General features: G+C 31.4%; 8 protein-coding genes across 9 annotated transcripts in view; 4 read left to right on the top strand and 4 right to left on the bottom strand.

The window, feature by feature from the left end:
* LOC119603946 (prolyl 4-hydroxylase subunit alpha-1) overlaps positions 1 to 6,647 on the top strand; it is a 32,939-nt gene extending 26,292 nt beyond the window's left edge. The window contains exons 5-9 of the mRNA XM_037956247.1: positions 2,443 to 2,612; positions 2,689 to 3,174; positions 5,376 to 5,441; positions 5,508 to 5,673; positions 5,878 to 6,647. Coding sequence (XP_037812175.1) covers positions 2,443 to 2,612; positions 2,689 to 3,174; positions 5,376 to 5,441; positions 5,508 to 5,673; positions 5,878 to 5,963 — 974 coding nt within the window. The 3' untranslated portion in view covers positions 5,964 to 6,647. The remainder of the gene's footprint in view (positions 1 to 2,442; positions 2,613 to 2,688; positions 3,175 to 5,375; positions 5,442 to 5,507; positions 5,674 to 5,877) is intronic.
* Positions 6,648 to 9,716: 3,069 nt separating this feature from the next.
* On the top strand, positions 9,717 to 16,902 carry LOC119603949 (prolyl 4-hydroxylase subunit alpha-1). Of its 2 annotated transcripts, none has more exons than XM_037956251.1 (8): positions 9,717 to 9,871; positions 10,030 to 10,329; positions 15,119 to 15,273; positions 15,369 to 15,510; positions 15,615 to 16,362; positions 16,425 to 16,478; positions 16,540 to 16,705; positions 16,775 to 16,900. In XM_037956251.1, exons 2-8 carry the CDS (start codon positions 10,070 to 10,072, stop codon positions 16,849 to 16,851), a joined length of 1,602 nt encoding a protein of 533 aa, XP_037812179.1. In that variant the 5' UTR covers positions 9,717 to 9,871; positions 10,030 to 10,069; the 3' UTR covers positions 16,852 to 16,900. The 2 variants fall into 2 exon arrangements, with proteins under 2 accessions (XP_037812179.1, XP_037812180.1); XM_037956252.1 differs by having other exon boundaries at positions 9,718 to 9,871; positions 9,955 to 10,329; positions 16,775 to 16,902.
* A 20,730-nt stretch (positions 16,903 to 37,632) lies between these two features.
* Positions 37,633 to 45,337, bottom strand: LOC119603938 (prolyl 4-hydroxylase subunit alpha-1-like). The gene is made up of 9 exons (XM_037956237.1): positions 45,065 to 45,337; positions 40,278 to 40,432; positions 40,030 to 40,186; positions 39,743 to 39,924; positions 38,667 to 38,827; positions 38,147 to 38,608; positions 38,030 to 38,086; positions 37,806 to 37,971; positions 37,633 to 37,733 (listed from the first exon to the last, which is right to left on the bottom strand). The coding sequence occupies exons 1-9, from the start codon at positions 45,268 to 45,270 to the stop codon at positions 37,633 to 37,635; spliced, it is 1,647 nt and encodes a 548-aa protein (XP_037812165.1). The 5' UTR covers positions 45,271 to 45,337.
* Positions 45,338 to 56,768: 11,431 nt separating this feature from the next.
* On the bottom strand, positions 56,769 to 72,602 carry LOC119603943 (prolyl 4-hydroxylase subunit alpha-2-like). Its single transcript, XM_037956245.1, has 8 exons — positions 72,019 to 72,602; positions 62,788 to 62,936; positions 62,180 to 62,336; positions 61,799 to 62,114; positions 61,249 to 61,701; positions 61,010 to 61,060; positions 57,155 to 57,320; positions 56,769 to 57,019 (listed from the first exon to the last, which is right to left on the bottom strand). The coding sequence occupies exons 1-8, from the start codon at positions 72,222 to 72,224 to the stop codon at positions 56,919 to 56,921; spliced, it is 1,599 nt and encodes a 532-aa protein (XP_037812173.1). The 5' UTR covers positions 72,225 to 72,602; the 3' UTR covers positions 56,769 to 56,918.
* Positions 72,603 to 79,470: 6,868 nt separating this feature from the next.
* Positions 79,471 to 87,718, bottom strand: LOC119603937 (prolyl 4-hydroxylase subunit alpha-2). Its single transcript, XM_037956236.1, has 8 exons — positions 87,176 to 87,718; positions 86,899 to 87,050; positions 83,638 to 83,794; positions 83,226 to 83,476; positions 82,790 to 82,950; positions 79,791 to 80,267; positions 79,558 to 79,723; positions 79,471 to 79,499 (listed from the first exon to the last, which is right to left on the bottom strand). The coding sequence occupies exons 1-8, from the start codon at positions 87,412 to 87,414 to the stop codon at positions 79,471 to 79,473; spliced, it is 1,632 nt and encodes a 543-aa protein (XP_037812164.1). The 5' UTR covers positions 87,415 to 87,718.
* A 4,224-nt stretch (positions 87,719 to 91,942) lies between these two features.
* On the bottom strand, positions 91,943 to 96,234 carry LOC119603942 (prolyl 4-hydroxylase subunit alpha-2-like). Its single transcript, XM_037956244.1, has 8 exons — positions 95,976 to 96,234; positions 93,647 to 93,801; positions 93,223 to 93,588; positions 93,016 to 93,158; positions 92,515 to 92,952; positions 92,392 to 92,448; positions 92,155 to 92,320; positions 91,943 to 92,082 (listed from the first exon to the last, which is right to left on the bottom strand). The coding sequence occupies exons 1-8, from the start codon at positions 96,164 to 96,166 to the stop codon at positions 91,982 to 91,984; spliced, it is 1,617 nt and encodes a 538-aa protein (XP_037812172.1). The 5' UTR covers positions 96,167 to 96,234; the 3' UTR covers positions 91,943 to 91,981.
* Positions 96,235 to 106,149: 9,915 nt separating this feature from the next.
* Positions 106,150 to 110,487, top strand: LOC119603947 (prolyl 4-hydroxylase subunit alpha-2-like). Its single transcript, XM_037956248.1, has 9 exons — positions 106,150 to 106,686; positions 106,748 to 106,899; positions 108,721 to 108,871; positions 108,935 to 109,125; positions 109,188 to 109,315; positions 109,493 to 109,948; positions 110,012 to 110,065; positions 110,144 to 110,309; positions 110,375 to 110,487. Exons 1-9 carry the CDS (start codon positions 106,496 to 106,498, stop codon positions 110,431 to 110,433), a joined length of 1,548 nt encoding a protein of 515 aa, XP_037812176.1. The 5' UTR covers positions 106,150 to 106,495; the 3' UTR covers positions 110,434 to 110,487.
* A 1,040-nt stretch (positions 110,488 to 111,527) lies between these two features.
* Positions 111,528 to 121,273, top strand: LOC119603936 (prolyl 4-hydroxylase subunit alpha-2-like). Its single transcript, XM_037956235.1, has 9 exons — positions 111,528 to 111,582; positions 114,689 to 114,829; positions 114,914 to 115,064; positions 115,131 to 115,321; positions 120,118 to 120,245; positions 120,313 to 120,768; positions 120,822 to 120,875; positions 120,931 to 121,096; positions 121,164 to 121,273. Exons 1-9 carry the CDS (start codon positions 111,528 to 111,530, stop codon positions 121,220 to 121,222), a joined length of 1,401 nt encoding a protein of 466 aa, XP_037812163.1. The 3' UTR covers positions 121,223 to 121,273.
* The last annotated feature ends 3,490 nt before the right edge of the window (positions 121,274 to 124,763 follow it).

Below are 124,763 nucleotides of genomic sequence, written 5' to 3'. Positions count from 1 at the left end.
AGAAGTTTATTAGAGTAGAGCGGTGTTATCATTTAAAAGGCATTTGGAAACATATCAGGAAATGTAAAAATCACGAAAATTGATGACGCAGCTAATACAGTATAAAGTAATATATTAATTTGGCGGCAATCGAGATAAATATTTTACCAACCCCAATATTAGGTCCTTTTCAGAAAATGACTAACGATCATAATTGACTTAACAATAGCAATATAGCGGCGAAATTCAAAACATACAACTTTTATAAGAACAAAAATCTATCTTCCAAATTTGATTTTAACTTTCATAACTGTCTTAATATTAGCAGTATTATGACCAAATTCAACACAAACATAAACATAATTGACCAATCCCCTTTTAAAATGTCTACTTTGGAAAATAACTTTAACGTTCATAACTGATTTAATAATACATATTAGTATAGCGACGCAATTCGACACAAACAAGTATTATAGGAACGAAAATCTCTTTCCAAAATTTTTTAAGAATCAGTTCATTGTTGACCTCTTCAGGAAATGACTTTAACGATCATAACATGCTTAATAATACCAGCATAGTGGTGAAATTCGTCATAAACAAGTTTATAGGAACAAAAATATCTGTACCAAATTTAATAAGGATGGATTCAGAATTGACCCTACCCACCCATATAGTGTCCCCTGAAAAAACAAACCAAATTTTGTAAGGATGGGTCGGTCCATAATACACTGTAAAACGTTTCTAAAACGCGCAATATTTAAATATTGAAGTTTTTAAATAGAACAAGTTTTTAGTATTTACTCAGCAAAAACTCGGTAATGGGTTGTACTTCCATAACCACTTACTTTTCAATGACTACTACTACTACGTCTGCATTACTTAGAAGTACTCTAGTAATGACTTTCTTATAATCTGATATAGAAGTACTTTATTTTCGGCTTTGTCATTTTGTTTGCACATTTTATTTAATTGCGTTTTAAGAATTGTGTTTTACAAAAAATAAAACAAAATTAATTTTGATTGTGAAAACCATTATTTGATGCGCAATAAAATAGCTAAGCAGTGGTGCAGTGTGTAGAACATTTGACTAAAAAATCGAAGTCCCTGGTTCGTATTCTAGCTGGCTCTTTTTATTATTAAAAAACAAAACAACTTACTCAACAACTGTTTTGTAAGAGAAATTGCAAGTACTTCTTTAACTTCATATTATAAGCGTGCGTAGAAGTACTTGCCTCCAATGACATCACCGTGTTAAAATAATGACTTAAAATGCTAATGAAGAAGTAGTGAAAAGAGGTTTTATTAGCTTTTTAACTCACTACTTTTCAATGTAAGTTTTTCCTGGGTAACTGTGTCCAAACTCTCTACATTATTAAGTAATTATTTAATTACTATATTTTCAATTTCCAAAAAATTGTTTTTAATTCGAAAAACACGAAAATTTCGGAATGTATGATCTTGTTTTGCATTTTATCTAATGACACTTCGTAGGAGCGCTCATGATACCCCATCGTTTATAAGGAACTTTTCAACTAAAAATTTTCTTACAATACTAACTTGTACATGGAACAAATTCAATAGGAGAGATAGCTTTGTATAGTTTGGCTTGATTTTTGAGCAGAAGTAAGTTATTATCCTTTAATTCTTTCAATTTGTTTGAAATTTTATTGAATTTTTTAAAGCATTTTACAATTTGTTAAGAAAACAAAAAATAAACGATTTTCATTAACGTCAGTGTCGCATTTGATCATCAGGGTCCAAAATTTATCAACACAAACAGGCAGTCTGTGCCACACAAAAGACAGTTTCATATTTGCAACATACTAATTGCATGCAAAATGAAGCAACAGCAACAAGAAATGAAACAACCACAAAAACAGCAACTATATTTACTATAGAGTCCAAATTTACACCATTTACAACATTATTGCTAAATTATTCATTTAGATTTTACATATTCGCTAAGGAGTTAAAAAAATAAATTCTATTTCAAAAATTTCGAATTATATTTCAGTTAAAATATAATTCGACGTTTCTGAAATACAATGGGAAATGGTGTAAAATGTTATAGAATAAATCTAGTATGATGATGGTAGTAGTAGTAGGTGTCGTTTTACTTTTTGCAATTTATCACTTTCATTATAAATATTTACAACAGAGAATAAAATTAATTACATCATACAATCTCCACCTGCACTAAGCACAGCAATAGCAACATTCAACACATCTCCCTACAACACTCTATACATTAAACCAACCCATTTACCACACAACCACCCCCTTTTGTAAACATACTAACATTGTGCATCAAAGCTTGCATTTATAACAGACTTGCTCTATATTTATTTATAAAAAAAAAACATTTTATTTATTTTAACCCGTATTTCATGTTGATGTCCATTTGTTTTTTTTTTTTTCTTTCTTTATTTTTTTACCACCTCGTCCATGTTTGTGCAAATAAAGGCAATGTTGAGAGTGCCCTCTCTATGACAAATGAATTGTTGCAACTGATACCAAATCATGAACGTGCCTCAGGTAATAAAGTTTACTATGAAAAAGAATTGAAAGAATTGTCGGTAAAAAAGAAGGTTAAAGGTGATGATGGTACAGATGAAACACCTAAATCCGATTTGGTGAGTATGAAGTGAAATTAAACAAACTGGTTTATTTATAATCATATTCATATTCTTTATATATCACCATTTACAGCCCATTTCTAAAGCTGAACCCTACACCATGTTCGATCAAACCGAACGCAAGGCCTATGAATTATTGTGCCAGGGTAAACTGAAACCTACTCCAGCTCAATTAAGAGTTCTTAAGTGCCGTTATGTAGATAATAATGTGCCATTCTTGAAAATTGGTCCTCTAAAATTGGAAGAAGCCTCCAAAGATCCCTATATAGTGGTCTATCATGAAGTGATTTTTGATAATGAAATTGAGATTATTAAGAAGATGGCCAGACCCAGATTCCGCAGAGCTACCGTACAGAATGCTGTAACTGGTGAATTGGAAACGGCAAATTATCGTATTAGTAAATCGGCTTGGCTAAAGACTGAAGAACATCCTATTATTAAGAATATCGTTCAGAGAACTGAAGATATGACTGGTCTCGATATGATTACGGCCGAAGAGTTACAGGTTGTCAATTATGGTATTGGTGGTCATTATGAACCTCATTTCGATTTTGCAAGGGTAAGTGGGAAATGAAATATCCTCTTTAACATTACAATTATGTTTAGTTTTAAGTTTTTAACGGTTGAACAACAACATTTTGATCTTCTCTCGGTAGCGTGATAGAGTTATTACCTTTTTAAATCCGCCAGAATTCCGGCTTGATTAATTGATAAATATATACGACTTCTGAAAACTCTGCAAGAGTTCTATTGTTTTAGACCGTACAGTTTTGGGGTTCGGTTCAATTCGTTGTATGGTTCGTAGGGGCTTTCTCTTGGAACTACAAAAAGATCTGTAGATGTAAATCTGAAGGTAAATGCTGATGTCCTTTTCAAAGTCGTATGTAAAGAAGTCTAATGGATTTTTCTTGAAAACTCATGAGATATTCCGCTTCAATCGATGACAACACGTACGGCTTTGGATCACCTCAGCAAAGATCCTGCTTTGTGTTTAGCCTCGGGTTGTGAATGCACCTAACACTCATTCTCCAAAGGTTGCGTTTAGACCTATTTCGTGGTCAGCCAATAAAGGCTTGCCATCTTTTTACTGGGATAAAAGTTGACAAATCATCAGAGAAGATAGATTCTGCCACCTCCTCTGGTGCTCAGACTTAGAAAGGCTGTTTTCGGTCGTGTCATATTCCTCGAAGAATTATTCTACCCCGATTATGCACAGAGCAGAACGTGGGATCCCGAAGTCTTACTTATAATTCTTTTCCTACCGGAGAACAGTCTAGTCTATGTAACCGATAACTAGTTCGTAGTACAATTGATCACAACTGATAAGATATACCATTTGCAACTCCCTAAACAGGGGTTAAAACTTAAAGCACCGAGGAACATGGCTGCATTTTTGGAGCATCCAGTGTTAGTGGATGCGAGGCAATCCAGCATCATCTAACTAAGAGAGGTTTCCTGGATTTTTGAGGAAAAATCATGGGCTATCAGTGAGACTTTTGGTCTCTTCGCTTAAGATCCTGCCTTTGGGAACTTTATAGGCTTAGACTTTGTTTTAAGTGCACTTACATCTCCTCCTAAAGTTGTGTTTAGGCGCGTATTTAGATGTGAGAAGAATTTCGTGAACTGGTAATAAAGGCTTTGTCCGACTTAGTTATCAAAATTCTTCATCCCGAGGTGTTGCTTTTAATTATTTTGTTGGCGGCCAGGAGTGCGGCTTGGATACCCGAAAACGAAAAATAAAGTATAGGACATATTGCAATGTAAGATTTAGCAGTTCCCTAAAATATGGTACCTTACCGATTTTTGGCTTCTGAGGTTAAATCGCATTTTTTGCAACTTGTATTAAAGGATCTTTTATGGGTATTAATTAGATTTCTTCGCCTAAATTTCTTCCGACTGTTATTGTCACAGAATAATCTGACCATGAGTCGCCACCAAACTAAACCGGTTTCAATAACATTTGAATTGCCGTGACCTAAAATTGCCGCCGAGGAAATAGGGTAGACTATTCGCTCTCGAGTGGAGCATTCTCGAAATTCATATGGAAAAATATTTCTGAATTTACCGTTAAATAGGGTCACTGACATTAGTAAATTTGTAGGACTGGGTCCTAAATAACCTCAAGAAAGAATTGGTGTTGACGGAAGATTCATTCTGCTTTGAGAGGGCAAACTCCCCCCGACAAACCAAAAACTGGTAGGCCTCGTAAAAAGAGATGTTTTTGGACTGAGGTAGTTTTTAGTTTGTATTCGCCATAAGCCCCACTGATATGGGTATCGATTTCTTTCTTAGAGGTTTTAACTTGAGAGAATGTCCGAAAAATATGGCCACCAGAAACCATAATCATTTGAAACCCCCAAATATATGATAGATAAACAGTTTAATATTATAGCCACAAAATGTAGGGGATGCATGTGCAGCAAAACAAATTAGCAATGAGACTTTCTAACCCATAATGTATTACGTATAGAATTTTATAAAATTTTACAGTTACTAACTACATAAGTACTTTTAATATTAAAACATTACTGCCATTTTTTTCTAATTAGTAAAAGTAAAACATTTTAACTGACCACTTTATTTTATAATAAAAAACATTTTTATCATTTCCTTAGAGACTGAAATGAAAAGGTTTTAAAAAATTTTTGTTATATCTTTTATAAAAGATTTTTGTATTTCATAATAAATTGTTTTCAATTAATTTATGTATTTGAGTCTATTTAAGTAATTACATAAAACATGTTGTTTTCTATATTTTAGCGTGAAGAAGTGCGTGCTTTCCAAGGTCTAAATTCCGGCAATCGTATAGCCACAGTTTTGTTCTATGTAAGTTTTGTCAATAGGAGTTTTTAATTTCAAATTTGTGACAATTTGGTTTTCATTTTCTTTAAGATGAGTGATGTTGAACAAGGTGGTGCCACCGTTTTCACAGCCATTAATACTGCTCTATGGCCCAAAAAAGGAACAGCGGCTTTCTGGTATAATTTACATAAATCGGGAGAGGGTGATTACAGAACAAGACATGCTGCTTGTCCGGTATTAACTGGCTCTAAATGGGGTAAGTTAAGTTTTTTTTAATAGTGGACAAGTGACAAGTTCATCAAATCCACAATTTCAAGTTTGCGCGTCCCAAATGTCGCTGAAAAAAGTAGATGGAAACGTTAATTTGAGGACCTTTAATATCTTAAAATTTCTTATTAACAACTTTTATATATATTTTTTATTAATAAAATATTTCTTTCTATATTTCTCTCTTCAACAGTAAGCAATAAATGGATACATGAACGCCGTCAAGAATTTAGACGTCCTTGTGATTTGGAACCTGATCATGGCGAATTTGCCATATAGTGCAATTATTCTTATTGTTTAATTTTAAATATTTTCTAAAACAAAAAAAAAAACAATTTATTCATTATACAATTTTTCGCTACAAACACTCCCCACACTCTCTATCTCTCTCGCTCCCTAACTATCTCTCATTCAAGGCTTTACGATTTAGTTTATAGTAGTATCTATATATATAAATACAATACATACTTATTTTATGTATCTATCTATGTATTTAAAATTTTTTTATACATACATATTTAACTATTAGATTTTTATTTCAAAAACTCTTGAAATCTTAGACTTTTAGAGAAGTTAAAAATAAATTTTATATAATTTGCACTTCTCTTTTTAATTGTAATTCTAAAAAATTCAAAAGTAACAAAGAATCTCGTTTTAATTGTAATAAAATATATTTTTTTCCCTTCTTACTTTTTGATACATTTTCTCATGTGCAACTGTTGTTTTAACAACATTTATATAAAAATTTACTTTAATTAAATTAATTAAATAAATTCTTGTGGAATTTTATTACAACTACTTGTTTCATTTTGCCAAAAACAGGAAAATTTTATTAAATTGATTTAGCTTTTTTTTATAAGATTTATTTTAGATTTTGATTTTATTTGCTTAATATATTCTAATATGTGAAAAGTTGTCCCGTGATGTAAAAAAAAAACTAAATAAAAATTTTAAATATTTGTTTAAACATTTAAATGTGTTTTAATTTAATTTTAAAGACAATAAAGAAAAATAGGCAATGATAACGATTTTCTTTCTGTGAGTCTGAGTCACTCATGTATGTATCTAATTATATGTAAGTCATTATAAGAGTACTTAAAAGTAATACATACTGCTGTTTAAAATATGACTCTAGAATAGTATTATAGAAGAAAAAATCTTCACTAACTAGTGAAATAAACAGTTTTTTCATCTGTTGAAAGCTTGAGTTGTTAAATTGAATATGGTCCTTCGACTATATATATTGACTACATTCCTTCCATGCTGGTTTGCTGAATCATGATATATTTCATATAACTAGTGCCGCCATCTTTTGAAAATATAAAATATTTTTTAATATTGTTTACTTAAATTTGTAAATAAATTGAAATATAGATATATTGCATACTTTGAGGCAAATGTAATATTAATTTCATTATAAGTCTTATTGGAAATTCTTCAATGTCTAGTAAGAATCTGTTAATTGGACTGGAAGAAGCTGCTATAATAAAGTAATGATTAATTTTAAGTTACTTTAATTATATGTTTATTAAAATGGGAATAAAATTTTTTTAATTCAATATTTGCATTCAAAATATATGTGGGAGAAAAGCATGTAATAATTTTTAAATCAGGCAGAAGTTGATAATAATTTATCTTTAGCGCTAGGAGTTTACGGTGATGGGCTGTCTAAAGTTGTTCTCCAAGAAATATGGAGTTTCCGAAAACGCTTTATTTGGCGAAGCAGATGTTCGAAATATCACAAAGTTTAAAATCAGGGCTAGGTCACTTTTTAAGGGAATCCAAAATCCACAGTATAGTTTATAGTTGAGTATATAGTCTAGCCATAGTCTAGTCTGTAGTCTAGCCTGTAATCCAGTCTATAGGCTAGTCTAAAGCCTAGTCTGTATTCTAGTCTATAGCCTAGTCTATAGTCTAGTCTATAGCCTAGTCTATAGTCTAGTCTATAGCCTAGTCTATAGTCTAGTCTATAGCCTAGTCTATAGTCTAGTTCATAACCTAGTCTAGTTCATAGCCTAGTCTATAGTCTAGTCTATATGTAGTCAAGCCTATATTCTAGTCTAGTCTGTAGTCTAGCCTCTAATCCCTTCTATAGGCTAGTCTATAGCCTAGTCTATAGTCTAGGTCATAACCTAGTCTGTAGTCTAGCATATATTCTAGTCTATAGTCTAGTCTATGGTCTAGTCTATAGTCTAGTCTATAGTCTAGTCTATAGTGTAGTCTATAGTCTAGTCTATAGTCTAGTCTAGTCTATAGTCTAGTCTATAGTCTAGTCTAGTCTATAGTCTAGTCTAGTCTAGTCTATAGTCTAGTCCATAGTCTAGTCTATAGTCTAGTCTAGTCTAGTCTATAGTCTAGTCTATAGTATAGTCTATAGTCTAGTCTATAGCATAGTCTATAGTATAGTCTATAGTATAGTCTATAGTCTAGTCTATAGTATAGTCTATAGTCTAGACTATAGACTAGTCTATAGTCTAGTCTATAGTCTAGTCTATAGTCTAGTCTATATTCTAGTCTATAGTCTAGTCTATAGTCTAGTCTATAGTCTAGTCTATAGTCTAGTCTATAGTCTAGTCTCTAGTCTAGTCTATAGTCTAGTCTATAGTCTAGTCTATAGTCTAATCTATAGTCTAGTCTATAGTCTAGTCTATAGTCTATAGTCTAATCTATAGTCTAGTCTATAGTCTAGTCTATAGTCTAGTCTATAGTCTAGTCTATAGTCTAGTCTATAGTCTAGTCTATAGTATAGTCTATAGTATAGTCTATAGTCTAGTCTATAGTATAGTCTATAGTCTAGACTATAGACTAGTCTATAGTCTAGTCTATAGTCTATAGTCTAATCTATAGTCTAGTCTATAGTCTAGTCTATAGTCTAGTCTATAGTCTAATCTATAGTCTAGTCTATAGTCTAGTCTATAGTCTAGTCTATAGTCTAGTCTATATTCTAGTCTATAGTCTAGTCTATAGTCTAGTCTATAGTCTAGTCTATAGTCTAGTCTCTAGTCTAGTCTATAGTCTAGTCTATAGTCTAGTCTATAGTCTAATCTATAGTCTAGTCTATAGTCTAGTCTATAGTCTAGTCTATAGTCTAGTCTATAGTCTAGTCTATAGTCTAGTCTATAGTCTAGTCTATAGTCTAATCTATAGTCTAGTCTACAGTCTAGTCTATAGTCTAGTCTATAGTCCAGTCTATAGTCTGGTCTATAGTCTACTCTATAGTCTAGTCTATAGTTTAGTCTATAGTTTAGTCTATAGTCTAGTCTATAGTCTAGTCTATAGTCTAGTCTATAGTCTAGTCTATAGTCTAGTCTAGTCTAGTCTATAGTCTAGTCTAGTCTATAGTCTAGTCTATAGTCTAGTCTATAGTCTAGTCTATAGTCTAGTCTATAGTCTAGTCTATAGTCTAGTCTATAGTTTAGCCTATAGTCCAGTTCATAGCCTATAGTCTATTGTCTAGTTTATAGCCTAGTCTATGATCTAGTCTAGTCTATGATCTATAGTTAAGTTTATAGTCTTGCCTATAACCTAGTCTAAACTTTTAATAAATAGTAGTCAAAAGACCAGCCTGTAGTCTATTCTATAGTCTAGTCTAGCCATGCCCTATGTAGTATATTTTGATATTGTTCACTATGATATTAGTTTTTTCATATTTTCCATAGTCTCATTTAACAAAAATTTCATTGCCACTTTCCAATTTAACAAATATTAAACAATAAAAACTAATCTTCAGATAAAACCAATTTCGTCTTACTATATTTACCATTTGCTCTCACACTCGAAAGAAATGGGAAAAAACTAACGATTAAATAAAGTCTTAATTGAAACACTCAATGAATAGACTCTTAATAAAATATTTACACAGCCTGTTTAATTGTACATAAATACTGGTATCCATACATTTATAGTACATATAAAAAATTCAAAAAGACAAGATGAAAAATACGAACCACATTTGTCATTTCCTTTAATATTTGTTCATCACAACACACAACTAACAGATTCTAAACACATTCCCTCAAAAACATACACCTACAAGAATAAAAAAGACAAAATGGGTCGTATAATGAAAATTCAATAGATTAAATTTTAGTTACCAAAATAACATCATACGAGAAGTACAATCCACTCCATTGTGGTCGAAATTAAGTAATCAGTCCATTCGAACATTTACTTTCTAACGTTAAGCAGTAAGTAAAAGTAGCCTCCTGCTGGCTGACATTTATTTAAACCACAAATTCCATACTACTTCGAATAAATCTACTCTTCGTAGTACACATTGCTTGTGGACTAGTCAGTTGTCCATTGAAAAGGAAAAACTTTTTAAACCAATTCTAATTATCGTTAGAACATATATATATATATAAACAACAACAAAAACTTTTAATATGAAGCTAAATACAACAACTAAGGCAACTGAAGCAACAAGAAAAACAAGACCAAGATTATTAATACCATTATCGTATTTTTGTTGCCTGTGGTTCATATTGTTTTCTTTCTTCTCCTGCCGCTGCTGTCTAATGGCAAATGCTGAGTTCTATTCATCTGTGGATAGTTTAAAAGTACTGGGCAACATGGAAGCCACACTCATACAAAACTTTAGACAATATTTGAAACAACAACAACAGGATATAGACAATGTTCAAAGGTAAATATTTACAACAAGAATAACATTTCAAATCAGGATATTATAAATAAGGATACAACAAGTTGAGTCTACTATACACTTTATATGTAGGGCCATAGAAACATTCAAAAAATAAAAGTAACAGCAAAAAATATTGAAAATTAAATTAAACACATTTTTCCACACCATTGATTAAATGACCTAAAAACCCAATACAAACATTTAGGAACAAAGGACCAACAAAGTCCAATATATTTATGTAAAATGTATATAATATTTACAGGATAAAAATATTATATACAAATGTTGTAGATTTTAATAACAGTGGTATGATTAAGGTCATCACTTTTTTATAAAGTTAGACTTTGCAATGTAGTGTATATACATATGTATGTATGAGTGTCAATAATACGGGTAATTTAAAAAATAGCAACAAAGTCAAAAAGTTAATTGAAATAAAAACTGTCAATATTTTTTGAAGTTCTAAGTCGATCTAACTAGGTCCATCTGCTTTTATGTTTGATGATAGAAATTAAAAAATTTGGTAATTTTCAGAAATGTTTGATATAGGAAATTATTAAAATCAATATAAAATATGTTTTCATCCACAAGTCAAGACTTGCCAAAGACAATCTAGATTCTATTTGACTAAAAACTATGCCGCTGTATTGCTATTCGGGTCCTCTACAAATTAAAATTTATTGAGAATATCTCAACTAAACTGAAACATAATTTTATTGAGACCGAAAATCCCCCGGGGATGTTATCTTCAGGAACTGCTCTCACATTGGCGTTATTGCAAGTCCGGCGGAAAAGGAGATGCAATCAGTAAATCTAGTCTGTCTGGACTATAAACTGAGACCTAATGACGTCCTCGGCCATTTCTTGAAATTCTTGACTAGACAACCCTAAATAATAGAGTATTTCGGTCCACCAAATACGTCTCTAGGTGCAGTTGCCTAATCAAATGAGATCATCCCAGCAGTCTGATTGTGGATTATTGTCGATGCATGCTTCAGAGATTATAGAAGATTGCTGACAGGAAGCAATGGGACTACAAAGGTCAATAGCTTATACATGGTCCGGTATCCGCCATATTCAAAAATGTTTAAAAAAAACTTACAAATAAAGGCGTGGCACTTCAGAAACTTGAAATTTTTAAGTAAATATTAGCCTATAGTTGCCTCCAGACATACAGGAAGACACTGTGCAAATTAGAGAACCCAGGATGTTATCGTTTCCCAGACATACATACTTAGAAGTTTTTAATTCAAATGAGAGTTGCCTCTAACCGTACAGGTTACAATTCAAATGCGAGATCCCAGGATGTTATAGTTTCCTCGATATACTTAGAAGTTTTTAATTCCTATGAGAGTTGCCACGCCCCCTATTGTTTGTCCATTAATTTTTTTCCAAAATATTTATATTGAAACTATAGTTACTTGCAGTAAACAAAATATGAGGACTTTTATTGTTGTTGTTCTCCAACGCCCACTATAATTGCTGGGGCCATGTTTGTTCCAAATATTTAAATTTATACTAAAGTTATTCGTACAAGATTTGAACACTCTAGCTGTTATAGTTTTGTATTTACTTTATATGGGAGGTACTCCGCCCACTTTTTCATTTCCAGCCAGTCATATTATTCCAAAAATTGTGATACTCTAGTTCACCAATTTTTTACTTTTATCTTCATGTAAATGTCAAAGTTGTCTGTTCAAAATATGAAGACCCTGCTAACTTAAAAATCGGAAGTAAAAAGAAGCTTGTAATTCCTTCCAGACATACAGGAAGACACTGTGAAAATTTCAGGAATATCGATCCAGCCATTTAGGAGTCTATAAAGTAATTTTTAACATACAAGACAACGTGGCCAATACAGACAGGTCAAACAAACAAACTTGTTTCATATATCATTTGTAACTAGTAATCTGTTTTTATACCCTCCACCACCATCAGTGGTGATAGAGGGTAAATATAACTTTGTCATTCCGTGTGTAACACCAAGAAATATTCATCTGAGACCCAACAAAGTATATATATTCTGGGTCCTTATCAAATTCTGAGTCGATTTAGCTATGTCCGTCTGTCCGTCTGTCTGTGTAAAACACGCTCACGATAAAACGAAGCAATAGAGCTTAACCAAATTCACCCAAAATGTTCTTCATTTTCCTAAGTTGTTTGGTATTGCAAATGGGCAAAATCGGTTCACACCGGGAAAAGTTATGAATCAAAATTTAAAACAACCTCGGAAAAAAATAAGCATTTTTTACACATTCTGATGTAGTTTTCTCGAAAACTATGCAAGATAGTTCCATGAAAATCACCATACATTCGTTTCTGCACAAGATCTTGATCCCTGCTGAAAATTGCCAGAATCGGTCCACAATTTCATATACCTCCCATACAAAAGTACATATTCCCGGAAAATGGGTTTTTTGTTAATAACTTCCGCCACAATGCCGATATCTTCACAAAATTTTACAAATTAAAATCTTATGTCAATAGAATTCTTTCAGAGGAAAATTTTTTTGGATCGGCCCATAATTGGACATAGCTCCCATACAAGGTCCCCTCCCGAAAATCACTTAAACGCGCATAACTCATTACTAAATTAAGATATCCAAATAAAATTTGGTATAGGTATTGCCCATATGCATAGAAATATTACTGTGAATTTTTTTTCCGATCGGTCCATAATTGGTCATAGCTCCCATACAAGGTCCCCTCCCGAAAATCACTTAAACGCGCTTAACTCATAACTAAATTAAGATATCCATATAAAATTTGGTACAAATATTACTCATATGCACAGAAATATTGTTGTGAAATTTTTTTCCGATCGGCCCATAATTGGACATAGCTCCCATACAAGGTCCCCTCCCGAAAATCACTTAAACGCGCATAACTCATTACTAAATTAAGATATCCATATAAAATTTGGTATAAGTATTGCCCATATGCATAGAAATATTACTGTGAAATTTTTTTTCGATCGGTCCATAATTGGTCATAGCTCCCATACAAGGTCCCCTCCCGAAAATCACTTAAACGCGCTTAACTCATAACTAAATTAAGATGTCCATATAAAATTTGGTACAAATATTACTCATATGCACAGAAATTTTGTTGTGAAATTTTTTTCCGATCGGTCCATAATTGATCAAAGCTCCCATACAAGGTCCCCTCCCGAAAATCACTTAAACGCGCATAACTCATTACTAAATTAAGATATCTAAATAAAATTTGGTGTAAGTATTGCCCATATGCATAGAAACATTACTGTGAGAATTTTTTCCGATCGGTCCATAATTGGTCATAGCTCCCATACAAGGTCCCCTCCCGAAAATCACTTAAACGCGCATAACTCAGTACTAAATTAAGATATCCATATAAAATTTGGTACAAATATTACTCATATGCACAGAAATTTTGTTGTGAAATTGTTTCCCGATCGGTCCATAATTGATCAAAGCTCCCATACAAGGTCCCCTCCCGAAAATCACTTAAACGCGCATAACTCATTACTAAATTAAGATATCTAAATAAAATTTGGTGCAAGTATTGCCCATATGCATAGAAATATTACTGTGAAATTTTTTTCCGATCGGTCCATAATTGGTCATAGCTCCCATACAATGTCCCCTCCCGAAAATCACTTAAACGCGCTTAACTCATAACTAAATTAAGATATCCATATAAAATTTGGTACAAATATTACTCATATGCACAGAAATTTTGTTGTGAAATTTTTTTCCGATCGGTCCCCTCCCGAAAATCACTTAAACGCGCATAACTCATTACTAAATTAAGATATCAATATAAAATTTGGCACAAGTATTACTCATATACACAGAAATATTACTGTGAAAATTTTTTTCGATCGGTCCATAATTGGTCATAGCTCCCATACAAGGTCCCCTCCCGAAAATCACTTAAACGCGCATAACTCATTACGTAATTAAGATACCCATATGGTACAAATATTATTCATATGCACAGAAATATTACAGATAATTTTTTTCCGATCGGTCCATAACTCGTCATAGCTCCCATACAAGGTCCCCTCCCGAAAATCACTTAAACGCACATAACTCATTACTAAATTAAGATATCCATATAAAGTTTGGCAAAAATATTGCTCATATACAGAGAAATATTACTGTGAAATTGTTTTCCTATCGATCCATAATTGATCATAGCTCCCATACAAGGTCCCTTTCAGAAAAATACTTAAAGGCACATAACTCATTACCAAATAATGATATAAATAAATACTATTTTTGTTTATAAATACTATTTTGTAATGCAAAAAGCACTTAATGCTATTTCAAAAAATTTTCACGATCGGTCTATGTTTGGTCATATCTCTCATACTAGGTCCTGCCCCTAAAAGCGCTTTAACCGTATTTAACTATTTGCATTATCAATTTGTGTAGAACAAAATTATATATATGTATGTATTTTTAAAATCCTTAAATCTTTCACACACATGCATACATGCAAATACGAGATATCGCTAAAGCACATATTAGGGCGCTATTTAAAATTTAAATGAAAGTGGCCTTTCTAATGTTCAATAAATCTTGGAATTGTAGTAGATTTAGGCTGTTTAAATCTTGGGATTTTTCTATTTAAGACATGAGAAAACTTATTTCTACAAATATTTTATTAATTAGAAATGTATTAATACAAAAGTTGCTGGTGGAGGGTATTTAAGATTCGGCTCAGCCGAATATAGCACTCTAACTTGTTGTTTCCTTTTTTGTCAAAAATTTATATTTAAACCAAACTACTCCTGCCCCTTCAGATTTATAAAAGAAGTTAAATTTCATCATGAATTGGCTATAGAGGATGTTGCCGATTATATAGAAAATCCCATCAATGCTTTTACATTAATCAAACGCGTGGTTAACGATTGGAAGGAGTTATATGAATTTCTCAAATTTAGTGATATTAAAATGGGTAAGTTTAAAAATATGTATACAGACACACACGCACATTATTTCAATTAACTTTATAAATTTATTACCGTTACATTTCGATATGCATATTTATAGATATTGAAGAATCATTGACCCAATTTGAAGGTATTCAACTACCAAATGATGATGAACTGCAAGGTGCCATTAGGGGTTTGAAACGTTTACAGACTATTTATAAATTAAGTGCCGATGATATGGCCAAAGGGGAAAAATATGGGTGAGTTTAATATTGATTAAAAATCAAACACATTTTATAAATTATATATTTGTTACAATTTACTTTAAATATGTTTTTAACACGAACATTTTAAAAAATTTTAGCAATCCACTTAACTGGCGTGATTGTTTTGAAATTGGTACCACTTTATTAGATGATACTAGTTTCAAATTAGCCATAGAATGGCTAGAATTATCTCTGCAAAAACTATTAGATAGTGAAGAATCAACAGATATAAAATCTGCATTTAACAAACACATTAAAGAATATTTGTCATTCGCCTATCAAGGTTTAGGTGAAACCGAAATAGCTATTGAGTACTTAGATGATTTATTAGAAAGTGATCCAGATTCTAATGTTAAAATAACAAAAAATATTATACTAAATACTGAAACTGATGTCGATGAAGAAGATGAATCAACAATTGATACAAATTATGCCAGACTTTGTCGGGGAGAAATTCTAAAGAAACTTCCCCCTATGAATTGTAAATTAGATTTTAAACGACATCCCTTATTTGCTTTGGCTCCGCTACAAATTGAACCTATACTTGAAAATCCTCCCGTAACTTTGTATCACAATCTTATAAATGATGAACAGATTTCAAAACTTTTAAGCGAAACTCGTAGCAAAATGCAAAGATCTCAAGTGGTAAGTGGTAATGGTACTATTTCCGTGGAAAGACGTGTGAGTCAACAAACTTGGGTGGATCCACAAAAATCAAAGATTGCTAACTTGATGTATAAATTAGTGGGCGCTATAAGTGGCTTTGACTTGGATAATGCTGAATCCATGCAAGTGGCTAATTACGGCATAGGAGGTCAATATGAGGCGCATCATGATTATCTTGGGGTAGTTTTAAACAATTTTTTACAAAAAATAAACAAAATTTTCTAATTTTGAAATATTTTTAGCAAGATTATGAATCGAGATATGATGGTGATCGTATATCTACTAATATGTTTTATGTAAGTTCAACAATTTGTTTAAATCGATTTAGATATGGGGATTAAAATTTTTTATTTCCAGCTTGCCGATGTCGAAGAAGGTGGCTATACGGTATTCCCCTATTTAGATATCTACTCTAAACCGATTAAAGGCTCCATGATCATGTGGTATAATTTACATAAATCTTTGGATGAAGATGTTAGAACATTACATGCCGGTTGTCCCGTTCTAAAGGGCAGCAAAAAGAGTAAGTTTAAATTTTAAACTAACCAGAATTATGAAAATCTTTATTAATCTTAATGTTTTTCTTTCGTAGTCGCCAATGTTTGGACCCATTCCGGTTATCAGGAGTTCCGTAGACCTTGTGATTTGAAAAACGATAGTATAATGTAAAATATTTGTAATAAGAGATTTTCAATAAATATAAAATATAATTACATAATATATCAGCATTAAAACAAGAAGTAAGATGAAAGTGTCCTATATAACCCCATATATACATATACTTTTGGACCCACCTAAACCCGACCGTTGAACACACTTTTCATTTGAATGTAATTACTCCAACTCAAAATTATCCTGGGTAATATTTTTTTACGCAATAGTACAACCGATACTGCTGAAGTCGTTATTGCGGAACCGGTTCTTGGGGAATCTGTTGTAGAATTGATAAAATTTAAACCTGTTAAAAGTTCAATGATTTTAATGAAATTAAAACTGGAGAAAGATTCAAAAAGATAAAGACTTCTGACCGATGAAAAACGATTCTAGGCCAATGTGCGACAATAAAAAAGAGTCTTTCAAAGATCTTTCTTATATAGGGGATTTCATGTTAAGGGATGACATTTACATCAATGATAGTCTTATGGGTAGTAGTTTAGATACAAGATTGGTTCAGACCTCTCTGAGTTACAGTGGGCCAAATTTCGAAATTTTTGGAAGAAGTGTGTTTCTTCTCATCTATGTAATCTATTCAGGCTTGGGGGGTAATGACTACATTTTCAATTACAATTACATTTGAAGTAATTGTAATTGTAGCTTTACTAATTACAATTACTTTTAATGGTAATTGAAGTTTTGACAATTACAATTACTTGTAATGGTATTTGAAGTTTTGCCAATTAGAATTACTTGTAATTGTAATTGAAGAATTTCCAATTACAATTACTTGTAATTGTGAATTTTGTTCCTTATAATTACATGTAATTTGTAATTAGTAATATCTTAATTACAATTACAAGTAATTTTAATTGGAAAATTTCAGTTACAATTACAAGTAATTGTAATTGGCAAAACTTCAATTACAATTAAAAGTAACTAACTAACTAACTAATTGGCAAAACTTCAATTACAATTAAAAGTAATTGTAATTGGTTATTGGTCAATTACACATTACAAGTAATTGTAATTGGAAAAATTTCCATTACAATTACAAGTAATTGTAATTGGTTATTGCTCAATTACACATTACAAGTAATTGTAATTGACCATGTAATGAATTACTTTGTGTAATCATTACCCCCCTTGCCTGAATCTATGCCTATTGCTCTTAGCTAAATTTGTTGAAAGATTCAAGAAATAGCTATCTAAATTCTTAGAACAAATAAAAGAAACATATGTCGTTCAAAAATGTCAAACTTTGACCTACTCTAACGAGAGAGTTTTTGACCGATCTTGAAAAATTGTGTCTAAACTATTATCCAATATAACAATCGTTAATGCCAATTTAATAACGATTTTTTTTTTGGTGCGATTTTTCAAAAATATAATTTGAATGGCGCAATTTTTGAAGAATTTCGCAAAAATTTTACACCAGTTAATTTTAGGCACTAATAAACAAAATGAGACCCTTTCAAGCAAAATTTATATTTTTTGGGCCCCTCTAATCTACATACATATGTATGCATCAGGGATGGCAAATGGCATTTCAAGCCGACTTCTTCAGCCAGTCAGAACTAATCAATATTTGTATGTATCAATAAGTAAGTTCATTAGTCAATGTACTAGTCCATTGACTAGGCAATAGTCTATAACTAGACAATGAACTAGTATATAGAGTTTTTATACTAGTCCAAAGACTTCATAGAATAGTCTTTGAAATACTTTAAAGGTCTAGTTAAAAGTACTTTAAAACTATAGATTAGTCATTAGACTAGTCAATGAATAAGACCATTTAGTCAATACACTTGTTCTTGTCAATAGACAGTCTATTGTCTTTCTATTGGCCTAGATGATAGAGTAGTCTATAAACTAAACAAAAGACTAGTCTATAGATTAGACACTAGATTAGTTTATTGTCTGGTCTATATAATGGTCTATATAATGGTCCATATACTAGTGCAAAGACTACTTCCAGAATTCTTTACAATATCCACTTCCGACGTTTAGTAAAAATTTGACTGAAGTCGGTAAATCTTTGAACTTTGTGTTAAAAGTACAATTTTTAAATTAATATTTCAATAAGGGAATGACAAAATAGGTCATTGGTGTACATACAATTGTACTTTTGAAGATCGAATTGTACCAAAAGAAAGTACAATTGTATCAATTCTGCCAATCCTGGTATGCATATACATACATACATACCTTTAAATTTCGTTGGGAACATCTGTAACTTTTGTTTTAGTTTGTTATTGCAAAAATGCACAAAAAATCAACCAAAAATTGCAACTTCAAAGCCAATAACAATAAAAACTTGGACAAAATGTAGAATGTTAAAAGGGACAACAAATTTAATTCAAGTTTAGGAATGCCAAAAAAAGTATTAACAAATCGCTATTAAAAATTGCAAAACCATTAAAAATATCCATAACAAAACAATAACAAGGCAGTAAAGAATACAGTTAAAGCAAAAAGAAAACATAAACAAACTAACAGCAACAACAACAATAATGTAAACAAGAGAGTAGCATTACTGAAGAGCTCACTAAACTTTACTATTGCATACAGATAATACAAGTTAGTTTGTATGTGGCTACAGTTCTCCCCTCCCCTAAACACCCGTTAAAACAACTATTTACAAATATACATTTGTTTGTATGTATGTATATTAAAGTGTGGCAGATATTTTTGACAATTCTCCTTAGTTTTTATTTTTCTTTGAACGGAAATGCCGCGTTTTTATTAAGTGTCGTAAATAATTGACAAATTAATTGTTTAAAAGTGCTAAATATTTCAAATAAATTTAATATTTTAATGAAATATATAATGAATGGAATTTGTATTATAAAGTTTATAAAATTGCCTGCAATAAAATATGTTTTTCTAAAGTAATTAGCCAAGTGTAAAAGATGCAATTGTTGTTTTTCTTGTAGAAAGAAGATGTTTCTTTCTATTTGCTTCGTTTGAAGTAGCATCAAGTGGTTTATTGTTGTTGTTGGTTTGGCATTCATAAATTTTTATTGTGTGTTTGTTTGTGTTTTTAATATTTCTTTGTTGTGTTTCTAATATTTGTTGTTGTTTTTTTTTGTACAAAAGAAAAAAGTAAATAATAAAAAGAAAATAGCTCTTCTGTGTTCAATTTATAAAATCATAAATGCATAAAAAATAATTAAATGCAGTTTTGTTTTAAAATTCAAAAAGTTAATGTTAGCAAAAAAAATAAATTAAATTATTTTGAGAAAAAAAAGTAATAAATATGGCCTGTTTATGAGAAAAAGAGCTACATATTAAAAAATAAAATGTGATGAAATATGTATAGGTACATACATATCTATGCATTATGTACATTTGTAGATATATGTACCTATGTACATAAATATCTTTGCTGCTGTTCTAAAATCTAGAAGTAAATTGAAAATGTTCTAAAGGTGAGACTTTTTCTTTGTTTTAATAAATTGTAACAGGACTTTACCATTTTGTTGTTTAATTGATAGGTAATAATATAAATTTGTTATGTCTACATACCTACTAGTTTTCTTACTAATCTTTGGAACTAATCTACCAACTATTGACCCGCCTACTATATAGTTTATTGAATAGTCTATAGACTATTTAGTAACTAGTTTACAATGATTTTGTTCATGATATGAAATCTATATGGCTGACTTCCAAAATGTGCCAATACAAAGTTTAAATACAATTTAAATCGTGTACACATGTAAAGTTTCAAAACAATGCAACGATGCTTTGTTTATATTCACGTTCTAAACTATAGAAGATGCAAAGTTTTGTTTTTAGTAAGTCAGCTGTTTGTGTGATTCTAGCAAATAATTTCAACATGCATCAACTTTGATGCGCTGATTGCCTGTTCGCTGCGTTTCTAACACTTGTCGATGACGTTGACACAGTATGCATTGTCAATGTTTTGTACTGCGGCGTTATGAAACACTATACCTTGTTCGTACACAAAGCAACTGACCGTTGCTTTAGTTAGTTAGTTAGTTAGTTAGTAGTTAGTTAGTTAGTTAGTTAGTTAGTTAGTTAGTTAGTTAGTTAGTTAGTTAGTTAGTAGTTAGTTAGTTAGTTAGTTAGTTAGTTAGTTAGTTAGTTAGTTAGTTAGTTAGTTAGTTAGTTAGTTAGTAGTTAGTTAGTAGTTAGTTAGTTAGTTAGTTAGTTAGTTAGTTAGTTAGTTAGTTAGTTAGTTAGTTAGTTAGTTAGTTAGTTAGTTAGTTAGTTCGTTAGTTAGTTAGTTAGTTAGTTAGTTAGTTAGTTAGTTAGTTAGTTAGTTAGTTAGTTAGTTAGTTAGTTAGTTAGTAGTTAGTTAGTTAGTTAGTTAGTTAGTTAGTTAGTTAGTTAGTTAGTTAGTTAGTTAGTTAGTTAGTTAGTTAGTTAGTTAGTTAGTTAGTTAGTTAGTTAGTTAGTTAGTTAGTTAGTTAGTTAGTTAGTTAGTTAGTTAGTTAGTTAGTTAGTTAGTTAGTTAGTTAGTTAGTTAGTTAGTAGTAGTTAGTTAGTTAGTTAGTTAGTAGTTAGTTAGTTAGTTAGTTAGTTAGTAGTTAGTTAGTTAGTTAGTTAGTTAGTTAGTTAGTAGTTAGTTAGTTAGTTAGTTAGTTAGTAGTTAGTTAGTTAGTTAGTTAGTTAGTTAGTTAGTTAGTTAGTTAGTTAGTTAGTTAGTTAGTTAGTTAGTTAGTTAGTTAGTTAGTTAGTTAGTTAGTTAGTTAGTTAGTTAGTTAGTTAGTTAGTTAGTTAGTTAGTTAGTTAGTTAGTTAGTTAGTTAGTTAGTTAGTTAGTTAGTTAGTAGTTAGTTAGTTAGTTAGTTAGTTAGTTAGTTAGTTAGTTAGTTAGTTAGTTAGTTAGTTAGTTAGTTAGTTAGTTAGTTAGTTAGTTAGTTAGTTAGTTAGTTAGTTAGTTAGTTAGTTAGTTAGTTAGTTAGTTAGTTAGTTAGTTAGTTAGTTAGTAGTTAGTTAGTTAGTTAGTTAGTTAGTTAGTTAGTTAGTTAGTTAGTTAGTTAGTTAGTTAGTTAGTTAGTTAGTTAGTTAGTTAGTTAGTAGTTAGTTAGTTAGTTAGTTAGTTAGTTAGTTAGTAGTTAGTTAGTTAGTTAGTTAGTTAGTTAGTTAGTTAGTTAGTTAGTTAGTTAGTTAGTTAGTTAGTTAGTTAGTTAGTTAGTTAGTAGTTAGTTAGTTAGTTAGTTAGTTAGTTAGTTAGTTAGTTAGTTAGTTAGTAGTTAGTTAGTTAGTAGTTAGTTAGTTAGTTAGTTAGTTAGTTAGTTAGTTAGTTAGTTAGTTAGTTAGTTAGTTAGTTAGTTAGTTAGTTAGTTAGTTCGTTCGTTCGTTCGTTCGTTAAATTGTTTGTTTGTTTGTTTGAAAGGAGGTATGTTAGGTTATATTATACCCAGCAAAAAATAATTGATGTCATACTTTACAAACTACATCTTAATCACATCTTAAAATGCGATTACATATTTTTCACTTTTATAAAGCAAATATTTCCTTACAAATGAAACCCCAGTTAAAAGTGAGGAAAGAGATGTGGAAAAGTCATTACAAATAACATATTTGAAGTACATCAAGATTTGGTGAAAGAGTAGTGAAATTTACATAAGCGTGTCATTAAGAGAATGTGTTTTATTTTTGACATCCAAATATCGGATTTTTACTGCTTCTAAAAATAAGATCAGATGTAGTTCAAAGCTGCCAAAAATGAACAACATCCCTCCAATGGCACGCTAATGTAAAATTCATAGGTTTTACACCCGAATTTGAAGCACTTCGGGTTACTAGTTGTGATGAAAATTCTACATCTTTTTCCACACTTTTTTTGCTGGGCATTTATATTCGGTCAGTACTCGGGGAATTTAACGAAGTACTTGAATTTCTCAACAATTAAGTACGCATCTGGGTTGAACCATCATTTTTTGAGTGAGCGTCAACTAATTAACTCTTTCGGAAAAAAAATAGGTTATTTTTTAGAATTTGATGTCACTACATGCAAAAAAAGTATAATATCCTGTAATATTCTTCAAAAACACTTGTTTTTAGGCTGTACTCGTTTTAGTTTGGCGTTCAGACAACGATCTTTTCAATTCAAAATGTTTGTCCTGACGTCAATATTTTGTGAGCTGGATCAAAAGATAAAAAGGTCCTTTTTAAGGTTTTTATGATTTTTATCTTATTTCTTGCAAATAAACCATATAATATAATATGAAAGGGAATGGGAGACGATTCCAATGACATAACAAATTCCAAAATTATTACAAATGTCGTATATAAAAGTGTGTTAAGAAAGTCCTAAATTTTATGTTATTTATTTTCTTTCTGAGTTTATTGTACTATATTTCATTATTTGTGGTCACATTGCAAAGTCTAGTTCACGTTCTTGCATAGGATTGGCAACAAGAGAAAAATTAGTTAATAGTCTTTAATAATGTTGTTTGTTAGAACGTAATAAGAAAAATCTACTCAGTGCACCTAAAATATTTAGTGCGATAATCACGATTGCCCAAGGCATACAAGTTGTACCAAAATAACAACTAACCCTTGGGAGGCTTTACAAGAACACCTTAAAAGGAAATGCTGTAACACCACGTTTATCTTCATCAGAAAGCTAAAGGCAAATTTCAGTTGAATATCTAAGTTTATATGTAGATGGGAACATGGCAATACTGTTGCCTTCTTTAGAATTGAAGGCGACATGTTTGTAATATGAAATGAATTAATAAATTTAGCATTAATACTGTGATTAACTCAATATGTGTCCTCCGGAACTAAGATTCACTGTTCTGTTATATGTTGATCGGCCCATAATTAATCATAGGCCCCATACAAATGATACTCTTTCATATCCTTATAATAATAATTTACAATATTATCCTTAAAATTATATTATGATTATAATCCTTCATTGAAAATACATTTTCATCCATCATACAGCAATCCTGTCAGTACATGATAGAACTAAAACATATTTAACCTAATTTTACTTAAAGTTTTGTCTACTAAAATCACATCAACACCATTAAACTTATCCAACCTTAATTTCATTTAATATATTCCACTTGCTATTTCTACCACCTGCAACTTGTAGATTTTTTTTATACACATACCAATTCCAATGTATAGCCCAATCATATCATTTTGTTTTGGGAAAACTCAAAATGTATTTTAAGTCTTTCTCTGGTTCTAAATAAACTGAAATGTAGAAACTGCATAGAAAACAAAGAAAAAAAAAAGAACTTTTGTTGTATGTGAATTCATGCAAATGAAGCAAAAAGTTTATCCACTTGTACGTGTTGCATCCTCTACAATAGACTCTTGTAATGTTGGCAAATCTGTATAGAGACGTTTTAATCAAACGCTACGCATTTATGGGATTGTTTAGATAGCCCTTCAGATCTCTTGAGCCATTATCATGCTCTTGTTGTATGGATTTTAATTCACTTCAGTAGAAAACAGGCAGGAATGCATAGTCAGTTATGGTCGACCATATGATGCCCTACACCAGTGAGTATGTCAAAAATTTGGATTAATTTTTTAAATAATAATGCATTTAATTAGTTTTTTATCTTAATTCCGAAATACATTTTGTATAATTATGAGCTCAAAGGACCTATTCGGGCAGTACGGTTGTATGGGGGCTAGGCGAAATAATGGACCAATTTTAGCCATTTTTATACCCACCATCAAAAAAGATTGATTTTGTCATTCCGTGTGTAACACATCGAAATATTGTTCACAGACCCCATAAAGTATATATATTCTGGGACCTCGTAAGATTCTAAGACGATATAGCTATGTCCGTCCGTCTGTCCGTCTGTTGGCACGATAGCGTCCACAAAAAAAGAGATATTGAGATGAAAATTTCCCAAAATATTTTTTATTGATCAGAAATGTTTAGTATTGAAAATGGGCAAAATCGGTCAACGATTTCACATAGCCCCCGTACAAATGTACCCCCCGGAATATTGTATAAAGAGCTTCAAACATTCACAAATTCGTAGTTTATGAAGCAAATACCACAAAATTTCGCATAGGTCAGTTTTTTGACTTCTGAAATTAAATTCTGAATTATGGCGGACATAGGACCATAATTGGTCCTACCCCCCATATAAAGTCCCCTTTATAAAATGACTAAAAAGCTGATTACTAGCTTAAAAATACGAATATAGCGACACACATAAGTTTCATATGAGCCAATATCTCTCCACCAAATTTTATGTGGATCGGTCGATAATTGACCCTACCTCCCATATAAATGACTTTAACGCTCATTATTGGCGTAAAAATATGAGTATAGCGAAGAAATTTGGCATAAGTCAGTATCTTATGAATCAAAACCTTTCCACCAATTTTTATGTGGATCGGTCCATAATTGACCCTACCCTCCATATAAGGTCCCCTCCATAAAATTACTTTAACGCTCATTACTGGCTTAAAAATACGACTATAGCGGTGAAACTTAACAGAAGTAAGTTTTATACTAGCCAAAACCTCTCTACCAAATTTTATGTGGATCGGTCCATAATTTACCCTACCCCCCATATAAGTTTCCCTTCAGAAAATGACTTTAACGCTCATTATTGGCGTAAAAATAGGAGTATAGTAAAGAAATTCGACATAAGTAAGTATCTTATGAGCCAAAATCTTTCCACCAAATTTTATGTGGATCGGTCCATAATTGACCCTACCCCCATATAAGGTCCCCTTCAGAAAATTACTTTAAGACCCATTACTGACTTAAAAATACGAGTATAGCAATGAAATTCGACTCAAGTAAGTTCCTTGCGATCCAAAATCGCTTAACCAATTTTTTTGTGGATCGGGCCTTAATTGACCCCCCCCACATATAAGGTGCCCCATCATAAAAATAATTTAACGCTCATTACTGGCCTAAAAAACGAGTAAAGCGATGAAATTCGATATAAACATGACCTGTATGAACCAAGATGGTTCTACAAAATTTTACGAGGATCGGTCTATAATAGACCATCCCCTATATAAGGCCCCTTCAGAAAATGACTTTAAAACTAAGTACTGGCTTAAAAATACTAGCAGATCAATGAAATTCGACATAAACTAGTTTTGTATAAGCTAACATCTCTCTACAAAATGTTTTAGGGGGTCGGCCCATAATTGACCCTACCCCCCATTTAAGGTCCACGTCAGAAAAATACTTTAACGCTCATTACTGCCTTAAAAATGCGAGTAAATCTCTCTACCAATTTTTATAAGGATCAGTCCATAATTACCCCACACAAACACAAAATATTTACAACGCTCATTACTGGTTGAATAATTATACATAAATATGATTTGTATAAATAAAAATCGTTCTACGAGATTTAAGGATGATCGGTTCATAATTAGTCTTACCCACCATATAAGGTCCCCTTAAGAAAATTACTTTAACTGGCTGAAAATACGAATACCGCAATGCAATTTGACATAAACTAATTTTAAGCTAAAGTCTCTCTACCATATTTTATGAGGATCGGTCCATAATTAACCCTAACCTTGTATAAGGTCCCTTTAAGAAAATTACTTTAATGTTCATTACTGGCTTAAAAATATAAGTAGAACTATAAAATTTGAAATAAATAAGGAACTGAAATCTTCCTACCAAATCAAATCCGAAATCTTCACTGTCAATAGTTGAACCCCCATTAAGAGAACTATTTCAAATATTACCCTGATGTTCACATTAGTATCGATATATAATAATAAAATATTCAAAATATCAAAGTTTATTTATATGGCAGTGATTTGATGGTGGGTATATAAGATTCGGCATAGCCGAATATAACACTCTTACTTGTCGTCTTTGACTTCGTCCTTGGATCGAAAAAGGAGTAAATTTCATTAATTATCTATATATATGTATATCTTAATCGACTCAGAAAGTGATTCTAAACCGATTGGTATACTTTATGGTGGATGTAGAACCAATATTATTTGGGTGTTATAAACATCAGCTCAAACACATAATAGCCTTCTCACTATAGTAGTGTAGGGTATAGATATAACAAATTAAATGGAATTTTATGTTATTTGATTTAATTTTAATTTATGTGGCTGTCTTTGAGTTGCAAAATTTTATTTTTACAAAAATATTTTGGTAATTTTTTAAAAATCGAACCATATTAGAACCTAGGCCTTATAGAGAAGTCCGGGTGCTATATGTGTGTACCTTTCTTTCATGTAGTTCTATCTCACGATGGTACTTTTTTAACCACAGGTTGAACAAAAGATGCAGGTGATACTTTTTGTTCATGGCTGACGCCGGTCCATGAATAGGGACTTTGCTTAAGTACTTGATTGTTTGAAAATCGAGCCATATTAGAACTTAATATAGAAGTCCGGGTAAGATACGTGTGTACCCCATGTCATGTTGTCCTATCCCACGATGATACTTTTTTAACCACATTGTGAAATAAAGACGCAGGTGGCAATTTTTGTTCATGGCTGACGCCAGTCCATGAACAGGTACTTTGCATAAGTACTTGAGATATTTAATCTCTGATAAACGCAGTTCCGCTGCTTCCTGCACGGTAATCTTCTGAACAGTAATTAGAAATATATTTCGTAGACAAAAATATACCTCTTAATAATTCAGGATCCTTATTTTAATCCGGAGTTGATTACCTTACGAAATGACTGGAGTATAATTCGGCTAACCGAACCCTTAATCAAAGTGGCATGATCAGTCACAATATGACAAATTGATGATTTCTCCGAAAAGCAGTCATGCTATGTTCATAGTAGCTCACCTTGGTGGTGGACAACTTAAAATTACATTCTGAGAGCTTTAAAGTAATCAAGTCCATCATATATAAAATACAATCACTAAGTGTTAGTCTGACATTTCAAACGAGATGTAAAAAGACAATAACCTACTAAGGGTTGATTGGGTTTTTAAAGCATTTCTCAAAAGCTAGTCCAGCTGCCATATCACTCAGTGACATCTGTTTTGATGGCAACAGCATCGAGTTCACTAAGAAAGTTCCACTTTTTGAGAACATCGAACCACCGATGACTAAATCAAATATTTGAAAACTTCAATAAAACGTTTTCCATTATCATCCATTATTTTGATGCCATGTTATTCCATAATATGGGTTATGCTTTGATTCAAAAATCCATTTTAAATAAACCAATATAAATTTTTAATAGACTCATGATATTTTCTATGTTAGGATACGAAAGTCTTGCAAATTTTAGAAACTCATTCGCGAGCGATTGGATATTAATAGTTTTTAAGAAAATTAAAAGAAAACTATAAATAAATGGGAGCATTTAACTTTAAATTATAAGGTAAATATTATGGGTTATCGGTAACAGTTATTTGGCATAATATGACCTTACTTGCACCTAAAATTTTCCAAGAAATGTAATTTCGATTTTTAAAAATTAAATTCTCTTGAAAAATAATACTAAATTAGTATTGATTGATTTTATACACATGAATACACTTACATATGTATGTATGGATATCCTTATACTCTCTCTAACACATGTAAATTAATAAAAACAACCTCAATGCCACATTTTGAGGCATGTAACATGCCAACGCACATACATAAATCTATTAGTATTTTATAATGATTTTATATTTTTTTTTTCAACACAAAAAAACATACACCTACAATCTGCTGTATTTATGTTGCAATATGTAATTTTAAACTAATTAATTAAAAACATTTTTATGCAAATTAATTAAACTATACAATTTATTTTAACGAATAAAGTAAATTTCAACATAATATTTTATTTATACACACATATTCACATGTGTCCTTGGATTATTATGTGGCATAAATGTATTTATTTGTATTCAATTATATTTAAATTTGTATACCTTTGAAAAACATTTAAATGTCGTTGTAAATTATTAATCTATATTTGTATTTCTTTTAATAATTGCAATTCCGTTTTATTAAAACATTTTCCAATCAGTAATTGAGAAAAAATAATCATTATCGTCTTCAGTTTGATTTGGATTTGAAGTATAAGAAATGTAATTAAAATGTATTTACTTAAATATTTCAACAAGGTTTTCAATTGTGATTTTAATTAAGAAATCTTAATATTTAATATTATTTTAAAATTTTGCTGTTAAGGTGTCTTTAGATAAATAAATTTTACTTTTTTTATTCCATTTTTATTTGCCAAAGTACATCTAATATCTTTTCCCCTTTATTCGGTTTATTGCTATTTTCTATATAAATCAAATAGTTTTTTAAGAAGTATGTACTTCAAGTATTCTTTGTTTTTCATCTTTCACAATAACATCACAGCATTATTTATTTAATATTTAAATTCGTAAATTTACAAATACAAGCTAAACCCAGTATGCTTTGCTAGCCTAAAAACAATATAAATAAAAACCCACTAAATGCTTTTTGAGGATTCTAGCTCTAATAGTTCCCCAGATTTACGAAATCTTGAATTTAATACACATGAAAGGTTCTGTAGTCTAGTCTATAGTTTAGTATATAGTCTAGTCTATAGTGTAGTCTATAGTCTAGTCTATAGTCCAGTCTATAGTCTAGTCTATAGTGTAGTCTATTGTCTAGTCTATAGTGTAGTCTATAGTCTAGTCTATAGTCTAGTCTATAGTCTAGTCTATAGTCTAGTCTATAGTCTAGTCTATAGTCTAGTCTATAGTCTAGTCTATAGTCTAGTCTATAGTCTAGTCTATAGTCTAGTCTATAGTCTAGTCTATAGTCTAGTCTATAGTCTAGTCTATAGTCCAGTCTATAGTCTAGTCTATATGTGTTCTAGTCTATAGTGTAGTCTATAGTCTAGTCTATAGTCTAGTCTATAGTCTAGTCTATAGTCTAGTCTATAGTCTAGTCTATAGTCTAGTCTATAGTCTAGTCTATAGTCTAGTCTATAGTCTAGTCTATAGTCTAGTCTATAGTCTAGTCTATAGTCTAGTCTATAGTCTAGTCTATAGTCTAGTCTATAGTCTAGTCTATAGTCTAGTCTATAGTCTAGTCTATAGTCTAGTCTATAGTCTAGTCTATAGTCTAGTCTATAGTCTAGTCTATAGTCTAGTCTATAGTCTAGTCTATAGTCTAGTCTATAGTCTAGTCTATAGTCTAGTCTATAGTCTAGTCTATAGTCTAGTCTATAGTCTAGTCTATAGTCTAGTCTATAGTCTAGTCTATAGTCTAGTCTATAGTCTAGTCTATAGTCTAGTCTATAGTCTAGTCTATAGTCTAGTCTATAGTCTAGTCTATAGTCTAGTCTATAGTCTAGTCTATAGTCTAGTCTATAGTCTAGTCTATAGTCTAGTCTATAGTCTAGTCTATAGTCTAGTCTATAGTCTAGTCTATAGTCTAGTCTATAGTCTAGTCTATAGTCTAGTCTATAGTCTAGTCTATAGTCTAGTCTATAGTCTAGTCTATAGTATAGTCTATAGTCTAGTCTATAGTCTAGTCTATAGTCTAGTCTATAGTCTAGTCTATAGTCTAGTCTATAGTCTAGTCTATAGTCTAGTCTATAGTCTAGTCTATAGTCTAGTCTATAGTCTAGTCTATAGTCTAGTCTATAGTCTAGTCTATAGTCTAGTCTATAGTCTAGTCTATAGTCTAGTCTATAGTCTAGTCTATAGTCTAGTCTATAGTCTAGTCTAGTCTAGTCTATAGTCTAGTCTATAATCTAGTCTATAGTCTAGTCTATAGTCTAGTCTATAGTCTAGTCTATAGTCTAGTCTATAGTCTAGTCTAGTCTAGTCTAGTCCAGTCTAGTCTACAGTCTAGTCTATAGTCTAGTCTATAGTCTAGTCTATAGTCTAGTCTATAGTCTAGTCTATAGTCTAGTCTATAGTCTAGTCTATAGTCTAGTCTATAGTCTAGTCTATAGTCTAGTCTATAGTCTAGTCTATAGTCTAGTCTATAGTCTAGTCTATAGTCTAGTCTATAGTCTAGTCTATAGTCTAGTCTATAGTCTAGTCTATAGTCTAGTCTATAGTCTAGTCTATAGTCTAGTCTATAGTCTAGTCTATAATCTAGTCTATAGTCTAGTCTAGTAGTCTAGTCTAGTCTATAGTCTAGTCTATAGTCTAGTCTAGTAGTCTAGTCTAGTCAGTCTAGTCTATAGTCTAGTCTATAGTCTAGTCTATAGTCTAGTCTATAGTCTAGTCTATAGTCTAGTCTATAGTCTAGTCTATAGTCTAGTCTATAGTCTAGTCTATAGTCTAGTCTATAGTCTAGTCTATAGTCTAGTCTATAGTCTAGTCTATAGTCTAGTCTATAGTCTAGTCTATAGTCTAGTCTATAGTCTAGTCTATAGTCTAGTCTATAGTCTAGTCTATAGTCTAGTCTATAGTCTAGTCTATAGTCTAGTCTATAGTCTAGTCTATAGTCTAGTCTATAGTCTAGTCTATAGTCTAGTCTATAGTCTAGTCTATAGTCTAGTCTATAGTCTAGTCTATAGTCTAGTCTATAGTCTAGTCTATAGTCTAGTCTATAGTCTAGTCTATAGTCTAGTCTATAGTCTAGTCTATAGTCTAGTCTATAGTCTAGTCTAGTCTAGTCTATAGTCTAGTCTATAGTCTAGTCTATAGTCTAGTCTATAGTCTAGTCTATAGTCTAGTCTATAGTCTAGTCTATAGTCTAGTCTATAGTCTAGTCTATAGTCTAGTCTATAATCTAGTCTATAGTCTAGTCTATAGTCTAGTCTAGTCTATAGTCTAGTCTAGTCTAGTCCAGTCTAGTCTACAGTCTAGTCTATAGTCTAGTCTATAGTCTAGTCTATTGTCTAGTCTATATTCTAGTCTATAGTCTAGTCTATAGTCTAGTCTATAGTCTAGTCTATAGTCTAGTCTATAGTCTAGTCTATATTCTAGTCTATATTCTAGTCTATAGTCTAGTCTATAGTCTAGTCTATAGTCTAGCCTATAATCTAGTCTATAGTCTAGTCTATAGTCTAGTCTATAGTCTAGTCTATAGTCTAGTCTATAGTCTAGTCTATAGTCTAGTCTATAGTCTAGTCTATAGTCTAGTCTATAGTCTAGTCTATAGTCTAGTCTATAGTCTAGTCTATAGTCTAGTCTATAGTCTAGTCTATAGTCTAGTCTATAGTCTAGTCTATAGTCTAGTCTATAGTCTAGTCTATAGTCTAGTCTATAGTCTAGTCTATAGTCTAGTCTATAGTCTAGTCTATAGTCTAGTCTATAGTCTAGTCTATAGTCTAGTCTATAGTCTAGTCTATAGTCTGGTCTATAGTCTAGTCCAGGGGTCGGCAAACTTTTGAGTCGGAAGAGCCAAAATTTACAGTTTACAAAACATATGTTTTAAAAGAGCCACAAGAGCCACAACATAATTGACCAATCCCCTTTTAAAAGGTCTACTTCGGAAAATAACTTTAACGTTCATAACTGATTTAATAATACATATTAGTATAGCGACGCAATTCGACACAAACAAGTATTATAGAAACGAAAATCTCTTTCCAAAATTTTTTAAGGATCAGTTCATTGTTGATCATACCCCTATATAAATTCCTCTTCAGGAAATGACTTTAACGCTCATAACACGCTTAATAATACCAGCATAGTGGTGAAATTCGTCATAAACAAGTTTATAGTAACAAAAATGTCTGTATCAAATTTAATAAGGATGGATTCAGAATTGACCCTACCCACCCATATAGTGTCCACTTTCGAAAACGACGAAAAATACAAGTATATTGATGAAAATCAACACAAACAAGTAGGATCCAAAATCTCATTACCAAATTTTGTAAGGATGTGGCGGTCCATAATACATTGTAAAACGTTTTTAAAACGCGCAATATTTAAATATTTAAGTTTTTAAATAGAACAAGTTTTTAGTATTTACCCAGCAAAAACTCGGTAATGGGTTGTACTTCCATAACCACTTACTTTTCAATGACTACTACCTACCGTCTGCATTATGTACTTAGAAGTACTCTAGTAATAACTTTCTTATAATCTGATATAGAAGTACATTATTTTCGGCTTTGTCATTTTGTTTGCACATTTTATTTAATTGCGTTTTAAGAATTGTGTTTTACAAAAAATAAAACAAAATTAATTTTGATTGTGAAAACCATTATTTGATGCGCAATAAAATAGCTAAGCAGTGGTGCAGTGTGTAGAACATTTGACTAAAAAATCGAAGTCCCTGGTTCGTATTCTAGCTGGCTCTTTTTATTATTAAAAAACAAAACAACTTAACAACTGTTTTGTAAGAGAAATTGCAAGTACTTCTTTAACTTTCTATTAGTAAGCGAGCGTAGAAGTACTTGCGTCCAATGACATCACCGTGTTAAAATAATGACTTAAAATGATAATGAAGAAGTAGTGAAAAGAGGTTTTATTAGCTTCTTAACTCACTACTTTTCAATGTAAGTTTTTCCTGGGTAACTGTGTCCAAACTCTCTACATTATTAAGTAATTATTTAATTACTATATTTTCAATTTCCAAAAAATATTTTTTAATTCGAAAAACACGAAAATTTCGGAATGTATGATCATGTTTTACCTCGTAGGAGCGCTCATGATACCCCATCGTTTATAGGGAAATTTTCAACTAAAAATTTAAAGAATTAAACATTTTCTTACAATACTAACTTGTACATGGAACAAATTCAATAGGAGAGATAGGTTTGTACAGCTTTAGAAAGTTTGGATCATAACTTGTTGTTTAAAGTTTCACAAATGACTCTAAACTTTCATTTGTTAGTTGTCTCACATACAGAATGATTAAACAAAGTTGAAATGTTGTGTATATTGTAGAAACGTTTGCGAATTGTTTTGTTAGTTTTAACAAACACTGCTCGTTAATCTATTCAGAAAGATTTTAATATATGTATGTATATATTTTTTTTTAAAAATAAAAAAATTGCGTATGGAACTAAAGAGCCATAGCTCAACATCCAAAGAGCCGCATTTGGCTCGCGAGCCGTAGTTTGCCGACCCCTGGTCTAGTCTATAGTCTAGTCTATAGTCTAGTCTATAGTCTAGTCTATAGTCTAGTCTATAGTCTAGTCTATAGTCTAGTCTATAGTCTAGTCTATAGTCTAGTCTATAGTCTAGTCTATAGTCTAGTCTATAGTCTAGTCTATAGTCTAGTCTATAGTCTAGTCTATAGTCTAGTCTATAGTCTAGTCTATAGTCTAGTCTATAGTCTAGTCTATAGTCTAGTCTATAGTCTAGTCTATAGTCTAGTCTATAGTCTAGTCCATAGTCTAGTCTATAGTCTAGTCTATAGTCTAGTCTATAGTCTAGTCTATAGTCTAGTCTACAGTCTAGTCTATAGTCTAGTCTATAGTCTAGCCTATAGTCTAGTCTATAGTTTAGTCTATAGTTTAGTCTATAGTCTAGTCTAGTCTAGTCTATAGTCTAGTCTATATTCTAGTCTATAATCTAGTCTATAGTCTAGTCTATAGTCTAGTCTATAGTTTAGTCTATAGTCAAGTCTATAGTCCAGTCTAGTCTATAGTCTAGTCTATAGTCCAGTCTAGTCAATAGTCTAGTCTATAGTCTAGTCTATAGTTAAGTCTATAGTCTAGTCCAACGGTTCCCAAAAGGGGGTCCGCGGACCCCTAGTGGTCCGTAGCAAAATCCTAGGGGGTCCGCGAAGACGAACGAAAAAAATCATGAATAAAAAATATTCTCTATATGTTACAAAATATTAAAAATATCTCCAAATTTTTCATAAATACTAAAATACACAATTTTTATTCAATAATCCCAGATTTGTTGGTGACTCTTTAAATTTTATTGTTTCGGTCGTTTATCAGGATGAAGCTAGGCGCTACAAATTTATTGTTTCACTTTTATAAAGTAAAGTATTACGTGATTTGTAATTTTTATAAATATATGTACATATATGTATCGAAATAAATGTTTTTATAGCAGACGGATAATGATTTGCCTTAGAATTAAATACTGATACTGGTATCCCGGAATATGAAGTTAGGTCACATTTCATAATATTTTTTTAAATTGTAAGCAAAAGTGTTAATCTAGTTAATTTTAAATATAAATATTCCATTCCAACGTGATACACAGATTTTAACTTCATTTTGTTGTCCAATATTATTAAATCAACATCAGAAAATTCATAGCGTTTTGCGTAAATAGTCAAAACCACGCAGTAAAATAATTCGTAGGTATTTTAAAATTCAAATTTAAGATCCAAATTCACAGTACATTCGCAAAGAGTTCAGGTCATATTTTATGTGGGTAACGCATTCCGCAACAACATCGAAGAAGTCTAACTTTCACATATTTTCCCGAAAACTTAGCTTACATACTCAGCTCACTCCTATGCAATACTTGTTAAAGAAGCCCTTTCACTACCTTGACGAGAAATGAACATGAAAGCTCTCACGATCATAAAATTAAACATCATGTTAGAAGTCATTCTATATTTAAAACCATGAAATTGAAAACATCTCCGAAATACTAAATGTTCTCAATGTACGGGAATATTTTATAGGGTTTATGGACCAGGACTAAGACAATTTTCGGACGAACAATTACACAGTGATACAGCAAAAAAATGCAGGGGTTCTCATATACCAATTCCATTTCGTTATAGTCCATAGAGTAGGAATTTATTTTTAATTTTTCCCGATCACTTCGTTTAGTTCCTTTTTAAGAGCAAAAGTTGTGAAAAAGAGCTATTTTTGAAGTTTTAACTTAAAAAAAAATATATGTTTGGTAGTTTGCAACCGATTTTCAAATTGGATATTTTGTTTTAAAGATACAAGTGTTGTCTTTCAACCCAAAAAAATAAATTCAAAATTTATGATTAATGTCTTGGTTACGGCCATTTAAGTAAAAAAACTCACACTTTTTTCACAATTTTTAATTTTCATACTGCTCTACGTTGGCCATGAAGCAGTAACTTTAGCTTTTATTACATTTGAAAAATGGCACATTAAGTTGGGTTTCCAATGATGGTCAATTTATGATAATCGATGAAAAAGGTTATGAGTTGTGCTAAGTTTTATAAAAATATAGCATATTTCTTCCATACAAAAACGTTCATGTTTCTGTTTTTCTTTGCAACAAGTTTAAAAAATGTTTATAAACATTTTTATACAAAAATTAATTTGTATGGAGAAAACCAAAAATTCGAGAAACATGCTATTAGAAAAATTGGCATAAATCATCCAGTTTTTCATAGATTTTTATGAAATAACAAGTTTTAGAAACCTTCCTTTATGTGATTCTTCAGGAAAGTAATAAAAGATGAACTCACTGCCTCATGGTCAAAGTAGAGCATGATGAAAATTAAAAATTGTAACTCAGACATTTGACCATAAATTTTGGATTTCTTTTTTGGATTAAAAGACACTTGTATCATTAAAAAAATATCGGATTTGAAAATCGGATGAAAACTACTAAACTTATGATTTTTCAAATTTAAAACTTCAAAAATGGCTCTTTTTCGCATCTTTTGCTCTTAAAAAGTAAGTTAACGAAGTGATAGGGGAAAACTAAAAATATATTCGTACTCTATGGACTATAACGAAATAGAGTTGGCATATGAGAACGCCTGCATTTTATTTTTCTTCACTTTTGTATCACAGTGTTATTTATAACAATAAGATATCAAAATATGTATGGGGGTCCGTGAAATTAAATAAATTCCTCAAGGGGTCCGCGAAGTAAAAAATGGTGGGAACCGCTGGTCTAGTCTATAGTCTAGTCTATAGTCTAGTCTATAGTCTAGTCTATAGTCTAGTCTATAGTCTAGTCTATAGTCGTCTATAGTCTAGTCTATAGTCTAGTCTATAGTCTAGTCTATAGTCTAGTCTATAGTCTAGTCTATAGTCTAGTCTATAGTCTAGTCTATAGTCTAGTCTATAGTCTAGTCTATAGTCTAGTCTATAGTCTAGTCTATAGTCTAGTCTATAGTCTAGTCTATAGTCTAGTCTATAGTCTAGTCTATAGTCTAGTCTATAGTCTAGTCTATAGTCTAGTCTATAGTCTAGTCTATAGTCTAGTCTATAGTCTAGTCTATAGTCTAGTCTATAGTCTAGTCTATAGTCTAGTCTATAGTCTATCTATAGTCTAGTCTATAGTCTAGTCTATAGTCTAGTCTATAGTCTAGTCTATAGTCTAGTCTATAGTCTAGTCTATAGTCTAGTCTATAGTCTAGTCTATAGTCTAGTCTATAGTCTAGTCTATAGTCTAGTCTATAGTCTAGTCTATAGTCTAGTCTATAGTCTAGTCTATAGTCTAGTCCTATAGTCTAGTCTATAGTCTAGTCTATAGTCTAGTCTATAGTCTAGTCCTATAGTCTATAGTCTAGTCTATAGTCTAGTCTATAGTCTAGTCTATAGTCTAGTCTATAGTCTAGTCTATAGTCTAGTCTATAGTCTATTCTATAGTCTAGTCTATAGTCTAGTCTATAGTCTATTCTATAGTCTATTCTATAGTCTAGTCTATAGTCTATTCTATAGTCTAGTCTTTAGTCTAGTCTATAGTCTAGTCTATAGTCTAGTCTATAGTCTAGTCTATAGTCTAGTCTATAGTCTAGTCTATAGTCTAGTCTATAGTCTAGTCTATAGTCTAGTCTATAGTCTAGTCTATAGTCTAGTCTATAGTCTAGTCTATAGTCTAGTCTATAGTCTAGTCTATAGTCTAGTCTATAGTCTAGTCTATAGTCTAGTCTATAGTCTAGTCTATAGTCTAGTCTATAGTCTAGTCTATAGTCTAGTCTATAGTCTAGTCTATAGTCTAGTCTATAGTCTAGTCAATGAATAATGAATTCAAGAAATAAAAAATATATATTTTAATACAAGCTAGTCTTTATTAATCATAATCTTTATACATTAAAGAAACTTCATGATTTGTTGTTAGATCACAGGGTCTACGGTTGAACTGATCCAGTTCTCTTAACCAAACATTGGCAACTGTAAATAAAGAAAAAAGTAATTACATAAATCAATACAATTTTTCTCCTTAAATAACAAAATTAAACTTACTCCATTTGGAACCCTTCAATACTGGACAGGCGGCATGTTTGGTGCGATAATCACCATCACCTGAGGCATGTAAATTATACCAAAATAACATGGCACCTTTGCGGGGCTTCACCAATATATTCAAAAAGGGAAAGGCAGTACCACCGCCTTCTTCAACATCGGCTAGCTAAAAGGGATATACATAAATTATATACATAAATCAGTTAAAATTATATTTAACTTACATAGAAAATAGCTGTTGATATGCGATTTCCCTCCATATCGCTATCAGTATAATCTTCCTGAAATCAAAATTAAGGATCATTATTTCAAAAAAATACTTATATATTTTTTGGAATCACCGTAAAGAAATCAAAATGTGGCTCATAATGACCGCCCAAACCATAATTAGCTATTTGCAAATCTTCAGCATTGTCAGTATTTAGCCCTGTTAAGTGATTAACATGCTGCAACCATTGTGTGGTATATTTGTGATAATTATATTTGAACCAGGCAGTTTTACTGGTACGATAATAGGTTATTTCCGAGTGACTGCCATCTTTTGAAAACACTGTAGATCTTTCCATATGGGGTTGAGCAATTGCCTTAATCGCCTCAATTTGATGATCACTTATGACATCATGAATAAAAACTATATAAGGATCTAGCGATAACTCTTCTAGTTTGTAGGGTTGCAGTAAACGATAAGGATGATTATTGGTATAAAGTCTACAGTATAGAAGACTTTGTTGTTGTTGTTGTTGAGATCTGAGTGCAAATTCACCACGACAGACTTTTTCATAAAGTTTATATTCATTGGTATTCTGTAAGGAATAGGTAGTGAATGGTCTTTTGTTGGATTAATTTTCATGAGTAACTTACATGATAATGATTTTGTTGTTTAGAATTTTGATACATTAATCCCTCTTGTTTACCCTCATTTATAACTTCCTCCAAATACATTTTAGTTTCTCGAGCACTTTGGCGTGTTTCATCTTGGCTGAGTATATAGTCCATTAGCTCCAAAGCTGATTGGAAGTCTCCTAAAAGAAATCAACTTTAAATGGTTGAAATAATGTAAAAATATAACCGAAAATAGCACTCTATCTTGTTATACCCTACACCAATATAGTGGGGAGGTTATTATGTTTTTGTGCTTATGTTTTAACACCCAAAATAATTGGTCCTAAACCCGTGGATTCTAGCTCTAAAAGTTTCCCAGATTTACGAATTTTTGAATTTCACTCATATGAGAGGTCCTGTATTCTAGTTTATAGTCTAGCCTATAGTCTAGTCTATAGTCTAGTCTATAGTCTAGTGTATAGTCTAGTCTATAGTCTAGTCTATAGTCTAGTCTATAGTCTAGTCTATAGTCTAGTCTATAGTCTAGTCTATAGTCTAGTCTATAGTCTAGTCTATAGTCTAGTCTATGGTCTAGTCTATAGTCTAGTCTATAGTCTAGTATATAGTGTAGTCTATAGACTAGTATTTAGCCTAGTCTATATTCTAGTCTAGTTTATAGTCTAGTCTATAGTCTAGTCTTTAATCTAGTCTATAGTCTAGTCTATAATCTAGTCTATAGTCTACTCTATAGTTTAGTCTATAGTCTAGTCTATGGTCTAGTCTACGGTCTAGTCTATAGTCTTGTCTATAGTTTAGTCTATAGTCTAGTCTATAGTTTAGTCTATAGTTTAGTCTATATATTAAGGTATATTAATTGGTTCAGAATCACTTTCTGAGTCGATTTAGCTGTGTCCGTCTGTCTGTCCCACGTATAACCCTTCTTTCAGAAAATTCTGATTTTTGTCAACAAACTGTTAAAATATTTCGGAATTAACGCAAACTTAAATTGTAGCATATGGTCGGCCATGTCCGACTATATTTTCCTACTTGTTTTTTCTTCAATTATACCAAATAATTATAAATAAATTTGCCAAACTAAGTAAGTATGTACTTACCTATTGTCTTATGATATTCGGCAATTGTTTCTATAAACTCCAAAGTCATTTCGGCATCATTAAAATCACCAGACATCAACATTTTGGTAGATTGTTTTAGCCAAGGTATTGTATGATTATAATCTTGCATGGCATACAAATATTCACCAACTAAATAACAATCTTGCCATGACATAGACGAACTAAAATAGTTTATTTTACATGATAGTTTTTGTGTTTTGCGAAAATTATACACACAATTAACAGATTAACATTAATAAATCAACATCAAACATCTTCATACACACCCATATTTTACACCATTTAATATACCACTAGCCACTTGTGAGACATCTAATTGATATGTTTCCTGTAAACGTACCAAGGCCAATGTCGAACCAACCATATCATTTTGTGTGGGAAAACTTAGATTTTGTTTTAATTCTTTCATATTCTCCAAATAATCTAAATGAACATAATATGAGAGTATTTTATATAGTAGTATTTTTGGTTACTTAAGTCTTTACCAAAAACCAGTAAAGTTTTATTAACTTACTTGTACGTGTGGCATCAACCGTAACAGTCTCCTCAAATGTTGGCCAATCGGTATAGAGACGTTTTATCAAACGATACGCATTTATGGGATTGTTAAGATAACCCTCAAGATCTTTTGAAGCATCATCATGTTCTTGATGGATAAAATTTAATTCACTGAGTATTAGAGGAAGAACAAAAGTGGAATTTTGTTATATAAAGTTTGATAAAGAACATTTGGACATTTTAAACTTTGGAAATGTTATAAACAATATAAATTCTTAATAAATTGTCTTGTAGTGTGTGTTTGTTCTTGAATAGTGTATAAAACGAGTTAAAAGTAGAGATATGAATTAACTTCCTTCTTATTAACTCGCTTGGCTGAAACCTCCAATTAAAAAGTGAAATCGGAAACTTAAAGTATAGTCAGTTATTTAAATAAGTTAACATTGAATATATGATATAGCAAGGCGGGTCCATCAGTGTTAAGCAATATAAAATTTTATTTAAAACGGATCTAACTATATGGAATTGGATGAGATTTGATTTCAGCAGAAGGAAGTTTTTCACATTGGACATTCCTTTTACTTAATACTTTTGAGATAATGATATCTCTTTCAAGGAAACGACGCGAATTAATTACTGGGATCATGATATTTGATAAAGCCAGATCTCAAGGAGGTTTCTTAAGTTTCTCAGGCCTGTTGGATTTTGTTAGTGAAAATCGTTAATGTCTTCGTATGGAAACACGAAATTGATAAGTCCAATTCTATGTTTAACACTACGACTCATTCCAACATCGATCCACAGATATGGGAGACCCCTATATTTTGACAAATATTCTTATGATGAATAAGAATTGCCAGAAATAACACAACTAGGAGTGATGATGAATTCGACGCTTTTACTGGTATTTCACTTACTAATTGTAAGGCTCACGTTAGAACTGAACTATATATATGAAATGGCTCAAATCAGATGATTTAGCGCAACCACCTGTCTTACCTCGAGGTTAGCCTGATGCGCCTAGGTCGAGCTTACTGTTAAGTCTTCGTAGCAAGCTGATACGTACGCTATTCAGTAACAATGGACACTGTATTATTGGTAATCATGCTGGGAGAATGGGCCTAGAGTACAATAACTACTATAGAAATTGTCATAATGAGGAGAAAGTGGAGAGACTATATCTCATCTCTTCTGCTATTGTTGGACATTCACTGAGAACGGATTTTGATGCTACTATCTATGAGGAATTTAAAAACATCTTAAATTTCGTAAATGGAGCCAGTGTTTAACACTTTAACATGAAGGATTTCTACGAGCACTGGGGAATTAAGAGGACCACAATCAGGCCGCTCAAATTAAGTGTCTACCCTTTATACTTAAAACTATGGAATGATAATGTCTTTCTATTGAAAAATGTCGTCATAAATATTTCAATTAAATTCAGAACTTTTACAGTAAACCAGAATATGTACCAAAAATTCAGATTTCAGATTTTATCGGTGTAAAAGAGGCCTTCTATCTATACATTTTGTATACTACTGCAAAAGTACTTTTAAATTACTTCTGAGTACCTTCTAGTTAATGTCATCAATTAAACTTTGATATTCTAGTGTCAAGCTAAGGCCTCTTGGAAGTATCGTTCGGATATTTCTCTCAAACGAAAATTAAAACGAACCATACATTTACACTAAATAGATTTAAGTGGATCACTAAATCACATCCATTTAAATAAAAAACTATAGTCATCAATAAACAACCTAGCTAAACTTGTGTTTCCCCCGGAAACTAGTCTAACTGCTAGCGCTTAATAACAGAGCAATAAAATTCGATCCCATATGTATAAAATATTTTTAATAAAAGTAATAAAACTTTCATCTTAATGCTTTTGTTTTTTTTTCTACCCTAGCATCATTGTTTTCTGTCTATTTTATTTATGATACATTTTTAATTTATTTATTTAACTACTATTAAATGGTTTTATTTACGGCATAATGATCATTTATAAATGTTAAGTTAAAGCAATTTTGAATTAATCGTATTGTTTAAATATTTAAAATTTTTATCATGACGAAAATAAATAGAAGTTATTATCATTTACTACCTTTTTGATATTTTTTCTGAATTTGACACCGTAAAAGATAAAAAAGAAATTATGTTCAGTAAGGACAGTGTAACATCATATCATTAAAGTAATTCTTTAAAATTTTGAAATCAATAGACTATAGACTGGACTATAGACTAGACTATAGACTAGACTATAGACTAGACTATAGACTAGACTATAGACTAGACTATAGACTAGACTATAGACTAGACTATAGACTAGACTATAGACTAGACTATAGACTAGACTATAGACTATAGTAGACTAGACTATAGACTAGACTATAGACTAGACTATAGACTAGACTATAGACTAGACTATAGACTAGACTATAGACTAGACTATAGACTAGACTATAGACTAGACTATAGACTAGACTATAGACTAGACTATAGACTAGACTATAGACTAGACTATAGACTAGACTATAGACTAGACTATAGACTAGACTATAGACTAGACTATAGACTAGACTATAGACTAGACTATAGACTAGACTATAGACTAGACTATAGACTAGACTATAGACTAGACTATAGACTAGACTATAGACTAGACTATAGACTAGACTATAGACTAGACTATAGACTAGACTATAGACTAGACTATAGACTAGACTATAGACTAGACTATAGACTAGACTAGACTATAGACTAGACTATACTATAGACTAGACTAGACTAGACTAGACTATAGACTAGACTATAGACTAGACTATAGACTAGACTATAGACTAGACTATAGACTAGACTATAGACTAGACTATAGACTAGACTATAGACTAGACTATAGACTAGACTATAGACTAGACTATAGACTAGACTATAGACTAGACTATAGACTAGACTATAGACTAGACTATAGACTAGACTATAGACTAGACTATAGACTAGACTATAGACTAGACTATAGACTAGACTATAGACTAGACTATAGACTAGACTATAGACTAGACTATAGACTAGACTATAGACTAGACTATAGACTAGACTATAGACTAGACTATAGACTAGACTATAGACTAGACTATAGACTAGACTATAGACTAGACTATAGACTAGACTATAGACTAGACTATAGACTAGACTATAGACTAGACTATAGACTAGACTATAGACTAGACTATAGACTAGACTATAGACTAGACTATAGACTAGACTATAGACTAGACTATAGACTAGACTAGACTAGACTAGACTAGACTAGACTAGACTATAGACTAGACTAGACTATAGACTAGACTAGACTATAGACTAGACTAGACCATAGACTAGACTAGACTATAGACTAGGCTAGACTATAGACTAGACTAGTCTAGACTATAGACTAGACTAGACTAGACTAGACTAGACTATAGACTAGACTAGACTAGACTAGACTAGACTAGACTAGACTAGACTATAGACTAGACTAGACTATAGACTAGACTATAGACTAGACTATAGACTAGACTATAGACTCAACTATAGATTCAACTATAGACTAGACTATGGACTTTACAAAAATGTTTAAATTCCAAAAAATACCGAAAATGTCTTAGGGGTTTCGCTGTATTTTTGGGTATAAAAAAAGGTATTGAAAAAAGTACTTAAGTACTGAATTTGATTGAATTATAATTTATAAAAGGGAACTTTTAGATACTTTTACGTTCTGCAACTGATACTTTTGAGAAATCGTAGTCTATATAAAAGAAAAATTTCTTAAAATTTTTACCAATAATTTCTTCAAGTGTACCATTTTATTATTAATAGTCTAGACCATAAATAATATCACACAAATTATTTTATAAACCGTTAGATCGTTTCATGATTAAGCATTTTTATTAGACTTGCAATTTAGACCGTTAAAAATAATGCAACGCAATTAAATTTAAATCAGGAATAATAAAAAAAAAAACAATATGCACATTAAATAATTGTTGTTTTTATTAATTTTTAATAATTCCTGTATATCGGCTCTTACGAATCAAACAAGTACTTAGTTAAAAAAAATATATAACAAGTTTTAATTGGGAATTTTGAAACAAAAGGAATTTAAATTTGTTTATTTTTAATTAAGAGCAAAATGTAATTTACTCATTATTTTTAAACAAACTGAAATAAAAACAACAACAACAGCAAAATATGAACATAAATTTATATAAATAAATTTGTTATTTTCATTGAAGTTCTTAGAAATTTCTATTCATTTGAATAGGTGCTAATTAGTTTCAATGTTGCAATGTTGCAATTTGAGAGAATTTGAGAATACTTGTTGGTGCAAAGTACATAAAGGCAATAATTGCATCTATATGTAAACAAATTATTTATACATACAAACATACATACATACATACATACTATTTGCCATACAAATTAAAGTCCTTTGTGAATATTTCAATAATCTTGTTAAACACACTTGAATGATTGAAATGTCTACAAATTAAGAAACTCACAAACAAACTAACACATACAACACTAAATACCATTTTCATATTGCCTGCACCAATGTTGCAAACATAGCCAGATACACACACATACACACGTTACATATAATGTTCATTTAAACATGCGAATTTCCGTGAGCTTATAATGTAAATGATTGCAGAAATTAATTAACCAAATTTTGGGGGAAATCAATTAACTTGTAAATTGTTTTGTAAATAAGTTTTTTTTGTAATGTTTAATGTTTTTAGCCACAATTGATTTGATTGCTTTTACCTTTGCAACACATCAATATGTTGTTGCAAATTATAAATGTAATTTTGCATTTCCGCTAGCAGTTGCACTTCCGTTTTAAATAAATTTTCCAAACCCGCCACCGAGGAAAAATAATCAATTTCTACCGTTAACGCCCAGCACGCTTTATTGCCCAACAGTAGGGTGTAGGTGCAAAAAATTGCAGTTATAAATAAATTTCTTAACATATCCTTTGGTAAAAAGCGCCGCGCTTTGCCTTCTTTTGGCTGAAAACGTCTTATCGTTGCTAAGTTTCTATGTAAACTAAGTTTCTTCTTGAAATAAATTGTTTTTTTTGGTTTGCAATTATTTTCCTCTTCTTCTTCTTCTTTGCTCAAGTATACCGGCTTAAAGAAATAAACTTTATTATTTAATATTTTTGTATAATGCCACAAAACAAAGCAAAGCAAAGCAACATATAATTTGTTAGTGTATAAGTTTTAAACCGCAAACCCACACATGAGCGAACCTGGAACGTTATATATACATACTGACATACATACATACATACATATGTATGTATGTAGATTCGGAATCTTTCCCGCTGTTTATTCGTTACGCTACAAGTACGCAAAAAAATTTACTTTTTGATTTTGTAGTCAAATATTGTTAACTTGTTTTTGTTTCAATTGTAAATTGTATACCCTATATAAGTGTATTAGGGTGGTACGAAATTGTATGGAGACTGAAACTGGTGATTATTAGCGCCCTTGTTATATATGTATGTAAGTGTTAAAAATTTGTCTTCCAGGGCTGTAATTGTTGCTGGCTTTTCCTAGCATACGAGAGTTCGAATCGCATGATATTAGCGACCAATGGACAACTTCTAAATGTCTTATTGAAATCAAAACCAATTCCTCCATTTTTGAAAAGATATATCGATCCCCATAAAATTTTGTGGATGGATTTAAGTTGATTTAAAATTTATTTATGCTGAATTTCATAGCGATGTTTGTGTTTATAAGTGAATTGTGGACATTCAAGTAACTTTCGCAGGGGGCTTTGTATGGGATCCAGGGTCAAATGTAGCCCGATCATTACGAATCTATATATATATATATATATATATATATATATATATATATATATATATATAAATGAATGTGTGTTTGTTTGTATGTTTGAACGTTATAGACTACTAAACGGCTGAACCGAATTTCTTCAAATTTTCACAGCGTATGTCTGCATGTCTGGAATAGGTAATGGGCTACTTTTTATTTTGAAATTGCAAATGGGCGGGGTGCCACGCCCATATTAAGAAAATTTGAAATGCGTATATTTGAGATAATATAACAGTTAGAGTCCTCAAATTTTGTCGGAGCCACTTTAGTGTCAATATGATTATTTAGGACAAAAAGTAGGCCGACTAGCATATATATATCAAATACAAAAATTCGTTTATCTTGGAAACTATTACAGTTAGAATCTTAAAATTTTGAACGAATAACTTTAACATCCATTTAAAAATTTTGGGTAATAAATTGGCGGACTACCCATGAGGGGTACGACACCTCCCATATTAATTAAATACTAATGGAAATAAATTCTTCAAATTTTGCACGAAGAACTTAAATATTCATCTGAGGGGGCTTGAAGCCCCCATATGAATTAAATAGAAAAATTCATATATCTGAGAAACTATTAGAGCTAGAATCTTCAAATTTTACTTGAAGACTTTTGACATTCATCTGAACATTTAGAGTATTACAGGCGGACTTTCAAAGGGGAACTTTCATATGAATTAAATATAAAATTTCGTTTATCTGGGAAACTAATAGAACTTGATTCTTAAAATTTTGCACAAATTATTTTAATATTCATCTGAACATTTTGGGGAAAAAGTGCGTGCTTTCATCTGGGGACATTCATGGGAACATGGGAATAACGGGCGGACTTTCAATGGGTGGCTTGGCACCACATATATGAATTAATTACAAAATTTTGTGTATCTTGGAAACTCTTATATTCTTCAAATTCTTCATAGATAGATAGAAAATGGCGATAGATAGAAACAGGCGAACTTGCAATAATTTGCTTGACATCTCTCATATGTAACATATTGTAAATCTTGAAAACTATTGTAGTAAGGATCTTTAAAATCGTTAAGTGGGTTTTTTATTTCTACATATTGCTTTTAGGGTAGCAAAGCACACTGGGTATAGCTAGTACTTATATAAAACTTAGTTGTTCCAAGATACAATATTCAACATAAATATGGGCTAGGTGAAATATTGGGCCGATTTGAACCATGGACTGCCAGCCGAACAGATGGTCGGACGAACGGACATCTCTTTATCAATTCAGAAACTGATTCTGATGATTGGTGTAGGACCAATATTTTTGGTTGTTACAGACATCAGCACAAACGCACAATACCCTTCCCACTATAATGAAAAAACTCTCAATATAAGGTCATATTCCTGAACATTGATTGGAGGGGGTTATAACTCAATGGTCTTAGGAGTTTTTGTCTATTTTTCTAATGAATAAGACCTCTTGTGGGATTCATGGTTCCGTCATTTAAACTGCTGAACGGTCAGAGTTCCTGATTATCAATATATATGGGAAGAATATCTAAGTTAAAGTTTTGCTCTTCTCATCTTGATCTGATGATGAGTTTATGTTCAAAGAATAATATGTAATTGCCTAGTTCCCTCACGATAATGATACATTTCCCAAATTACACAGGCCAACAAATTTTGAACAAGTCGAAATCCAGAGAGCAAAGTATACTTTGCAGCGCTGAATCCGAATCTGGCCTCAGAATTTAATGTAAATGATTGGACTTTCGGATGACATAACAAATTTTATAAATAAATATGGCCAAAAACGGGATTTTTTCCAACTTTATTACACGATACCTGAAAAACCTGATGTGATGGATAACTTTTCGGATTCAGTGCTGCTTTAGAACTTTAGACACTGCGCTAAAAATTTGTTGGCCGACAACGACATGAGAGGGGAAAATTAATCAAAAGGAGATTTAAACCATAGTTTAAGTTGTACACCAAAACTGACACTTTTTTAAACCGCCTTAATCTTCATGTGTATTTAATGATGTTAATATAGCAAAACACAATTAAAGCGATAAAGTGTACACTGGATATACACCGCGGTCATAGGACCTATTTTGACCTTTCGGACTCATGTTTGGTGGAGAACGGTGGATTCCAAGACTCAGTTCTCTTATCTAAACAAGGTACAAATATTAGCATGTCCTGTAATTACTGGCTGTATGAATTCCACCCCTCAGGCCAGTCTAGAGACGTTAAATACATATAATTCCCCTTGATATACTATAAAAATGCAGTTCTGCTATGTCTTTTCTACGACTTAAACAGTCGAACGGACTGAAGCATGATCGTATTGGCCACGACATCATCCTACAAAAGATAGACAGGCCAATCATGGGGCAGGAAACGGACTACATGGTACGTTTAGTTCCAGAATACCGAAAAGGGATGATTGGACACTGTTCTATTGGACGACGTGATCTCATTCTACACTGATGGTTCAACAATGAATTTTAATAGCACGTTTAGTACCAGAATACCGAAAAGGGATGATTGGACACTGTTCTATTGGACGATGTGATCTCATTCTACACTGATGGTTCAAAGACAGAAAGACTCTCTGACAAAGGATAGGTCTAGGACTGTTTTGTCTTTAGTGAGAATTTGATCAGGATTCTCACGGGTATAATTGCAAATGTCGAAACGTATTCCTCTTCCAAACTGCCCAGCGTTACCAGAGCACAGAATCCTATATATTGGTAGAGCTCGTTTCCATGATCTGGACTGCCTCAGAGATGTGTCAGATTTATAAGAAGAACCTACTGGTTCTCATTGGGACCATAGGAACCGCATAGTCAACGAAGTTATGTATGAACTTTCAACATAAGGGAATGTTATTTCTAAGGGCATCACAATGGGCCACTATGCCTCTGACGATGTGATCTAATTCTACACTGATGGTTCAAAGACAGAAAGACACTCTGACAAAGGATAGGTCTAGGACTGTTTTGTCTTTTAGTAAGAATTTGATCAGGCTTCTCACGGGTATAATTGCACATGTCGAAACGTATGGGTTACCCAAGTTATAACTATTGTAGATTCCTCTTCCAAACTGCCCAGCGTTACCAGAGCACAGAATCCTATATATTGGTAGAGCTCGTTTCCTGATCTGGACTGCCTCAGAGATGTGTCACTAGTAAATATGATCAGATTTATAAGAAGAACCTACTGGTTCTCATTGGGACCACAGGAACCGCATAGTTAACGAAGTTATGTATGAACTTTCAACATAAGGTAATGTTATTTCTAAGGGCATCACAATGGGCCACTATGCCTCCGAGTGAACTCGCTAACTAGCGAAAAACTCACGTAATATAACATAACCTACTCATGAACTTAATCCTCAGATTGTTGGATAATCAGTAAACTGAGTCTTTTGTGACTCCTTATGATGACGTAAATGCGATTAATAAGTTGAGCGCTTAAAAAATTATTCGGAAATGATCCCGATATATGATTTAAAACTGATTATTTGAAAAACAGTAATAAAATATATAGCAATCTGGTGTTTAAAATATGATGGTTTTAAAAACTTATATTGTGATCATATTTCAAGCAGTAGGAAGATCTAAACTTATTTCATATGTAATTGTTTTTGTTTGTAATGGTACAACAACAATTACACTTAAAATGACTCAAAAACGATTAAAAAATTGGTCGAAACTGATTAGAAAAGGGGCTCATAAAAGATTCTTTTAGAATAGTTGACAAAAAAATTCAAAAAAATGCTGGGTAAGCAGCATTTTTATGACTGTTTAAACTGTATTCGGGGCTAGTTGAAATTAAGGACCGGTATTGCCCATTAACGATATATATGTATATGTAGTTATGTCGACACAATTGTGTTTTTGTTCTAAATTTTAGAAGTATTTCTTGTTTTATATTTCATTTGCTTATTTCTTAATCCCATATTGTTCTTTAAACAAAACAATGTAATTTAGAAGTATTTAATTCTGAATTAAAATTAATATTATTTTAATGCAAAAACTTAAATTCAGATTCTTAATCAGACAATTTATTAATTCTTACCCAAATACTTTATGTTGTCATGTGCAAAAAATTTTATACAAATCATAAAATTTAGATTTTATTGAACAATAGCAATAAAATCTATATATATATATAAAAGAATGTGTGTTTATTTGTTTGTGGGTTTGTTTTTTTGTTTGAAGTCTATAGACGGCTAAACGGCTGGACCGATTTTCTTCAAATTTTAACAGTACCTTCCTGTATATCTGGAAGGAACTATAGGCTGCTTTTTATTTTAAAATTTCGAGTAGGCGAGGTGCCACGCCTACTTATTTAATAATTATTAAAAGTCATATATCTTGGAAACTGGTACAATTAGAATCCTTAAATTTTGCACGGACAACTTTGACATCTATAAGAATATTTTTGGACAAAATGGGTGGAATGACTATAGTGGGCGTGGCACTTTCCATATTTAGAAAATATTAAATCAGTATATCTCGGAAAATATAACGGGTAGAGTCCTCAAATTTGGTCGGAGTCACATAAGTCTCAATATGATTAGTTAGGATAAAAAGTGGGCGGACTAGCAGCAGGGGGCGTGGCACCTCCCAATATTAATTAAATACACAATTTCGTTTATCTTGGAAACTATTAGAGTTAAAAGCTGCAAATTTTGCACGAAGAGCTTTATCATCCATATCAATATTTTGGGTAATAAATTGGCGGACTATCCATGGGGGGAGCGGCACCTCCCATATGAATTAAATACAACAAAATATTTTATCTAAGAAACTAATAGGACTATATTCCTAAAATTTTGCAAAAATGACTTTCATATTCATCTGAATATTTTGGGAGGAAAAAAGGGCACTTTCATCAGGGGGTGGATTGGAACCCCCATATGAATTACATATATAGAAAAATTTGTATATCTGAGATACTGTAGAAGCTAGAATCTTCAAATTTTACATAAAGAACTTTGACATTCATGTAAACATTAAGAGAAAAATGGGCGGACTTTCAATGGGGGGATTGGCCTCTCCCATATGAATTAAATACAATACAATATTATTTACATTTTTCATAGCTTACATTAAAATCCTTATTAGCGTTCGGAAAAAGTGGGTTTTTTTGCTTTTAGGGTAGCAAAGCACACTGGGTTTAGCTAGTAAATCAATAAAAATGCATGTATATTTGTTTAGAACTTGCTAAACGTTTATTTAAGACAAGATCAATAAAGCTCATCTGTCATAATATAAAATCTTAAAAGTAAAACTTTACAAGAAAATTGAATAACAGTCAAATGTAATTGTGATTATTTACGTAATGTATGTCTATTATATAACAAACAATTGCAGACAGCATCTTTAGAAGAATAATTGTTTATCTCTTCTTTTTTTTTGTAAGAAATAAGAAGTACAAGTCACTTTGGCTACAATTTTCAAAAATTAATGATGTTTAATGCGTTACGTGTTTCGCTGTTTGATTTTATGATATTTTGATGACCATAAGTTTTATGTTTTTTTTTCTCTCTAAATCTTTTGTTATTGACGGTGTTTTATTTATTAGTGTTTGCTGATTTTTGATGTTATTCATGTCTATAGCTCATACAGTATAATTTTTTTTTTAAACAATTGACACTTTTTATATTCAGTTTTATTTTTATAAAAACCAAGATTTTGCTAAGTGATAATGCAACAACAACTGGTTTGATTTATAATTAACAATTGAAAAATGTGTCAAACAATAAATGCTAACTTCTAACTAAATAAAGATTAATTAACTAATTTGAAAATTAAGAATATCAAGTTTTTGGCAAAAAAAAAAAAACTAAGATTCTACTGATCTACTTGATATCCAGATGTTATACATTAAATCTTACTTCTTTTTTCTCAGATCTCAGATGAATTTATATTAATTATTTTTGTATTAAGTGTTGAGTATTCGATTAAAGTAACAAAAAAAAAAAAAAAAAAAAAAGCAGCTAATGAGTGTAGGGTTGCCAAATGTATATTAAAACCACAAAAATTGGTATTTCAAAATATACAAGTTTTGGGAAAAAAATATTGTTTGTAATCTGCTTAAGGTAAATAAATATGACTTTAGGGATGCTAAACAACTAGTCCCGCATTTTGAATATCCCTCGTTTTATATGTATGTCATTTCGCAAACTTGATTAAATTCGGGCTTAGGCTAGTCCCGCCTTCAAAATTACCTAAAAATACTGGCTTAAAACTAACAGTATAGCGAAGAAGTTCGACACCACCAAATTTTTACGAATCTAAATATCTACATCAAATTTCCTAAGTATCGGTGCATAATTGATCCTAGCTTCATAATAACGCATCTTACAGAAAATTAATTGGATACAAAAACAAGTAGGAAAGTATAGTCGGGCATGGCCGACCATATATACACCATGAGCATATTTTAAAAAAATTTATTTTTCATAAAGAAATTTTTATGTTGAAGTTTACCTTAATTCCAAAGTATTTAAGTAATTTATTATTATTATATATAATTATATAGGAGTAAAGAGGTCAAACATGGGCGATACTCATTTAATTTGGAAAGAGGATATATTTTTAAATAACAGTTAGTTATGTTGAGTTTCATTGTTAAAAGTCAATTTTAGACGTTTAAGACATTTTTGGAAGGGGAGTTTGTATGGGGTCTAGGGTCAAATAAGGGCCGATCATTACGAAAATCTGCAGTGTCATTTATACTTATATAAAACTTATTTGTGCCAATTTTTAGAGAGATAATAGTATATTTGACGTAATTACGGCATAAAAAGCCCAAATCGGGAGGTATGGTTGTATGGGGGCTAGGTGAAATAATCAACCGGTTTCAACCATTTTCAATAGGCTTCGTCCTTGTGCCAAAAGATATGCTTGGTCCAAATTTCATCAAATTATCTTGAAAATTGCGGCCTGTACCTTGCGCACAAGGTTTACATGGACAGCCAGCCAGCCGGACAGACGGACGGACGGACATGTCTTAATCGACTCAAAAAGTGATTCTGAATCGATCGGCATACTTTAAGATGGGTGTAGGACCAATATTTTTGTCCTAAAATGATGTTATTTATTAATAATTACAGTATCAAATTCTATAGAGTTTATGGCTTTATTGAGCCAAGGTTTTTTTCCGAAAATCGCCCTAATATTAGTGTATATTAATGTCGACTTTAAGTCCATATATCTAATGTACGATATATGCCATTTATTTACAATTACCTTAGCCAAGGAGTATTCTAGTTGTTTTCCCTCCAATTACCATAATTGTCCCCACCTCCCATATAAGATCGGTCCCCTTCAGAAAATGATTTCAACGTTCATAACTTACTCTGAAATGTCAGTATAGCAATAAAAGTTGATATAAACGTGTTTTTTATTACCCAAAATTTCTCTGCAAATTTTAATGACGATCGGTCCATAGTTGACCCCAACCCCATGCAAGTTCCCCTTGAGAAAATGACTTTGAAGCTCATAGCTGGCTTAAAAATACAAGCATATCAATGACATTTTATATTAATCGAAATCACTCTACTAAATATTTTGACGATCGGCAATACTATTTGACATAAACGAGTTCTAATTAACCGAAATATTGTGGCGATCGTTCCATAATCTACCCTAACCCCCATATACGGTCCCCTTCAGAAATGTAATTTAAAGCTCACTTATGGCTTATCGATGAAATTCAACAAAAACAGTTTTTATATTAAACGAAATCTCTCTACAAAGTTCTATGATAAACTTTCCATAATTGACCCTACCCTCCATATAAGGTGCTCTTAAGAAAATTAATTTAACGCTGACCCTAAAATGTCGGCGTAATCATAAAATTCGGCACAAAAAAAGGGTTTATATGAACCAAAACTTATAAACATATCTACCGATTTTTATGAGGATATGTCTATAGTTGACCGTTGACCCTTGTACTGATGTCTCTCTGATTCAATTCGAAAAACAACGTAAGATGCCGTTATTCGGCTATGCCGAATCTTATATACCCACCATTAAATCATGTGCCACATATTTCATGTGAATTTCGGAAAGGGATCCTTTTGTTAATTGTTAGCACAATTAGTATGAAATGAATATCAGTTTGATAGTAGTATGCTATTAATAAAACATTTATAAAAAGTTTTAATGATTAATTTAATATAATTATTTTCCGTAAAAGGGATTATATAGGTCAAATATAGAGAAGTCAGCAGTCAATATAGACCGATCCTTATAAAATTTGACAAAAAGATATTAGTTCCGATAAAACTGGTTTATGTCAGATTTTATTGCTTTACTGGTATTTTAAAGCATTTAAGAACGTTATAGTAATATTTTGAAGGGGACCTTATATGGGGGGTAGGGTCATTGTAGGCCAATCCTTATAAAATTTGACAGAGAGATCTTAGTTCCAATAAAAATTTTTTATGTCGGATTTTGTTGCTTTACTGGCATTTTAAAGCAAGTTATGAACGTTATAGTAACATTTTGAAGGGGACATTATATGGGGGTAAGGTCAATTGTGGGCCAATCCTTATAAAATGAAGCGGGAAGATTTCAGTTCCCATAAAACTTGTTTATATAGAATTTTATTTTTATATGGCATTTTGAAACAAGTTATAAACGTTATATTAATTTTCTGAAGGGGACCTTATATTGGGGGTACGGAGAATTATAGACCGATCCAAATAAAATTTGTCAGAAAGATATTAGTTCCGATAAAACTTGTTTATGTCAGATTTTATTGCTTTACTGGGATCTTATATGGGGGTAGGGACAATTATGGGTCGATCCTTACAAAATGAAGCGGGAAGATTTTAGTTCCCACAAAACCTTGTTATGTAGAATTTCTCTGCTATACTGAAATTTTGAAACAAGTTATGAGCGTTATAGTCGTATTCCGAAGGGGACCTTATATAGGGAGTAGGGTCAATTATAAACTAATCTTTATAAAATTTGACAGACAGATTTAAGTTTCTATAAAACATGTATATGTCGAATTTTGTTGCTATACTGGAATTTTGTTGCAAGTTATGTGAGTAAAACTCATTTTCTGAGCGGTACCTTATATAGGGGGTAGGGTCAATTTGGGTCTGATTCTTATAAAATTAAGTGGGGAGATTTTGGTTCCGATAAAACTTGTTTATGTCGAATATTGTTATTTTACTGGCAGTTTTAATATAGTATATATCGTGGACCTATATTGCCCATTTTTAATACAAAACAGCATCAACTAAAACAAGTAAGAAAGTATAGTAGGGCGTGACCGACCATATGATACCCTACACCAGTTATTAATATTAAATGTGATATATTTTTCATAATAAAGCATTTATCTGGAATATTACCTTGATTCCGATTTATTTAAGCAATTTATTGACGAAAAACTAATTTTCTGAAAGAGGGGATAGGAGCAAATGTGAACCGATCCCGATAAAATGGGCTGGATAGATTTATATTTATATAATAATTGTCTGTGATAAATTTCATTGCAATAACAGTGTTAATAGGTGAGTTGCGGACATTCAAGTCATTTTCCGAAGGGGGGGTTTGTATGGGGGCTAGGGTCAAATGAAGTCCGAGCATTTAGGAATTCGGAAAGTTCATTAAGGCTTGTATAAAACTTAGTTGTGCGAACTTTTATCGAGATACATTTATATTATACAGAATTATGAGCTCAAAAGCCCTTTTCGGGGGGTTCAGTTGTATGGGGGCTAGGTGAAATAATGGACTGATTTTAACCATTTTCAATAGGCTTCGTCCTTGGGTCAAAAGAAACATGTATGCCAAATTTCATAAAATTATCTTGAAAATTGCGACCTGTACTTTGATAACAACGTTTACATGGACACACGGACGGACGGACATCGTTAAATCAACTCAGAAAGTGATTCTGAGTCGATCGGTATACCCACTATAGTGGTGTAGGGTATAAATATTTTGTGCAAAACTTGAGCTCTCTAGCTAGTACCGTTTGGACTCTATCGTGTTTTCAACAAACAGACGGACGGACATGGCTAAATCGTCTTAATATTTAATAAGGACCCATTTATTAGATTATTTTATAGGTCTTGGACCAATATTTCGATGTGTTACAAACATTTTTGATGGTGGGTATAAAAATTGAGATTGTAATTAAACAGCAATATATTACTTTTCGGTAGTTGATACGCAAATAAAAAATAAAAAAATTAAATTAAAGAAAACATTTATTGCATAAATAATTTAAAGGATTTTATTGTCTAAAAAGTTTAACTTTTTTACTTATAAAAAAATAAAAAACACTTAATCATAATACATTATAGTTGACTATAAGGCAAGGCATACATTGTGGGTGGTTTATTTGATAAGTTATTGCAGTGACTAGCTAAAAGCAGTTAAACATGTTAATAGACCGATTCGGTAAATTTATTATAAAAATCATAAATTTTTTTTATATATTTGAAGTATTTTTCCTTTGTGTTTCTGAATCTGGAGTTTTTGTAGAAATAATTTTAAAAATTTTCATTCCACATAAATTAGACGTTATACAAAGTAGGAAGGGTATTATGAGTTGATATTTCCTAAATAAACTGCTTACGAATGGAATGTTCATTAAGACAAATGTTTTCTTATTAGATTTTTTTTTTTAAATTTTAACAACTTATCAATTAACCTCCTTGTTTTTTTTTAATTTACATTACTTAAATATGTACAAGAATATTTAGTTATATTTTGTATACAATAGTTAGTTATTACGAATAAAGTATTATATCACACAATGATTTGATGTTTTGCATTCTATTTAACAGTTGCATATTCTATAGAACTTTCATGATCTCTAAACAGGCCACATGGTCTAATCAGTTCTTGTCTGCGTTCATGTGTCCAAACATTGGCAACTATAATCGGGGAGAAAAACAAAAAGAAACGAATGAGTTACATACAAAAACCATAATAATGCCTTAAGGATTAAATAATATATTTTGCAATGTAAAGAAGTCAACTTAAAATAAAAACAATAAGGGAAAACTTACTCCATTTGGATCCTTTTAAGACCGGACAACCAGCATGTTTAGTACGAAAATCACCATCTAACGAACGATGCAAATTATACCAAAATAATACATTGCCTTTGGCAGGCTTAACAGCAATTTTCAGAAATGGAAATGCAGTTGCACCACCTTGTTCCACATCGGATAACTAAGCAAACATAAGGAGAATGAGGTGTAAGTAGTGGAAAGTGTTCAGGGTTAAATGGAAAAATTGAGAAAATGATTTATGAAAACAATATGAAACCAGTATAAAGTACATATTAGCATATGAATGTTGGTAAATGTGTACGTGTATTAAGTATTAAGGTGGTATTTATTTCTGATGTCAGAGAGTCCTTATTAGATTCTTAAACAATCTAGTCATGTATGTCTGTCGGTCTGTTGAAAGCTTGACTGAAATATTAACTATTAATGATATTGAAAATAGGCAATATTCTCCAGTATACCTTTTAAAAGTCAGAAATATGTTGATTAGTCAGTAATCGTGGTAAAATTTTGCATAATTTAGTTAATTGGTCCAAAATTGTCGCTACCTTTTATAGAAACCTTCTTGCAGAAAATCTCCTTATTGTCAGTAAATCCTTGAATACTGCTGATATTAATTTTTAAGAAATCAGTAATTATTTAAAATTCTATAAGTAAGGTCCATATTTGACGCAAGACCACATCAAACATTCTTATTCGAAACTCATACCGATGTTCATATTAATATCTATATATTCGGTAAAACAATTTAGCATTAATTTAAGTAAATTACTAAATCGAGGTGATAAGTCCCCAAAGGGTCGATACAAAATCTCCTATGTCCGTATTCACAGGGCCTTATTCTGATATTAAATTTACGACACACGCTCATGATCGGTATAATTTTCATTGGGTTTATAAAATGTATACTTTTGCTAAATCCAAATCTAAATCGAACATTTTAAGTGGAAATATCCATATTTGCTGGGTGTATCTTCAAACTATAGGATTTTGTATCTTCAGTTGCAGGAAGCAATGGAAATCGGTCTTAAACGCCTTAAACCGATGGCAATTTTGAATGGCATCGTTACCATTATCACAACACAAAATTCATGAAATCGTCTTTAAGCCGAATCAATGCCTAGGCCGAATATATATGGCGCCAAATTAGCATTCTATATTTGGTGGGATCAAAAGAGCCTTATCTTCATTGAGCAGCTAAAATCGCTTGAAGAATTCCCGGAATATGGGATTTGAGCAAGATCAGTTAAAAACAAGTAAGAATGCATAGTGATTCTGAACCGATTGGTACATCAGCACAAATGCATAATACCCATAGGGGTTTAGGGTATAATATATGCAAAATATAGGTTGAAATGCTTTGCTTTATCTTCTTAGCCCAATATTTGCCCTGTCCGACTATTATTTGTTTTGATCAATACTAAACGCTTTCAATGATATAGTTTACTTAAAAATAGGGTCTCTGCATTTGTTCGTTCTTGGCCTTAAAAAGTTCTTTTGACGCTAATTTCAAATGCTGCCAGAAAAATGGGAAAGGGTATAACTTATAATGAATTTCTTTTAACGATCCCGTTAGTCACATGCATTTAGACAAAATCGCGTTCTTTTGGATCAGAGAAAATTTTGATTTCTTAAAATTATTCTCAAAAAGAGGTCCCTAATGTAAGATTATATTTTTCATTTTTAGAAGGACAGTGGCACAAGTTGAAGTAAATTTTCTTTATTTCTGTGTTTTCTGAATTTTTCTGTTATAATATTTTATCTGATTTTCTTTTATACTCTCTATTTCATAACACGAATTCATAAAAATTTTAATTGTTTTTTTACAAATTTACAATTGGACTGACGAATGTCGAGAGCTTAACGTGAACACCTGCCATGACGGCCTTATTTCACGGTGGTCTTTTTCATCCACTGGGTAGACTAGAGATGGTCTACCACGCGCCCCTGAATCCTTCTATGAAGAACTCAGGTGACAATTTTTGTACATGGCTGAGCCGGTCCATGTGCAAGCACTTTGCTGAAGAACTCGAGCTATATAATCTCTTGCCATAGAAGCCCCGTTGCGGAATGACAGGCAGCAAGGGGTCAATCTCAATGCATACCCCGACAAGAAAAAAGCAATCACTGGTCTAAAGTCAATAGAAGGGGCGACAAACCCCAACATCAAGTGAAATCAATCTACCGGTATAGCGGAAGGTGACCGACCACCCTTATGATGTCGTGCAAGATTGCATTATTTAAAATGCAATCCCCATCAACTAATGACACATTCCAGTGCATTCCTTAACCTCTTAAAGCCCACGCAACCACTCTACTGAGATGGCTTTGTTGATTTGGCAACAGCACCTAGAGAGGTATTTGGTAGCCCGAAATATACAGCCAATAAATCAGGATCCCTCTATATGTCTGATAATGTAATCTAAAGTCAATTCGAACCCAATAATTGCTCCGACGAGTTGAGGGAACGGACCTCAACCATATGCCGCGTAGCATGAAACAATATGAATCCTGTTAAGATGGCAACAGCACCGAGAACTTTCCTGAAGTAAAAGCTCTACTAAATCAATACTAGTCCCCTGTCGGGCAGAGGAGTCTTTCCCGATCGTTCACCAATTACATCAGTTCCATTCTCAGACCATAAAGAACGATCTACGGAATGACAGCCAACTACCAAGTGTCAACCTGAAAATTCCCCAACACATACTGGCGCCCTACTACGCGAAGAGTAAGAGATACTCAACGGGTTCAGGAATCCACCATAAGTTGCTTTGTCACATCACCCAGTGACATCTGTTGAGATGGCACCAGCACCGGAGAGAGAATCCAGACATATTTGGCATTTGGATATATCAGTCCTTAAGCCAACATTCTCTCCCCGCGAATTTGGGTATAAACCACAGCCACTACGTGGATCCCGAAGGAACCTCAACCAATTGACCGGTCAGGACTAGGTCTTGTGGGCAACTGGCTACCCATAGTGCCCGTGGTACTCTGGTTAGATCCCATGTCAAATCATTCCAAGGAAAGGCCGAGGATACATTAATACATTAGTAGCACCTCTATACCCCGGGATTGCAATACGCCAACATGAAGTTTTTCATCAAGGAAACATGCCCCGGGGAGATGGGTGGTGTAATTGGACTGACGGAGGGACTTCGCAAATTGATTTATAATTTTTTGAGTTTTATTGGAGATTTGCAGGACGAAATGTAATTAATTTCAGAATATCGCACTATTGAGCCCACTGTTTATTTGAAAATTCACATTTTCATTTCCACAATGTTTGTCCTTTAGATTGTGTAGATGGTTGTAGAACAGTTAAAGTAATCGTAAACACAATAGACTGACATGGTTATTTTGTCAATTTTTGCATAAAGTTTAACATCAATCTTGTGGAAAAAACTAGAAGAATTGGATTTTGCGTGCAGTACTTACCGCACAATGTTGTATGTTTTGACGACAACGTATGTTCATTAGGGTGTCCCGCAGATCAGTGTTTTTTAAGAATACCTCTCAAACGATATGTACCTCGCGATACTCTAATGTACATCAGAGTGTTTGAGACCCATTTCGAAATTATTGCAGAAAATTTTTTCTGAATATTAAGATTATCAATCGCTGGTAGGGAACTGAGGTTCTTTAAAAAAAAAATATTTTTTTTTTTTTTTCTCGTGTTCTATATGTAAATTAATGCTCATCTTTTGAGAGTTATTCCCACAAAAAGGGGTCCACGGGACACCCTAATGTACATACATATGTATGTATGTACTTTAAGCTTATAGTATCAAAGAATATATAAAATAAGAATGTGTTCAAAGTGTAAGTGAGTGTATCCTTGTATGTACTTACATAGAAAATTGAAGTTGATATACGATTGCCTTGGTCCTCTGGTATATTATCCTGAATCAAACAAATTGCAAACAGACATAAAAAAATATACATTCCATTATTATTCTTTGTTATTATGTACATACATACATTTAGATATCTACATATGTATGTGTTGGGGTTGCATGTCATGTTTAAGACCATTAAATGGTTTTTATTTTTTTTAACGACATCATCATCATCTCTTCTTTACTACTCACCATAAAGAAATCAAAATGTGGTTCATAGTGACCACCCAAACCATAATTAGCCACTTGTAATTCCTCACTGTATGTCATGTCCAAATTGGTTACATCATGTATATCACGTAACATTTGTTCCATGTACGGATGATTGTTATACGGCAGCCAGGCGTTTTTCGAAATGCGATAATTACGTTTTTTAGATGATGCATCTTCTCCGGCACGTACAGTGGAACGTTTCATATTGGGCATGGCTAAATCTTTGATTGTTTCGATTTTCTTATCGGTAATCATTTCGTGAAATACCATGACCAAGGGGTCTAAATTAAGTTCTTCCACTTTGATGGGAGCTAAGAGGCAGAAGGCACAATTTCCACTGTGATAGCGACAGCGTAGATTACGCTGTTCTGTGGGGGTCTGTTGGATTTCCTCGCGGCATACTTTTTCATAGGTTTTGAATTCCTGGCTGGCCTAGAAGTTAGTAAGGAACAGTATTTAGAAAACGTCATTCTCTCATTTTCTGAATTTTTAATAATTTCCTTAAATTAATATAATAATAATCCCTTACATGATATTCTGCCTCAATATCACCCGTCTCCGGTAATATCTCGGTATTTTCAAACATTTTTGCCACAATACTCTTACGCAATGGATCTTCATTCAAAATAATCTGCACCACTTTTAAAGCTGAATTCATATCACCCGTCTTAATCAAATTTTCCGCTAGCATTTCCATAAATTCCAAAGATATTTTATTATTATTAAACGAATCGAAATTTAAACGTTTAATTGATTCCTGCATCCAGGGTCTAGTTAGATTATAGGCCTTTGATTTGATAAGTTGTTCGCCCAACATCAAGCAATCTGACCAGGTCATATCGGTACTGAAAAATTTACGATATAACAAAACAATAGACAATGGTTTTATAAAAAGCGTTTCATTACTCACCCATATTTTATACCATTTAAAACTCCAGATGCTACTTGACCCACTTCTAAGTTGTATGTCTTTTGTAGTCTTACTAGTGCTAAAGCGGATTCTTCGAAATCGTCTTCAGAGGGATAGTCTAGAGAACTTCTTCGTTGATGTATTTGTTGCAAAAAACCTAGGAATAGATTTGCATTAGACAAATATTAATAGGAGCATTATTTTACTTTGTTAGAATATTTATTATGGGTCTAGTCACTGTAGAAATTGAAACAGTATTTAGTATTAGGGAGCCATAAATAATTAACTTTGAACTAGGTACTTGGCTGTTCCGTGGACCTATACGGCATTTTTAGGAGACCCATTTCAAAAAGATTGTTGACAATTTTTGGTAACATTTTCTATTGAGATCAAGATTTTCAATCGCTGTTCAGTACATTAATACGCATCAATTGTGAGGTATTCCCACATACGATTCTTAAAAAGGCAACTCCTCGGAACATAATAATGTACATAGGTCAGTAAAGTGAGTAGATACATATGTATGTATATGGCCAAAAATCGGCTAATTTTAATGTTCGATTTCATTTTATTTTTACTGGGAAATAAATTACCATAAATAAACTTACTTCTATGGGCTTCGGTAATTTGATCTTCATATTTATTCCATCCATTAAACAGACGATTAATTAATTTGTATGCATTTACTGGATTGGTGAGATAATTGTCTGTGTCAGCTGCAGCCAGTTCATGTTCTATATCTATTTTAAGTATTTCTCTGTAAAATAAAATAAAAAATATTTATACAGAATTACATGCATTTATTAAAAATTAGGTTATACTGAGTGCAAAAATAATGCCCTCTTTGGCATCCGTTAATTTAATGTGAGTATAAAATATATACAATGCATGTCAGATTATTGTAGTATTTGACTCCGCAAATCATTAATGCGGACCTCTCGAAAGTCCAAAAATGAACTTGCAATATATATTCTTAGTAGGGTTCTATAGTTGAAACGAAATGTCGACTTTTCGACCTTTTGCATTTAGTTAAAAGTCGACTTTTCGACCTTTTGCATTTAGTTAAAAGTCGACTTTTTGCATTTTATGAAAAGTCGATTTTTCGACTTTTTCATTTAATTAAAAGTCGACTTTTAGACTTTTCGACTTTTTACGACTTTTCTACTTTTTTTGACTCTTTTCCACTTTTTCCAACTTTTCGACTTTTTGACTATTTTCGACATCTTTCGACTTTTTTCGACTATTTTTTGGCTTTTTTCGAGTTTTTCCGATTATTATAGAGTTTTAGACTTTTTTTCCTCCTTTTTTAAATTTTCGAATATTTTTTACTTCTTTCTACTATTTTCGAGTTTTTGACTTTTTCCAACTTTTTAGACTTTTTTCGACTTCTTTCGACTTTTCGACTTTTATTTACAAAGTCGACTTTTCGACATTTTTGACTTTTATTTACAAAGTCGACTTTTCGACTTTTTTCATAAACGATAGGCGAGTTATCGACTTTTTTGGATTATTCGAAAGTCGATTTATAGAACCCTAATTCTTAGTCGAACTATAACACTTTGGCGATTTAAAAGCATAATTATAACAATTCTAACTTAAGCTTCATTAAGACCGTGATTCGGCGCCGTTCGCAGCAATTCGGCCTTTGTTATACCATGATTATAACTTTTTTGCCCTACAATCAGCGTTACCGTTGAAAAATTTCGAAAAGTTGCACAAAAAGGGTATTTTTCTCAAAAAGTCGCACTGAAAGGGGATTTTTAACACAAAAAGTGTCAACGTAGGCAAAATCATTTCATTTGTATTTAAATGTGCATTAAATTAGTAAATAATTAACCATATTTTAATTAGCAATAAAATTATAATAATAATGCTCAGATGTAAAATAAAAATTCTGTCGATGCACCCACTATCAAATAATTTACCCCATCTTCTGCATTTATCGTTGTAATATCTTTCCGAAATAGAATAAACGGAGGCTGAGAAGAGACATAAATTTGTATTAAATCAACGATTTTTATATTTTTTAAATCGTTCTTTAGCTGTCAGCTCTAAGGTTTCAGCGTATTAAGGACATTCATAAAATATTTTTCCAGTTAGACGATTCACCAATTTTGAATATCAAATACTGGGGGTTTACTCTGTAACTCGATTCGAATGAACAAATTTTCGAATTTGTATGTTAAATACATTGTGTTACGAAAGACCTTTTGAATCGAAATACAGAGTAAACTCCTTGATCAACTCAGAATATGTTTGAAAATTCCACTTACCATGCTCACTATTTGTGGGCCCAGTCATGCCTAGAACAGTCAAATATACAGAAATAGATTTATATAAAAGCCTACATAAAATCGTTGAGCGTCTTCTACATGTAAGAACATATATTGCTATAAAATTTATGCGCTCATACCGCAAATTACAAGATAATTTTATAAAATTTGGCACATCTTGGACCAATAAATAAATTTTAAGCGATTTTCGGAATTTAATCCTATATTTGACTATGATTTAATCAATAATACTGAATTTCATTATCGTATATCAATAGTTTCATGAACATCAATACTATTTTCGGAATAGTGCATTCAATGGGGTAAGAACATTTATAGACCGATCCACATAAACATTGGTAGAAATATTTTGGTTTCTTTAAAATTTATTTATCCCGAATTTCATAGGTATAACAACACTTTTAAATCTGTAATGAGTGTTAAAGTTATTTTCTGTAGGAGATGAAGATCATATGGGTGTAGTGTCAACTATAAACCAATCTTCATAAAATTTGGTAAAAAGATTAATTTGTTTATTTTTTATGGGTTAATTATATCTAGATCCTCATAAAATTTAGTATGCAGTTTTCAGATTCTATAGAAGTTAAAGACTGTTATGAGCGTTAAACTTATATTTTGAAGAGGACCGTCTAAAGGGAAAAAGGTCAATTATGGACGGATTCTTATTAAAACTTAACTAAAATATTTCGGTTAATATAAAATGAGTTTTTGTCGAATTTCATTGCTGTACTTGTTTTTCTGGGGGATATACATTTTTAAAGAAAGATACATATAAACAGGTTTATCAAGCCAGTATTTAGCATTAAAGTAATTTTCTGAAGCGGACCTTAAATATGGGAATTGGGTCAAATGTCTTCCGATCCTTATACATTTTTGAAAAAAGATTTCGGTTTTTATCAAACTAGTTCCGTTATCCGTTATCTCAATCTCCGGTTATCGTTTAACCTCTAGATATTCTGCCGGTTAAAAATATATTTGTATGAAAACTGTCAATGTATCGTTCCAATAAAATATAACTAGACATTGAGAAAGTGGGGTACCTATGTCTGTTAAAGTTGTTTTTCGGAGGGCACTTGTATGGGGCTATGCGAAAAAGTTGGCTAATATTGTCCATTATCAATACTAAACAAGCCCAACATATAGGATATATATGTGTAAAATTGCTCTAGCTTTTTTCGTTCGGTCTCGATCATGCTTTCAACAGACAGACAGACGGACATGGCTAGATAGTCTTAGAATTCAATAGGACCCAGAATATATATGTATGTATACTTTTGTGGATATACTTCGATGTGTTACAAACGGAATGACAAAAACAATCCCCATCTTTTTTATGGTGGGTATAAGAACACAAAAATGTGTTTTATTCAAAAAGGGGCAAAAAGTGGCAAAAAACGAAAGAAGTCGCAAATTTAGTTCATTTTGACAAGGGGTCATAAAAAGTGGCAAAGCACTCGAAAAAGGGTCAAATTGCGACTTTAGTCTCACAACGGTAACGCTGCCTACAATGGCCCTATTGAGAGGCGAGTTCGGTGAATACTTTATTTAACTTTTGGGGACTGTCGCTTAGATAATGCGATTTAACGCCTTTAGACTAATTTTTGTGGGGCTCTGTTAAGCTTATGTCTAAAGAGACAAGCCCGCTATGGTTAACGCACTGGATCGATATGTTGTAGAGAATATGCCAAAATTGGATATAGAGTATGAAACATTTGAGACGGAGCCACGATCACATTTACATAAATTCACCTTTAAACATTGAATTATATAGATCGTTATATCGACTCAAATAAATACTTCATTAATTTCTCTGAACTCTAAGACTTTTTCATAACCAAATCGGAAAGCTCTTAAAAAATCACCCATTATAAGATACGAGACGGCACTCATAGCCGATCCGTTCTTATCTTGAGGCGAATCGAAAAAAGCCACAGTTACAGGTCACATCATCAATGTATAGTGGACATATTTTACTCTTTTACTCAAACAGTAGGCGAGTAGGAATTAGAAAATGGCCGGAAATTTTAGACGAAAACCGATAATAACACTAGCTACCAGGCGAGAGACACCCATATTAGGAACTATAAAAATTGGTCGAACGGATGCGAAAAGGATAGTGAATGCTGGAACACTTTTCTGTCATTGTCTGACTTTGTAGAAATTAAATCCAAATATCTTGGGTGTGATATTTTTCCAGATATTAACCATCAGGGATGTAGTTCCCACTGACAAAAAACTATATATGGATTATAGAAGTACACAACAGAACCAATAGGGGACTAGGTGTTTCGGATCTTTTAAACCTTAGATTTCTTCAGAAAATGCCTTCTCAAAATTGAAAGAAATATACATAGTTTTATAAAAGATTGCGAACGTGTTTGTGGTTAAAAATAAATAAATGTGATATGGAAAAATAAATTAAAAAAACTATTAATAAAACTATAGAGAAAGACTAAATTTGCCATTTATTTCCGAAGTCAGTTTCTTATCAATTATTCAGGGTCACTAAAATAGTTTAAGAAAAAACATTATTTACTCGATACCAACATAGTTTAAATGGTATTGTGTATTCATGCTGATATTTGTAACACAACAGAACTAAGAATCTTTTGAATCGAAACCAGAATTTTATTTAAGCTCATGTCTGGTATTTATGACCCAGGTTAATTTAGTTACGATCACTTAATTAAACAGGCCGACAAATTTTTAACCCAGAGATCAAGGAATAATTTTCTATCGCTGAATCCGAATCTGGCTTCGGAATATCTCCATTAGATCATCCTTTAGAAAAGTATAACGTGGTCTCAGGGATTCGACTATTTTCAAATTTTAGAACCAAATATTTTTATAAAATTCTGGTCCCTAAGTTGTTAAAATAGGGTTCTTATAAAATGCGATTAGACTCCTAATAACGTTAATAACTGGTCAATAACTTAACGTGAAGGGTGATCTTACTGTCAGTCACAACTAACAAATATTATTCTAATCTATTCGTTAGGCAATCTTTTGCGATAAAACTAGTTCATTTTATTATTTGAAATAAGCTTTCTAAAATATACGAAAATTTTGCAATATTTATAGACATTTATGCTTAAAACTTACTAATTAGATTTTCATCTAAAATTCTCAACATGTTTAACTGGTTGAAGTGTATAAATGATCATTAAATAAAAGTTAGTCGGAAACTGTCTAAAACTCCATATCATTTTGGTATAGAAACCAAATTTAAATTGAATTTAAGTTAGATATGCATAAAATAAAATGTTCTCAATCTCTTATAACCGATTTATAAGCATATTCATGTTTCTACAGACATTTAGCTAAATTTCACGTAACATATATGGTAATAACAGCTTACCAAAGCAAAATGAGATGAAAAAAGAAGTTGAAAAAAGCACATAAATTTGACACTTTAAGGAAATATAAATAAATAGAATTTATGCATGAGAACAGTTTGTATTGTTTAGAAATCCATTAGCTTTAGTAGATACATTTAAATTTTGTTTGCATATTAATTAATAGCCATACAAAAGAGACTTTCACAAAAAAAAACTGTTAACGCGCTGACGTATTGTTTAATAAACTGCTATATTTGTTCACACCATTGTTTGTTTATTTGACATTTGCTTGAGCAAACGGTTAATATTTTTATTGATGTATAAAAACCTCTTTAGTTTTAAAAATATTGCTATTAAATTAATTAACTCAATCAGTAGTACTAAGTTGCCGGCAAAGTGAAAATAATTGCTGGTTCTACTAGTTTTCTATAGCTACAATTTCGAGATATTTATGCATTTGTTTTTTTATTATTTAGAATATTTTGTTTATTTAACAAATATCATGTATTTGTCACTTAAAACGTTAATTTATGTCATGTGAATCCGCTTTAAACATTTATGGGAACATAAAATTTGAACTACTGCTGGTTTTAATGCCAAGCTGCTGAATAATGTTTAACTCGTGCCGTTTCGTCTAAGAAGCTCGAGCTTTTGTAGAAGCTTAAAAAGTGACCGAATCTCAATATATGCTTTATAATGTATATTTTAACATTTAAACAATATATATATATATATATTTTTTTTTGAGAAATTTTGGAATTACTAAAAATTTCCTCGATTTTAATGAATCTTAGGACTCCTGATAAAATGAACATCACTCTAATTAGAAAGTGGTCTCAACCCTATGATATATATATATATATTAACTCGTAACACTGAACCAGAGTAGCTGAGAGCTACAGAAATCAAATCAATATATAAAGTCCAGAAAAGGCTAAAACTTTAACTTTTCATACTTTAAAATCTGTATTAAAAGCAATGAAGAATTATAGTCGTGTGATTACCGACTATTTAATAGAATCTGTTAAAATATAAAATACCTTAATCTTGTTATCTTTAAAATTACCATCTATATTCTTCCCATTAAGTTTACATGGACAGTAGAAGAGTCCAAAAATTATCGATTTTCTTTAGATGAATCCTATTTGGTTCACTAGTGTCTTTACATTACTTGTGTAAAATTGTAGCCTAATTAGATAACGGGTACTCGTTATGGAAATCGTTCAAAAGTTGATAAATTAAGTAAATCAATTTCTATAGAAAACACATACCCTTCATGGAAGGCTGATCTTAGACTCCAGCTAGTATCTTAGAAAGGGAAATTCTATAATACTAGCTGGATTAGGAGTATTTTAAACGATAAAGCAAAGCGATAAAGATGGTATCCCTTTCAAAAGGCTGATAAATTACGATTTACACATCTATGTATTAAGTTTTATTTCGAATCATTTTAGAATGCCATGATGTTAGAAAAAATAACCTATATGAGACCATAGGTATATTTAGGGCAGAAGTCTATATAATTTAATTGAAATTTCTTAAAACAAAACACTTATTTCGATTATTATCTTAATACAGAATTTTTTTAAACAATTTTAAAGAGGCCGAAAATTTTTTAACATTGATGCCAAATTATGCTTTTCTAAAGGATTGAGCAGCGGTGAATCGGGCAACAGAATTTCTCCATCACATCTGGCATTCAAGATATCGTGTACTGAAGTTTGAAAAAAAAACATTGTTTTCCCTTTGTTGAATGCCATTGGAAAGTCCATTGTTTAAAAAATTGCTGTAATTGCTGAGATATCATCCGTTGACGGACGGACAGACATCGTTAAATCGAACCAGAAAGTGATTTTGAAACGATTGGAACATCATCAGGTAGATGTGGATCTAATATTGTTAATCGTTATAAACAATGTTTACACAACACACTTCCTTAAATAGAGGCCAAGAAATGCCCATAAAGTAGTTTATGTCAAGTGACCAACTTTTGAAACTGATGTCTTCCGATCGAGATAAGTTAATTAGTTAGTAAGTTAGTTAGTTAGTTAGTTAGTTAGTTAGTTAGTTAGTTAGTTAGTTTAGTTAGTTTAGTTAGTTAGTTAGTTAGTTAGTTAGTTAGTTAGTTATTTAGTTCGTTAGTTAGTTTAGTTAGTTTAGTTCGTTAGTTAGTTAGTTAGTTAGTTAGTTAGTTAGTTAGTTAGTTAGTTCGTTCGTTAGTTAGTTTAGTTAGTTCGTTCGTTAGTTAGTTCGTTCGTTCGTTCGTTCGTTCGTTTTCTTTCGTTCGTTCGTTCGTTCTTCGTTCGTTCTTCGTTCGTTCGTTCGTTCGTTCTTTTCGTTCGTTCGTTCGTTTTTCGTCGTTCGTTTCGTTCGTTTTCGTTCGTTCGTTCGTCGTCGTTCTTTCGTTCGTTTGTTTGTTTGTTTGTTTTGTTTGTTTCGTCCGTTCGTTCGTTCTTCGTTCTTCGTTCGTTCTTCGTTCGTTCGTTCGTTCGTTCGTTCGTTCGTTCGTTCGTTCGTTCGTTCGTTCGTTCGTTCGTTCGTTCGTTCGTTCGTTCGTTCGTTCGTTTCGTTCGTTCGTTCGTTCGTTCGTTCGTTCGTTCGTTCGTTCGTTCGTTCGTTCGTTCGTTCTTCGTTCTTCGTTCGTTCGTTCGTTCGTTCGTTTCGTTCGTTCGTTCGTTCGTTCTTCGTTCGTTCGTTCGTTCGTTTTCGTTTCGTTCGTTTCGTTCGTTCGTTCGTTCGTTCGTTCGTTCGTTCGTTCGTTTCGTTCGTTCGTTCGTTCGTTCGTTCGTTCGTTCGTTTCGTTCGTTCGTTCGTTCGTTCGTTCGTTCGTTCGTTCGTTCGTTCGTTTTCGTTTCGTTCGTTCGTTCGTTCGTTCGTTCGTTCGTTCGTTCGTTCGTTCGTTCGTTCGTTCGTTCGTTCGTTCGTTCGTTCGTTCGTTCGTTTCGTTCGTTCGTTCGTTCGTTCGTTTCGTTCTTCGTTCGTTCGTTCGTTCGTTTCGTTCGTTCGTTCGTTCGTTCGTTCGTTTCGTTCTCGTTCGTTCGTTCGTTCGTTCGTTCGTTCGTTCGTTCGTTCGTTCGTTTCGTTCGTTCGTTCGTTCGTTCGTTCGTTCGTTCGTTCGTCGTTCGTTCGTTGTTCGTTCGTTCGTTCGTTCGTTCGTTTTGTTCGTTCGTTCGTTCGTTCGTTCGTTCGTTCGTTCGTTGTTCTTTAGTTAGTTAGTTAGTTAGTTAGTTAAGCCTACGTGTATTCCTTCGGATTTAATGTATGTATAGGCATTCTGCTTTCAAAGGCCTCTATCGGACCTGTTGTGCACTCCTAACCATTAACCAACCGGAGGCCACATCATGATAAGAAGATAAGAGGAAACATATGTTCGGCTAACTACTATTCAATAGGATTACCATTAGTGCAGTTTCATCTCGAAAAGTTGGGTCTCTTTACATGAAATCTCCATTATGCATTCTTGTGAGGTTTTGAGGCGATCTAGACTAGTTCTATAAAAACCAAATAATTGACCCAGGTCCTTTCCAAACTTAACTTAAAATTTAGGACACATGCTTTGATGATTGAAATTCAATGATGTGCTCTTTAGCATGATTATGACCGATAACGATATATATACGTGTTTTGAAATATATATTTTTTGAAATATATGTTTTTAAATAAATTGAAATTCTGCATCATAATTATTAACTGCCAAAAATTAATTTAATAAATTTTGAAAGTTGAATTAACCATCTTGGTGTAATTTATATTTAATTAACCAAATTTTTATAATACTGCTATTATTTATCTAATATTTGCTATAAAATAATTCTATAATAGATTTTAAATTTTAATGTAAAGAATTTATTTCCCATTAATTACGTTTATTTAACCAGCCTGTATAGATTTTATGGCATCACTTAATTATTTGCATTAATTTAACTTGTTTGAATTTTATCGATTCTTTGTTTATTGACTAAACTTAATTTTCTCATACGTGTTTTATTTTTTATGACAGTTTATTTATTTTTTTTTCTTCATGATTTACTTATTATAGTAATTAATGCTGCACCTATATTTAAACATTATGTTTTCCTTTTATAATAAAAATTTAGATTTTTAGATTTTTATTTAAAATCAACCGGATTTATTCCAGCTGAATAAACAATTTATTTTAAAAGTCTCTATTTTTCTTTTCTATTCTTTTTTCTCTTGTTTCACTCACTTTTCCAATAGGGCAATATGTTGTTTGGCTGTAGCGACATAATCCTTTAGATCTGCCACCAGTATTTGTTCAGTCTTGAGTAAACTTTCCAAACCCGCTATCGAGGAATAGAATTCATTTTCATATTTATTACACTTGACAGCACTGAAGCAATTAACAATTATAATAAATACAAATAGGAACGTTAACAGCCGTTGCCGCATCATTGTCAACGACGACAGCTCTGTAGAGGACGTTGAAAATATTGCTTTTCCGCCGCTGGCAACTGTTTCAAACTTTATTGTGTGTTTTGTAACAAAAAAGAGCAAAAAATTGTCAACTGTTGCTAAAATTACTGTTTATTTTAATTTGTTTGCTTTAAATAAATTACATTTATTTTCTTTTGCTCATTTACACAATAATTCACTAGACAAACTGTCTGAGAGCATTAAAGACACGTTGTTGTTGTTTTAACATTTAATACGAATTTTATAAATTTTATTTCAAATACGCGCAATTTTTATTTTTTAATCTTCGTATTTTTTTGTTTTTTAAGTTAAGATCTTTTTCTTGTTGCCTGTCCAAAGTTAGTTTATAAACTAAATTAAAAATGTATATTTAGATGTTTTGTTTAAAATGAAATGTGTATTCTGTTTTATTAAATTATTCTTTAAAATGCTCGCTCATCAATAAAGTGTCGCAGTCAGTGTATGCCGTAAGCAAAACTGCCGGCAACAGCGTCTACAATAACAAAAACATTTGATATCTCAACTCTGTTTATATTGCCGGTTTGTTGGTTGATGCTTTAGACTTAATTTAACCCTATGATAGGATGTAGAGTTAAGAGTGAATTGCTTAACACACAAGACTATCTATAGGTTAGTTTGAAGAGAAGGATGCTATAAGCACCAAGTCGTTTTGTACGCTCCTGAACATAGAATTTTTTTGGAGAGTGAATCACACTTACAGTGAAATTAACTCCCGATGATCAATGTTTCTTAGGGATATTATATTCAGTATAACATCGAAAGTGTTACAGTGTTTCACTAACCTCATGCCACATTCTACATTCGTCACCTACCGCTCGGTACACCGGAGATGGTGGATTCGATTCCCACTTGGGAAACTCGTTAAGAGCGCACAACAGGCCCGATAACTAATTATTAATTAACTAACTAACTAACTAACTAACTAACTAACTAACTACTAACTAACTAACTAACTAACTAACTAACTAACTAACTAACTAACTAACTAACTAACTAACTAACTAACTAACTAACTAACTAACTAACTAACTACTAACTAACTAACTAACTAACTAACTACTAACTAACTACTAACTAACTAACTAACTAACTAACTAACTACTAACTAACTAACTAACTAACTAACTAACTAACTAACTAACTAACTAACTAACTAACTAACTAACTAACTAACTAACTAACTAACTAACTAACTAACTAACTAACTAACTAACTAACTAACTAACTAACTAACTAACTAACTAACTAACTAACTAACTAACTAACTACTAACTAACTAACTAACTAACTAACTAACTAACTAACTAACTAACTAACTAACTAACTAACTAACTAACTAACTAACTAACTAACTACTAACTAACTAACTAACTAACTAACTAACTAACTAACTACTACTAACTAACTAACTAACTAACTAACTAACTAACTAACTAACTAACTAACTAACTAACTAACTAACTAACTACTAACTAACTAACTAACTACTAACTAACTAACTAACTACTAACTAACTAACTAACTAACTAACTAACTAACTAACTAACTAACTAACTAACTACTAACTAACTAACTAACTAACTAACTAACTAACTAACTAACTAACTAACTAACTAACTAACTAACTAACTAACTAACTAACTAACTACTAACTAACTAACTAACTAACTAACTAACTAACTAACTAACTAACTAACTAACTAACTAACTAACTAACTAACTAACTAACTAACTAACTAACTACTAACTAACTAACTAACTAACTAACTAACTAACTAACTAACTAACTAACTAACTAACAACTAACTAACTAACTAACTAACTAACTAACTAACTAACTAACTAACTAACTAACTAACTAACTAACTAACTAACTAACTAACTAACTAACTAACTAACTAACTAACTAACTAACTAACTAACTAACTAACTAACTAACTACTAACTAACTAACTAACTACTAACTAACTAACTAACTAACTACTAACTAACTAACTACTAACTAACTAACTAACTAACTAACTAACTAACTAACTAACTAACTAACTAACTAACTAACTACTAACTAACTAACTAACTAACTAACTAACTAACTAACTAACTAACTAACTAACTACTAACTAACTAACTAACTAACTAACTAACTAACTAACTAACTAACTAACTAACTAACTAACTAACTAACTAACTAACTAACTAACTAACTAACTAACTAACTAACTAACTAACTAACTAACTAACTAACTAACTAACTAACTAACTAACTAACTAACTAACTAACTAACTAACTAACTAACTAACTAACTAACTAACTAACTACTAACTAACTAACTAACTAACTAACTAACTAACTAACTAACTAACTAACTAACTAACTAACTAACTAACTAACTAACTAACTAACTAACTAACTAACTAACTAACTAACTAACTAACTAACTAACTAACTAACTAACTAACTAACTAACTAACTAACTAACTAACTAACTAACTAACTAACTAACTAACTAACTAACTAGCTAGCTAACTAACTAACTAACTAACTAACGAACTAACTAACTAACTAAATAACTAACTAAATAACTAACTAACTAAATAACTAACGAACTAACTACTAACTTCAAGTTCTCCTTCTGTTTGGGAGATTTCTTTCACATTACTTAATATCCTATCTCCTTGTCTCCGACGCTGTTGCTTTTGTCAAGGTAACTTTAGCTCTTCGTTAATAATAACATCCGAATACAATGCTTACCACTGGCAGAAAAGTCGATTTTGGCTTTCTTAAAGTCTAATACATTTTAAATCCAGCACACATATCTCATTCATGGACTTCCGCCTATAAACTAGTATTTAGATCTGTAAGATGATAATATTTTTGGGGGTTCTCTATCACCAATCTTAGAGTGTCCATTTGATCATGATTCTCTCTGAATTCAATATTATATAATTTCCTTGATTGTTTGTCTCTGGTATTAGATCGGGAACATCTAATGTTTGTCCAATATGTATAGTATGCACTGATGTCATGACCTATATCAACCGTTTTTAGTTCCCCTAGAGATGGCTGGTGTTGAGATCTCTCAGTTGATAATATATTTCGGTTTTTGGGTATCCTATCTCCCATCTTAGAGTCATAGCACCAAATTCCCATATGTGTTAGCGCTAATGTTCCATTTGATCATGATTCTCTATTTGAAATCAATCTTATATAATTTCCGAGATTGTCTGTCCTTGGTTTTAGATCGGGAACGTCTGATAGTTGTCCAAAACAGTCCAATATGTATAGTTGTTTCGTTCTTCTAGAGATGGCTATTTTTGAGATCTGTAAGATGATAGAATATTTAGGTTTTTTGGTTCTCTGTCTCCCATCTTAGAAGTCGTCCGTGTCCAATATGTGTTAGCGCTAATGTTCCATTTGATCATGATTCTCTATCTGAGATTAATGTTAATGTTTCATAATTTGTAAACTTAGTATTTGTTGATAATAAAACTAGTATAGGTTCACTTCTTTAAAAGACTTGAATAGTTGGTTACTTCCAGATAGCTGCACTATTCTCCAAGTGCAAATGTGTTTAACTGAAATGGTGTGTGATAGATCTGATAATATACTCACCTTATCCTATTAGTACTGGGTCACCTACATACATATATTCTCTAAAATATGTGAACCATTCATTCAGTTTAGTAAAAACCGGTTTTAATAACATCAGGTCGAATTAAATTTAATAAGTCTCTTAGTTCTCATCAGAGTTGTAACTGGGAAATTTCATATGAGATGTCTGTTTCTTTAGTGTTCGGAACAAATTCCTAGATATCTGTTAATGTTTTATACCGGATTTTGTATCACACTAACTATAACCCTAAAAGTATGCTTCAACCTATTCCGTAAATTACATTGTTATATTTTAAAGGTTAAAATAAATAAAATTTTTACGACAAGTCCATAAAGTACTAAATAAACATAAATAATGAACGTGTTTTTGTGTGAATTTTGATGTGTTTTTTCTGTACGTTGTTGTTTTTTCTTCTGTTTGTTTGGTGTTCCTTAGTTTTTGTTGTTTTATGTGTTGTTTTTTCTGTGATGTCAGTAATTTTTTCTTCAGATTTCGACAGACAGAAACAAAAACAACAAACAAAAGAAAATTCTTAATGGTCAAGCGAGACTTAATGAATACGGTTTAAATTAATGTTACTTTCAATTTTATACCTGTAAACTGTCATTAATGTAAGAAAATTATTTAATGTTATTTTGGTTTATAAGATTCGAAAGGAGAGAAATAATAATGAAAATTATAAATGAATTTTGATTTAGTAATGCATCCACCTTTTTCTAACAGGTTTTGATTGGAAAATATGCACAACGATGTGAGTTTGTTTGGAAACAATATCAGGTAGAATATTTTTTCAATGCTGTCGACATTGTAAGGGGCTTGGGACGATTATTGAAAGGGAAAAAATCAATGAAACATATTATTGTTTTAAACTTGCAAAATTTTTAAATGATTTTTAATTTATTTGAATTTGTTCTTGGTAAACAAATTTTAATTTCTGGTTTAATAGATTTTGAATTAAAACTGCTTGCTATAGAGTATCGCTATATGTATTAACATACTAGTCGCTTTTTTTTTGCTTTAACTAAAAACAACTTTTACTACTTTCTTGCAAATATAATCAATTTTATATAATCTTATTAAAGACACAAGTTCAATCTTTTAATCTTTTCTTAAAAATCACAAACAAATAATTAATATTAAAATTATATTCTTAATCTTTTAAATCTATGGGGAAGTGCTTTCATTGTTGTTGCTAATATAGCTGTTCGATCACTATGGGTAATAAACATTGATTTTAACACGTTCATAAGAAGACATTAAAACGTCATAAAATATGATGATTTCCATAGTGATTAAGCCAGTTAGTTGGCCTAATAATAGCACATACATACAATTAAATTTAATTAAATGGATGTATTTTATTGTTATTTATACACTGTTTTTTTTTTTGCATATGAGAAAGGTGTTCAAGTGATGTGTTGCGATAATGATTGTGATTCATTTTAGCAATTTGAAACTAATTTTTATTATATAGATCAATGTTAATAATAGCAATAAGATTTGTACCTGAAATTTTATATAAAACTTCTTGATTTTCAATTTCATCGCGGTATTAATGTTAAAGTTATTGGATGAAGGGAACTTTTTGTGGGGTTTAGGGTTTTGAATAATCGGGGTACCTAGGACTTGCAGAGGCGCCTGGTGAGCACCCGGATGGATTCCGCTCTAAACAATCAACAGAGAATATTTACAGAACATTTCTCTTTTACTCAGAACATTTCAGATTCTTATAAGAACACAGTATACTATACATATTTTGATATGTTACAAATGAAATGTCAAGATATCTTGACTTCTAAGATGTTTGGCATACACCTATTATCAGTTTTTAGTAATCAAATAATTCGAGTTGTTGATAAAAGCTAATGAAAGGCAAAACATATTATTAATACGTTTTATTTTTATATAATATAATTTTCCGACCCTATAGAGTATACATATTCTGGATCCTTATAGATAGCGGAGTCTGTCTGTCTGTGTGTCTGTTGAAATAAATTTTCTGAAGACTCCAGATATGTTCGGAATCGAAATCTTCAATAATTCTATAACACAAGCTTTTGAAAAGTTTCCTATTTAAAATCAGCAAAATCCGTTTATAGTTGGATTTACTTTTTAAACACATTAGTGTAGAGTATTATATGATTAGAAATACCGATTTAATTTTTATACCCACCATCAAAAAATAGGGAGGGTATATTGATTTTGTCATTCCGTTTGTAACACATCGAAATATTGGTCATAGACCCACAAAAATATATATATTCTTGGTCCTTATTAAATTCTAAGATGATCTAGCCGTGTCCGTACGTCTGTACGTCTGTCCGTCTGTCCGTCTGTTGAAAGCACGATAGAGTCGGAACGGAATGAGCTAGAGGCTTAAAATTTTCCAGAGAGCTAGAGGCTTATTCTCTATAGATAAGATTTGTTTGGTATTGAATATGGGCAATATCGGTCCACGTTTTCGGATAGCCCCCATACAAGTGGACTCCCGAATAACAGCTTTAACGGGCATATCTGTTTTAAAAGTATGAGTATAGCGATATAATTCGACATAAATAAGTCTCATATGAGCCAAAATATCCCTACCAAATTTTATGAGGATCGGTCCATAATTGACTCTACCCCCCATATAAGGTCACTTTCGGAAAATCACTATAACGCTCATTAGCAATGAAATTTGATATAAGTAAGTCTCTTACGAGCAAAAAGCTAATTTTATGTGGATCGGTACATAATTGACCCTACCATGGGGGTAGGTCCCCTTTAGATAATTATTTTAACGCTCTTTAATGGCTTAAAAGTACGAGTGTAGAGATTAAATTTGGCATAAGTAATTTGCCTATGTGCCAAAACCTAAGAAACTTTTATGGGAACGTAAATCTTTCCACCGAATTTAATGCGGAAAATGTCGGAAACTGATATTCGATCTAAACATGTTTTGTATGAACCAAAATTATGAAAAATTCTATGAAATACGGTCAATAATTCAACCTACCTATCATATAAGGTCCTCTTCAGTAAATCTAATGATGTTTATAGAAGAGTATTCCTTTTACGGCATACGGTTTGATGGTGGGTATTTCAGATTCGGCATAGCCGAATATAGCACTCTTACTATTGTTAATTTTATTAATTATTTGTGTATAACTTTGGACAATTGGGTGTGTTTTATTAAGTAATTATTTCCAACAAACAACTAGTGATAAATGAAGATTTTTTTCTATATTCACATTTTTCTTAACCGTCCATTTATTTCAACTTGTTTAAAAACTTAACATGTTATTGACACTAGTAGACCTTTGCGTTTTTTTTCTTCAATGTGGTTAAATAAATGTTGGCATTTCGTCTTTTCATCAAGTCATATAACATTTACTATGCTAAAATTTGTCAGATAGATTTAATGAAAATTATTTGTTTAATAATTGACCAAAACTCCAAGACGCCAAGGTTGTTAAATATCTAAACATACAGTAAATAATGTACAAAAATATTTGTTTTTTTTGATTTTTATTAAGATTTTATTTTAGCTTAAGTAAATTTACAAACTATTTAAAGCAAACATATTAATTTTATTTATCTAAGACAAAAATTTAAATATTTTTGATGGAGGTGGTGGCAGCTACAAAGAAAATAATAAAATAATTAAAGAAAATTCATAATAGACATAAAATACTTACTTAATTGACTGCCTCCAATAACTGGACACACATGATAGTTTGATCTGTAATCATGAGCCTGAAACTCATTGAGCTGAGACCAATACAGCACAGAACCACGAGGCAGATTGATGCTTAATTCCAGTTGGGGAAATATCACAGAGCCGCCCATTAAAGGTTGTTGTAACTGTAAACAATTTATAATTTAATTTATGATTTTAGGTTTTTTTTTGGTATTAAACATTTTTACTCACATTAACGAGTAATTTAGCTTGTTTTTTATTTTCATAATTCACACTTAAGTTCTCTAATTCCATTAGATTTTCAAAATTATAACGTTCCACTTGCCAGTCATCATACAACTCCTGTCCATAATGTCCAATTACATAATGTAATTTACCATTAATTTGACGCATTTTTTTCTGACCAATTTTCGTAAACTGAAACGTGTCGTCTTGTTCTTCGACAACAAAATCTTTTAATTCTTCTATTTGGCTGTCACTTAGAACATTGTGATAAATGACAATGTACGGATCTAAACTCAAGAGTTCAATATTTAAAGGCTGCAACAATAAGTATGGCAAATTGTTTGTAACAATCGCACAGGAGGGGGTATGTGGTGCAGATGGATTCCATGAAGTGATTGAATGTATTTGTTTGTTGTTTTGCAGATTGCTGCCTTCACGACAAATCTCCTCAATCATTAGTTCTTCAACAGTTTTTGTTGTTTTCTAAAGTCAAAGAAGCAAATTTTTAACGAAACAAATAGGAAGAAAATGTTAGCAGAATTTTTTTATTGGAAGGATTCAACAAATTATTAAGGCAAGGTCGATATTTCGCCCATTTGCTACTTGCAACTGACTTCATCCACGTTATATGAAGTTTACTAACTAAATAATAACATACAAACCAACTAACTAACTAACTAACTAACTAACTAACTAACTAACTAACTAACTAACTAACTAACTAACTAACTAACTAACTAACTAACTAACTACTACTAACTAACTAACTAACTAACTAACTAACTACTAACTAAACTAACTAACTAACTAACTAACTAACTAACTAACTAACTAACTAACTAACTAACTAACTAACTAACTAACTAACTAACTAACTAACTAACTAACTAACTAACTAACTAACTAACTAACTAACTAACTAACTAACTAACTAACTAACTACTAACTAACTAACTAACTAACTAACTAACTACTAACTAACTACTAACTAACTAACTAACTAACTAACTACTAACTAACTAACTAACTAACTAACTACTAACTAACTAACTAACTAACTAACTAACTAACTAACTAACTACTAACTAACTAACTAACTAACTACTAACTAACTAACTAACTAACTAACTAACTAACTAACTAACTAACTAACTAACTAACTAACTAACTAACTAACTAACTAACTAACTAACTAACTAACTAACTAACTAACTAACTAACTAACTAACTAACTAACTAACTAACTAACTAACTAACTAACTAACTAACTAACTACTAACTAACTAACTAACTAACTAACTAACTAACTAACTAACTAACTAACTAACTAACTAACTAACTAACTAACTAACTAACTAACTAACTAACTAACTAACTAACTAACTAACTAACTAACTAACTAACTAACTAACTAACTAACTAACTAACTAACTAACTAACTAACTAACTAACTAACTAACTAACTAACTACTAACTAACTAACTAACTAACTAACTAACTAACTAACTAACTAACTAACTAACTAACTAACTAACTAACTAACTAACTAACTAACTACTAACTAACTAACTAACTAACTAACTAACTAACTAACTAACTAACTAACTAACTAACTAACTAACTAACTAACTAACTAACTAACTAACTAACTAACTAACTAACTAACTAACTAACTAACTAACTAACTAACTAACTAACTAACTAACTAACTACTAACTAACTAACTAACTAACTAACTAACTAACTAACTAACTAACTAACTAACTAACTACTAACTAACTAACTAACTAACTACTAACTAACTAACTACTAACTAACTAACTACTAACTAACTAACTAACTAACTAACTAACTAACTAACTACTAACTAACTAACTAACTAACTAACTAACTAACTAACTAACTAACTAACTAACTAACTAACTAACTAACTAACTAACTAACTAACTAACTAACTAACTAACTAACTAACTAACTAACTAACTAACTAACTACTAACTAACTAACTAACTAACTAACTAACTAACTAACTAACTAACTAACTAACTAACTAACTAACTAACTAACTAACTAACTAACTAACTACTAACTAACTAACTAACTAACTAACTAACTAACTAACTAACTAACTAACTAACTAACTAACTACTAACTAACTAACTAACTAACTAACTAACTAACTAACTAACTAACTAACTAACTAACTAACTAACTAACTAACTAACTAACTAACTAACTAACTAACTAACTAACTAACTAACTAACTAACTAACTAACTAACTAACTAACTAACTAACTAACTAACTAACTAACTAACTAACTAACTAACTAACTAACTAACTAACTAACTAACTAACTAACTAACTAACTAACTAACTAACTAACTAACTAACTAACTACTAACTAACTAACTAACTAACTAACTAACTAACTAACTAACTAACTAACTAACTAACTAACTAACTAACTAACTAGCTAACTAACTAACTAACTACTACTATCTATCTATCTATCTATCTATCTATCTATCTATCTATCTATCTATCTATCTATCTATCTATCTATCTATCTATCTATCTATCTATCTATCTATCTATCTATCTATCTATCTATCTATCTATCTATCTATCTATCTATCTATCTATCTATCTATCTATCTATCTATCTATCTATCTATCTATCTATCTATCTATCTATCTATCTATCTATCTATCTATCTATCTATCTATCTATCTATCTATCTATCTATCTATCTATCTATCTATCTATCTATCTATCTATCTATCTATCTATCTATCTATCTATCTATCTATCTATCTATCTATCTATCTATCTATCTATCTATCTATCTATCTATCTATCTATCTATCTATCTATCTATCTATCTATCTATCTATCTATCTATCTATCTATCTAACTAACTAACTTAGTTAAGGTATTCTATTTTCAGTCATAACCTACTTTTTAAAAGTAAAGTTTTTTTCCATTAAATTTTTCACACTTACCCTTTTTTGTTTCTCATCATTGTTCTTATCGACTTTGGTATTCTGGGCTTTCAACTTTTTCAATTCATTTTCCATTTTCTGTTTTGCCTTCTTGACATTTTTTTGTTTGGGTTTAAGTTCTAACATTTCGTTGGCAATTTTTAAAGCATCTTCCAAATTACCTAAAATTACATAACGATGATGACGGTGATGTTGGGGGAGTAAATTGAATTGCAGAATTAAACCACAGAAATAAAATTAAATAAAATCAAAGTAGCAACATAAAAGCAAAATAAACTCCCAAAATTTGCCAAAAAAGAAATTTGCATAAATTTTCAATAAATCTTAATCAGCAATTGAGAAAAGGCAAAAAAAAGAAAAATCAATTTTCAGAATTCATTAAATTTTTCTTTTTCCTTACCACTCTCCCCCTTACATTTGCGACTTTTGAACTTACCTAATTTATATTCAGTATTTAATAATGCTGTCATAATTTCCAATTTTGCTTTAACTGTATAGTCATCCTGCAAGGATTTTTGTTGTCCTGCTGTAGCTGATGCTGAACTGTTCATTTCATTGGTGTCGTTGTTGTGACTGTTTGGCAATTTCTCCAAAGCTGTTTCCATCCAATATTTTGCATAAGTTTGATAACCATTTTTACTTGACTTTAAGCCAATTTCCAAACAATCGCTCCAAGTCATTTCGGAACTGCGAAAAGTTATATAGAGTGTGTTTGTTTAAAACATGTGTTAACAATATCTTTTTGTTTGTGTAAATATTTGTTAATGCAAATTGTTTTAAATTATTTGTTTATTTTTCTTTTTTTTTTTTTTTTTTGGTATTTTGAAAACTCTTTATTTACCACTTACCCCAATTTAACACCATTTACTTCACCAACAGCCAAACGTTGTGGTTCCAGTTGATACATGTCTTGTATGCGCAATAAATTAATAAGTGCTTCATCATAATCTTGATCTGTGGGAAATGTGAGTGTTTCGATTTGTTGGGTGTAGTTCTGAGCTAAATCTGGAAAATAAACAAATGAACTTATTAGACTATTCGGAAGTTTAATATAATTAGGAGTGTTTAGGCCCATAGCCTAGTCCAAAGTCTAAAGCCTATTAACAAGTCTAAAGAATAAACAATAGACTTATCGATAGAGTTGTCAAAATACTAGTCTATAGACTATACAATAGATTTTTCCATAGTCCAATCTATGGACGAGTTCATAGACTAGTTCATAGTCTAGTCTATAGAACAGTCCACAGTCTAGTATATGGAAAAGTCATTAGACTAGTCCAATGTATAGTCCATATACTAGACTAGACTATTGAATAGTTCACAGTATAGTTTATAAAATAGTCTATAGACTCATCCATAGAATAGTCGATAGAGTTGGCTATAGAATAGTACATAGACAAGTCTATATAATAGTTCATTGTTCGTGGACTAGTCTATAAAATAGTCCATGGACCAATATATAGTCTATAGAAAAGTCCATAGTCGAGTCTATAGAATAGTCCATGGACTAGTCTACAGAAAAGTCCATGGGCTAGCCAACAGAATACTTCATGGGTTGGTCTACAGAATAGTCAATGTGCTAGTCCAATCTATGGACGAGTTCATAGACTAGTTTATAGTCTAGTCTATAGAACAGTCCACAGTATAGTATATGGAAAAGTCATTAGACTAGTCCAATGTATAGTCCATATACTAGACTAGACTATTGAATAGTTCACAGTATAGTTTATAAAATAGTCTATAGACTCATCCATGGAATAGTCGATAAAATTGGCTATAGAATAATCCATAGTCTATGGAGTAGACCATACACTAGCCTACACTATTGAATAGTACACAGTATAGTTTATAAAATAGTTTATGGACTAGTCTATAAACTGGTCTATAGACTTGGCTATAGAATAGTACATAGACAAGTCTATAAAATAGTTCATTGTTCATGGACTAGTCTATAAAATAGTCCATGGACCAATATATAGTTTACAGAATAGTTCATAGTTGAGTCTATAGAATAGCCCATAGCACAGTGGTATAGGAAAAAAAAAAAGAGGGAAATAATTCGGTAACTTCTAAACGGTTAATCCGATTTTAATGAAATTTGGTATGCACAAAGAGGAGGTGTTGTCGAGTTTAGGTTTTGAATTTGGACCTTATAGGCCAACCAGGGGCCCGGCGGGGGGTCCTCAAATTAGGACACCTCGGCTATGTTAAATTTTTAAAACGATCCTATTTCTTCATTTGAGTTCCGATTTAAAAAAAATTTCGTATATAGAATCTCCTCATCGAGCACTATTTATCGTAGCAGTAAATTATCTCTTATAGTTTAGGAGATATTCGCATTTGAATATTAAAATTTTAAAATTTTTACCGTCCTTACTTTAGTTTTTTTGATAATAGCAGGTCCAAATATTTCCGATTTTCGCCATTTTTTTTTATTTGCTTAACAACAAGTTTATATACCAAGCAGTGAAAGAATTATGTAAAAATCATGACTGAGTCCAAAGTTATAGGCATTTAAATTTAAAAAATTAAAAAAAGGCGATTTTTTGTAATTTTTTTGGGAAAAAAGTATCTTTTTCTTTTTAAGTTATCTAAAAAGTTTCTAAGAAGATGTATATAGAATTTATACTTTTTGGAAAGCTGACTTTACATAAAATACGATAAATGAAACAAAACCTAAAAATTTTTGATACCGAGGGGACCAGGTCCATCCAAAAAAACCCTATTTTTTATGGAAAATTAAATTTTGAGCAAAAATTCTCAAATCGCATAGTCGATATCAAATTATAGTGACCTGTTTTATATGACCCAATAAGTTCTTAATCATTTTGTAACGGGTTTCGATAACCCCGCCCCTGGTATGGATATAATAGGCAAAAAACCAAAAAATCCCATTTTTGGGATTTTTTAAAACTTTTTTTGGGAATTCCGGGATTTCTAATAAGAAAATTCGAAATTTTTATTTAATTTTGGATTTTGAGTAAAAAAATCTACCTAACTGTAAAATTTCATCAAAAAATATTCATAAATAAAATTTTTATTGCAATTTGAAAAATTTGTATCTTCGCAAAAACTGAATAAAAAACATTTTTTAATTTTTTTTAAAAAAAGTATTCCGCGAATTTTTTAATTTTCAAAAATTATATACAGTTTTGAAAAATAGACAAAATTACCTTTCCATTGATATATAACATGCCTACCTAATGTTTTTTAAGTGACAAATTAATTAGGGAAAACTCAACATCTTTTAGAAAATTTACCTAGCACTATTATTTTCATCCATATATGTAACAAATTTAAGAGTTAACCTTATGGATGAAAATAATAGTGCTAGGCAAATTTTCTAAAAGATGTTGAGTTTTCCCTAATTAATTTGTCACTTAAAAAACATAAAACATTTTTTTAAATCGGAACTCAAATGAAGAAATAGGATCGTTTAAAAAATTTAACATAGCCGAGGTGTCCTAATTTGAGGACCCCCCGCCGGGCCCCTGGTTGGCCTATAAGGTCCGAATTCAAAACCTAAACTCGACAACACCTCCTCTTTGTGCATACCAAATTTCATTAAAATCGGATTAACCGTTTAGAAGTTACCGAATTATTTCCCTCTTTTTTTTTCCTATACCACTGTGCATAGTCGAGTCTATAGAATAGTCCATGGACTAGTTTACAGAAAAGTCCATGGGCTGGTCTACAGAATAGTCAATGTGCTAGTCTGCAGAATAGTTCATAGACGATTATATAGAATATATATAAGTCTATAGCTTAGTCTAGAACTAGTTTACAGAATAGCCCATCGACTAGTCTATATCAGTCTATAACAGAATAGTCCATCGACTAGTCCGTAGTATAGTCCATAAAGTAGTCTATAGTATAGTTTAAAGACTAGTCTATAGCATAGTTCACTGAGTAGTCCATCTAATAGTCCATAGACTAGTCTATATAATAGTTCATATACTAGTCTACACATATACTAGTCTACACAATAGTCCATAAACAAGTCTATAGATTAGTCTATATCATAGTCTAGAACTAGTCTATATAACATCTAATAAAATCTGTTTCGGTTTATACTACATTAAGCCTTCCCAGAAAGTTCTCAAACTTACCCTCTGTTTTCAAATAATCTTCAGCATAAGATTTTAAACTCTTCCAATCGGCTGTAAATCTTTTCAAAATCGTCAAAGCATTAATGGGATTGTATAAATATTTCTCTCGATCGGTGACTCCATCATGAATATTACGAATTTCAGATGTTTTTCTTAAATATAAATAATATATCACAAAATAAATTAAGTGAAATTCTTCCAGTTTAAACTTTACTAAAAGTTTAAACCGCTAAATTAGATAATCAATCATAATTACATCTTTTCTTTTCTGCTTTACCTTTTTAAGAAATTCAGTTTATTTTCTTGGGTTTCAATATAATGCCTTAGGGTATCAATGAGTACTTTTTCAGTATTTAACATTTCATGCAATTCATCTTGTTCTTGTCCAATGGTCAACGATGCCGATGAACTGGTAACTTCAGCATTCACACATGATGATGATATTGGTGAGATAATGTTGAATGTGGCGAGTGTTAAAGTTGTTGTTGCTATAATCACAAACCAGCGAAGAAACATAATGAATATCGATGAAATTCAAATTAAGTTTGTTAATTTAGATAGAGTTCATTGGCTTTTAAAATTTATTTGATTTTGTGTTTTAGTTTTGTATGTGTGTGTGTCAGCCAAAGACTAGTTTAAACACATGTAAATTTGCCAAAACTATCTGAACGGTCAAGTTCAAGGTGTTTTTTTCTCTTTATTTATTTTCTTTTTGTTTAACTTTCTTTAAATGGTTTTCTGTTTAAAATTTTGTTTTAAGCCAACCGCAGTTGTTAACGTTTTGGAATGTTTTTACAAACTAAATTTTATTTTTGAATTTCTTCTTAAGTTTGGCTTTAGAATATTAGAAATGTTTGCAAAAATTTGTTTACGAAGAAAAAGCTTTTTTAGTTTTTAAGTTCATAAAGGTCAGGTCAGAAACAAGTTTTTGTTTAAAATTTCTTTTTGTTTATTGTTATATTTTGTTTTATATTTGCGTTCATAAATATTTGTGTTTGGTTTTGGTTTCAAATATCTTTAAGATACTATATCAGAATTTATTTTATGTACAAATGTGTAACAGTTTACATAATTTTTGTAGTAATTAAGTTGTATTTTTAATATTACTGTAGTTGTCTGTTTATTTATAGAAAAATCTTTCTGTCATCTGTGAAAATATTTATACAATTGTTGAAATGTTGTCTGGAATTGATGAGATATTTGTTCAGCTGTTAAACAGTGACTTGTAAGAAACTAAATATATGCTTACATTTTGTAGTCTTTTTGAAAGTCCTAACGTCCAGTCTAGTATAGACTAGAGTTTATATCATCTAGTCTACAATCTATAACCTGGTATTCAGTCGAGTCTAGAGTTTACAGTATATTTAAGTTTATTGTTATCAGTCTAGTATATAAACTAGTCTATAGTCTTAGATATAGTCGAGTCTAGTTTATAGTCTAGTTTATAGCCTAGTCTATAGTATAGTTTATAGCTTAGTTTATAGTATAGTCAATAGTCTAGGCTATAGTCTAATCTATAGCTTAGCCTAGTTTTCAATCTATAGTCTAATCTATATTCTTGTCTTAAGTCTAGTTTAAAGTTTAGTCTATAGTATAGTCTATAGTATAGTCTATAGCCCAGTTTATAGTCTAGTCTGTAGTCAACTCTATAGTCTAGTCTATAGTCTAGTTTATAGTCTAGTTTATAGTCTAGTCTATAGTCTAGCCTATAGTCTAGTCTATAGTCTAGTCTATAGTCTAGTCTATAGTCTAGTCTATAGTCTAGTCTATAGTCTAGTCTATAGTCTAGTCTATAGTCTAGTCTATAGTCTAGTCTATAGTCTAGTCTATAGTCTAGTCTATAGTCTAGTCTATAGTCTAGTCTATAGTCTAGTCTATAGTCTAGTCTATAGTCTAGTCTATAGTCTAGTCTATAGTCTAGTCTATAGTCTAGTCTATAGTCTAGTCTATAGTCTAGTCTATAGTCTAGTCTATAGTCTAGTCTATAGTCTAGTCTATAGTCTAGTCTATAGTCTAGTCTATAGTCTAGTCTATAGTCTAGTCTATAGTCTAGTCTATAGTCTAGTCTATAGTCTAGTCTATAGTCTAGTCTATAGTCTAGTCTATAGTCTAGTCTATAGTCTAGTCTATAGTCTAGTCTATAGTAGTCTATAGTCTAGTCTATAGTCTAGTCTATAGTCTAGTCTATAGTCTAGTCTATAGTCTAGTCTACAGTCCAGTCTATAGTCTAGTCTATAGTCTAGTCTATAGTCTAGTCTATAGTCTAGTCTATAGTCTAGTCTATAGTCTAGTCTATAGTCTAGTCTATAGTCTAGTATATAGTTTAGTCTATAGTCTAGTCTATAGTCTAGTCTATAGTCTAGTCTATAGTCTAGTCTACAGTCCAGTCTATCGTCTAGTCTATAGTCTAGTCTATAGTCTAGTCTATAGTCTAGTCTATAGTCTAGTGTATAGTCTAGTCTATCGTCTAGTCTATAGTCTAGTCTATAGTCTATTCTATAGTCTAGTCTATAGTCTAGTCTATAGTCTAGTCTATAATCTAGTCTATAGTCTAGTCTATAGTCTAGTCTATAGTCTAGTCTATAGTCTAGTCTAGTCTATAGTCTAGTCTATAGTCTAGTCTATAGTCTAGTCTATAGTCTAGTCTAGTCTAGTCTAGTCTAGTCTAGTCTATAGTCTAGTCTATAGTCTAGTCTATAGTCTAGTCTATAGTCTAGTCTATAGTCTAGTCTATAGTCTAGTCTATAGTCTAGTCTATAGTCTAGTCTATAGTCTAGTCTAGTCTAGTCTATAGTCTAGTCTAGTCTAGTCTATAGTCTAGTCTAGTCTAGTCTATAGTCTAGTCTTAGTCTATAGTCTAGTCTAGTCTAGTAGTCTAGTCTAGTCTAGTCTAGTCTAGTCTAGTCTAGTCTAGTCTAGTCTAGTCTAGTCTAGTCTAGTCTAGTCTAGTCTAGTCTAGTCTAGTCTAGTCTAGTCTAAGTCTAGTCTAGTCTAGTCTAGTCTAGTCTAGTCTAGTCTAGTCTAGTCTAGTCTAGTCTAGTCTAGTCTAGTCTAGTCTAGTCTAGTCTAGTCTAGTCTAGTAGCTAGTCTAGTCTAGTCTAGTCTAGTCTAGTCTATAGTCTAGTCTAGTCTAGTCTAGTCTAGTCTAGTCTAGTCTAGTCTAGTCTAGTCTAGTCTAGTCTAGTCTATAGTCTAGTCTAGTCTAGTCTAGTCTATAGTCTAGTCTAGTCTAGTCTAGTCTAGTCTAGTCTATAGTCTAGTCTATAGTCTAGTCTAGTCTATAGTCTAGTCTAGTCTAGTCTAGTCTATAGTCTAGTCTAGTCTAGTCTAGTCTAGTCTAGTCTATAGTCTAGTCTAGTCTAGTCTAGTCTAGTCTAGTCTATAGTCTAGTCTAGTCTAGTCTAGTCTAGTCTAGTCTAGTCTATAGTCTAGTCTAGTCTATAGTCTAGTCTAGTCTAGTCTAGTCTAGTCTAGTCTAGTCTAGTCTAGTCTAGTCTAGTCTAGTCTAGTCTAGTCTATAGTCTAGTCTAGTCTATAGTCTAGTCTAGTCTATAGTCTAGTCTATAGTCTAGTCTATAGTCTAGTCTATATTCTAGTCTATAGTCTAGTCTATAGTCTAGTCTATAGTCTAGTCTATAGTCTAGTCTATAGTCTAGTCTATAGTCTAGTCTATAGTCTAGTCTATAGTCTAGTCTATAGTCTAGTCTATAGTCTAGTCTATAGTCTAGTCTATCGTCTAGTCTATAGTCTAGTCTATAGTCTAGTCTATAGTCTAGTCTAGTCTAGTCTTAGTCTAGCTATTGTCTAGTCTATAGTCTAGTCTATAGTCTAGTCTATAGTCTAGTCTATAGTCAGTCTATAGTCTATAGTCTAGTCTATAGTCTAGTCTATGTCTAGTCTCATAGTCTAGTCTATAGTCTATAGTCTAGTCTAGTCTAGTCTATAGTCCTAGTCTATAGTCTAGTCTATAGTCTAGTCTATAGTCTAGTCTATAGTCTAGTCTATAGTCTAGTCTATAGTCTAGTCTATAGTCTAGTCTATAGTCTAGTCTATAGTCTAGTCTATAGTCTAGTCTATAGTCTAGTCTATAGTCTAGTCTATAGTCTAGTCTATAGTCTAGTCTATAGTCTAGTCTATAGTCTAGTCTATAGTCTAGTCTATAGTATAGTCTATAGGCTAGTCTATAGTCTAGTCTATAGTCTAGTCTATAGTCTAGTCTATAGTCTAGTCTATAGTCTAGTCTATAGTCTAGTCTATAGTCCTAGTCTATAGTGTACTCTATAGTCTACTCTATAGTCCTAATGACTGATCCTCATAAAATTTGGCAGAAATATTTTAGTTTTCTAAAACCTTATGCGAGTTTCATCGCTAGTTTTAAGCCAGTTATGGGTTTTTCTGAATTGGACCTTATATGGGGATAGGTAAAATTGTAGACGATATTGGCAATTTTCTATACCAAACAAAATGCATCTAGCTCGTTCCGCTAGTACTCTATCGTGTTCTCAACAGAGAGACGTTCATGGTTAGATCGTGTTAGAATAAGATACGGACCCAGAATATGGGTCTTAGGCCAGTATTTCGATGTATTTCAAACGGAATGGCAAAATCGACATACCCCCATCTATTTTTTTTATGATGGAATTAAAAGCATGACTTGTGTTTCCTAAAGTTATTAAGAAAATGTTAAGTATTTGACAATGCTAAATCCTACTTTTAATGTCAAGTTAACAATTATAACTAATGTCAGTCCTTTTCTGAAAAGGATCTTTTTTCATTCAAAAAAAAAGACATTAACATTTCTTAGATTTTTATTTTGCACAGACCACTGTTCAGTTCAACGAACAGTTAGTTGACTACGTGACTTTCAATAGATTGATAAACACATCTAGAACTATTCATTTGATTTCCATTTTACTAAATGAGATACAGGTAAATTCTAACATAAATTTGTGTATAAGCATGATATAATGAATCATTAATATCTTTATTTTTATTAAAAAAAAAAAAAAAACCAAAAAAAAAAATTCATAACTAAAAACAATGTAATTAATATATGTATATTTAAAAAAATGCTTAAACTTTATTATGATATATAAAACAAATGCTTGTATTTGTCACCCACTGGATGAAGTCCACAAGAACGTTTGAATTCCTGACCCACATCACGGAACCACTCATTGCAAACTGTTTAAATAAACAATTAGAAAGTTATTCTTATAACTATAAATTTGGTTTTTATAATTGTCTTGAACTTACTCCATTTTGAACCCTTTAAAACAGGACAGCCGGCATGTCTGGTGCGATAATCAACTTCTGTAGAATTATGTTCGTTGTACCATAAGACCAGACTGTTTTTAATGGGTGGCACAGCTAAACGTAGGAAAGGAAAAGCGGTAGCGCCGCCCAGTTCAACATCATTGATCTGAAATTATGAGAATTATTTATTTTAAATTTTTTTATCATTTCCTTTGGTGAAAACTTGATTTTTCTTACATAAAACAGGGCCGTTAATATGCGATTTTCATTTTTACCAAATAACTCATTGGGATCCTATAAAGATAAAACAGATATTTTAAAATTTCACAAAGTTTAAATTTTACCTTCCGATTAACCTACCACTGCAAAATCATAGTGTGGTGCATAGTGACCACCAATGCCATAATTTGCCACCTGCATTGCCTCTCCGGTCGCCATACTCAAACCTGTGATATCTTCTAAACGTTGATAAATCTTATTCAAAAACTTATGTTTATCCCAATATAACCATGTCTGTTTACTAGTGCGTTTTTCCGATAACTGATGGCTTCCAATTCGTGATCTTATAACATTATTTCCAACAGCTTTTTTGATCTGTTCGATTTCGCTATCATAAATGGCCTGATGATAGAAAGCCACAAACGGATCATGGTTTAGTTCTTCCATTTTAAAGGGACCAATGAAATAGTAAGGAATATTGTTGGTAACATAGCGACAGCGTAAATTACGCATTTCGGCATCAGTTTGCGATAATTCGCCTCTACATACTTGATTATATAAGGTATCTAGTTCAGATTTCTGTAAATGGGGTTTAGGAGTTTTAATTTAAACAAATAAGTTTCTTCTTATGTAAATTAGTACCTTTGGTGGATTGTTAATTGTTCTCACTCTTCTTTCTTCTATAACAGCCTTTTCGAATAATTTTTTATTGGCCAAACCTATACGGTTATCTGGATCGAAGCGTAAAAGTTGTTGATTCATATATTTAGCCAATTTTAAATTATCTGAAAAATAACGAATGTATTTTTAATTTAAAACACTTAAAACTTCGTATAAATAAAAACTTACCACCATAAAAAAGGGCAACATGTAAATATTCCAATATATCGACATATGATATAAATGGAAAATTCTCCATAGGATCTATTTCTCCTTCAGCCAGTACCTCATCCAATTTCTCTAAAGCCTGCATAAACCATTCACTTGCTGGCAAAAACTCACTAGAATTAAAAAGACCTACACCCATGACATAACAATCATGGGCACTCAACTCTTCGCTGTATTTGTAACCGAGTATATTGCCCATGGCTACTTCGCTAGTATCCAATTGATACATGTCTTGTAGACGTGACAAACCACGGGCAGCTCCTTGTAAATCTTTAACGGTGGGTTTGGTGAAATCCGACTCGTATTTTGTAAAGCTTCTATTGAATTCTTTGGAAAAGGATGAATTAAACTTATCTATTAATATACGTTTGGTTTATATAATTACCGAGATATTCATTTTGCATGGCGATGATTTCATCATAATGTTTCCAGTCCACAACCAATCTCTTTATAATACTAAAAGCATTTATGGGATCTTCGAAATAATTCTTAACACTGTGATTCATTTTCTTATGTTCCAATTCGGTTTCGTCAAGAAAACTGAAAAAGTATAAATATATATGAGTTCTCGGCAGAAAATGAAATCGAACTGTAAAACTGCCAAAACTGAGGAGCTATAGGTCTTCAATTTTTCTCAAATATTTTTCATTAATAAGGTTTGTTTGGTATTGCAAATGGGCAATATTGGTTCAGGATTTTATCTAAGACCTATGTAGTTTTATTTACCTATAATTTATACTGATCATCGGTCCACATTTTATTCCGTATGCAGAAAAAACTTCAAAGTACAAAACTAGGGAAAAGACAGACGGAAAGGGAGGGGCAAGAAAGCGGGGAAAACGCGGGCACGCGCGCCAAGGGAGGAGGACGAAAACGAACGAACGAACGAACGAACGAACGAACAACGAACGAAACGAAGAACGAACGAACGAACGAACGAACGAACGAAAACGAACGAACGAACGAACGAACGAACGAAAACGAACGAACGAAACGAACGAACGAACGAACGAACGAACGAACGAACGAACGAACGAAGAACGAACGAACGAACGAACGAACGAAACGAAACGAACGAACGAACGAACGAACGAACGAAGAACGAACGAACGAACGAACGAAAAACGAACGAACGAACGAACGAACGAAAAACGAACGAACGAACGAACGAACGAACGAACGAAGAACGAACGAACGAACGAAAAACGAACGAACGAACGAAACGAACGAACGAACGAACGAACGAACGAACGAACGAACGAACGAACGAACGAACGAACGAACAACGAACGAACTAACTAACTAACTAACTAACTAACTAACTAACTAACTAACTAACTAACTAACTACTAACTACTAACTAACTAACTAACTAACTACTAACTAACTAACTAACTAACTAACTAACTAACTAACTAACTAACTACTAACTAACTAACTAACTAACTAACTACTAACTAACTAACTAACTAACTAACTACTAACTAACTAACTAACTAACTAACTAACTAACTACTAACTACTAACTAACTAACTAACTAACTAACTACTAACTAACTAACTACTAACTACTAACTAACTAACTAACTAACTAACTAACTAACTAACTAACTAACTAACTAACTAACTAACTAACTAACTAACTAACTAACTAACTACTAACTAACTAACTAACTAACTAACTAACTAACTAACTAACTAACTAACTAACTAACTAACTAACTACTACTAACTAACTAACTAACTAACTAACTAACTAACTAACTAACTACTAACTAACCTAACTAACTACTAACTAACTAACTAACTAACTAACTAACTAACTAACTAACTAACTAAACTAACTAACTAACTAACTAACTAACTAACTAACTAACTAAACTAACTAACTAACTAACTAACTAACTAACTAACTAACTACTAACTAACTAACTAACTACTAACTAACTACTAACTACTAACTAACTAACTAACTAACTACTAACTAACTAACTAACTAACTAACTAACTAACTAACTAACTAACTAACTAACTAACTAACTAACTAACTACTAACTAACTAACTAACTAACTAACTACTAACTAACTAACTAACTAACTAACTAACTAACTAACTAACTAACTAACTAACTAACTAACTAACTAACTACTAACTAACTACTAAACTAACTAACTAACTAACTAACTAACTAACTAACTAACTACTAACTAACTAACTACTAACTAACTAACTAACTAACTAACTAACTACTAACTAACCAACTAACCAACTAACTAACTAACTTTCCTAAGGGATTGAGCCGCGCTGAATACGAATCTGACCTGCAGAAACTAACTTTCCTAAGGGATTGAGCCGCGTTGAATACGAATCTGACTTGCAGAAACTAACTTTCCTAAGGGATTGAGCCGCGCTGAATACGAATCTGACCTGCATTTTGTTATCGTGTCCTCAATTTTGCACGTAATTTTTGGCTCTATTTGAGACGTTATGAGAGCGCCATCTGAAAGTCCATTCTTTCGCAGCTTAGGTGAAGATATCTCGAAGAAGAAAGAAGATATGTCAGATGTTAAGCCGTCATTTTAAAGCTGACAGAATCAATAATTCAACAATTCAACTATATTGGTACATACGTCTGTCTGTGAGTCTATTTAAACCTTTTGCACAAAAGTTATTAATTTTACTCTCTTTTATACTTGTCAAACCATACACTTACCTTACAATTTTCTCTTGAACCTTTCTCACATTACTAATATAGTCTTTAACAGCAGTTATAAAATTCTCCTCCATGATCAGAAGCTTCTCCAAACCCATCACCGAGGAATAATATTCCGCTTTATATTGAGGCAAAATCGTTAAAAATATTAAACATGTTGATAAACTGAAAACACTATAAAACCATGACATTTTTGAACAACAAATTTAATTATTTTAATTCTAAAAATAATTCTTAAATTCTACTCTCCACAACTTTAAAAACTAAACTAAATTAAAAATGGAAATTTCATTAGCTTGAGAGTTGGAGCATATTCAAAATTTCTTTTTTCAAACCCAAATTAGTTAAAATTCTGTTTATTTAAACAAGTGTTTGTCTCATTATTTTTATTTGGATTTATTTATAGTTAATTATTTGTTTTTATAACAACTAACAAATGTGTTAGAGTAGCAGAAATGAATTGTTTTACATGTTTTGTTATAAATAAAAAAAAAGGTTAAAAAATTATCAATAAATAATTTCTATTAATTTTATTTGCTTGTTTTTATGCTTTAGTTTTTTTTTTTTTTTTGGTGATGTTTCTTCATTTTAGTAATTAATGTCTTAAAATAGTTTACACAATAAATCAATAAATAATAAGACATTTTAAATTAATGTTTTAAATGCTATACATACATATGTATGGATTGTCTTGGATTGACAAAAAATATTACAATATCTTTAAGTCTTGTTTAATTAAATAAAAAAAAAAAAATTAACAGAAATTTAACTTAAAATCATATTCTAAGTCAGACGGATGGACTTTTATGGTAAGCTATGTATTCACGGTTGTCAGAAAAAGCATTGCCATTATATTGTAAAGCGTCAGACACTTAACAATCGTGTAAACACATTACGTTGCCATTGCCAGATAATTTTCAGACAATCTTTTCATTGACAGATGTGCGAATTTTTGCATCTGACAATGGAACCATTGACAGGTAAATGTTTTCTATTGGCATTAAAATAACATATGCAGCTAAATCAAGATCTGGCAACTTTTGCAACAATCTGACAACCGTGTGAACTGACAATTTTTGTTGCCAATGAAAATTTAAGATTTTCTTGCAATCGCCTGAACTGACAATTATGCTAACAATATTTCACTGTCAGCACATTGTCAGATCTGACAACGATGTAAGATCTGACATCCGTGTATACATAGCTCGATTCTTGTGATCAATCCATTAACATCAGTTTAAAATATTTATTTTAAATCTATTTAAAAGTGCTAAACAATAACTTTGTATATTTTTCCTTTTAGGTAAGCGAATTGGTTTCTGCTTTTTAACAAGTAAGTTCATTTTTTTCCTTTTTTTCTTCAATATTATATACATATTTCTAAATTTATATATCAATTTCAATTGAGAAAATGCTTAATGATCAATTTTTAGATTGATTATTTAAGCCAGAAATGGACATTATAATCATTTTCCGAAGAAGACATTATATGGGGGGTAGGGTCAATTATGGACCGATCCAAATAAAATTCGACGGAGAGATTTTGGATCGCATCAAACTTATGTGTGTCGAGTTTCATCGCTATATTCGTATTTTTAAGCCAGTAATAGGCATTATAGTCATATTTTAAAGATGCCTTGTATAGGGGGTAGAGTCAATTTGGACCGATCCACATAAAATTGGGTAGAGAGGCTTTGGATTGTCAGAAACTTGATTATGTAGTTTGTTTTGCTATATTCTTATTTCTAAGCCAGTAATGAGCGTTAAAGTAATTTTCTGAAGGGGACCTTAAATGGGGGGTAGGGTCAATTATGGACCGATCCACATAAAATTTGATTGAAAGGTTTTGGATCGCATCAAACTTATGCGTGTCGAATTTCATCGCTATACTCGTATTTTTAAGCTAGTAATGAGCGTTAAAGTAATTTTCTGATGGGGACCTTATATGGGGGGTAGAGTCAATTATGGACTGATCCACATAAAATTTGGTAGGGAGGTTTTGGCTTATCACAAACTTACTTATGTGGAATTTCATCGCTGTACTTGTTTTTGTAGGCTAGTAATGAGCGTTAAAGTAATTTTCTGAAGGGGACCTTATATGGGAGGTAGGGTCAATTATAGACCGATCCTCAAAAAATTTGGCAGGGAGATTTGTTCTCATATGGAACTTGTTTATGTCGGATTTCATCGTTATACTCGAACTTTTAAAACAGATATGCCCGTTAAAGTTGTTTTTCGGGAGTCCGCTTGTATGGGGGCTATCCGAAAATGTGGACCGATATCGACCATTTGCAGTACAAACAAACCTTATCTATAGAGAATATTTGTGGAAAATTTCAACCCTCTACCTCATTCGGGTTGGACTCTGTCGTGTTTTCAACAGACAGACAGATGGACAAATGGACCGACGGACGGATATGGCCAGATCGTCTTAGAATTTAATAAGGACCCAGAATATATATACTTTTATGGGTCAATGACCAATATTTCGATGTGTTACAAACGGAATGACAAAATCAATATTTCCCCCATCTTTTTTGATGGTGGTTATAAAAAGTATGTTAATAGGTAAGTGGTTAGTTTTTTTGCTATATAACGTAATAACAAATGTGCAATAATATAAGGATCTCTTTAGGAAAATGGGTTTACCTATCATAACTGATTTAAACACACCAGCATAGAATCGGTTCATGATTAGTCCCAATATCCGTAAACATATAAATAAACACACATGTTTAAATTCACACATATAACCCCTCTCGCCAATAAGATGGAAATAACCTGGTCCTAGATTTTCTAGATTAGATAGGTTCCATAAAGATATTTCAAGAATACTAAGAATTAGCATCAAATAATAATTACTGAATACTGCTTCGAAAATAAAATTAACTAGCCAATTTTATCGACCAATGTGGTCAGATGTTATTATAGTAGAATAAGAGGCGTATAGTCGAAACCACGCTCAGTTAAACCAACAACGCCGTCAAAGCTTCAACGAAGATATTTTGACGTATGAATTTTCTGAAATCACTTCTTACCACCTATACCACCTGGCATACCATGTCCTAAGAGAACCGCGAACCAAGAAACTTTCGAAAGTAATTTTAACATTCCGTCAAGAGAGATTAAGATTCACATCAAGTTTCATGTCAACCATAATCTCTTTATCAATTTTGTTATTAATTTATAGAAAATTTTCTATAAAAAGAAAATTTATCGAAAAATTTCTATAAAAAGAAAATTTTCGATAAATTTATATAAAAAGAAAATTTTCGATAAATTTATATAAAAAGAAAATTTATCGAAAATTTTCTATAAAAAGAAAATTTATCGAAAATTTTCTATAAAAAGAAAATTTATCGAAAATTTTCTATAAAAAGAAAATTTATCGAAAATTTTCTATAAAAAGAAAATTTATCGAAAATTTTCTATAAAAAGAAAATTTAATCGAAAATTTTCTATAAAAAGAAAATTTATCGAAAATTTCTATAAAAAGAAAATTTATCGAAAATTTTCTATAAAAAGAAAATTTATCGAAAATTTTCTATAAAAAGAAAATTTATCGAAAATTTTCTATAAAAAGAAAATTTATCGAAAATTTTCTATAAAAAGAAAATTTATCGAAAATTTTCTATAAAAAGAAATTTATCGAAAATTTCTATAAAAAGAAAATTTATCGAAAATTTTCTATAAAAAGAAAATTTATCGAAAATTTTCTATAAAAAGAAAATTTATCGAAAATTTTCAATAAAAAGAAAATTTATCGAAAATTTTCTATAAAAAGAAAATTTATCGAAAATTTTCTATAAAAAGAAAATTTATCGAGCAATTTTCTATAAAAAGATAATTTATCGAACAATTTTCTATAAAAAGATAATTTATCGAAAATTTTCTATAAAAAGAAAATTTATCGAAAATTTTCTATAAAAAGAAAATTTTTCGAAAATTTTCTATAAAAAGAAAATTTATCGAAAATTTTCTATAAAAAGAAAATTTTTCGAAAATTTTCTATAAAAAGAAAATTTATCGAAAATTTTCTATAAAAAGAAAATTTTTCGAAAATTTTCTATAAAAAGAAAATTTATAGAAAATTTTCTATAAAAAGAAAATTTATCGAAAATTTTCTATAAAAAGATAATTTATCGAAAATTTTCTATAAAAAGAAAATTTATCGAAAATTTTCTCTGAATTTAAAATTTATGAAAATTTTTTCTAAATTGAAAATTAATAGAAAATTGTCTATAAAAAGAAAATTTATTGAAAATTTTCTCTAAAACAAAATTTATTGAAAATTTTCCTTAAAAAGAAAATTTAAAGAAATTTCTATAAAAAGAAAATTTAACGAAATTTCTATAAAGAGAAAATTTATCGAAATTTCTATAAAAAAATAGCAAATTTTGCGAAAATTTTGGTTGTTTTTAACATATTGTTACCAAGAAGAGCACTTTAGACATTTGTCTATTTATAGGAAGAATTTATATATTTTTATTTTCTTTCTTTAAAACAAAACATGTAGCAGTTATTAAAAAGATAATAAATGGATAAATTGTGTTTATAACCAAAAACGTTAAGACTCACGTTTTAATATATTATAATAAAAAATAATAATAAATAAGAGTGCAACCAACTGTTGATTAAACATTTTCACTGATAACAATGAATAAGTGCCAATATTGAAATAAAATCAAACAAATAACCAGAAATTCATTAAAAAGAAATCATATCAATTTTTTATTGTTTATTAACTTTTGTTTTTTTAACGGCAATTGGCTAGAACAAAAAAAAAATGAACACACTTAAAAAATCATTTCGATGTCTACGTGAAGAAGTTCATAAAATGTTGCAAGTCAATTGATTATTGTTAAACAGTGGCGTAGGTAGCATATGCCGAGTGGGGAGTAGCAGAAATTAGTAAAACATTTTGCAATTCATGGTTTATTTGTTTTAAAATTACTTTTGGTTTTAATATTTATCTATGCTACTTTTTATTTATATTTGTTTAGATATGTATACTCCATGTTGATACATTGTAAAATGTGCATACATGTGCTTTTTTTTTGTAATCATTATTATTTTCCGCATTTATTTTTGTTTTCATAATTACGTGGTGCACTCAGCTACATTATTTTCATTATGTTAAATGTGCATTTATTTATGCATTCATATGCCCGTAGCAAACATTTTGTGTATAGTCCCTTAAAGGTATTGAATCAATGGAATTCTAAGGCAGTATAGAGTGTCAGTCAGGATCTAATAGCATATAAATAGGGGAACAAGCTGTTTCTTATTCTATTTCAAAGGAAATTGCTGCCTTTGATTCTACATTACTTACTTACTAACTAACTAACTAACTAACTAACTAACTAACTACTAACTACTAACTAACTAACTACTAACTAACTAACTACTACTAACTAACTAACTAACTAACTAACTAACTAACTAACTAACTAACTAACTAACTAACTAACTAACTAACTAACTAACTAACTAACTAATAACTAACTAACTAACTAACTAACTAACTAACTAACTAACTAACTACTACTAACTAACTAACTAACTAACTAACTAACTAACTAACTACTACTAACTAACTAACTAACTAACTAACTAACTAACTAACTAACTAACTAACTAACTAACTAACTAACTAACTAACTAACTAACTAACTAACTAACTAACTAACTAACTAACTAACTAACTAACTAACTAACTAACTAACTACTAACTAACTAACTAACTAACTAACTACTAACTAACTAACTAACTAACTAACTACTAACTAACTAACTAACTACTAACTAACTAACTAACTAACTAACTACTAACTAACTAACTAACTAACTAACTAACTAACTAACTAACTAACTAACTAACTAACTAACTAACTAACTAACTAACTAACTAACTACTAACTAACTAACTAACTAACTAACTAACTAACTAACTAACTAACTAACTAACTAACTAACTAACTAACTAACTAACTAACTAACTACTAACTAACTAACTAACTAACTAACTAACTAACTAACTAACTAACTAACTAACTAACTAACTAACTAACTAACTAACTAACTAACTAACTAACTAACTAACTAACTAACTAACTAACTAACTAACTAACTAACTAACTAACTAACTAACTAACTAACTACTAACTAACTAACTAACTAACTAACTAACTAACTAACTAACTAACTAACTAACTAACTAACTAACTAACTACTAACTAACTAACTAACTAACTAACTAACTAACTAACTAACTAACTAACTAACTAACTAACTACTAACTAACTAACTAACTAACTAACTAACTAACTAACTAACTAACTACTAACTAACTAACTAACTAACTAACTAACTAACTAACTAACTAATAACTAACTAACTAACTAACTAACTAACTAACTACTAACTAACTAACTAACTAACTAACTAACTAACTAACTAACTAACTAACTAACTAACTAACTAACTAACTAACTAACTAACTAACTACTAACTAACTAACTACTAACTAACTAACTAACTAACTAACTAACTAACTAACTAACTAACTAACTAACTAACTAACTAACTAACTAACTAACTAACTAACTAACTACTAACTAACTAACTAACTAACTAACTAACTAACTAACTAACTAACTAACTAACTAACTAACTAACTAACTAACTAACTAACTAACTAACTACTAACTAACTAATCTAACTAACTAACTACTAACTAACTAACTAACTACTAACCTAACTAACTAACTAACTAACCTAACTAATAACTAACTAACTAACTAACTAACTAACTAACTAACTAACTAACTAACTAACTAACTAACTAACTAACTAACTAACTAACTAACTAACTACTAACTAACTAACTAACTAACTAACTAACTAACTAACTACTAACTAACTAACTAACTAACTAACTAACTAACTAACTAACTAACTAACTAACTAACCTAACTAACTACTAACTAACTAACTAACTAACTAACTAACTAACTAACTAACTAACTAACTAACTAAACCATAAATGACCCCTACCCCTCATATATGGTCCCCTCCAAAAAATGACTTTAACGCCTATTACTGGCTTACAAATATGAGTCTAGCGCTGAAATTCGATATAAGTAAGATCATCACGATCAAAAATCTATCTATCGAATTTTACGAGAATCAGTCCAATATACCCTACCCCCCATATAAGGTTCCCATCAGAAAATTACTTCAAGGCTGATTACTACGTTAATGAAAAGAGTATAGCTATGAGAGCTGCAATCTCTCCATTTACGGCAAACGGTTTGATGATGTGTATATAAGATTCGGCATAGTCAAATATAACACTTTAACTTGTTCTTATTAAATTTGAAAAATTACAAAAATGGAGATTTCTGCCTCTGTTTCTCTTTTTCCCCCTGTAACGACGCCTTTTGTAAAAAAAAACAAATTACATATTTCTATGCCTCTAATGTGAATTTTCAAATAATTGAAAATAAATGACTTTAACAACACTATAATACATAATAGTTAAATTAGTTTTTTAAATTGGAGTTTTTTTTATTACATCGTAAACAAATTGTAATGAATTATTGCATGTTTTATTCATTTTAATGATTTTATTACATTTTCACTAAAAGAAAATGTTGCTTAAAAAACTAGATCGAATATTTTTAAAGTGTTTACACTCCTTTGCATTTTTATGTTATGTTATGATTTAAACAAATTGCACAATATTAAAATAGTAAATATTTGAGTTATTGCAATATTTAAAAGTTACAATAAAAAAGTATCAAAAAAATATTGTAAAATGTTTACAACTTTAACCAACATTTCACTGTGGTTCCAAATCAAAATCTAGGTTTACAAAATTATTTGAGGTGCTTTCTTATAGAATTAGTGTCTCTGAATGCAAAGCTATTAGCTATTTTTGAGTTTACAGTAGGGTCTAGTTATATATAATTATATAGTTAAAAACATGTTTTTTTTAAAACAAAGTAATGTATTATTTGCAATTAAGTTATTTATGAACCGATTTTGTTGATTTCATGTCTGATTGAATTGTTGAAGATTTGGACTCCGAAGATATCTGGTGTCTTCTGAAAATTGATTTCAACGTATATACGGATATCCCCTCGGCCTTGATGATCTTCCCTATTGTGGTGTTATTACAATCCGTTAGAAAATAGGTGATACCAATACCTCTAGTCTGTCGACACAATAAACTGGTGGTATCCTCGGCCTATTCTTGGAATGATTTGACCTGGGGTCGAACCAGGAAGCCTTGAATCGGGTACCACGGGAACCGGTAGTCCACAGGGCAGAGTTTTGGACTTTGTCTTGTTCCGGTTATTAGAGTGGTCCCTTCGGAGTGCAAACGGTGGCTGTAGTTTAAAACCCAAATTTGCGGAAAGAAAATGTTGGTTAAAAGACTGATACACGATAAAGTCTTTATAGACTTTAATGTAAGATCGCTGCTGTACCCAAGACAACAGATATACCGCAGAGGAGTGACTGTGGGACTTAGCGTTGAAAATGAGTTGGTGTAAAGTGTATATATGATACGGGATGTATGTAGAAGTATGCGGGCCTCACTCTTTTCATACCAGATTTACCACATTGTGAGTAAGAACAAGTCCTCGGCTTTTTTAATATATATGGTCCGTCAGAATGATGTATAAAAATTGCCACCGGCGTGTAAGCACAAAGGGGCGGACAGACAAAATCGACTCCACTATCGATAAGGAAATATATATACTTTTTAGGGTCGAATAATTATATTGTAGAAATTATATAAGGAATAACAAATGTATATATGTATACACTTCTCAGGAAGAAGAATGGTATAAAAGCCATTGTTTGGCACACAATAGAATAACTGAAGATGTTGTGAGTACTACGGCGAACTAACGAGTAAGAGGCCCAGATTCGTATTTTGTGCAAAACAACATTTTAACTCCCTATTTGTAAGTACTTATTTAAGTAGTTTCTTGTAAGCGAGCGTGGTAATTATTTGCCTTCAATGTGAAAGTTTTATAAATTTTGGTTTAAATCCTGATCCTGACCGCAACAAGATGTGGAGATCTATTGGAATATTTACCTAAGACGAAAATATATCTTAAATTCCTCGAATAGTATTAACATGATCGTGTGTTGATCTTTGTACATGGATTTTTCGAGGGTTTTTGGCTTTCTTAAGTTAGATTAGGCCAGTATATCTTAATTTCTCACACGCAGAGAAAAAACATGATTCAAAATGGTCACTACAACTATACTATATTCACTGTAACAGTATATTGTTATCAAAAACTAATAATTATTCTTTTAATTAGAATTTAACAATATTTTAGTTACTGTAAACATTTTAATGTTCATGGAAATTATAACTTAATTATTTTCTAGCGAAATCGCTATAGATTATGATAATTTTGAATCATCATTTCATCATGTAAGACAATGTTATGTTAAATAAGAAAATAATATGATAAAATATTGCAATCATAATATGTTTAAACTACAATCATAAATTTAACCATAATATGTTGCTCTTAGATCATAGTTACCACAACTAAGTTTTTTTCTGTGAGTAAAATTAAAAAAGAAGAGAACTTTTTCGAAACTTTAGGTGATGATAACGTTCTTTGGTATTGGAGGTATTGAGTCGGAAAACTAATATAGATGTTATGTAATAGTTATTGAACAGTAAGTTGTTGAGTAAGTACAAGTCAAGTTACTTATGTTTAAACTGGAATTCTGTACTTTTTTTAAACAAGCACTTTGTTTTACATTTCACATTTATATTTCAACTAAATTATTTTACAATCTATTTGAAAATAATTGAAATTTAAAAATGCATTCAACATTGACATACATTTATTTTTAAACCAAACAAAAAGAAAAAAAAAAAACAATCACCTCATAAAACCAAATAATTACTATTTAATTTTTATACTTTTAATAATATTTTAACGCCGCCTCTGTTATTTTTAATTACAACTAAAAACTAGAGTGTGAAGTAACAACTGAAATAAGTGATAAAAACGATAATTGTTATCTGGCCAATAACAAAAATGTTTAAACATTAAGCACAAGCACATACTCTTTTTTTCTTAACAGTGATATTTTCAAAAGAAATGTTAACTGACAAAATTTACAAAAAAAAGTATTGTATTTAAAACGACAATGGAAACAACAGCAACAACTCTAGTATCTACAATAGTAGTACAAAAATTATAAAACATCAAACTACTCTAGACTTTATTGTACTAAAAAATTAAATTAAAGCAAAAAATTTAAAACAAAAACAAAAAAACTATGAAACAAACAACATTAAAATAAAGAAAACGAAAAAAAAAGTTAAAGGGGGTAGTGCAAAATTTACCACTACGCCTGAGTAGTTTAAGAAAGTACGCGAATGCAACACCACGTCTAATTTGAAAGAAACCAAATAAATTATTATTTAATAATAATTTTTTCTCTTTCGGAAAAATACACTAAAGAAAACACGAAACATGCGTTTAGTATTATTATTAATATTTAGTTTAAAATTATTGCATTTAGTTGCAAGCGAAAGTGATAATGAAAAGAGTTTATCCACTTCCATATCCGGTATGGTACAGCTGCTGGAAACGGAAGAGCAGTTAATCGATAGTGTTGAAAAATATGCTGAAGAATTACAAAAGAAAGTGAATGCTTTAAAAAAGTGAGAAAATTTTATAAGTGTTGGTGTTTAAAAAATCCTTAAATTGTTCTTAATTTTAAAGTTTAGCACAAGAATTAAAAGCTGAAAATCAAAAATCTCTAAATAAACGCGAGGAATATCTATTCAATCCTCTAAATGGTTTTGCTCTTATACGACGTATGTACAATGATTGGCCTAAAATCGAATTGTTTATGAGCAAACCGGTGGGTGAAGGTAAATATATATTCGAATAGTGAGAAAATTATTCATTTGTGGTGGCGATATTGTTTTAGAAAAATTTTGTTATGTTAAACCTATTCTGTTCAGAGTAGTTAAAGCAAATGGAAAATTACTTAGTTCCACTACTATATAGTTTAAAACTAACAGATGTAAATATCATTAACAACTTCAGTGGACAAATTAATCTGTTTTAAACCCGAAAGATTCTGTTCTATAGTGAGTGCCAACTGAACCTCTTCAGATCCTTGAATGGTTTAGGTTTTGAATAGTTATGCGCCATAAAAAAGTTGCATATCCACTCGGGCACCATGAGGTCTATTGTGATTCCCGTCAAAGAGTGAAGATTCAAAGACATAGAAACAAAAACACTGTAATAAAACAAGAACGAATGGAAGAAGAAGATAGGTAAAATAGGATAGATGAAAGGAAAATAGGTCTATTCCAAGGGAATACAACCCAGAAGATTTACCCTAAAGAATAATCTCTTTATTCTTTAGGGCAATAGTCCTGTATATTACTGCCCCATTTAGCATCCCTATCAAAATGCTTAGACTGCATTTATCCAGTCCCATTAGTATTTTGAAAACAGGTCCATTCCAAGGGAATACAACCCAGAAGATTTACCCTAAAGAATAAAAAGATGAGAGAGAAAATCTATGTCCCCCTATAAAGCCCAGTAAAAGAAATAACTAACTGCCTTGAAAAACCTAGTAGACTGCTACGGTTAAGACCCACACTATCTCGCATTTCGTTATGCAACCTATTCCCTAGCCATTTCAGCTTGAGATTTGGTATCCTAGGACAGTGGCAAATTATATACTCGATCGTCTCTATTTCCTCCTCATCTTCGCATAACCTGCAATAGTCCGGTATATTACTGCCCCACTTACTGACAAATGCCCTAACTAAGCAATGCCCCGCTAGTATCCCAATCAGAATCCTTAGACTGCAATATCCAGTCCAATTAGTATTTTGGTAGCCCCCCTATCAAGTGTTTGTAAGATGGCCTTTGATACTTTACAATCCAGTCTACTATTCCAGGATTGGTTTATGTGTCACGGATTCTTTCGAATATCAGCCTATAATAGTGACAAGTGGGTGTTTTACCACCATTTCCCTGTCATATATATCAAGGTTCGAAGTTCGAACCTAACATAGGCACCCAACACAGTCTTATGGCAAACAGTCTCATAATGTCCCTAAAGCATTTCTACAATCTACAAACCAGTTGCGAATGTACCGTGCGACCAGCCAATACACTAGGAGCAGCTTGCCTATCAAAATAAATTGTCACAACTGCCCCCGGATTGATTTGACTCTGTATCAGTTCCGTCAGTTTCCAGATCGCTAGGATCTCTGCTTGAAAGACACTACATTCGTCAGGGAGTCTGAAGGATCGTTTATGTTGATATCTGCAAAATAATCCATCTTGGACCCGTCACTGAAAACTGCACACCCACCAAATAGTCTATCAGGCACAAGCCAATCATCCCTAGTTGGAAATACTATTAGAGGTGTTTCCCCGAAGGCCAGAGTAGTAATATTTTTGAGTAGCTTCCCTAAAACTAATGATGCCGACATTACTACTATAACTCGTTCCCTAAAACTTAATAGTGATTCTAAAGTACTTTAAAGGAGTTATCTGGGAATTACTTCTTTAACACCAGTTATAAATTATTAGGGTACTAGTTTAATGGAACTGAATAATATGTTAAAAATATTTTTTCAAAAATAAAACAATTCGTTTCGGTCACAATGAATATATTTTCTCCTCCGATTAATTCTAAACTTTAATCGAAACCATTTTCTATAAAGTTTATCTGGACGTCATACGTAACTACAGACCTGAAATGCCTACGGCCACAGATTTAGCAGAAGCATCAGAAGCCTTAAATCGGCTGCAAACTGTTTATGATTTAAAGCCAGCCGATATGGTGAAGGGTATATTAAATGGCAAACAATATAAGTAAGTCTCGATCTATTTTAATATAATTATTTAATAATAAAATACTTTATTTAATCCTTTTAGCGCTTCATTAAAATCCATTGATTCCTATTTTATGGGTTACTATTTGTTTAGTAAAAATATGTATTATCCGGCTGGATTTTGGCTATATAATTCCATTATAAATTATGAGGAGATAAATAATTTTAATAGCATAGTAGACTTTGGCAAAGAGAAACCCTTGGAATTGTATGCCGATATCTTAGTAAAACAAAGTAATTTTTGAATATTTTGGAAATATGAAAAGTTTGAAAAAAATATTAAACCGATTTTATAGATCGTCCCAAAGATGCTTTAAGTTCTATTAGCCAGGCTTCGGATTTACTGCCAACTGATGCTCGTTTATTGAACCGCAAAAATGAAATTCAACTATTAGCCAATACTAACGATGGACCAGCGATACATGTATGTAGGGCTTAGAGATTCTTAAATTATTTTTAATATCGATTTGTTGGATTAGTGGTCAAGTAATCATGACATAAATGATGTGAACTTGTATATATCCGACCAAAAATGTTTACATTTAACTTTTATAACAAAAATTTCTTTTACTATCTTATACCTCCTTTTCAATCCACTTAGTACCCTCCTCCAGTAGTCTATAATTATGAACGTGGCTGTCGTGGACATTTCTCCAACCAAACGTCTAAAATGTATTGCATCTACAATACAACCGCTTCGGCATTCTTACGATTGGCACCGATTAAAATGGAAATTATACACTTAGAACCCTATATGGTGCTCTTCCACGATGTGATATCCGATCAAGAAATCGAACATTTGAAAAATTTAGCTAGACCGAATTTAAAGCGTGCAACAGTTTATAATGATGAAAAGGCACGTTCATTGGTGGTGAATACAAGAACATCCAAATTCTCTTGGTTCCAAGATAATACAGATGAAATAACGAAACGTATAAACCAGCGAATAATCGATATGACCGGTTTCGATATAGTCGGTTCGGAAATGTTGCAAGTAATGAATTATGGTCTGGGTGGTCATTACGACAAACACTATGATTTCTTTAATGTGACACAGGTTGGATTCTGAAATAATAATTTTAAAATAATAAAATTTTACAAAAATGTTCAACAATTTTAGGATACTGCAGTGGTGGCTAAAGAAGGTGATCGTATATCAACAGTATTATTTTATGTAAGTTTTATAACAATTTGTTTAAATTTAATAAAAATGATAATTTTTATTAAAATTTGTATCAAACTTTAACTTTAGTTGAGTGATGTAGAACAAGGTGGCGCCACTGTTTTCCCCAACATACAAACCGCCGTTTTCCCTCGTAAAGGCTCTGCGGTCATGTGGTATAATCTCAATAATAAAGTAGAGGGTGATGCTTTAACTTTACATGCTGCCTGTCCTGTTATAGTGGGTTCCAAGTGGGGTAAGTTATAATTAAAATTTTAACACGTCTGTAATTTTCATTGTTTTTTTCCACATTTCCTACAGTTTGCAATAAATGGATTCGTTCCAAAGCTCAAATATTTAGAAGACCGTGCTATATATAGTAATAAATTTAATTTGTAATTATAGTTAATAAAGTATTTATTAAAAGAAAAAAAGCACAAGTATATTTTATTTAAACATTTGCAAGATATTACGTAACTAGCTCGATGCTGATTGCACAACAACCACACAATTTTAAGCTACTTACCGTGACTAACACATTATTTTTCATATAAATTCCTATAACTAATATTTCCAATAATCAGGGAAAATAAAAAACATGGGCGATAATTTGTTTTTATTGCATAATTCGTTAACTATGTTATTAACAAAGTATTAGCGTTTATATTTAAAAATTTCTTTTGAAAAAGCACTTAAACTCAGCGGCCACAATCCATGCTGCTGGGAGTCTAACCGGCCATGCTTCCATTCTGGGAAATACGACTTACATTCACAAAAACATTTCCATGCTCTTTCCACACAAATGATTCGTAGTCGAGATTTTCAGCACCCCAGCCTCCTCAGGTTGGTGATCATTCACCGTTTTAAGCTACAAAATGATTGACTGGCTGAAATCTCAGCTATATAAGAGCGGTAAACTAGATGAGGTACTATAGGTTATACAAAAGAAATATCTGAATCTGTAATAACAGTAAACCTACAATAAAATCGTTATCTGGTATCTACACGACATACAGACTTGTTTTGCTAATGTTGAGCGTCTCTTGACGAGATAGCAAACCTTTCGTAAATGGAACTGCTCTGGGTACAGGGTCACTCTAATGTGCCTGGGAACATTAAAACGGATGAACTAGCAAAAACGGAGTCTAATGCAACAAATCCCCCATCCAGCATGAACTTTATTACTCTGCTCAGAATGGCCCGGTCTCTCTATGATTAGGGAAAATCTATATGTTTGATGGGGCACTGTATTATGGGTGCGTTGTCACAATGAGGATGAAGGCGAAACTGTAGAACACTTTCTCTGCCTCTGTCCTGCTTTGACAAATATCGGAACTGAGTTTCTGAGCAGTTCAATACTGCATGAACTTGCGGCCCTCTCTAATACGTATGGATACATATAAGATAGAATGATATAATCTTGCCTCTGGCTGGTTTGATTCCATGTCAATCACGGACATGTAATATCCTAAATATGGGATGGGGCAGTATCCGTTACAGGATAAAACATCATCATGTTGTGGGCCCAAGTGAGTCAGTCATTGGCAGGCTGCCTCAACAATCTAACCTAAACTTAAGCCCCAATAGAAGATCTACAGCCTAGAGACTAGATTAGACTATAACTTCTTCTAGTCTCATGCTTTTGTCTATTTTTATACTAGGTCGTGCTCTTGGATATGGTCTATAGACATACAACCGATCTAACACCTAGATTGTAGTGTTGTCTAATGACAAGATTGTGGTTTGGTCTAATGACTAGACAGTAGCATATTCTAAAGAATAGACCGTTCTTTTTTAAGTATAAATACAAGAGTGTAATCATTACCGTAGACTTGACTGTAAAGGCAAGACTTTACTCTAGCTTAATGAGTAGACCGTGGTCTAGCATAAACGCCAGACTGTGTTCTATTCTAAAGACAAGACACTAAACTGAGGTATATCATAAAGACCAGACTATGGTCTAGCCAAAAGATGAATACTGAATTCTACCCTAAATACTAACTACTAGGCAGTGTTTTGTTATAAAGACTAATGATAGGTCTAGCCTAAATATTACTCTGTGGTCTATCCTAAAGGCTAGATTATGGTCTATCTAAAATATTACACTGTGATCTAGCCTAATCACTAAAATGTGGTCTAGCATTAATGATAGGCTGCGGTCTATCCTAAATACTGACTTTAAGATTGGACTGTAGTCTAGCTTAAAGACCAGACCATAGTCTACCTTTAACGCCGAACTATGCTCTAACCTAAACTCTTTAATGTGATCTAGTCTCTAGTTTTCTTTAAACGCGATATTAGACTGGGGTTCAGTGTAGAAACTAAAGTCTAAACACTGTCGTTTAGAGTATATTTTAAACTATACCCTTGTATCCTTAGATTAGACTCCTATTAGTCTCTAGTTTTGTTTAAATGCAATATTAGACTGGGGTTCAGTTTAGAAACTAAAGTCTAAACACTATCGTTTAGAGTATACTTTAAACTATACTCCTATATCTTTAGATTAGACTCCTTTAAGGCCTTCAGAAAATATGTGTTTAAAAAATAGTTCATAGAAGATAAAAACTGGATTAAATTTGACCCTACAGGGAATGGATCCTTCATCGAAACTAATCTCATGATCGATTCTTGATGTTTACCATAGCAACAGCCTTGTACTTTTTAGTTATTTTAAGACCGGAGTGAAATAAATCATAAATAAACAAATTGATATTCTGGATTTACACATACAGATTACAAATCTGTGGTAAAAATAGTTATTTTTGGTGCTTTCCAGGAGAAAATTTTAGATTCCAATAGAAAACTCCCTGCAAAAATGATTGGAGGTTTTATGATTTTATGATTTAGGTAATCCAAAAACTACTCCTCTGTAAACATTATTGGAGTACATGATCCGTTTAGTAGTCCTATGTAATGAATCATATTTACAACAACATGGTCCTTAGCCTTACATATCATGTTGCGGATTATGTGCTCCCATAATTTAAGCCAGGAAGTAGTTTTGGGATAACAACGATGTAATAAATGGATTAGTTATATTTGTTATATTTGGATTAGTTTTGGACCAGTCCTTTGAGGATTACTCTTTACACGCGTGTGCGGACATTTAAAAGTGTGAACCCCATTAAAAACGTACAATTTTTGTGTAGGGTGTTAATTGTAAATCGCTGAAAAATTATTCAATTATTGTCTAGATATTTATCGAAACTTAAATCAAGTAAAAAACTAAATTATTATTGAATGCGTGTTTTATTTCAACAAATTAAGTGATTTTATGAAATTATATTACAAATAGGTACTTTTCAAAAGTACCATATATTTAAAATCATTTTATCCCTAAAGCAGAATATTGTAATAATGGTATAGAAAATGCCTACGGGTTTCGATTAATTTTGATTTCACCGTTATTTTTTAATGAAAAAGTACCAATGAGATATATATTTTTACCCTTAATACCCTTCAACGTTAACATTACCTAGATATATATGTATGTATGTGTGTCTAAAAATATAATATAGAAAGTTACAAAGTTACAGTTAAGTAAAAGTTGTTTAGTTTCAAAAAGCGTACGATTACATTACAACAGTTGATTTTAAATTAAAAACGGAATTAGTTCATATAAAATTTATTAAAGTTTTGATTTTGAATATAAAGCATTAAAAAACTTATTTAAACATATATTTTAGTAAAATGACTACATTTGTAACAATAATAATTATGTTAACAGTGTTCCATTCAACTACAAGTCAAAAATATAAAGAAAAAAGTTTATCCACTTCCATAGCTGGTGGCCTGAGTGAACTGCTGGAAGTAGAAATGCTTTTAATTGACAGTGTAGCCAAGTACGTCATAGAGTTGCAAAGGAAAGTGGATGCATTAAAAAAGTGAGAATTAAATGAAAACCATATGGTATTTAAAATTTAAGTGTTTATTAAAATTTTAAAGTTTGGTGTTAGAACCAAAGAATAATAAGAAGTTGGACTATGACATTGTTTTACAACAATAACATTTTCTTCTCTTCACAGACGAGTTCTGTGTAAATTCAACACACTTGTGAGAACTCAATTCTCTCACAATACTTCAAAACTTTTTCGCGAAAATACCGGGATAATAGGACTTGAACGACGTTTTTTCACAAACACATAACTATTTTTTAATTTTTTACACAATTTTATCGCATTTAACAATCCGAAATATTTTTATTTTCCACAAACTAAAAAATATTTTTTTAATTTTTTTGACAATTAATTTTTGTGTGTTGAAATTAAAATTGACAAAACAAAGTTGTATATTTTGGTATTGAAAATGAAAAAATTATTTAAAATAAACTTATTTTTTTGCAAAAAAAGATATTTAAAGTCCGAAAAATATATTAATTAAATGTTTACTGATCAGATGTGGGCAAAATAAAGTAAAAAATCTGCGAATGTAGAAATTTAAATATTATTTATTTTTCCTAAAATTTTTATGTACGATTTTATGCAAGTATGTTTGTTCGGAATGTGTGGTGAAAGTGGTTGGAGCTCCAATACTAATACAAAAATTCTACCAATACATACTTAGAGTTAGGTACCGAATGACAATTCCTTTACGTACCAACTGACAAGCCCCAATTTCTTTATATTCTTTGGTTAGAACTATCAGAGGAAAATCAGAAATCTGTTAACAGACGTGAGGAATATTTATATAACCCTTTAAATGGTTTTACTCTCATTAGGCGTATGTACTCTGATTGGACTAAAATTGAATTATTTATAAGGAAAACTGTAGGTGAAGGTAGGTATTTTTTTCTAAGAAAAATTAATAACTTTTATCCAGTTATGTAGTTTTTACAAATCTGCAAAATCTGTTTTCTTGTAGACCATTTAGCTGTCATACGCCATTATAGACCGGAAATGCCCACTTTTACTGATATATTAGAAGCTTCTGAAGCTATAAATCGCTTGCAAACTGTTTACGATTTAAAAGCCAACGATCTAGTTAAGGGCATAATAAATGGTCAACAGTATGAGTAAGTTTTTTTAAATTGGTTGTTGTGGAAAACGATCTTGGTAACAGATTTGTCTTAAACTTTTAGAACCAAACTTAAATCAATTGATTCCTATTTTATGGGTTACTATTTATTTAGTAAAAAACTCTATTATCCTGCTGGATTTTGGTTGAATTCTTCTCTGGGGAATTATGAGGATGAAAATGAGTTCAATAAAATTGTGAATTTTAACAAAGAGAAAATATTGGAACTATACGCAGAGACTTTGGTACAGCAAAGTAAGTTTTCATTATGGTCCACTCTATAGTCTAGTCTGTAGACCAGTCTAGTCTATAGTCTAGTCTAGACTATAGTCCCATAGACTATAAACTAGGCTATAGACTAGACTATAGACTAGACTATAAACTAACTACAGACTAGACTATAGACTAGACTGTAAATTCAGACAATACACTAGACTATAGGCTAGACTATAACTAGACTATAGACTAGACTATAGACTAGTCTATAGGCTGGACTATAGGCTGGACTATAGACTAGACTAGACTAGAGACTAGACTATAGACTAGACTATAGACTAGGCTACAGACTAGACTATAGACTAGACTATAGACTAGACTATAGACTAGACTATAGACTAGCCTAGACTAGATATAGACTAGACTACCTAGACTAGACTATAGACTAGACTATAGGACTAGACTATAGACTAGACTATAGACTAGACTATAGACTAGACTATAGACTAGACATAGACTAGACTATAGGCTAGACTAGACTATAGACTAGACTATGACTAGACTATAGACTAGACTTAGACTAGACTACTAGACTAGACTAGACTACTAGACTAGACTAGACATAGAATAGACTATAGACTAGACTATAGACTAGACTATAGACTAGACTATAGACTAGACTATAGACTAGACTATAGACTAGACTATAGACTAGACTATAGACTAGACTATAGACTAGACTATAGACTAGACTATAGACTAGCTATAGACTAGACTATAGACTCTAGACTATAGACTAGACTATAGACTAGACTATAGACTAGACTAACTAGACTAGACTATAGACTAGACTAGACTAGACTAGACTAGACTATCGACTAGACTAGACTATAGACTAGACTAGATCTAGACTAGAACTAGACTATAGACTAGACTATAGACTAGACTATAGACTAGACTATAGACTAGACTAGACTATAGACTAGACTAGACTATAGACTAGACTAGACTAGACTAGACTATAGACTAGACTATAGACTAGACTATAGACTAGACTATAGACTAGACTATAGACTAGACTATAGACTAGACTATAGACTAGACTATAGACTAGACTATAGACTAGACTATAGACTAGACTATAGACTAGACTATAGACTAGACTATAGACTAGACTATAGACTAGACTATAGACTAGACTATAGACTAGACTATAGACTAGACTATAGACTAGACTATAGACTAGACTATACTAGACTATAGACTAGACTATAGACTAGACTATAGACTAGACTATAGACTAGACTATAGACTAGACTATAGACTAGACTATAGACTAGACTATAGACTAGACTATAGACTAGACTATAGACTAGACTATAGACTAGACTATAGACTAGACTATAGACTAGACTATAGACTAGACTATAGACTAGACTATAGACTAGACTATAGACTCTATTATCCTGCTGGATTTTGGTTGAATTCTTCTCTGGGGAATTATGAGGATGAAAATGAGTTCAATAAAATTGTGAATTTTAACGAAGAGAAAATATTGGAACTATACGCAGAGACTTTGGTACAGCAAAGTAAGTTTTCATTATGGTCCACTCTATAGTCTAGTCTGTAGACCAGTCTAGTCTATAGTCTAGTCTAGACTATAGTCCCATAGACTATAAACTAGGCTATAGACTAGACTATAGACTAGACTATAGACTAGACTATAAACTAACTATAGACTAGACTATAGACTAGACTATAAATTCAGACAATACACTAGACTATAGGCTAGACTATAGACTAGACTATAGACTAGTCTATAGGCTGGACTATAGGCTGGACTATAGACTAGACTAGACTAGAGACTAGACTATAGACTAGACTATAGACTAGACTATAGACTAGGCTACAGACTAGACTATAGACTAGACTATAGACTAGACTATAGACTAGACTATAGACTAGACTATAGACTAGACTATAGACTAGACTATAGACTAGACTATAGACTAGACTATAGACTAGACTATAGACTAGACTATAGACTAGACTAGACTATAGACTAGACTATAGACTAGACTAGACTATAGACTAGACTATAGACTAGACTATAGACTAGACTATAGACTAGACTATAGACTAGACTATAGACTAGACTATAGACTAGACTATAGACTAGACTATAGACTAGACTATAGACTAGACTATAGACTAGACTATAGACTAGACTATAGACTAGACTATAGACTAGACTATAGACTAGACTATAGACTAGACTATAGACTAGACTATAGACTAGACTATAGACTAGACTATAGACTAGACTATAGACTAGACTATAGACTAGACTATAGACTAGACTCTAGACTAGACTATAGACTAGACTATAGACTAGACTATAGACTAGACTATAGACTAGACTATAGACTAGACTATAGACTAGACTATAGACTAGACTATAGACTAGACTATAGACTAGACTATAGACTAGACTATAGACTAGACTATAGACTAGACTATAGACTAGACTATAGACTAGACTATAGACTAGACTATAGACTAGACTATAGACTAGACTATAGACTAGACTATAGACTAGACTATAGACTAGACTATAGACTAGACTATAGACTAGACTATAGACTAGACTATAGACTAGACTATTGACTAGACTATAGACTAGACTATAGACTATAGATAGACTATAGACTAGACTATAGACTAGACTATAGACTAGACTATAGACTAGACTATAGACTAGACTATAGACTAGACTATAGACTAGACTATAGACTAGACTATAGACTAGACTATAGACTAGACTATAGACTAGACTAGACTAGACTATAGACTAGACTATAGACTAGACTATAGACTAGACTATAGACTAGACTATAGACTAGACTATAGACTAGACTATAGACTATAGACTAGACTATAGACTAGACTATAGACTAGACTATAGACTAGACTATAGACTAGACTATAGACTAGACTATAGACTAGACTATAGGACTAGACATAGACTAGACTATAGACTAGACTATAGACTAGACTATAGACTAGACTATAGACTAGACTATAGACTAGACTATAGATAGACTATAGACTAGACTATAGACTAGACTATAGACTAGACTATAGACTAGACTATAGACTAGACTATAGGACTAGACATAGACTAGACTATAGACTAGACTATAGACTAGACTATAGACTAGACTATAGACTAGACTATAGACTAGACTATAGACTAGGACTATAGACTAGGACTATAGACTAGACTATAGACTAGACTATAGATAGACTATAGACTAGACTATAGACTAGACTATAGACTAGACTATAGACTTAGGACTATAGCCTAGCACTATAGACTAGACTATAGACTAGACTATAGACTAGACTATAGACTAGACTATAGACTAGACTATAGACTAGGACTATAGACTAGACTATAGACTAGACTTATAGACTAGACTATTAGACTAACTATAGACTAGACCTAGACTAGACTATAGACTAGACTATAGACTAGACTATAGACTAGACTATAGACTAGACTATAGACTAGACTATAGACTAGACTATAGACTAGACTATAGACTAGACTATAGACTAGACTATAGACTAGACTATAGACTAGACTATAGACTAGACTATAGACTAGACTATAGACTAGACTATAGACTAGACTATAGACTAGACTATAGACTAGACTATAGACTAGACTATAGACTAGACTATAGACTAGACTATAGACTAGACTATAGACTAGACTATAGACTAGACTATAGACTAGACTATAGACTAGACTATAGACTAGACTATAGACTAGACTATAGACTAGACTATAGACTAGACTAGACTATACTATAGTTAGTTTTAGTCAAGTCTATAGTCTAGTCTATAGTCTAGTCTATAGTCTAGTCAATAGTCTAGTCAATAGTCTAGTCTATAGTCTAGTCTATAGTCTAGTCTAAAGTCTAGTCTATAGTCTAGTCTACAGTCTAGTCTATAGTCTACTCTATAGTCTAGTCTATAGTCTACTCTATAGTCTAGTCTATAGTCTAGTCTATAGTCTAGTCTATTGTCTAGTCTACAGTCTAGTCTATTGTCTAGTCTACAGTCTAGTCTATATTCTAGTCTATAGTCTAGTCTACATTCAAGTCTATAGTCTAGTCTATAGCCTAGTCTATAGTCTAGTCTATAGTCTAGTCTATAGTCTTGTCTATAGTCTAGTCAATAGTCTAGTCTATAGTCTAGTCAATAGTCTAGTCTAGTCTATAGTCTAGTCTATAGTCTAGTCAATAGTCCAGTCTATAGTCTAGTCAATAGTCTAGTCTATAGTCTAGTCTATAGTCTAATCTATAGTCGAATCTATAGTCTGGTTTATGGTCTTGTCTATAGCATAGTCAACAGTCTAGTCTATAGTCTAGCTTATAGTCTAGTCTATAGCCTAGCCTATAGTCTAGTCTATAGCCTATAGTCTATACTATAGTCCTTAGTCTAGTCTATAGTCTAGTCCATAGTCTAGACAAAAATTAGATTTAAACGGAGTGACAAACTTCTCGTGAAAGTAAGGGTTAAATATTCACTGTCTTCTCCGAATACTTTACATTCGTCTGAAACCGTTCGTCCGATATTGTATAGTTATGCTCGTGAATCTGTGTATCCACTAAGAATAAGTACCATTTTATTCTTTCCAAGGAGGCGGTGGGGTCACCCCATAGGATTTTTGTGATCATATATACAGTTCCGTAAAAAAAGGGAGAAACTAAATTTTATGTTGGACGACTAAGATTTATTATTCTTTATTAATTTATAATATTTAGATCGACCCGTAGACGCTTTACGTTTTGTTACACAGGCTTCAGATTTACAACCATTGGATGCTCATTTACTAAATCGCAAAAATCAAATACAGTTATTAATCCATAAAAGTAATGATAAACCATTAGAGGTAAGAAATATTATTATGATTTCTTCTTTTTAAATAATTCATATGCTAAATTTAACCACAACCTTAGTACCCTACACCAGTTATTTCCAATTATGAACGTGGTTGTCGTGGTGACTTCAGCAAACATCTTTCAAAACTATATTGTCTTTATAACACAAACACTACGTCATTCTTAAGATTGGCTCCCATAAAAATGGAACTATTAAATTTTGAACCATACATGGTGCTATTTCATGATATAATATCAGATAAGGAAATAAAACATTTAATAAATTTAGCTAGACCAAATTTACAAAGGGCGGCTGTATATGACAATGAAGCGTCCGAGCTATTGGTAGCAAATGAAAGAACTTCCAAGGTAGTTTGGTTGGACGATGACATCGATGTAATAATAAAACGCCTCAAACAAAGAATAAGTGATATGACTGGTTTAAATATTGCCGATGCGGAAGAATTGCAAGTTGTAAATTATGGTCTGGGTGGTCACTATGAGGAGCATTATGATTTCTTTAATGCAACAGATGTAAGTAGTGATTTAGTGTGTTCAAATGATATAAAATATTAAATTATATTTAGAGCCCTACAAAGGTTTTAGAACTGGGAGATCGTATAGCTACTGTATTGTTTTACGTAAGTTTTCCTAAAGAAAGTCAAAAATGTATTTTTTCTAACAACTACCATTTAGTTGAGTGATGTAGAACAAGGTGGCGCCACAGTTTTTCCAAAACTAGAAACGGCCGTATTTCCTCGCAAGGGCTCTGCTCTTATGTGGTATAATCTTAATAATAAAGTGGAGATTGATGAACAGACCTTACATGCTGCTTGTCCCGTTTTAGTGGGTTCTAAATGGGGTATGTTTTAAAGAATTTTGGATAGAAAATTATTAGAATTATTGGCTTTAATTTAATTTCGTTGCAGTTTGCAGTAAATGGATTCGCTCAAATGCCCAAATATTCAAAAAGCCTTGTTATATATAAAATTGGTTATAATTTTAAATTAAAAGAATTTTTTTTGTGGAAATTAGTATTACTCATGTAGAAAGCTTTTAAATAAGTAATCGTTTTTATTAAGTGACAAAATTTATATTCATTTCTTTTTTTTAAATTAAATTATAAAATTTAAACTCATGTGCAACCGACTGTGCATTAATTTCTTGACTTGTAAACATGTGCAAAATTGCAATTGCAATGTAAAAGTATTGCAAGTCTTAATTTAAATTGCAAAATATTTCAATTATTTTTTATACCTTACACCACTTTAGTGGGGAGGGTATATTGGGTTTGTGCTGATGTTTGTAACGCACAATAATATTGGTCCTATACCCACCTTAAAGTATTCCAATCGACTTAGAATCATTTTCTGAGTCGATTTAGCTATGTCCGTCCGTCCATGTAAAATTTGTAATCAAACTACAGGTCGCAATTTTGAAGATAATTCAATGAAATTTGGTACATGATCTTCTATTGTCCCAGGGACGAAGCCAATTAAAAATGGTTACGATTGGTCCATTATTTCACCTAGCCCCCATACAACTGAACCCCTGAATGGGGCTTGTAAACCTTGTAATCAAACTACAGGTCGCAGTTTTGAAGATAATTCAATGAAATTTGGCACACGATCTTCTATGGCACCAGAGACGAAGTCTATTGAAAATGGTTAACATCGGTCCATTATTTCACCTAGTCCCCATACAACTGAACCCCTGAATAGGGCTTGTAAAGCTTGTAATCAAACTACAATTTTGAAGATAATTCAATGAAATTTGGCACACGATCTTCTATGGTACCAGAGACGAAGTCTATTGAAAATGGTTAACATCGGTCCATTATTTCACCTAGCCCCCATACAACTGAACCGGACTAATGGGGCTTTTAAGTTCATAATTATGTTTAATATACTCGTATCTCGACAAAAAGCTACAGACCCAAGTTCTATACTAGCCTTGATGACCCTCATGAATTTTTTAATTATAGGGTCTCATTTGACCATAGCCCCTATTCAAATCCCCGATGAACCGACAATTATATAACTAGTAAAGAAATTTCCGGTAAAACCTGTTTCTGTAAAAGTTTATCAATATGCTGTCATTTTTAAGCCGGTTATGGGACATTTCCGATCATCGTAAAACTTTGTGGAAAGATTTTGGTTCCTATAAAACTTGTTTACCTTGAATTTGAACCTTAATTTTAAGTTTTATAGGGTAGAGTCAATTATGAACCGATCCTTATATAACTAGTAGAGATATTTCCGGTAAAACCTGTTTCTGTAAAAGTTTATCAATATGCTGTCATTTTTAAGCCGGTTATGGGCTTTAAAGATATTTTCGATCATCTTAAGACTTTGTGGAGAGATTTTGGTTCCTATAAAACTTGTTTACCTTGAATTTAATCCTTAAGTCATTTTATGAGTACGGCCTAATATAGTGGGTAGGGTCTATCTAATATAGTGGGTCAGATTTTCAAAAAATTGTGTACGTATGAAAATAGCTTATATCGAATTTCATCACTATACTGGTATTTTTAAGTCAGTTATGACTGTTTGAATTGAATTCCGGGAGGTCTCTTATATGAGGGCAAAAATAAATTGTGAACCGATCATGCTAATATTCAACACCAAATAACTTGATTCAATAAAAATTATTTATGGAAAATTTCAGTAATCTTGCTTTTATCATTCGGACCCTACAATGTTTTCAACAGACGGACGGACAAGGCAAGATTTTTAACGAGGACATACTTTTCTGGGTTTTAGACCAATATTTCGATGTGTACAAAAGGAAAGCCAAAATTAATATACTTCCCATCTTTTGATTATTAAAAAAAATTATAACAAGTAAGAGTGCTATATTCGGCGAATCTTATATACCCACCATCAAATCATATGTCTTAAATTTCAGGAGAATTTCGCAAAGTGGAGCTATACTATAACAACCGATGTTTTTGCTACTATAATTTAATCATTTATTGGATTTTTTCTAAACTGATTTATCATATATAAATATACAATAAAACTTGTTTTGTATTAATGCTTTCTAAGCCTTATATGAAGTCTTTAATTGAAGTTATTGTTATGAGCGTTAAAGCCATTTTATGAGGGGGACCTTATATGGGGGGTAGAATCAATTATGGACCGATCCTCTTAATATTTGGCAGAGAGATTTTAGTTTCTATACAACATGTTTATGTCAATTTCGTTGATATACTGGCATTTTGAAGCAAATTATGAACTTTAAAGTAGTTTTCTGAGAGAAACCTTATATGGGGGGTAGGGTCACTTATGAGCCGATATCCATAAAATTTGGCAGAGAGATATTTGTTCTCCGAAAACTCGTTTACGTCGAATTTCGTTGCTTTACTATAATTTTGTAGCAAATTATGAGCTTTATAGTCAATTTATGAGGGGACCTTATATCGGGGGTAGGGTCAGTTATGAACCAATCCTCATAAAATTTGGCAGAGAGATTTTAATTCCTCTTAAACATGTTTATGTTGACTTTCGTGATTTGCTGGTATTTTTTTCCGAGGGGAACCTTATATGGGGGATAGGTTCAATTATGGGCCGATCTCCATAAAATTTAGCAGAGAGGTTTTCACCTAAAACTTGTTTATGTCGAATTTCGTTGCATGGCTATCATTTTGAAGCAAGTTATGAGTGTTATAGTCGTTTTCTGAGAGGGACATTATATGAGGGGTGGGGTCAATTATGGACCGATTCTCATAAAATTTGGTAGGGAGACTTTGGTTCATATAAAACTTGTTTATGTGGAATTTAATTGACATACTGACATACCAGCTATGACTGTTTACACCGTTTTTCGGGGGGCCACTTGTATGGGGGCTATGCCAAAACATGGACCGATATTGCCCATTTTTAATACCAAACAAACCTTACCTATAGAGAATATTTGTGAAAAATTTCATCCCTGTAGATGTTTCCGTTCGGACCCTATCATGTTTTCAACAGACAGACGGACGGACGGATAGATGGACGGACATGGCGAGATAGCGTGGGTCTATGACCAATATTTCGATGTCTTACAAACGGAATGACAAAAACAATATACCCCCATCTTTTTTGATAGTGGGTATAAAAATTATAAAAAACCATGTAAAAAACTAAAATATTTATATAAAAAATACGAAAATGAAAGAAAAAACAAGTAAGAAACTAGAGTCGGGCGTGGCCGACCATACGATACCCTACACCAATTGCGAATATTAAATGTTATTAATTTTCAATAATAAAGCATTTATGTTTAATCTTACATGGGTACCAAATAATGTCTGCTCATGTACGGCTGTATGCTGACTAGGAGAAATAAAAGTTCCTATTTCAATAATTTTTAACAGCCTTTGTCATTGGATCCAAAGAAGACAAATTTTAAGAAATTATATTGAGATTTGCGAGCTGTAGCGTGCACACAAGCTTTACACGGTCACAAAGACGGACATAGCTTAATCAATTCAGAATGTGATTCTGAACCGACTGGTATACTTAAGGACAAATATTTTTGAGTGT

Source organism: Lucilia sericata, unplaced genomic scaffold (assembly GCF_015586225.1).
Source record: "Lucilia sericata isolate MDLA Ls3-8-SP2 unplaced genomic scaffold, ASM1558622v1 Contig000348F_arrow, whole genome shotgun sequence".
Lineage (NCBI taxonomy): Eukaryota > Metazoa > Arthropoda > Insecta > Diptera > Calliphoridae > Lucilia > Lucilia sericata.
This window is presented reverse-complemented; position numbering and strand designations above follow the sequence as displayed.

What these genes read in the sequence shown, in the direction of transcription:
- LOC119603949 (XM_037956252.1), top strand. Translation starts at nt 10,070, where the DNA reads ATGAAGCTAAATACAACAACTAAGGCAACTGAAGCAACAAGAAAAACA. An exon ending in GCCAAAGGGGAAAAATATGG is followed by an intron (nt 15,511 to 15,614) that starts GTGAGTTTAATA and finishes AAAAAATTTTAG; the next exon opens with CAATCCACTTAACTGGCGTG. An exon ending in CGCATCATGATTATCTTGGG is followed by an intron (nt 16,363 to 16,424) that starts GTAGTTTTAAAC and finishes AAATATTTTTAG; the next exon opens with CAAGATTATGAATCGAGATA.
- LOC119603938 (XM_037956237.1), bottom strand. Translation starts at nt 45,270, where the DNA reads ATGTTAAGAAATTTATTTATAACTGCAATTTTTTGCACCTACACCCTA. An exon ending in GGTTGATGCCACACGTACAA is followed by an intron (nt 40,187 to 40,277) that starts GTAAGTTAATAA and finishes ATGTTCATTTAG; the next exon opens with ATTATTTGGAGAATATGAAA. An exon ending in TATCAACAGCTATTTTCTAT is followed by an intron (nt 37,972 to 38,029) that starts GTAAGTTAAATA and finishes TATCCCTTTTAG; the next exon opens with CTAGCCGATGTTGAAGAAGG.
- LOC119603943 (XM_037956245.1), bottom strand. Translation starts at nt 72,224, where the DNA reads ATGATGCGGCAACGGCTGTTAACGTTCCTATTTGTATTTATTATAATT. An exon ending in CATATTGCCCTATTGGAAAA is followed by an intron (nt 62,937 to 72,018) that starts GTGAGTGAAACA and finishes TTTATTTTACAG; the next exon opens with AGAAATACTTAAAATAGATA. An exon ending in AATTACCGAAGCCCATAGAA is followed by an intron (nt 62,337 to 62,787) that starts GTAAGTTTATTT and finishes ATCTATTCCTAG; the next exon opens with GTTTTTTGCAACAAATACAT.
- LOC119603937 (XM_037956236.1), bottom strand. Translation starts at nt 87,414, where the DNA reads ATGTTTCTTCGCTGGTTTGTGATTATAGCAACAACAACTTTAACACTC. An exon ending in AAACTGAATTTCTTAAAAAG is followed by an intron (nt 87,051 to 87,175) that starts GTAAAGCAGAAA and finishes TTTATATTTAAG; the next exon opens with AAAAACATCTGAAATTCGTA. An exon ending in GTAAATGGTGTTAAATTGGG is followed by an intron (nt 83,477 to 83,637) that starts GTAAGTGGTAAA and finishes AACTTTTCGCAG; the next exon opens with TTCCGAAATGACTTGGAGCG.
- LOC119603942 (XM_037956244.1), bottom strand. Translation starts at nt 96,166, where the DNA reads ATGTCATGGTTTTATAGTGTTTTCAGTTTATCAACATGTTTAATATTT. An exon ending in CAATTAACAATCCACCAAAG is followed by an intron (nt 92,953 to 93,015) that starts GTACTAATTTAC and finishes CCCCATTTACAG; the next exon opens with AAATCTGAACTAGATACCTT. An exon ending in TATTAACGGCCCTGTTTTAT is followed by an intron (nt 92,321 to 92,391) that starts GTAAGAAAAATC and finishes TCATAATTTCAG; the next exon opens with ATCAATGATGTTGAACTGGG.
- LOC119603947 (XM_037956248.1), top strand. Translation starts at nt 106,496, where the DNA reads ATGCGTTTAGTATTATTATTAATATTTAGTTTAAAATTATTGCATTTA. An exon ending in CGATATCTTAGTAAAACAAA is followed by an intron (nt 109,126 to 109,187) that starts GTAATTTTTGAA and finishes CCGATTTTATAG; the next exon opens with ATCGTCCCAAAGATGCTTTA. An exon ending in ATTTCTTTAATGTGACACAG is followed by an intron (nt 109,949 to 110,011) that starts GTTGGATTCTGA and finishes CAACAATTTTAG; the next exon opens with GATACTGCAGTGGTGGCTAA.
- LOC119603936 (XM_037956235.1), top strand. Translation starts at nt 111,528, where the DNA reads ATGGGATGGGGCAGTATCCGTTACAGGATAAAACATCATCATGTTGTG. An exon ending in ATAAATGGTCAACAGTATGA is followed by an intron (nt 115,065 to 115,130) that starts GTAAGTTTTTTT and finishes TTAAACTTTTAG; the next exon opens with AACCAAACTTAAATCAATTG. An exon ending in TTTAGTGGGTTCTAAATGGG is followed by an intron (nt 121,097 to 121,163) that starts GTATGTTTTAAA and finishes ATTTCGTTGCAG; the next exon opens with TTTGCAGTAAATGGATTCGC.